The sequence below is a fragment of the Piliocolobus tephrosceles genome, chromosome 8, assembly GCF_002776525.5.
Source record: "Piliocolobus tephrosceles isolate RC106 chromosome 8, ASM277652v3, whole genome shotgun sequence".
In the NCBI taxonomy this organism is placed as follows: domain Eukaryota; kingdom Metazoa; phylum Chordata; class Mammalia; order Primates; family Cercopithecidae; genus Piliocolobus; species Piliocolobus tephrosceles.
Genome location: NC_045441.1, coordinates 68,348,831 through 68,493,009, shown reverse-complemented (window position 1 = coordinate 68,493,009; position 144,179 = coordinate 68,348,831). Strand labels below are relative to the sequence as shown.

General features: G+C 38.3%; 2 protein-coding genes and 1 long non-coding RNA gene across 4 annotated transcripts in view; 2 read left to right on the top strand and 1 right to left on the bottom strand.

Moving 5' to 3' along the window:
* The window catches only part of LOC111551638, a 16,201-nt gene extending 12,923 nt beyond the window's left edge, over nucleotides 1–3,278 (top strand). Inside the window, exons 5-6 of the mRNA XM_023225676.2 lie at nucleotides 455–603; nucleotides 3,066–3,278. Coding sequence (XP_023081444.2) covers nucleotides 455–603; nucleotides 3,066–3,073 — 157 coding nt within the window. The 3' untranslated portion in view covers nucleotides 3,074–3,278. The remainder of the gene's footprint in view (nucleotides 1–454; nucleotides 604–3,065) is intronic.
* Nucleotides 3,279–36,789: 33,511 nt separating this feature from the next.
* SCIN (scinderin) lies at nucleotides 36,790–121,535 on the top strand. The gene is made up of 16 exons (XM_023225679.2): nucleotides 36,790–37,090; nucleotides 44,153–44,307; nucleotides 47,183–47,344; nucleotides 71,364–71,513; nucleotides 90,435–90,527; nucleotides 92,628–92,760; nucleotides 93,464–93,552; nucleotides 94,290–94,505; nucleotides 96,790–96,911; nucleotides 104,003–104,093; nucleotides 108,261–108,431; nucleotides 112,104–112,281; nucleotides 112,548–112,669; nucleotides 117,401–117,478; nucleotides 119,758–119,818; nucleotides 120,513–121,535. The coding sequence occupies exons 1-16, from the start codon at nucleotides 36,892–36,894 to the stop codon at nucleotides 120,638–120,640; spliced, it is 2,148 nt and encodes a 715-aa protein (XP_023081447.1). The 5' UTR covers nucleotides 36,790–36,891; the 3' UTR covers nucleotides 120,641–121,535.
* On the bottom strand, nucleotides 92,565–108,056 carry LOC111551646. Of its 2 annotated transcripts, none has more exons than XR_002734419.1 (4): nucleotides 107,940–108,056; nucleotides 106,777–106,891; nucleotides 104,396–104,479; nucleotides 92,565–92,733 (listed from the first exon to the last, which is right to left on the bottom strand). It is a non-coding gene; the product is annotated as an uncharacterized LOC111551646 (long non-coding RNA). The 2 variants fall into 2 exon arrangements; XR_002734420.1 differs by having other exon boundaries at nucleotides 107,838–107,943.
* Nucleotides 121,536–144,179: the final 22,644 nt, after the last annotated feature.

Here is a 144,179-nt window from a genome sequence, read left to right as displayed (position 1 = left end):
CACATCTAGGAGTTTTTTAAAAGCCAGATGCTACATATATGTACAATGTATATATATACACACATATCTGTACATACTGTATTATTATTCCATTTATATAAAGGAAAACTCTTGTCCATGTGTAAGAAATCAGGATGTTGACTTCCTTTGGTTTGAAGGGAAGGAGTACAATAACCTTCTGGGTCCTGGAAATGCAGTATTTTCTGACCTTGATGTTAGTTACATAGATACATTCACTTTGTGATACTCCATAGAAATATTTATTTAATATCTATGCACTATCATATATATATATATGTAAAACTTTAATAATTTTTTTAATTGGGAGATTCTTTGTAATTGTTTTAAATTTCAAAAAGAAGGAAGGAAAGTCTCATTCATTCTAAATTAACATTCTAATCTCACATCCAATTCAAAATTTCTTTGCTGTTTTCAACAAAAGCCTGCCCTGTAGCTCCAGGATCTGGGGAAGAGAATGTTGTCTCTTGTTTCTCTCTTTCTGCACCTGTCTCAGGCACACTCCATTGCTTCTTGGTCTGCCTTTTATCTCCAAGGTGTTGGTGTCTAGAGGACAAATGGAAGAAACAGGGGCAAAAAGCCCAGGTAACAGAGACTACTGTAATCAGCCATGACATCCTCTGTGTGGCTCATGTCCAAATAATGACTGGCTTGTGGAGGACATTTTTGCACATTACTCTCTGTGCGAGACAGAGGCCTCATTTGGCACAGTCCTCTGAGAACCAACATCCAGTAACTTGCCCTAAGTCCCTATCTCAGCCCACTAACTCTTACAGGTCTGATAAGAGGCATCTTATCATCAGTGGGATTACTCACAAGATGGCTGGAGCTCATCCATTTTATTAATTCAATGTGTTTACAGAACCCTCCATAGAGCTCACCAAATGGCGTGAATACGGAAGACCCCTGTTTCCCTTTCCCCTTTCCCTCACATTGTGAGCCACCTATTTTTGCATCTCTAGATAAGAAGTAGACAGGATGCTCTATAAGCAAATGCACATCCTTAAAACCACTCCTCTACCAGGAGCTCCCAAAACATCTTGTACTAAAGGGCTCCATAGGTGGCCGTTGCAGTTCTGTAGCTCAGCAAGCATTCATCCAGAGGAAGCCTGCTGGTTTCCTTCACTCATATGCATCCTTAGTCTTTATAAATGATAATCCTGAGCATTCATGAATTAGCTTTGCAGGGATTACCTTATTTTTTCCTTTCTCACAGAAATCAGAAATGAGTATTCCTCAGGGCTTTCCCTCAAGGGTAATGATGCCTCCTTTAAAAAGCAAAGCCTTCAGGGTCGGGCCCAGTGGCTCACACCTGTAATCCCATCACTTTGGGAGGCCAAGGCAGGCAGATCACGAGATCAGTAGGTCAAGACCATCCTGGCTAATACAGTGAAACGCTGTCTCTACTAAAAATACAAAAAATTAGCCAGGCATGGTGGTGGGTGCCTGTAGTCCCAGCCACTCAGGAGGCTGAGGCAGGAGAATGGCTTGAACCCTGGAGGTGGAGCTTGCAGTGAGCAGAGATCTCACCACTGCACTCCAGCCTGGGCAACAGAGTGAGACTCTGTCTCAAAAAAAAAAAAAAAAAAAAAGCCTTCAGATGTTTGATTGTTTAATTCCTTAATTTGGACTGAAGAGAGGGCGAGAGTAGGTGGTCTGGCCTATTTACCTTTTAAAAAGCCCCATAGGGACAGAAATTCTAGCAGTTTCTTGATGGTGTTACCAAAACACCAAGGGGTTTAGTCTAGGTCCTGCTGCTCACCACACAGAAAGCCAATCACTGAGACAATGAGTATTGCCAAGGAAGAAGGCTTTAATCAGGTGCTGCAGTGAAGGAGATGGGAGCTCAGGCTCAAATCCATCTCTTTGACCAACTAAACCTATGGGTTTATATAACATTCTTCTGTAGAAAGAAATGTAACAATATGTAAGAAAACAGGAACTAGGGAGGGGCAAGGATGCAATCATGATGAATGAGGGCTCCAGACTTCTCATTGTTAGGATGTCATGACCTGGTGAGTTTCAGTTCTTGGAAATCTTTTTAAGAGGCCTCAAGGTCCCTTCCTGAGGAAGGAACTCAGATAAAACAAATGTAAGCTTCAAGCTTTAAGACCAGAAAGGTCAATTTCTACGTGCATCAAAAAGAACAGTCTATGGGATTATTGGGTTGGTTTCAATGGAACATAGGAGTTTATATAAAGGAAAACTCTTGTCCATGTGTAAGAAATCAGGAAGTTGACTTCCTTTGGTTTGAAGGAACCAACCTGTCTCCTAGTGTTAACTTTGAGGCTTTTCTCCCATTTCAAGACAACAGGAAACACATCCCATTTCCACATCCTTTAAAAGCTTGTAATACTTCTCTAAAGGCGCTCCTACCTCCCCTCACCTAAGTGAGAAGCCTCATTTTAATGCTTCCCTGCACTATTCTACCCTACTGGTGCTAATACAGAAGGAAAAGTTGAATTGTGTAAGACAGGATGTATTTAGAAGTCCTTAATTTTTGCAGCATTTAATTGGCATTTATAAATCAAACTCAGTAATGTGCAATCATTTTCATAGGCATAACCTCACTCAATTGTCTTCAGACCATGCAATGTTTAGTCAGGTATTATTATTATTATTATTATTATTTTAGACAATTATTGTTGTTATAATTTTATAAGCTGGGAAACTAAAGTCTTCACTGGGAACTTAATGTTAACATCATTGATTCAAGATGGCACTCCAAAACACCTTGTACTGTTGCCCTCAGTTGCATGTGCATGCTTTCTGATAAGTACGAAAAATAAATTCGACTATTTGGCCAACAGAGTATAGTTCTACTTCCACATCATAGTTCTAGTCATGTTCAACCATTCTTTTTTGTTATCATGCCTTTATAAGCTTGGTTTTAGTTATTTCAATAGTGAATAAGAGGATTAAGCAAATGACATCTAGCATTTGCAGCCAAGTTTCTGGTCCCAGGAGTGACCTATCAGGTAAGTCTCACCCTTTATAGAAGCTGATTCAGTGAATTCTGCTCACACGTTTCTCTTTTGTTCATTTAGATAGCTGACGGACCAAAACAGCATCGGGCTTCCTGAACTCTGGCCTGAATGTTCATCTCCCGTGCATTTCCCAGTGAGAACATCAATGAGTTCTGGCACCTTCCTGGATTCTACGGAAATCTGCACTCTCTCACAGGCTCGAGAAAGTGCTAAAATAAAGGAAAGTTGCATAATTTGAAATTCCCTTGTTACCGCATGGATCAGCATCCAATCATCAGGCTTTTGATTTAGTCTGTGAAAGTTAGATCTTGCAACTATGAGTGGAAATGCTGATAATGTTGTGCTTTCTGTTAATGTCCAAAGTTAAAGAGATGCTGTAGTCTCAGGTAAAACTAATGTAAGACATATAAACAACAATAAAGCTTACTAATTCTGACCACCACGTTTCTCTAAGGCCAAAGATTGCAAATTTCATCTGTTAGTATCATTCAGAGAAATAAGAATTCTCTGGATATATTCTACTAAAGGATGACTGTTACGCTGTGTGGAAAAGTAATACTTAAAAATCAAATATTTTTACTTTAAAAAATACAGAACAAGGTAGCAACCACAGTTGAAGTCATTCAAATATAAATGGGGCACTTTCCCAGGAGATGTCATTCAGAGACAAAAAAAAGGCAAGTTTAATTCATGACACAGTGAAGTTCTTCTATGGTTTAAATTGTTCCTAGAAACAGATTTTATTTCAGGAATCATAGGATGTCAGATGGTTAGTGATAGTGTTTATTTCTGAAAAAAAGAAAAAGAGTATATGTATGAGCTTTGTGTTCACATATACAAGGTGGCATAGGCTGAAACAATCAACATTTACTTAGTATGTTTATGGCATATTGATATCAATATTTGAATCTTCATTTTTTCAGTTTTTTCTAATACACTTTAAGAAGCTTCTCTGAGACACTCAACTATATCAAAAGACAGAAGATCTCCAAGTGACAGAAACACTAAATGTCCTTCTTAAAGATCATCAGGCTTGGAGAACTTATAGTTCCAACTAGAAGAAAAGGTCTCTCTTTTAACATGTTAAAATACTTTTCTAAATTTTTGTTTAAACATTTTGAGGGAAATAAAACAAATGACTTGAAACTTCTTTGTTTTTGATCAAGACTTGATGATTATAATTTAAAATTAATAAAAGGGGAGGGTAGGATTTAATGCTATTGCCAGTTTTATCAAATGGATTATCCTATCACCTTTCTGATTTGTTTTTTCTAAGACCAGCCCAGCGGGCACAAAAGAACCAGCGAGTAGGCAAGTGTAGGAGCAAAACTGCACATTTATTTTTGGTCACTTAAGGTGTGGGGGAGATGTCTATCGGCCTCCGGGGAGGGGCGGGGGCTCTCGGTCGGAGTTCCCACCCTCCTGACATCCCCACCGGAGTGGGGCTGTGAGAAGGCTGCCTGGCTCACTGGCCATGAGCCGCTTTTCTAGGAGTGGGAGGGCAATAAGCAGGGCACGGGCCTGTCCGGGGCGTTCCGCAGGTGCGACCAGGTAAATCTTGGTCTCTTCGGATTGACGTCACCTGGCGCATGCCCAGTTGATCTGCACCTTCCCGGTCGCGGCTGCATTTTTCGCGGCACGGGAAAAGTTGGGAGGGGGGGGGGATGAAGAACCCGGAAGTGCACCATCTTGCCTCCGTTCGTCCAAACACTTTCCAATTTCACTATGAAAACTACTGAAATAAAGGCAAGTAACTATTTAATAGCTCTGTTTACATAAGCAACATTAAGTGGAAAGATGAGGCAATGAAATTAAATCATTTCCCAAAGGATATTTTGCATAATTTAAGTTCCCTGGAATTTTAATGTGTAATTCATGAAAAGAAATGTGCTCTTTAGAAAAATAAATGCAGCAAAACTGGATTAAATAAATCAGATACCTGAATTTACTCAGGTTATGTGAAAAGAAAGGCTGAAATGCCCCAGGACTTAGTCCTAGGCCTGATCTCTTTCCTATCTATATACACTCTCTTGGTAATCTCATCTTTTTGTTTTGTTTTGTTTTGTTTTTTGTTTTTGTTTTTAGAGACAGGGTCTTTCTTGCCCAGGCTGGAGTACAGTGACACAGTGGCCCATTGTAAACTCCTGGCTTTGATTCTCCCATCTCAGCCTCCTAATGTCATTCATTCCTATTGGTTTAAATGTCACCAATCAGATGTTCACACCCAAGACTTCCTAATATATATATACCCAGTACTGAAATATTTTCCGAACTCCAGACTCTTAGTTGCTTACCTGGGATAATTTACTTGACATCTCCCCATGATCTCTTATTAGACATTCTCTCAAACTCACTAGATCCAAAAGTTAACACTGATATTATTTGCCAATCCCTGCACAGTCTTGTTTATCTCAGTTAATAGCAATTCCATTCTTACACTTGCTAAGGCAAAAAATAAAAATAAAATGGAGACATCCTTTTTTTTCATTTTTTTATCTCACAGCCTATAAGCTGTTATATCATGAGCCCAACAAGTTTCTGCTGCCTCTAGTAAATACATCGGTCCAAACCCGGTCAGTTTTTGCTTTAATTATTACAATAGCCTATGATCTACAGGTCTCCTGGAGGTGACACCCACCTCAGTCTATCCTCATCACAACAGCAGAGTTAGCTGTCTGACTTTTTTTAAATGCAATTTTTATCTTATTATTCTTCTGCTTAGAACCCTCCAATGTCTTTACATCTTAAGCCAAAGTTCTTCTAATGCCCTTCATTATGTAGTCCTGGTTATTTCTCTGTGCTCATCTCCAACTACCCTTCTCCAATCACTGGGCTTCTCCAACTAATAGAGAAACCTCATGAAGGAAAGGATTTTGTCGTGTGTTCGCTGTTGTGTCCCAGTGCCAAAGAGAGTAGCTGATGTACCGTATATGCTCATAAATAGTTTTCAATGAATGACTTCACTCAAATAGTCTGAGAGCTGTATAAAGTATAGATGACTTAGTCATTGATTCCCACTCCGGGGAGCCCACAAAAATCAAAGTCATCCACTAGCAGTTGAAGAGAACTAAGTTTGATTGCTAGGTAAGAACTAACTTTTATTTACAAATGAATACATCCGTGGAGTCATATGCACTTCCACTGTTTTGCATCTGTCAGGAATGTTAAAAGTTTAAGATTCTTGTTCATTGCACTTGAAGTGGAAATACCACCCCATGAGGTAAAAAATGAAACTTTTAAGGAAATACTTTCACTTAAATTATTGGTAAGTCTATGCCTTTTCATCAGAGCCAGACAAACATCAGCTTAACTTTCAGGCTTGCTGAGAACATTAATGATTAGCTGCTCAAAGCAGCATGAAATAAATAGCCTACATTAACATAAAACTATAATATCTATGCTCACATCCTTCTAAACAATAGATAACAGCAATCTGTAAACTTTTGGTTATGTTTATCTTTGTGTACTGTTTGTGAATTCTGGATTAAAAAGTGACTTTCAGAACAATATTAGATTATGTCATAGCTTGATTTAAGGAAAATATCATGCTGTTAGTTAACAGAATGGCAGTAAAAGCCAAGTTAATTTAACGTTATTATGTGTTTGTAATATAATAAGGACTTACCTGCATCTAAGTATAATTTTTGGAAAGTAAGACTATAACTTTCATGTATATTATTTTTTGAAAATGAAATATTTTAAGCCTTCTAAAATATCTGTTAAGCTGGGCACGGTGGCTCATGCCTGTAATCTCAACATTTTGGGAGGCCAAGACAGGCAGATCACTTGAGGTCAAGAATTCAACACCAGCCTGGTTAACATGATGAAACCCGACTCTACTTAAAAGTACAAAAATCAGCTGGGCATGGTGGCCTGTGCCTCTAAACCCAGCTATTCAGGAGGCTGAGGAAGACAACTGCTTGAACCTGGGAGATACAGGTTGCAGTGAGCCGAGATCATGCCACTGCATTCCAGCCTGCACAACAGAGTGAGACTGTGTCTCAAAACAAACAAACTAACTAACTAACTATTAAATCACTAACCTGAACACATAGCAAAGATTTATAATTCTTTAATGAGGGAATCAAGAAAATAAGAAAGGTGGATAAAGGGCCATTTTGAAGTTCTGGGTATTTGTACCCTTGTTTAAAAAATGTTTTTATGGGCTTCCTAGGTTATTTACAAAGCTGCTTATCTTTCAAGACAATAAAATCATAACCGATGGAATTATCCTCTCTACCAGAGAGAAATCATTTGCATTCCTACCGGAATGAAATCTACCACATAACATGTAATTTTACAGTCAGGAACTTAGTTAATGGTAAACAGTGAGTCATACAGAGCTGCATTCGTTTAAACCAGCACCATCAAATGGAAGTATAATTTAAGCCACTATGTGATTTGAAATTCTCTATAGGTACATTAAAAAGTGAAAATAATTTTAACAAAAAAATTATGTAACTCAATATATCAAGAATATTCTCAGCCAGGCGCAGTGGCGCACGCCTGTAATCCCAGCACTTTGGGAGGCTGAGGCGGGTGGATAACCTGAGGTCAGGGGTTCAAGACCAGCCTGGCCAAGATGGTGAAACTCCAACTCTACTAAAAATACAAAAATTAGCCAGTCATGGTGGCAGGTGCCTGTAGTCCCAGCTACCCTGGAGGCTGAGACAGAAACATCGCTTGAACTTGGGAGGCAGAGGTGCAGTGAGCCGAGATCTCGCCACTGCACTCCAGCCTGCGTGACAGAGCAAGACTCCGTCTAGAAGAAAAAAAAAAAAAAACCTCATTTTAATATGTAATATAACAAATTATGAGGTATTTTACATTCTTTTTTTGTTTTGTTTTGTTTTTTGAGGCGGAGTCTCGCTCTGTCGCCCAGGCTGGAGTGCAGTGGCCGGATCTCAGCTCACTGCAAGCTCCACCTCCCGGGTTTACGCCATTCTCCTGCCTCAGCCTCCCGAGTAGCTGGGAGTACAGGCGCCCGCCACCTCGCCCGGCTAGTTTTTTGTATTTTTTTTAGTAGAGACGGGGTTTCACCGTGTTAGCCAGGATGGTCTCGATCTCCTGACCTCGTGATCCGCCCGTCTCGGCCTCCCAAAGTGCTGGGATTACAGGCTTGAGCCACCGCGCCCGGCCGTATTTTACATTCTTATTTTCTACTGAGGTTCTTTGTTCATTGCATTAAAAATGGAAATTGTATTTGTACTCCAAAATTTTGCCCTTGAACCACATCTACTTTTGACTAGCCACATTTCAAGTGCTCAATAACCACATATGGTCAATGGCTACCATATTGGACAGTGTAGCTCTAAATAATTTGATATTAATTGGATGGACTTATTAACCAGTTCCCCAGGTCCATGTTGAAAGGTCATGCTGTACTTCATTGGCCTTATCTCTAAGTTTTTGGTGATTTTTAAAAATATTTTCAACAACAAATTTTAGTCTTTTTCATTGGATCCCAGGACATTAGATGATAGTAAATACCTGTAGAATCTTTCTACAGCTTTATTTCATTTAGCAAAATACATGTGTCTTTCAAAAAGTTATTTTGAAGACATTTTTGTCAATCAGGTATATTATGTTGCTTAAACTTTTAGCTAATGATTCTTTACATTATAATTGAACTCTTCTAACAATAACCATCATAGCACAGATAATAACTAAGATGTATGGAAGATTATTGTGAGACAACTATTCTTAACTTATATATATTCATCACCTAATTTAATTCTCACAAAAACTCTCTAAAATAATATTACCATTTTAGAGATGGGGAGGTTAAGAGAGTTTACATAACTTGCCAAAGGCTACATAGCTTGTAAAGAAGACCTAGATATAAAATCCAGGCTTATTAACTACAAAGCCTGAGCTAGTAAGCACTATGCTATGTGCAGAGATTACTTCACCGGCAACTCTTCCAACCCACATCTATTAGATTTAAACATTTGCTATACAAATTAATATTAAAGTTGGGGCACAGTGGCTCATGCCCGTAATCCCAGCACTTTGGGAAGCTGAGATGGGCGGATCACGAGGTCAGGAGTTCAAGACCAACCTGGCCAGCATGATGAAACCCTGTCTCTACTTAGAAATACCAAAACATTAGACGGGTATGGTGGCACTTCCCTGTAGTCCCAGTTACTCGGGAGGCTGAGGCAGGAGAACTGCTTGAACCTGGCAGGCAGAGGTTGCAGTGAGCCCAGATCGCACCACTGCACTCCAACCTGGGCAACAGAGCAAGACTCCGTCTCAAAAAAACAAAAACAAAAACAAATTCATATTAAAGATTCAGGCCAGGTGCAGTAGCTCACACCTATAATCTCAGCACTTCTGGAGGCCAAGGCAGGAGGGTCACTTGAGGGTAGGAGTTCAAGACCACCCTGGGCAACATAGCAAGACTCCTTCTCTACAAAAAAACTTTAAAAATTAGCCAGGTGTAGTGGTACACTCCTGTAGTCCCAGCTACTGGGGAGGCTGAGGCTGGATAGCTTGAACCCAGGGGTTTCAAGGCTGCAGTGAGTCCTGATCGCACCATTGCACTCCATCTTGGGTGACAGAAGGAGATCCTGTCTCTAAAAAAAATTCATGATATGAACAAAGGTTTTTTGACTGTTTCTTTACAATAGATAAATGATTTTTCTATTTTCCAGAATGAACAGCAAGAATTTATTTTAAAATGTTTTCTGACTAAAACTGTCATCAATAGTTAAAACATTACTAAGGGAGAGAAGTGCTAATATTAAAAATTTTGTAGTGGAATGAAATTCAGCACTTTTGTTCTTTTAGTACTATTTTGTAGGTTTGACTTGTAAATTGCTCTTATTTGATAGATGGAAAAGAGAGGGAACTAATTCTTATTCTCATTATAAAAAATACAATTCTGAAGGCTTTTTAAATTGAAAAGGAAATAGAAATTGAAATAGAATGGAAGTAGACAAAGCTCCTTGCTTAATGGTTTTGAAAGGTAAAAGTCTTCTTGAGGAAATGTGGCCAAGGGCAGTAAAGGTGGCCTCATAACAATAGTTTGACCTTTTTTCTCTTTTCCTATTTTTGATTACACCTGTATAAAATAGGGATTAATATTGTTGGATGAACATGTAGTAAGAATTGCCTGTAGACTTTTCTTTTTCTGGTACTTCCTAAGATAAAAACATTTTCAATTAGTAATTCAATATATTTAGTGGCTATTAGTCTATTCAAGTTTTTTTTATCTTTTACTAATTTTGTCACTTTACATTTTTAAATCATTTGCCCTTTTAGTTTGGTTTTCTAATGTATTAGCAAATTATTATACTACTCACAACTTGATATTTCATTATGTCTTTTATATCTTTGGTAACTTCATTTACTAATACTTCATTCTGTGTTTTGTTTACATATACATTCTTACTAATCATCAATCTGTTCAAATGCGAGTCTGGCTCGCTAATCTTTTTGAAAAATAACTTTCAGTTGTGGAAATTACCTCTCTGTTTTCCATTTCCTTTCAGTGATATTATCTTTATTTTCCCTTATTTCATGTTTTGTTCTTTGTCTGTGTTGTGGTTCTTTTTCTATCTGCTTTATTTGAAGGTTTAGATAATTAATATTCTTTTTTTTCTATCTAAACATTGTTTTCAAACCATGTATTTACCTTTAGTTATTGCTATAGTAGCTTTGAATTATCTTCTCGAATGCAAGGTAAACATTCTATAATGGTACGTGATAGTTTCTTAGATCCACATGCTGCATTGATCTAGTATTCTTTATTTCTTTCAAATACTTGTCCACTCACAGGGAAAAATTGCTCAATAACTTGAACTTACGTAATGTATTCATTTCACCCCAGATTCCTGTTGAAGGAAAATATTCTGTTTTCTTTCCAAAGTCGTGATATTTTTTCTAGCAATTTGACACTAGTTTTCTCAAGAAGTGAGGAAGAAAACATAAATGTTAAGAATTGAGAAAAGTTTTAAAAAGTGAAATCATGTGAAAGAGATACAGCCGGCTGGGCGCGGTGGCTCAAGCCTGTAATCCCAGCACTTTGGGAGGCCGAGACGGACGGATCACGAGGTCAGGAGATCGAGATCATCCTGGCTAACACGGTGAAACCCCGTCTCTACTAAAAAATACAAAAAACTAGCCGGGCGAGGTGGCGGGCGCCTGTAGTCCCAGCTACTCGGGAGGCTGAGGCAGGAGAACGGCGTAAATCCGGGAGGCGGAGCTTGCAGTGAGCTGAGATCCAGTCACTGCACTCCAGCCCGGGTGACAGAGCAAGACTCTGTCTCAAAAAAAAAAAAAAAGAAAAGAAAAAAAAAAGAAAGAGATACATCCTCTTCAAAGGGCAAGAGCAAATTCTAAGTTGAACTGCCATCAGTCTTCTCAGGTTTTATTGCTAAATACATAATTTCCAATTGCTCTTTTAAGTCATAAAAGTAAATTTTAAAAAATAAATGTGTTCATTATGATACTAATTTTGTTCAAAAAATGCATATGTATATATAAAACTAAAAAAGATACAGATGAAAATAAAGCGATTATGTCAGCACATAATTTTTAATTTTTCTTTTCTTTTTCTTTCTTTTTTTTTTTTTGAGACCGAGTGTCGCTCTATCGCCCAGGCTGGAGTGCAGTGGCTTGGTCTCGGCTCACTGCAATCTCCGCCTCCCGGCTTCACACCCTTCTCCTGCCTCAGCCTCCCGAGTAGCTGGGACTACAGGCGCCTGCCACCCGCCCTGCTAATTTTTTTTGTATTTTTAGCAGAGACGGGGTTTTACCGTGTTAGACAGGATGGTCTGGATCTCCTGACCTCGTGCTCCGCCTGCCTTGGCCTCCTAAAGTGCTGGGATTACAGGTGTGAGCCACCGTGCCCAGTCCATAATTTTTCTTTACCCTTTTATTTTCTAAATTTTCTTCAACCAATATTGTTACTTCAGCAACTAAAACTGAAACAACAATAAATGCTAATAAATAATGCTAAAAAAATTAAAACAATTCCTCTTAAAAACAAACTTGTGGCCAGGTGCGGTGGCTCAACATCTGTAATCCCAGCACTTTGGAAGGCAGAGGTGGGCAGATCACTTGAGTCCAGAAGTTTAAAACCAGCCTGGGAAACATGGCAAAACCCCATCTCTACTAAAAATGCAAAATTAGCCAGGTGTAGTGACACTTGCCTGTAGTCCCAGGTACTCAGGAGGCGAGTTAGGAGGATCACCTGAGCCCGGGGAAGTCAAGGCCACAGTGGGCTGTCATCACACCACTGCACTCTGGGCAAGAGAGTGAGACCCTGTCTAAAAAAAATAATAAAAAATAAAAAACCATGGCTTATCCCTTTAGAATTTTTGCCCAAATGTTCATATATATATACATTTTAAAAATCAAATTGCGTATATATTTCCTACTGAGCTTGGCCCACAAAAATGAGTATCTTCCTCTCTGGCAGCCATTTATTAATGGAATATTAAGCTTTGTTATTTTCAGAAGAGAGCTGAACTAAACCAGAAGTTGCAGAAACTCTCAGAATTTTGGGAAAAAAAATTATCTTACAGAAAAGATACAACAATAATCATTACTATCTGTTTGAAATAATGATGTAAAGGGATATAATTTTAGGGAAGGCCAAAGATATCTAGAAGGGGAAGCTAAATGTGAAAACAATACAAGCCAAATTGATTAATGCAGACCCATGCAGCAGGGCAAGTGATGAAATGTCATGGCAAGAGATGATCTGACCAAATGACACAATTTCAGACAAGCCAGCAAACTTAACATTCGAATCAAATTGCCTCAAACTCTGGGGTTTTCTTTTGGTAGGAATTACTCATCTGAATAGTGAAATGGAACCACGGACTAAGGAACTTGTAAGGTCCTATTCATTTCTCAATTTCTAGCTCAGATTTTATACTTATTTAACTATGAAAAAATCAAGCACCCATGTGGGTGAAAACAAAACTATATATTTGCAACCATCATACACATAAGTATATGTAGATTAAATATCTAAAGGGAAAAAATTAAGCTATAAAAGTATTAGAAGACACTATGGGAGAATATTTTAAGCTCAGTGTGGAAAGGCCAACTTAAAGAGGAAAAAAAGTCCATATACAACCAACAAATTAGGAGAAAATATTTGTAAAACATTTATGAGACAAGAAGTTAATATTTCTAACATACACAGTGATTAAAGAAATAAAAGACACAATAGACCAACATATAAATACTATGAACATAAAAGTCACAAAATACCTGTAAACAGCCAAAAATATAAATATGCTCAACTTCACTATCAGCAAGAAAATGCAAATTAAAGCCAAATGCAATACGATTTGTACCCACTGGATTTTCAATAACTAAACTGATAGCATTATCTGTCTAAAGTCTGAAAAAATGAAGTTTCTACACAGTTTTTAGGAGTATAAAGTAGTATGATATACTTCGGGAATACTTTGGGAGAATCTATTAAAATTTAAAATGTAAATATAATTTGGCCCATCACTTTCACTTCCAGGAATCTATTCTTCAGAAAGAATGATACTCATATGCAGGTAATATATAGAAACCAATACCTTTAAGTATTATTTGTAAAGCAAAAACTCTGGAAAGAAAAACTAAAGGTACACCAATGTGATAATGGTACATCTATACAATGTGATAGAAGACAGTAACTTTTTAAAATGAGATAAATCTATGCATACTTAGCTGAAAATGTGGTCCATGAGAAGTAAAAAGCTTAAGATAAAACCAAAAGGCACACTATTTTGGTGCATATGTATATATGCATACTTATACATATGTATATTCATACAGGCCTATGTGTAAATATATATATGTATACATACACATGCTTGCATACATGTGTGCACGTGTGCACACACACACGCTTGCTTTAATCTGTATATGTGTTTATAAAATAATAGCTGGCCGGGTGCGGTGGCTCACGCCTGTAATTCCAGCACTTTGGGAGGCCGACGTCAGGAGATTAAGACCATCCTGGCTAACACGGTGAAACCCCTTCTCTACTAAAAAATACAAAAAATTAGCTGGGCGTGGTGGCGGGCACCTGTAGTCCCAGCTACTCGGGAGGGTGTGGCAGGACAATGGCGTGAACCTGGGAGGCGGAGCTTGCAACGAGTTGAGATTGCGCCACTGCACTCCAGCCTGGGAGATAGAGTGAGACTCCGTCTCAAAATATAGCTAGTATTTACTGTGTCTTTACCTTGTGGTACTATCCTCCACACTTTATAACGAATTGATTAAATCCTCAGAGTCATCCTTTGAGCTAGAGATCTGTATTCTTACTTTGTAAAAGCAATTTGCTCAAGTCACACAGTTGGCGATAGAGTTGGAATTTATTTCATACAGTTGGTCTCCAGAACCTGTACCTCTTAAACTCTCCACTGGGATCAGCTTGAAAGCAAAACCAGACCACAGAGCCTGGTTAGGGTTGTCAAACTCTTAATATTTCAAGGATCTTATTCTTTCCTCTGAGTCACGCATGAGCATTAGAGGGTCCTTGTTGCCTTTTTCTTTGTTTCTTTTTTTCTTTTTTTTTTTTTTGAGATGGAGTCTCGCTGTGTCTCCCAGACTGGAGTGCAGTGGCACGATCTCGGCTCACTGCAAGCTCCACCTCCCAGGTTCACGCCATTCTCCTGCCTCAGCCTCCCGAGTAGCTGGGACTACAGGCGCCCACCACCAGGCCCAGCTAATTTTTTGTATTTTTAGTAGAGACGGAGTTTCACCGTGTTAGCCAGGATGGTCTCGATCTCCTGACCTCGTGATCCACCCGCCTCAGCCTCCCAAAGTGCTGGGATTACAGGCGTGAGCCACCACACCCAGCCCTTGTTGCCTTTTTCAAGGCTTGGGCTCCTTTTGCTCTCTAATTCAGGTCGCTGAATTCTAACTTTGATCTCTAAATCAATACTTCTATGGAGTGAAATGGAAGATCCATGAATTTAAAATACTAAGATTCTGTTAGATAAGAAATGCAGCTTTTGAGCCGGGCGCGGTGACTCACACCTAACCCCAGCACTTTGGGAGGCCGAGGCGGGCGGGTCACGACGTCAGGATTTCGAGACCAGCCTGGTGAAACCCCGTCTCTACTAAAAATACAAAAATTAGCCGGGCGCGGTGGCAGGTGCCTGTAATCCCAGCTACTCAGGAGGCTGAGGCAGGATAATCAGTAGAACCCGGGAGACGGAGGTTGCAGTGAGCCAAGATCGGGCCACTGCACTCCAGCCTGGGTGAGAGAGCAAGACTCCGTCTCAAAAAAAAAAAAAAAGAAAGAAAGAAAAAAGAGAAAGAAATGATGCAGCTTTTGGAGAAAATACTGATATTTAATTGACAGAAAAAGCTTTCCACTGGAGACACAATAAAATTGATTTAATTCTATGCTTGCTGAGAATATTAAGAATTTAAAGCAATGAGGAAAAATGGCCTGCACTTGCATAAAGCTATACAAAAATGGTGAACGAAAGATGAACCTGTTCCACTCTTTGGTCAAATAATTACATTAGCAACTGGTAAAGACCGAGGTATAAACTGCTGCTTGTATTTCCTTTTGTAAAATTTTTGAGCAAGTGAAAATTTTGAGCAAGTTTTGAAAAAGTGACTATCTAAAAAATTAAATGATATTATTGTAAGTGTTATGTGGAGATTATCAAGCCCTTATTTAGGAAAAAAACAATAGTGTTTTCCAAAGCTAATTCAAACCAGATGCATGTTAAAACTCAAAGGAAAGGTTTTAAAAAACTAAGTATATTTAAATTGATTTCAGGATAACTTTCAGAATCCTTCTGCTATGTAGTTAAATGCGGCACTTTTGCCTTTTTCTATAAAGCAAATAATTTTCTAAAACGTTTTCAAAACAATTACTGTATCAAACATATTCCTTGCTATATATTTTAAATTAAATGTGAACGCTGTCTCAGAGCAAATAATAACTACTTCTTATTGAGCATATTTTATGTGTTCTAGTTATGTGCATTGTATGCACAGTCCTACTGAATCTTTATGACAAGGTACATATGTTTCCTATATATGTGTTTAATATGGATTCATCATCACCATTTCACAGATGGGGAGGTAGAGGAAGTTACTAATTTGCCTAACTGCACACAGTTTACAAATGGAGCATCTGGAAATCAAACCCAGGTAGTTTTTATTTTTTAAGTTGCAAAGTCCAGATTCCTAACCACTATACGCAGTGTCTCCAGAGTTTAAGCATGTTAATGGCAAGAAACAGGTTTTAAGTGTCTTTTCATCTCTGATTTTATCACTGGAAAACTACTCTGTTAAATCATAGCTCCTAAAACACTAAGAATTTGACATATTCATTTTTCTACAAAATGTATTGCACAAAGTGAAAAGTGGTATTTTTTCTTGGAGTTAAAGAATCCTTTTTCTGTTTTCTAAGATAGAAGAGAAAACTTAAAGCAAAGATAATCACAATATTTTTATTGACTATAGAGAAACATTCCATTTTTTTCACTAGTTGAAAGACAAGTTAAAATATTCAAATTTTCAACAGTTTTCCTTTCATTGAGATAGGACTTTAAATATTTAAAAATTTCAATTTCATTTATGAGACTTTTAAACTGCTCTTAACAGACGAGCAGAGAGCCTTCTGCAGAAAATATTCACTTTCAATCTCATAGTCCCAAAAGAGAAAGTTGAAGGCTTAGTAGAAAATCTGCTTGGGTCAGCCAAATGACACAAAGGAAAATTAACATCCTGAAGATGTTTTGAAGAAGTTCTCCTTCTCTAAAAAAAGGACAAAGAAGCCAAAAAGTTACATCCTCAAGATATAAAGTCTGAATGACAGAGGCCTTCAGAGTTATTTATTCTCAGCCTATGGGACATTGTCTTTCAGATTTTAGTATTCACCATTCAAAATGTTGAAGTTATCATGAAGTTTCATAATAAATGTGGCAATAAATGTTACCAATTTTCAACTAGTGTTTTAATGTAGAAAACTCTCCCTAAAAGTACATAATAATGAGTTTAAACATTTCAATAAGATGGGCCAGTTTTGCTCATTAATCTCCTTTGGACAATTGTTCTCTGTGCTGTGTTTTATAAATTATTTTTCTCCTTCACAGTCATTTGACTATATTAGATACTTACTGCTTGACAGTTTAATTGTGCAATTGCTTGATGAGAGAAAAAGCAACATCTGTAGACAAGATCTGCCCTACACAAACTTGGAGAGGAAGAAAAGTTGCCAATGATTACCTCACACAAGGAAAAGCAACTCACATCTGCCGGTTGTTTTGGAAAAGGAATACAAATGTCAGCCCTGAATATGGTGGGCCCAGTTGGACTGGCACCTTAAATTCTGACAAATATATCCAACCATACAATGCTAAGAGCTTTATTCATTTCATAAATATTTCAGAAGGCGATTATAGCTAAATGATTTTTAAAACTACACAAACCTAAGTTTAGTCTTTTATTAAGAGAAACTCTTTATAATGGAGTTTTAAACATAAGCAAAAATTGATCTAAGAGAATAGTGAACCTCTATATGCTCATCACTTAATATCAATGATTATCATCAATCACTTTGACAATAGATTCTCTTCTATCCCCCCTCAACTTTCTTCCTGGAATATTTCAAAGTAAATCCCACACATTGTATCATTTTATTCACAAATATTTCACTATATCGTGAGATGAGAAGAAACACTTTTTTTACCTCTTATTTTAAGGAATATATTAATACACTACAATTTTTCATTGCTATTGTTCGCAAAACTAAATATTGCAACCACTTAATAAAGGCCATAAATGTATCAGGATAGTAATTAAGACAACTGGAAAGAATATAGCTGAGAGGGAAACATTTTCCTTCATTTTTCTGCCTTCTTTTACTTTAAGTACTTACCCAGTTGTTTCCTTCTTGCTGCTTCCTTGATTCAAAAGGTAAATATGCTCAGTGGGTCATTACAAGATTTGCAATTAGATAAAAAGAAAGGTCAAAATAATGCAATATAGAACATATTAGCCTTAACAATCATTTGAACTTTTTTTGTGATGTTCAAATGATTTGTAAAGTTTGTAAGGCTGCAGAACTTCAGGTCTTAAGAACAAGCATTTTTCTATATGCTGTTAAACCAAATGGCAATAAAATAGTAAATTAATAACCGAGGCTTTACAGTTCATGTGAAACACTTCCTGAGCTGAAGACTTTTCTTTGTGTCATATGAGCTAAAAGTATACACAGGAAAAAGTGGACTTAGAACCACTACATTAATCTCTAATACTTCTTTGTATTTTTCTTCAGGCTCCCAAGATTTCTTTAAATTCCTAAGTATTTTTATTATATCAGGTCTAAATTTTATATATTGATATACTAATATTTTTTAAAATCTGTCACTAAAATATAGATACAAAAATCGATGTTGAAATTGATGTTGCAAGTTTTATTTTGTTTTGCTTTGGGATCTTGGATTTCAATTCCACAGAATTGAATTGGCATTACTCCTTAGTTCATGACTGGCTTTTATTTTAACAGTGCACCTCCCTTCTTTTATATATCATTTCAAGATTGTTCCCATTCATTATTGTGTCCTTCACCCCCTTCCCATCTCCACCAGGCATCCACTTACATGCAAACAATGAACACTCTTCCAAACCACATTCCATGTAGTTCATGGCCATTTGCAAACACATGCTTCCATAAAATTTGTTTTTATTAATATTGGTGTGCTCTAAATTGTATAAGTAGTATTGCATTCTGTTTCTTACTACTTTATTCAACTTTAGTTTTTTGAAATTTGTCTATGCTGCTATTCCTTCCATGCTGTTCATTGCCTCTTACACTGTATGTTATTTCTCTCATACATGTCCATATACCACGTTACTCATACATTTACGTATATCTGATCTCCTAGGTTGCCTTCAACTTATTTGTACACACAATATGCTCTGGCAGGCATCACTGTACATGTCTTCTTGTGTATCTGTGAAGAGCATGTCTAGAGTACAGATACAAGGTGGAATTTGGGAATACAAAGTATGTGTTTACAGTTTTCACTAAATACTGCCAGACTGCTCTCCAAATGGCTATGTCAAGTTAGAGCTCCCTCTCTCAATATTGTATGAGGTTTCTTATTTCCCCACATCCTCACCAGCCTTTGATGTTATATAACTTTTTAATCTTTCTAATTTTTTAACAAACTGATAGCTATAAAACAGTGTAACAGAAGTAGAATCATAGTGGTTGTAGTGGTGTTGGGAATCATACTCAAAATCCTAAGGAAATTGAACACTCAAATGAAGGATTTTCAGCAAAGCAATTTTACTTCCGCACAGAGGAGTGCTTCTCCTTGGCCAGTCACCATGAGAGCATGCCAGGACAAAGGGGCATGAGAGCCTTTATTTATGACGCAAACCCTACCCCTGTACCCTTTCTCCATTGGCTGGAGTTGGGCTGCACAATGTAAACTAACCACGGCTGGCTAAACATTTGAACTTTCTTTAGATAAGGTGGGCATGTAAGAGAGAGAGGAAAGGGGAAGGGGTGTCTGTAATGAGCTAAAGAACTAGTCTTCTCTCCCAGTAAGGAAAGGATTGTGAGCTGGTACTGATAATGCCCAGTACCGTGGCGTGTCTGGGCATGTAACAACGGCAGAAAGGAAGGAAAGAGGAAAAAAAGAGAAAGGTAGGGAGGGGTACTGTGAATTAAAGAATAAAGGTTGATCAGGCTATTTGAAGAGAAACCTCATCATATCCTACAGTGGTTAGGTGCATGGGCTCAAAGCAACCTTACTAAGATTCATATTCTAGGTATGTAGAATACTTATGTAGCTTTTCTGTTCCTGTCTTCTAATCTGTAAAATGAGATAATAATAATACATAGTTCATAAAGTTGCTATAAGTATCAGAACAGTTATATTTTAAAAGAATTTAGAATAATGCCTGGCCATTGTAAACACTCAAATATTGGCTATGTGATTTCCTCCAATTAATAGTGAGGACTCAAGCACTGAGTACCCTTCATGCATTACTGGCCATTCACATTACTTCATACTGAATCGACATCATCTGGGATAAATACCTGCGGTTCATTGTCTCACGCCAAGGGAATCCAGGACGCAGAAACAGATGCATTTAAGAGAGCAGGTTTAATAGGTGAAAGAAAGAGAAAAGAATAGCTCTCTTGGGAGCGAGGGGCGCCCGAGTGGGTCTTCCAGTACAGAGGTGAAATGCACGGGGGTTTTATAGAAGAGCTTGAGGAAGTGATGTCTGATTTACATAGGGCCCGAGAGATTGGTTGGACCAGGTGTGCGGTTTGCATAGTACAGGAAGAAGCTGGCCAACCCACCCTAATCTTTTATTATGCAGATAGGGTCTCTACCTGGCTGGTGCCATGTTGCCTGCTTTTTTACTGCACACGTGGTGACAAAGTAAAGGGAAGAGGGAACCTCCATGTTGAATATAGGTGGCTTCCAGGTATTCCTTTCCTATTGGCACAGCTGCTGGCATTTACCTGTGCAAGCTTTTAGCTTGTTTATCTATGCTTGCAGCGTGATTTTTCAGGTTGCTTTTTGTTAGAAAAGAAATGATTTGGGGGCCGCTTTTATGTTGTTCTTTGAGACGGAGTCTTGCTCTGTCGCCCAAGCTGGAAAGCAGAGGCATGATCTCAGCTCACTGCAACCTCTGACTCCCAAGCGATTCTCATGCCTCAGTCTCCCGAGTAGCTGGGATTACAGGCATGCACCACATGCCTGGCTAATTTTTGTATTTTCAGTAGAGACGGGGTTCCACCATGCTGGTCAGGTTGGTCTTGAACTCCTCTCCTCAGGTGATCCGCCTGCCTTGACCTCCCAAAGTGGTGGAATTACAAGCGTGAGCCATCACAGCCGACCTGAAGCTGCTTTTTATTAAAAAGAAACCTTACTGAGGACTCTATTACCCTCACTATGTGCCTAAATAATTTCTTTCTAGCTCCTGTATCAATATTCAAAATTATTGTTCTATAAGATTTATTGAATTTCTTCTTGCTGAGTTCTTTTTGTTTATATGTATATTCCTGATATAATTATTTAATAGAAAATATTTTTATTTTAACACAGTCTATCAGCCAACATTCAACTTCATCTTTGTTGTCTTATTTTGAAGTTACATCTTTAGTTTGATGTAGTCAAAGTTATCCATTCTTCCCTTTGTACTTCATGCTGTTTTGGGATTTGTTTAAGAAAGTCCTTTCTACTCTGAGCTCATAAAGATATTCAATTTTGCAGATTTTGATTCTTTTGAATTTCTATTGCATTTTTTACATTTTACATTATTACATTTCATTTACATTATTCTAATCATTTGATAATCACTATATTTTCTTGTGAGGTCTCTTCATTTGTCAGTACATTTTCTTACACCTTTTATTTACATGATTATCATCTACAAATATTGGCTTTTTATTTTTCCTAGCAATTCTTAATATCTTGTATGTCTTTTTCTGGTCTTTGCATTGTCAAAGACTTCTTACCCTCTTGAACAGTAGGGAGACAGTGAATTTCTTAATGTTTTTTCCTATCATTTTTGCCAACCATAGATGAAATCCTTCTAAAGTTTTTTTATTTAATGTTATTAATGCAATTTATTATTATACCATTAGATTTATAAAGTTCCCTTCTATGTAACCTTCTAAGAATATTGAAAAAGAGGAACTTTATTACTTTTTACTCCAATAGGATAATCTTACTGGTTTTGCTTTAAACAAAACACATTTTTTACTTGGTTGGATATAATTTTATTTATGATATTGGCCTTGATATTCATAAATGAAATTGAACCATAATTATATTTTCTTGAATACTTATATTGGGTTGTGTAGTTATAATAGTTTCATCAAAATGATTTTAGCAGCTTTTCTTTAATTCTGTTTTCTACATCAACTAGTGTACAATAGTAAATAAAGGTGATTCACATGTAAAACTTTTTGGGCCTTGTATTTTACAGGAGGGAAGTTTTTGCTTTTAAAACAATGTTGTTAATTTAACATGTATTTAAGATTTTATATTTCTTACTGCATTGATTTTGGCATTTTACATTTTCTAGAACTATATTCATTTCACCTTGAATTTCAAATTTATTGACATTTACTTGCTTAGAATATTGTAACAAAAATGTCTTATATTTACTTACGAAAAGTCTAGAGATAAGAACTTTAAAAGATTCTGAAATATTATTGACCACTATAAGCCAAGATATGATCAAATGCTAAGATTATACAATGTTCCCAGAAGCGTACATTAAATTAGTGCTAAAACACAATGTTCAATTGATTTTTAATTTTATGTGTAAAAATATGTAAGCATTGATAAGACAGTTTTGGAAAACAATAGTGAAGATCTGCCATACTAGAGATTAAAGGGAAACAAATGATTAGTGTGATATAAAAATGCATTCTACAGACAAATGAATACATAAGTTACTTAGATTAAGAAACAAAAATTTCACATTTGATAAATATCTTTCAAATCAGTACATATACATGATCTAAGAAATCTTGTTAAGAAATGTTATAAATTTAGATTAAAATTATATCTTTAAATTATGTTATAACACAAATATGTATTTCAGATGAAGTAAAGATCTAAGGAAAAAATACAAAGTTTCGAAATTATTGCAATAGAGTATATGAGAATGTTATTTAACATCACCTTAGGAAAAGTTTCCTAATGAGAAAACAAAGAATGAAAATAAATGGTATATTTGCAACCCATCTAAGAGGAAAAATTAGTATATTTAACACACAAACTAACACAAAATATGAGTTCAGTAGATATATGTTCAAATAATATAATAAGAAATTTCCGGAATAAAAATAGTAACAAATATATAGAAAAATGTTAAATTTCACTAATAATCACAGAAATACAACTTTAAGAAAATGAGATATAATTTTCATGCATTAGACTGGAAATGAATTTTTTAATGAAAAATTGTTAGAATTTAGTACTAAGATAAGGGAAATGGTCATTTTTGTCCACTGACTTAGAAAATATCATTTGGTGATATCCTTAAACATTTAAAAAAAAAAAAAGTGTAAAACCGGCAAAACCCCGTCTCTAATAAAAATACAAAAAATTAGCCAGGCATGGCCAGGCGAGGTGGCTCACGCCTGTAATCCCAATACTTTGGGAGGTCAAGGCGGTCAGATCACGAGGTCAGGAGATCCAGACCATCCTGGCTAACACAGAGAAAATCCGTCTCTACTAAAAATACAAAAAATTAGCCAGGCGTGGTGGCGGGTGCCTGTAGTCCCAGCTACTCAGGAGACTGAGGCAGGAGAATGGCGTGAACCTGGGAGGCGGAGCTTGAAGTAAGCCGAGATCGTGCCACTGCGCCCCTGTCTGGGTGACAGAGCAAGACTCCGTATCAAAAAACAAAACAAAACAAAAACACACACACACACAAAAGTGTAAATCATTTGGCCTAGAAATTCTACTTTTAGAAACCTATCTTACAGAAATAGTAACATGTGTATACAAAGAAAGATATGTGTGGAAAGTTATTAATATATTATTTGAATTTATGCATGTAAAGCAACTAAAAGTACCAAAATAAGGAAATTGTGTATTACTTAATACAATGGAATGCAAAGTCATTATTTTTAATGAGGTAAATCCATACATACTTACCTGAAAGAATGTTCGTAATCTATTAATAGGATTTTGTTTAAATGAAAGGAAACTGGATGTTGACATGCATTCCATTTTGGCTGAAGTACCTGTGGGTAGATGTGTAAGTGTGTTTATGTGTGAATAACTATAATGTACCTTTACTGAGGATTTTACTAGCTGGCAAGAACTATTTCAAGAACTTTATTTGTATTAACTCATTTAACCTTCATAGCAATCCTATCACACAGTACTCCCATTTTAGAGATGATAAAATTGAGGTGCAAAGTAACTTGCCACAGCATTGCTAGAACTCGCAGAACAGGAAACTAAACTCAGGACAGCTAGTTCCAGAGTCTTCTGTGCTCTTAACCACTAACACAGAGAGAAATGGATGAATAGAGGAACAGAGATAGGCAGGCAGGCAGACAGAAAGATAATGCATAGGTATGTCTATCAACTCAACAATTTGAAAGGGATATCAAATTGTTAAAATGCTGTAACCTCTAAAAGATGGCATTTTATGAGTCAATGATGGGAATGATGGGCACTGACTTTTTTTTTTTCTTTTTTTTTTGAGACAGAGTCTTGCTCTGTCATCCAGGCTAGAGTGCAGTGGCACAATCTCGGTTCACTACAAGCTCCACCTCCCGGGTTAAGGCCATTCTCCTGCCTCAGCCTCCCAAGTAGCTGGGACAACAGGCGCTGCCCACCACGCCCAGCTAATTTCTTGTATTTTTAGTAGAAAAGGGGTTTCACTGTGTTGGCCAGGATGGTCTGGATCTCCTGACCTCGTGATCTGCCCTCCTCGGCCTCCCAAAGTGCTGAGATTACAGGCGTGAGCCACCATGCCCGGCCAAGGACACTGACTTCTTACATAACATAGTATTTGTTAAAATAGAGAGTGAGCAAGAAAGACATGATTATGGATGAGTGTAATTCCTCTATAATTTTCACATAAAAATAAATGTCAAAATTATACAATTGAGTAATGCTTAAATGACATGGAATATTTCTGTGCCTAACAAGTCAGGGTTTCTCAAATGGAAAGATTGAACTTTTGGGAATTCTACAATGCTTTCAACCACAACCACGCAAAGAAAAGATCTGTGTTGTAGGAGTCCTAAAGAAATTATAAATGAAAATGTACAGTATTATATCATGATCTTAACTTTGTGTAAAGTGTTATCAGAGCATATCCCTAGGTTGTATGATTAGGGATAATTTTAATCTCATTTGTAATTGGTATTTTCAAAATTGTCTTCAGTAAACATGTGTAACCATGGCAATCAGAAAAAAATGCCATGTAGATACTGAAATAAAGAAATAGTGGGAAAACAAAAAGAATTCTCCCTCATCTTTACTGCCCCAAGCATCCCAAGGCCCTAAGACTTCTTGGGTGAAGCAAATTGCTCTCCATCTTTCTTCAGTAGGCCTCAGCTAGAAGCATGAGTACCAGCTGTCCAGGGAATACTTGTTGTTTTTTAAAATTTATGTCATTTCAGGAGAGGAACTGGGTAGATACGGAGTTGATGAGGCTCCCTTTGCCAGTCTCAAAAGGCACTGTTCTCTGAAGTGTGTAAAATAAAATATCTTCAGAAATTCTTTCAGTCAATTTGCTTACTCCATAGAGGCCTGTGATTTCAAGGAAGCCTCAAAATACCAAGAGTAAAAGGAATTACAGTCAAATTGCACAATTTCAACTCATATAAAGGGAGGTTGTGTCAAAAAGAGAATTGGCTAAAGGAAGTTATTTCTGGCTAGCAAAAAAAAAATCTTCAAGCTTTAACTTTTTTTTTTTTTGAAGCGGAGTCTCGCTCTGTCGCCCAGGCTGGAGTGCAGCGGCCGGATCTCAGCTCACTGCAAGCTCCACCTCCTGGGATTACGCCATTCTCCTGCCTCAGCCTCCCGAGTAGCTGGGACTACAGGCGCCCGCCACCTCGCCCGGCTAGTTTTTGTATTTTTAGTAGAGACGGGGTTTCACTGTGTTAGCCAGGATGGTCTCGATCTCCTGAACTCGTGATCCGCCCGTCTCGGCCTCCCAAAGTGCTGGGATTACAGGCTTGAGCCACCGCGCCCAGCCCAAGCTTTACCTTTTAAAAACAACCTTCTATTTGGTTTAAACGAATTAATTAACCTTATTTTTGTAAATATCTTTACAACAAAATGATAATCTGATCATATCTGACTTCCATCATTTTCTATGGTTACACAGTTCTAACATTCAAGTGTTGTTGACTTAGTCCTTGAAAATCTGAAGTTATTTCTCACAAAGTAGTAAAGCCAGGGCTACAAATAAGCAAGCAAAACAGAACGCATTGTTAATTGTGATTGTTGGTAAAATAGAGACATTTAGAAAAATCAGACAAAAAAGTTGACATAGGCTCAAACACCATTAGCCTCAATATTATTATATTTTAGACTATATGATCTCCACTTATAAGAATATAATTTTAAAGGAAAAAAATACCATTTAAATAATAAATTTTCATGAGACATTCATCCTCAACCTTTCTTTAGGTCATAAGCATTCTTCAGTGTATAAACTTCCAAAGTAATGATAATGTCTACTGTAAATAATCAAACATGAGTTAGAAATTGCTTACATAGGATCTAGAACTAGATGTACCATATGACCCAGCCATCCCACTACTGGGTATATACCCAAAGGATTATAAATTATGCTACTACAAAGACACATGCACACGTATGTTTATTGCGGCACTATTCACAATAGCAAAGACTTGGAATCAACCCAAATGTTCATCAGTGACACACTGGATTAAGAAAATGTGGCACATATACACCATGGAATACTATGCAGCCATAAAAAAGGATGAGTTTGCGTCCTTTGTAGGGACATGGATGCAGCTGGAAACCATCATTCTTAGCAAACTATCACAAGAAGAGAAAACCAAACACCGCATGTTCTCACTCATAGGTGGGAACTGAACAATGAGCTCACTTGGACTCGGGAAGGGGAGCATCACACAATGGGGCCTATCATGGGAAGGGGGGAGGGGGGAGGGATTGCATTGGGGAGTTATACCTGATATAAATGATGAATTGATGGGTGCTGACGAGTTGATGGGTGCAGCACACCAACATGGCACATGTATACATATGTAACAAACCTGCACGTTATGCACATGTACCCTAGAACTTAAAGTATAATTAAAAAAAAAAAATCATAGGTGATATTAATATTTGGGTGTAAAAAAAATAAATAAATAAAATCTCTTCTGGAACTTTTCTAGTCAGAAAAAAAAAAAAGAAATTGCTTACATAATAATAAAATACTACATGATAGTATTAAGAAGAAATGTCAAATCAACCAACTATGACCTGCTGTAGTTAGCAGGTTTACAAAAATAAACCATATATCACAGCAGACATTCAACAGCAATAAAACCTTCACCTTAGTACTGAACCTTGGACTATGATAGTTCATGGCTCAGTATTACTTTATAGTTATAGTGTTATATGTGGTTTAAAAATAATTGACTTATGAAAGGGAAGGTCCAAAATCCTGATTGAAGCATTTTTTAAAATGAGTACTTTTTTTTAAGCACTAGTTTGTTCAGAATGAGCAGGAAGGATGGAAATACACTTCTCTGGAATGTATTTTCACTTCTAAGTGAAGCTTTGATAGGTACTGGAAGAAAGGGTGCTTGCTGATTATCGACTGATTTTGTTGATTGTGTGCTCAGGGCTTTGACATACATAATCTCTTTTAATTCTCATAATGCTTAGGTCCCCTGATTCCAGGTTCCATGCTTATACCCTCAAATCATTTGGTAAAACAAACATTAAATTATTACAATTTAGCAGGACTACCAGTAAAAGAAATGTATTTTTAACTACATTATTTCATTATTTATTTAAAGAAAAAAAAAGAAAGCAAATAAATAGCACATTCAAAGCATTTACCTTTCCTGGGGGAAAAAAATTGCAGTCCCAGTCTTTCATATGTTTAGTTTCAACAATTTTGGGATCATGATGCAATGATATAAATAAAATGTCTCTCGACTCAGAGATTCTACCCCTGAGGAATGAAGGTCGCTTGAAACTGATTCATTTTTCCCAACCCATTTTAGTGAATTGCACAATAAATCAATTATATTATTTGACATTGTTTTTTATTCAGAGGAATAACGTATGCAACATTCCCCTCGAGGTATTAATACTCTAGAGCACTTATCTCGAATCCAATCACATAGCCCCAACCTCAAATCTCCTGACTCTTGGTAAAGACTTATTCACATAGGGTGTTTCTTCTTGGACTGAGATTTGTAAATTGATGAAATATAAATGTAATTTAATCTAAAACAAACAATTCAGTCATACCTAGTCAGCATGTATTGCTATAAAGCCAGGGAATCAAATAATGAGACATGAATCTCTAAGTGAACCTTCAAACTTGAGAGAGAAAACACACTTCAGAATGTGGGAGCTGCTATGATGAAAGCAGATCTGGAGTGTTGGGAGCACAGAGAATGCTGGAATTTAGTGGATCCGGGGGAATCATGACCCTAAGAAAGCAGACTTTAAAGAATTAGAAACTTTAACAGACAGATATGGAAGAAGGGCAATAACACAAATGGAAGGAAATTATTTACTTTTAGGAAACTAGGGTATGAGAGAGGAAGAGAAAATAAAGGCCTGGAAAGGAAATTGGCACTTGGTTTTGGAGACCATTTTTTATGTAGAAAACAGGCAGTCCTTATCTGGGCTCTGGAAACATTATTTGTTGAAGACTGAATTTGAATAAATGAATAAATCACTTGTTAGTCTCAGTGGAGTTTACTGCCACTTACTATGTACCAGGTACCTTTCCAGGTTTATATCTATTTATCCATTTAATCCTCATGACAATTCTACAAGGAAATTTCTCAGTATCCCCATTCCACAGATGAGAAAGCTGAGACACCTAATGTTTAGTAATTTGCTCCAGCTCAGTGAGCTGAAATGGGAGAGAACAAAGATTCAACCTAGGTCAAAGCCATATTGTAAGTTAGGCTGCTTAACTTTCACTGCGTGTCTCTACTGAAGATCAGAGGAGGAGCAAGAGAGTGGGCTACCAGGGATGGATTGGATTGTTGATTGAATATGGAGATAAAGAGAGAGTGTTAGGTCAAAATTAAATGATGCTGTTAGTGAAATTAGAAAAAAATAGAAGTATGTTTCGATAAAACGATAAGATTGTTGTGAATATGTTGAACTTGACCTCAGCAGGACCTATCAGGTATCTATATCTATCAGGGAGTTGGAAGTTTAGATCTGGAGCTCACTTAGCCAGAAGAGGACTAGGGTCAGGGGAGTGAGGCACTTGCCTCATGCACAAAATTAATAGGACGAAAAAAAAGAAAAAAGAAATCAAGTATTTTAGTATATAAAATAGTATTTCAATGCAACACTTTTTAAAATATAAAAATTAATGTCAAAACTTTTAACTATCAAAGTGTTTTTTGTTTTTTTGGGTTTTTTTTTGAGACAGAGTCTCGCTCTGTGGCCCAGGCTGGAGTGCAGTGGCGCTATCTCGCTCACTGCAAGCTCCGCCTCCCGGGTTCATGCCATTCTCCTGACTCAGCCTCCGGAGTAGCTGGGACTACAGACGCCCGCCACCACGCCGGGCTAATGTTTTTTATTTTTAGTAGAGACGGGGTTTTACCGGGTTAGCCAAGATGATCTGGATCTCCTGACCTTGTGATCCGGCCGCCTCGGCCTCCCAAAGTGCTGGGATTACAGGCGTGAGCCACTGTGCCCAGCCCAAAGTTTTAAGTTATGGAAGGATCAGTACTTTTCCTTTGTCTCAGCCTGTACAGCACTATTAACAACCGTGTCTCTATTTGAAATGTTCTATCATGATACTTTGCATTAATTTTGAGCTTTAAAATATCACCATAAAATAGTATTTATCTTGAATGCTACTTTGTTTTGTTGTTTTTTGTGCCTTTTTAACTTTTGCATCCTAGGCATGTGTCTTACTTGCCTCACACTAGCTCTGGCCTAACCTAGAGGGAATTTCACTTTCATCTATGCCAAAGCTTCTTTTTATTTCTCCAAGAAAGGAATGATCACTGAAATTGAAACTGAACTTGAGATACTTCTGGTTTTTAAATTATCTTAAGTCTAGAGCACCAGTTCTTATATTTTTCTTTTCCTCAGGAGGAAGAGAACACATGATTTCAGTCTACAGATAAGGAAACCGAGATCTAACAGCTCAAAGTTAAAACTAAGTTTCTTAGTGCTGTGTAGGGAAAAAATAGGTTAGCCTGTTGCTGTGTTATTATAGATAGAAGTAAGTTTAAGAGACTCCATTCGGCTCTATATTTGAGATGCTGTTAATCTGTGACTCTACCCCCAATCTTGTCCTTGCTAGAAACATTGCTGTGCTAATTAAAGTTGAAAGGATTCTGGGCTGTAAGGAATGTGCTTTGTTAGATAAATGTTCAAGGCCTGCTTGGTTTGAAGGTCAGTACCATTCCTTTAAATCTCAGTAAAAGAAAAACATCTGTCACCTGCCCGATACTGGGAAAATGTAACAGCTCCGTGTATCTGTAAGCCTTACTGCTGATTTACTCCCTTATCTTTTTGGCAATAAATACTGAGGGAACTCAGAGACCGGTGCCAGTGTGGGTCCTCTGAAAGCACAGCACTGGCCCCCTGGGGCCCTGCTTTTCTCTCTCTATACTTTGTCTCTGTGTCTTTATTTCTTTTCTCAAGTCTCTCGTTTCCACCTAGCGAGAAGCACCCACAGGTGTGGAGGGGCAGGCCACCCCTTCATCTGGCGTCCAACGTGGGAGCTTTTTGCTAAGGTGAAGGCACGCTGGAGCGTGGTCATTGAGGACAAGTCGACGAGAGACTCCCGAGTACTCTACAGTCAGCCTTGCGGTAAGCTTGTGCGCTCGGAAGAACCTAGGGAAACAATGGGGCAAACTAAAAGTAAATATGCCTCTTATCGCAGCTTTATAAAAATTCTCTTAAAAAGAGGGGGAGTTAAAGTGTCTACCAAAAATCTAAATACGCTCTTTCAAACAATAGAACAGTTTTGTCCATGGTTTCCAGAACAGGGAACTTTAGATCTAAAAGATTGGGAAAAAATTGGCAAAGAATTAAAACAAGCAAGTAGGGAAGGTAAAATCATCCCACTTACAGTATGGAATGATTGGGTCATTATTAAAGTAGCTTTAGAACCATTGCAAACAGAAGAAGATAGCGTTTCAATTTCTGATGTCCCTAAAAGCTGTGCAGTAGATTGTGAAAAAGAGGCAGGGATAGAATCCCGGAAAGGAAAAGAAAATTCACACTGTGAATGTGTAGCAGAGCCGGTAATGGCTCGGTCAACGCAAAATGTTGACAACAATCAATTACAGGAGGTAATATATCCTGAAACGTTAAAATTAGAGGAAAAAGATCCAAAATTAGCAGAGCCATCAGAGTCTAAACCACGATGGCCAACACCTCTTACAACAGCTCAGATGCCTGCAACCTTAGAACCTCAAATGCAGGTTAAACAAGTACAAACTCCAAAAGAAGATCAAATAGAGAAAGATAGAATCTCTGTCATGGCAATGCCAATCCAAGTACAGTATCCACAATATCAGCAGGTAGAAAGTAAGATCCAGCAGCCAGCAGCCTATCAATATGGGCCGCCAGCTGAACTGCAGTATCGGCAGCCCCCAGAAAATCTGTGTGGACAGCCAGGAACATTTCCAGTGCCACAGGGCAGGGCGCCATATCCTCAGCCGCCCACCATGAGACTTAATCCTACAGCACCGCCCAGTACACAGGGTAGTGCAATACATAAAATTATTGATGAGGCAAGAAAACAGGGAGATATTGAGGCGTGGCAATTCCCAGTAATATTAGAAGCAAGACCACCTAGAGAAGGGGCTCAAGAGGGAGAGCCTCCCGTGGCTGAAGCCAGATATCAGTCCTTTTCTATAAAAATGCTGAAGGAAATGAAAGAAGGAGTAAAACAGTATGGACCCAACTCTCCTTACATGAGAACATTATTAGATTCCATTGCTCATGGATATAGACTCATTCCTTATGATTGGGAGATTCTGGCAAAATCCTCACTTTCACCCTCTCAGTTTTTACAATTTAAGACTTGGTGGATTGATGGGGCACAAGTACAGGCCCGAAGAAATAGGACTGCCAATCCTCCAATTAACATAGATGCAGATCAACTATTAGGAATAGGTCAAAATTGGAGCACTGTTGACCAACAAACAATAATGCCAAATGAGGCCATTGAGCAAATCGGGGCTATCTGCCTCAGGGCCTGGGAAAAAATCCAAGACCCAGGAACTGCCTGCCCTTCCTTTAATACAGTAAGACAAGGCTGTAAAGAGCCCTACCCAGATTTCGTAGCAAGACTTCAAGATGCTGCTCAAAAGTCAATTACCGATGAGAATGCCCGTAAAGTCATAGTGGAGTTAATGGCATATGAAAACGCCAATCCGGATTGTCAATCAGCCATTAAGCCATTAAAAGGAAAGGTTCCCGCAGGATCAGATGTAATCTCAGAGTACGTTAAAGCCTGCGATGGAATTGGAGGAGCTATGCATAAAGCTATGCTTATGGCTCAGGCAATCACAGGAGTTGCTTTAGGAGGACAAGATTGGGGGTAGAGTCACAGATTAACAGCATCTCAAATATAGAGCCGAATGGAGTCTCTTAAACTTACTTCTATCTATAATAACACAGCAACAGGCTAACCTATTTTTTCCCTACAGTGCTGCATAGGACACACTAGATCAGAAGCTTCTCTAGGTACAACCTTGAGGAAAACAAAACCGTAAAGCATGCTTCGGGGAAAAACACCTGGCCAAATAATTCAGATTGAAAGAATACGTTTTTGGAAAGAGCAAGTGCTTTTGAATGAGAGAGAGAGCTTGAATTCCCTTTGGCTACTCATCAGCTGGGTGACTGACTTATGGCAAACTCCAAAGTTTCAGTTTCCTTATCAGCAAAATGAGGCTTCATATCCACCTCTCACTGTTTTGGTCAGGAGAAAAAAAAAAGAATATAGATAATAAAATGTATCCATTAGGATCTCAACTTACAACAGAGGATGCATGCAAAATAGGAAAATTCTAGGAGATTTTTAGGAAGCTATATACAAAAGTACAGAGGCAGAGAAAACAAAAGGAATAAAACATGTGAGGGGAGAGTTGCTATAACCCAACCGGAGAGAAAAAGTCAGACAGAGTTATTTGCCTTTAAAAGAACAGTGACTTTTTGCAGAAGAAGCCAAGCAAATAAATACTCCGACCTCACTCTCTTTTCTCCCTCTGGTCTCCAACCAAGCCTCGGCTAGAGGACATCAGAGCCCACTTGATTTAGCTCTTGCAGATCAGCCTCAAGGGAAGATGGAAGAGTACAGGACAGAGAATAGATCTAAAGGAGCAAAAGGAAGCTTACCACCACATAATAATAGTTCCTAATTGTTGAGCGTTTTCTGTGTAACAGACACAAATACCTTATTTGTGTCAACTCACTTAAACCAAATAATCTTATAAGGCAAATATTACTTTCCCGTTTTAGAGATGAGGAACGTGAGGCTGGCTGTGTGTAGTTAAGTAACTTCCTGAAAGCCTCAGAACAAAGGATGGAAGCAGTTATCCAGTTTGCCAATCTGTGTCTTTTAATTGGACCATTTAGTCCATTTACATTTAAGGTTAATATTGTTATGTGTGAACTTGATCCTGCCATTATGATATTAACTGGTTATTTTGTTCATTAGTTGATGCAGTTTCTTCCTAGCCTCGATGGTCTTTACATTTTCGCATGTTTTTGCAATGGCTGGTACCGGTTGTTCCTTTCCATGTTTAGTGCTTCCTCCAGGGTCTCTTGTAAGGCAGGCCTGGTGGTGACAAAATCTCTAAGCATTTGCTTATCTGTAAAGGATTTTATTTCTACTTCACTTATGAAATTTAGTTTGGCTGGATATGAAATTCTGGGTTTAAAATTCTTTTCTTTAAGAATGTTGAATATTGGCCCCCACTCTCTTCTGGCTTGTAGAGTTTCTGCCGAGAGGTCTGCTGTTAGTCTGATGGGCTTCCCTTTGTGGGTAACCCAACCTTTCTCTCTGGCTGCCCTTAAGATTTTTTCCTTCATTTCAACTTTGGTGAATCTGGCAATTATGTGTCTTAGAGTTGCTCTTCTCGAGGAGTATCTTTGTGGTGTTCTCTGTATTTCCTGAATTTGAATGTTGGCCTGCCCTACTAGGTTGGGGAAGTTCTCCTGGATGATATCCTGAAGAGTGTTTTCCAACTTGGTTCCATTTTCCCCCTTACTTTCAGGCACCCCATTCAGACGTAGATTTGGTCTTGTCACATAATCCCATACTTCTTGCAGGCTTTGTTCATTTCTTTTTCTTCTTTTTTCTTTTGGTTTCTCTTCTCGCTTCATTTCATTCATTTGATCCTCAATCGCTGATACTCTTTCTTCCAGATGATCGAGTCGGTTACTGAAGCTTGTGGATTTGTCACGTATTTCTCGTGTCATGGTTTTCATCTCTGCCATTTCATTTATGACCTTCTCTGCATTAATTATTCTAGCTATCAATTCTTCCACTCTTTTTTTCAAGATTTTTAGTTTCTCTGTGCTGGGTACGTAATTCCTCTTTTAGCTCTGAGAAGTTTGATGGACTGAAGCCTTCTTCTCTCATCTCGTCAAAGTCATTCTCTGACCAGCTTTGATCCGTTGCTGGCGATGAGCTGCGCTCCTTTGCAGGTGGAGATGCGCTCTTATTTTTTGAATTTCCAGCTTTTCTGCCCTGCTTCTTCCCCATCTTTGTGGTTTTATCTGCCTCTGGTCTTTGATGATGGTGATGTACTGATGGGGTTTTGGTATAGGTGTTCTTCCTGTTTGCTAGTTTTCCTTCCAATAGTCAGGACCCTCAGCTGTAGGTCTGTTGGAGATTGCTTGAGGTCCACTCCAGACCCTGTTTGCCTGGGTATCAGCAGCAGAGGTTGCAGAAGATAGAATATTGCTGAACAGCAAGTGTACCTGTCTGATTCTTACTTTGGAAGCTTCCTCTCAGGGGTGTACTCCACCCTGTGAGGTGTGGGGTGTCAGACTGCCCCTAGTGGGGGATGTCTCACAGTTAGGCTACTCAGGGGTCAGGGACCCACTTGAGCAGGCAGTCTGTCCCTTCTCAGATCTCAACCTCCGTGTTGGGAGATCCACTGCTCTCTTCAAAGCTGTCAGACAGAGTCGTTCGGGTCTGCACAGGCCTCTGCTGCTTCCCCTGTTGTTTTTTAGCTATGCCCTGTCCCCAGAGGCAGAGTCTACAGAGACAGGCAGGTTTCCTTGAGCCGCTGTGAGCTCCACCCAGTTAGAGCTTCCCAGTGGCTTTGTTTACCTACTTAAGCCTCAGCAATGGCCGGTGCCCCTCCCCCAGCCTCGCTGCTGCCTTGTGGTTAGATCGCAGACTGCTGTGCTAGCAATGAGGGAGGCTCCGTGGGCGTGGGACCCTCCTGGCCAGGTGTGGGGTATAGTCTCCTGGTGTGCCCGTTTGCTTAAAGCACAGTATTGGGGTGGGAATTACCCGATTTTCCAGGTGTTGTGTGTCTCAGTTCGCCTGGCTAGGAAAAGGGATTCCCTTCCCCCTTGAGCTTCCCAGGTGAGGCAATGCCTTGCCCTGCTTCAGCTCTCGCTGGTCGGGCTGCAGCAGCTGACCAGCACCGATTGTCCGGCACTCCCTAGTGAGATGACCCCAGTACCTCGGTTGAAAATGCAGAAATCACCAGTCTTCTGTGTCGCTCGCGTGGGGAGTTGGAGACTGGAGCTGTTCCTATTCGGCCATCTTGCACCGCCCTCCGGAGATAATTTTTTATTGCACACATTTTGTACTTTTAATTTTTTTACCATGGTCATGTAATAACCTATTAAAAACATAATTTAATTAAGGAAAAAATCGAATTTTGCATTATTATTGACGTTCCAGGGATTCATGTAATTTTAGAAATTGAATGAAAACAATTTTACGTGCATGAAATTCAGCTTTCTTACTCTATACGTCCTGAGTGATTTGCCTTTTTCAGTAACAAAATCCTTTACTATACCAACTTGTTAAATGAATGTCAAATCAGGAGTAAATTTTCCATATGGAACACTAAAAATTCCATATGGAACACTAAAAATTCCATAGTGTTTTAGCCATCCTGCAAAAGCAAAACCTGTAGGTAAAACAATGAGAAAATTATCACCTTGAAACTAGGTAACAGGTAACCCAGAAGGCCAGCCAAGCATAAAATTGCAGCCACAAACAGCTCTGCAGAGAACATCTCAAGAGGGCGGCTGCTGGGTTTTTGTTGTTGTTGTTTTCATCTTTCTTGGCCAAAGGAAGCAGGTGGTAAGAGAACTTAACCACAGCTCCTGAACTCCTTGAGATTTACAAAGCTCTGTCACGTGAGGTAAGACTGTCATTCTTCCAGGTTTTCTTCCTGTCCAGGAAAACGGACACGTTGTTTTTCATGGTATTTTCAAACTGGAAGATCGAGACAGAAACTTTGGTCATCAGGAATGGAGAGACTGCCCAATGAAATGACAGAATTGATCATTAGGATGTTTGTTACTCAAAAAGCCAATCTTTTAAAGAAGGATGCATTAAAATTATTCCAACATGCTAATGTGGCACACTCCTCTGCTGCCTAACGGCAGGTGTTGCTATTAGCAGAGGAAGATTTGTTCTAAGAAAGAATTATTCTAGAGGGCCAGAAAGAACAGGTATTGCTCCACCCGGGTAAACGCTGACTCAACTCTGTAGGACTGGCACACTCTTTCCTCACCTCACCCCTCCTGCCAAGAACAACTTAGATCCAGAAATAACAGAATTAGCGAGAGAAGAGGAAATATGCAGGACGGTGATGATGAGTATGCACGAGGGAGTGCCAAACAGTTTTAATCCTTAATGTTATCCGTCTATTGCTAGAGAAAATGTCTTTCCTTGGAGGAGGCATTGGCACGAGTTACTATAAACTCCCTCTGAATCTTAACACTTCTGGGACGCCGATTCCGCTCCTGGCCTGGGGCAGGGCGTGGGAGCTTGGAAGCCAGCGCTGCGCTCCCCGTGGGAAGCCATCGCCTCCTCCATCAACTCGCGCCCGGGCACTTAGCCCCTCCCGTTTCAGGGCGCCGCCTCCCCGGATGGCAAACCTTATAAAGTGGCGGCGAATAAGGTTCCTCCTGCTGCTCTGGGTTTAGTCCAGCTACAAGGTCAGCGAGATCCCGTGCCCCCCGGAGCATCGCGTGCAGGAGCCATGGCACAGGAGCTATACCACGAGGAGTTCGCCCGGGCCGGCAAGCAGGCGGGACTGCAGGTCTGGAGGATTGAGAAGCTGGAGCTGGTGCCCGTGCCCCAGAGCGCTCACGGCGACTTCTACGTCGGGGATGCCTACCTGGTGCTGCACACGGCCAAGACGAGCCAAGGCTTCACCTACCGCCTGCACTTCTGGCTCGGTAAGGGACGGCGGGCGGCGGGACCCCGACGCGCCAAGGCGGGCGAGGGGAGGGGTCCGAGGGGTCCGAGATTTGCAGACGTGGGAGCAAAGGGGACCGCAAACTGAGCTAGACTGGAGACCTGTCGCGCCATTCGCGCCCCCACTGGGCGGGCCTTTGCGGCCGGCCACTTTCTCCCCGCGGAAGTCAACTCGCCTGCTGCAAACGCGAGGCTCTGGCGTTGTCCGCAATTGACTTACCCCGCAGGCTTTGACCTTTGCCAGGTGTAGTTCCGGGACTTTGGAGCTGGTGACTCTGGCTTCTTCCCCTTTCACCTTCAAGTACTCAAACGCCACCCTTGTCCAGGGGCTCTGCCTCCGCGCACGCCGTCTCTGGCCAAGCCCTGCTCACCTTCGGACAAGCCCAATCCTGCTCTCCCTGTCGGGATGGAGAGGAAGTCATAAAGTTTGGGTGCATCTGCCGCCGCTAGGGAGAAGTCTTTTTCTTTTCCTTCACACATTATTTTTGTTTGATGCTTTCGGGCACTGGCTTATTTTCTCTGTGATTGCAGGGATTATTGTTCTGGGCCTCTTTAAAATAGGATTCTACCCGCACCACGCTGCTTGCGGGTCTGGTAGACAAAAACTCCGCTTCATTAGGAAGCTGACGTCCTCAAATGGAAGCAAGAAAAAGATACAGATATTTTATATATAAATAAATAGCTTTATATGGGTATTTCACATATTTATGTAGATAGACTGCTTTATTGTTATTGTTTATTATTTATTTTAGCAAGGACACAAGATGGAACAGAAACGGTTCCTTCAGCAGTAGTAATTATTTTGAGCCGCATTCGTACCAGGCTGTCAGGACACTGGGCCTTGTGTGTTCTTTTTCCACCTTCTACTTTTACTCATAAACATCCTGAATGTCCAACCTCTCCCCAGGAGGTCTTGTGCCAGTGGGCACACCCTGTCTAACAACATGCCTATTCTCTGAGCCTTTTTGCCTTCTTTTAAAACTGGCTAGCCTGCCCAGTACTCGTGTTTGTTTAGTTTTATCCCTGAGCTTAGGAGGAAAACACACAAAACCACACACACACATACACATTTTTAAGTCCCTGAAAGCCAACATTGTAATCTCTAACACTTGAAGATTTTAAGAAACGAAATAGTAGAAAACATGGAATAGTGACTGTCTAAACACTGGCAAACACCTGGAACAGGCATTTGAGAAATGAGAAATGAAAAATATGTAGATGAAGACTTTTAATTATAACACTTGGAGTCAAAAATTTGTGTTAGTTTGAGGAGGTGGAGAAGGCTCAGCCTGAGTTCTCAACGCATTTTGCTTTCTTGTTGCATTGCTGTTATTCCTATTATAATGCTGTAACACACTGTCATCTATTTGTATTTTGTGCCAGAAAACACTGAAACTTTAATATATAACCCATGTTCAAGAATGAATGATGCCAGATAGAATAATGATGTCCTTACAGAGGACTTTCCATGCGGAACTTAAATCTAATATGAATGAAAGTGTTTGAAATGCCACATTTGCCATTTGAGTAAATTAAAATGTGAAATAATTCCATGTCTTACTGCAGACAGCAGTTAAGTTTGACTTTGTCAGATGACCACAAGGGAGATTTGAACACAGTTCTTTAATTCTATACATTTTTATCCAAGTTGACTTCTTAACTACTATGTTTTGTAGGATTTACAGATTCACCTTATTCACTTAATTATCTACTTAATTATCCACTTGGTGCTCATAAATTTCAAAAATATAATTAAAAATGCTTTGGGCAGAAACATTTATAATCTTAAAGACGTGCTAAAACTGAAGCCAATAACATGTTAATAACAAGCAAATTCATTGAGTAATTATTCAATATGGCCAGTACTGTACAAGGCACTTGTGGATATGAATAATTAGTGAACCTTCTCTGAAAGTTCATCACCTCAAAGGTGCAAAAAGACAAAAAGTGATATAACACAGGTAGAATGTGATAGTTACTATGAAAGCACCAAGTGTCTGTGGTTATTGGGAAACAGAAGCTTTTACAGAAAAAAAAAAATAAAAGAATGAGAGTACTTGGAAGGGTTTTTGTGTCAAGAGAGAATCACGGAGAGAAAAAAGCTTCAAGTAAAATAGTCAACAGGACCTTTAGATGGGATTGCCCAACAGTTCTTCCTACTTCAGTTCCCTAAGAAAACAGAATTTCATCCAGAATAGTATAGTCTAAGACCTAAATTAGGATGAATCCATGAGGATTCATCAGAGAGACAGATTGAGAGAAAGTCCCAGGAGAGAGAGCTGAACATCCAGGGGAAAAGAACATTTGGTTAAAGGGAATCAGCCGGAAGGAAGAGAAACTAAAGTTAAATCGAGATGAAAAAAGGCGCATAACATAGAAATGAAGAAACAGGCCAGGTGGGAGGCAGAAAGGGGAAACAGGAAGAAGTTGGATCTAAAACGAGAGAGAAGAGAGGGAGAGTCGTCTTTCCTGGTCTCTCCTTCCGTGTTTCCATAACACTCGGCATATCTCAGATTATTTTATTGTATTAATATTATGTGCTTAAATGTATTAACATCATATGCTTAAATGCAATGAAAGTAAAAATTTATTGCAAAGAACTTAAATGTTATTGCATTAGCCCTTCTTTAAAAACATTTCAGCTTTGCACCTAGCAGTTTAAATGCATCCATCCACCTTCTGTTTCAGGTTCCTTATAGCACCAAATGAATGGGTAGGTCTAGATAGTAAAACTGCTCCCTGTCACATCCCTAACCTAAGCTACAAACACTTATCCTCATTCTTTCTGTTTGCCAGTTTTAAACTTTACCCAAATATGTTTTAAAGCAGTATACATTTACGTTACAAGTGGGCTGTATCAGGCCTTGTGCCGAGAATCCAAAGGATTGGATTACAATATACGATACAAAGAACTTATATGAAGGACTGGCTAGGATGCTGAGAAACTGGATCATTTACATTGCTGGAGCATGGGGGTGGGTACGTGCAATGGTACAGCACTCTGGTAAAGAGTTTAGTAGTTCCTTACAAAACCAAATAGACTACTACCATATGACCCAGCAATTGCATTAATAGGTATTTATCCCAGAAAAATGAAGTTTTGTGTTCACATAAAAACCTGTACCTGAATTTCCACAGCAGTTTTATTTGAATAAGCAAACACTAGAATCAGCCCAGATGCTTTTCAACAGATGACTGGTTGAACAAGTTGTACATCTGTACCAACTAATACCACTCAGCAATAAAAAGGAACAAATTATTGATACATACAACAACTTGGACAAAGTTCCAGGGAATCATGCTGAGCGAAAAATCCTAAGAGGCTTTATACTGTATGATCCCATTTACATAAAATTTTTGAAATGACAAAATTTTAGATTTGGCATTGCCATTGGTTATGTATTGATAGGGTGAAGAGGGGATGATGTGGGCAGGAGAAGAGTGTATTATAAAAGGGCAACATGAAGGATGTTTTTGGTGGGACTGTACAGCATCTTGATTGCAATAGCAGATGTATAACTTTGCTCATGTGATAAAACTTTATAGAACTAAATTCACACACACACATGAATACAAGTAAAACTGAGAAAATATGAATAAAATAGGTGGATTATATCAATGCCAATATCCTGGTTGTGGTATTCAGTGCTATACTGTACTATATGTTAATATACTAAGCCATACTGTAATTTTACAAAGTGTCACTACTGGGGGAAATTGGGTCTATTGATCTGTGTCTATCCTTCAACAGTATCAATCTGTTTTAATCACATTAGTAAACCTTAGTATCAAGTAGAGTGATTCCTCCCACTTTATGCTTGTTTATCAAGATTATTTTAGCTATTCTAGGGCCTGTGCCACACTATATAAATTTTGGAATAAGCTTGTATATGTCTATAATAAACCTTACTGTGATTTTGATAAGAATAACATTAGGCCTATAGATCAATTTGTGAAGGATTGACATCATTATTACGTGGAGTCTTAAAATCCATGAACACTAAATGTTTACATTTACTTAGGTCTTCATTGATATTTTGCATGCCATTTTGTAATTTTCAGTATACAATTCCTGTACATGTTTTTAAACTATATGCCTGAGTATTTCAGTTTCTTTGGAGTGATTGTAAATAGCATTGCGCCTTTAATTTCAGCTTTCAGCATGTTCATTATTTCTATATAGAAATGTGACTGATTTTTTATGTTACTGATGAATCTTGTATCCTGCTAATTTGCTCAATGTACTTTTTATTTCTAGGAGAGTTTTTTTTTTTGGTAGCTCTCTTAGAGTTCACTATGTAAACAATATTGTTGTCTCTAAATAGAGACCTTTTTATTTCTTCATATTAAATTTGTATGTCTTTTTTTTCTTTTTCTTATTTTATTGCAGTGGTCAGAACTTCCTGTACTATGTTGAATAAGAGTGGTGAGAGTCCACACCCATTTTCCGGATTTTATGGGAAAAACATTCAGTCTTTTACTGTTCAGCATTGTTAGCACTACGTTTTTTGTTGACTCTAATTATCATTTGAAGGTGTTCCTCTCTATTCCTAATTTGGCTTATTTTATTTTATCATGAATGGCTGTTGGATTAACCTAGTTTTAAGCCCCTCTTTTTATCTACAAAATCATTACATCTACAAAATACTTATAGTAATTTGCAGGCTGTACACAAGTCTAACGTAATATAAAATAACATGGCACAACATAGTATAACAGAACATAAAAGATACTGGTAAAATCAGTGTAGGGAAACAACAAATGGAAATCGTAAGCAGATTCATAGGGGAAAATTAAATTGCTTCTTAAGCAGACTTTATACACAAAGTTCATAAGTTTCTAAACACTTTCTGGAATTCCATCATGCTACAACTGAATTTGATTCTAATTTTTGCATCCCAAGACTGACATTGGCTTTATCAAGATCATCAACCTCTTTCAGGCAGCCTGTTTTATTCGTACAGATATCCCCTGGCCAACCACATTACATAAGCATCAGCAAACGATAGCATAATTTAATTAACTTACTTTCAGTTCATTCATTAACTTCATGCCTGTCCATTTACATCTACCTAAAGAGATTCAGGTTTCAACTTGCAGTCAGGTAACGATGTTTATGTCAAATTAATCTTGATTCCAAGTTATCTCTTAAAGCATCATAAAAATCTACATCTACGTCTTTATGGTATTCTCAGTTAGGGTTTGGATCCCAAATTGGCAGAATGACACCAGAGTCCTTTCAGATTGCAAAATTGCTGGTGTGTTAATTACTTAACTTTGACCACAGCAAGTTCACAAAATTGTTATCATGTCAAGTAGTCTTCTAGCTACTGAGTTGTTTTTTTTTTGTTGTTTTTTTTTCCCCCCTCAGAAGATACTTGGTATATGGGTCTCCTTTGAGAGTAAGAGGGGGAATTGTAAGAAATCTGATTCTTTCTTTAATACAGCTGACTGATTTCCCTTCTTCAACTTTGGTGAATACTCTCAATTAGGGTTGTTCATGTGAACTATTAAATTATTACAGCTTCTAAGCTTTTATGCATCAGTTATCCATGGAAGAAATTAACATACCTTGTCACTATAAAATTGTACTTCTGATGAGAGCCTGAGTACAAAAAATTACCCACAAGTGTACTATAGCTTTTAAGAACCTGTGCTTCAGAGTCACACAAACCTACATCTGGTCCTTTTCTCCCAAAAGTTGCTTTATGACCTCAGAAAAGTTACCCAGCCTCTCTAAGCCTCCATTTTCTCTGTTCCAATCTAGTAGAAAATAGGTTCTGCTTTATGAGGTTGCTTGAAGATTAAATGAGATCATCCATGTAAAACATTGGCACAGTGTCTGGCCCATAGGGGTACTATAAATGTATAATGTTGGCCATTATTATTTCTAGAGTCATTTAAGATTTTTATTACAGCTTGGATGTAGTAAAGAGTTTGAAGTGTTTTCCATAAAATGTGAGTACCCCTCCTGACTGTCCGTACTGTGACCTTTATGTACACTACAGACACTCGTTCTTACTAATTGTTTTGACCTTAGTGAAGTTACCTGGATGTGATCTGTATTACAATTGTGAAAATTAAATGTATGTTGTATGTAAAACACCTGGAACAATACCAAGTACATTAACACTTAATAAATGTTAGCATGCGCTTCCTTTGCTCTTCCTTTCCTCTAGAGATCATTATTTCATTCAAACAAAACCAATCAGATAGTGAATTAGGGAAAAAGACCAAAAAAAAGGGGTAAAATTAAATTATATTCATTTTCTCATTGTAAAAACCACTTATTTAATTATGGCTCATGATGTTCATATTTCTCACAAACATTAATTAACATATTGACATATCATAAAACCAAAGATTTATCCTAACAAAGGCTAAACCAGTTGTCAAATGTTTTCATAGCCTGATCTTATTGACCTTACCAAATTAATGCTTACTTAAATCTCATTGGAATAGATTATCTTCCTGAGCAACTTCACACAGCAGTGTTTCTTTTTAAAATTTTAAAAGGAGTTGGAAAAAGCAGAAACAAAAACAGGCCGGGCACAGTGGCTCACATCTGTAATCCCCCAAAATTTAGGAGGCCAAAGCCAGAGGACTGCTTGAGGCCAGTAGTTTGAGACCAGCCTGGGCAACATACAGAGACATTTTCCCTACAAAACACTTTTTTGAGAATTAGCAAAGCATGGTAGTATGCACCTGTAGTCCAAGCTGCTTGTGAGACTGAAGCAGGAGGATTGCTTAAGCCCCAGAGTTTGGGATTACAGTGAGCTATGATTACGCCATTGCACACTCCAGGCTTGCCAACAGAGCAACGCCATCTCTCAAAAAAAAAAAAAAAAAAAAAAAAGGCAAAAAAATTGTTAATTTTTAGCAAAATAATATATTACACTATTTTAGCTTAAAGATCTTTCTGTAGAAGACTGTTGTATTCACACATAATTGAAATGAAAATTTCTGACTCCTTTCATATCAGAAATTCTGCCTTAATCCTTCTTCTTGCTTGATATTTGAGGTGCTGTTGTTCACTATTTTAGGAAAGGAGTGTTCCCAGGATGAAAGCACAGCTGCTGCCATCTTCACTGTTCAGATGGATGACTATTTGGGTGGCAAGCCAGTGCAGAATAGAGAACTTCAAGGATATGAGTCTACTGACTTTGTTAGCTATTTCAAAGGCGGTCTGAAATACAAGGTAAGCAGCTCCCTCACTTTCCATTATGAATTCCTTTCTCCTCTTGTCCATTCATACCTCCTGTCTTTATAGAATGACAGTTGATTGAGGGCACGGTTTTTTGTGTTTTTTTTTGTTGTTGTTTTAATCTGTTTTGTTCATGGATATATCCCCAGTACCTGCTGAATACACAGTAGGTGTTCAATAAATGTTTGTGAAATGTGTGGTACAATATGTGAAATATTGTGACAATTTAATTTGATAGGTTAATTTTTTAAAAGCACTTTCAGTTATGTCTTCACAAGACAACATTTTAATATTTTGTAGCTATTTCAACATTTAAATTTTGGTAATTTGGGTCTTAAAAGTTTTCATTTTTGCTATTCTAGAGAATCTCTGAAGTTTCTGCAAGTAACCTAAGCCTTCAAAATCTCAGTTGTTCTGGAATATATTAATACAGCATTTATAATAATTATAATTTTAGTTGCTGTAAAGAACTATACATGTATTTCCAAAATAGTGTGGTTTGATCTTAGAAGGGATGCAGATGAAACTTTTGAGCTGAGAATTCTGCAGGTAAACTACACACACGCACATACACAAGTTACCCACATTGGTCTGAAACACTGATCAATTGGCTTTACTTCTGAAAATAAACAAGAACAAATAGTTAAATGGTTCTATCCCTTTAAGGCGGCTTTCAGTATAGGACAGGTTTTTTTGTTTGTTTGTTTGTTTGTTTGTTTTGTTCTTTTTTGGTCATTCTCCCAGTTATCTTTCCAGACTGGCCCTCCCTTCACCATTCCTGCAACCCACCCCTCCACATGTGTTCAGTTCAAGTGTGAGGAATACCCTCCCTGGACAAACATCACAGATTTCCGAAATCAAACACGCTCCAGCAAGTGTTCTGCACATCCCACTGCCCCGCCGTGTCAGCATGCTACCCTAGTGAAGACCTGAAACCTTAGAGCTTCACTGCAATTCTGACTGTAATACCAACTCCACTTACTACGATGGCAAGGTTTATTTACACCTTTACCTGTTCAGAATCTTGGTTGAATATTTTGTGATACTATTGAGATCAGAACAAAATATTTATACATTATAGGTTCTCTTATGTCTCTTGAAATCATTATTTTTTTCTAGGCTATGAACTACCCTAAATACAAAACTATTACCTCTCATTTTATTTGATTCACATGAGCTCCTACAGTTTATGACAAATTATACTGAAACTTCCTTTATGTCAGTGAACTCAACATTTTAAATAAGTTGAGTCTTGTGGTTACTAAAAGCAGGTACTGTGACACCATCCTAGTTATGGACCCATTTCTGCCACATAGGACTTTTTTGCTTTAGGGAAAATACAGAGCTTTCTGTGCTCAGTTTCCCCAAACAATGAATATTATAACAGCTTCCTCATACAGCTGTTGTATTAAGGAATAAATTAAATAATAAAGTAACTGTGGTCGGGCGTGGTGGTTCACGCCTGTAATCCCGACACTTTGAGAGGCCAAAGTAGATGAATCACCTGAGGTCAGAAGTTTGAGACCAGCCTGACTAATATGGTGAAATCCCCTCTACTAAAAATACAATAATTAACTGGGCGTGATGACATGTGCCTGTAATCCTAGCTGCTGGGGAAGCTGAGGCAGGAGAATTGCTTGAACCCAGGAGGCAGAGTTTGCAGTGAGCCAACATCATGCCATTGCACTCCCGCCTGGGAGACATGAGTGAAACTCCATCTCAAAGCAGTAGTACATAGATGAAAACTTGTATTTATTTAATTATATAATGCTTAGTTTATTCAACCAAGAAATGTGGCAGTCATTGTAAAATTATGAACTGGGAAATCATTATATATATTTTTTTTTAATTTGAGGTTTTAATTGTCCTGAAATTAACATTTAATCTTATCTTGGAGAATGGTGGAAATTTAAAGTCAATGGAAAAGAATGTGCTAATGACAAATTAGCTCTAATTTTCCTTACCATTATTATAGAGGTCTTTAATCTATCAATGACAGTTTTGTTTATTCTGCAGCTCAGTTATGCACATATAATTAATTATAATTAATTGTAGAAATAAAGATATGGTTCATATCATTTAATTAGAAAAAATGAAATGGTAAAAGATGATTGCAAATAATATAAGAAGATGTAGTTGATACAATTAATATTTTTTCTTAAGTGTTTCCTTAATTCAGTGTGATTGTATTTCATTTTATTTTGTTTTGTTTTGGCTGGGGATGTACAGTCAAGATATTGCATCTCTCCTAGCTTACAGTAAAAACACTCAGGCCTAGCATATTTATTAATAGTAAGACCTGTTTACCAGAAAATATAGAAGACATTTGATTACTTTAAATGTAAAAACAAGGACCATACATAAGATCAGCCCATTCCTGGCCAGCACTCAATAGCCATCTCTGTCCCAACCCTGTACCAGTGTGAACTTTTGGGTGCCTTCTTCTCTGGCTGCTGTCATCCGTACGTGTTATCTCTGACCCTCCTCTAGCCACCTGTCACCTTCTTCCCTGAAATCTTTGCCTTCTTGCTCAGTAATGATTTGGGGATCATTAGTGTCCAAAGGGCAAGAGCTATGGCTTCTTCTTTTTGTTTTTGCAGCAGCATTTTATACACTGAAGGTTCTCAGTAAATACTTGCAGTTGTCAATTGAATGGTTGAAACAGAAAGAATAAAGAGACCAAACAAACACAATCTGTTGATTAGCAAGGGGTTCTCTCTTGTCTTATGGAATAGGTGGCTATTTTAACTTGGCCTGACAGTACAGTTTTGACACAAACACCAGCGGTATTATTGTGCTTTGCTTTGTCTAGGTAGACACCTCATCAGTTTTCTCTTTGTTTTTTGTGTATCTTCCCTCCATTCATCAGGCTGGAGGCGTAGCATCTGGATTAAACCATGTTCTTACGAACGACCTGACAGCCAAGAGGCTTCTACATGTGAAGGGTCGTAGAGTGGTGAGAGCCACAGAAGTTCCCCTTAGCTGGGACAGTTTCAACAAGGGTGACTGCTTCATCATTGACCTTGGCACCGTAAGTTTCATATACACACATCGATGTCTAAAGAAAAGTGAATTGCTTTCAGTTCAAATCATATATACATGTCATTGAAAAGAATCACTTTTTCTACACACTGGAAAGGGGCCATGTTTATGTGAGATGAGTAACTGCCAAGTATTTAAATGACGCATGAAGTGAGACTTCAAAGTTTTTTCTTTAATAGGTTTAAAATAGTGATTTAGTTCTTCCTACCATAGAACAGATATTGACTAATTTTTAATACGTTTCCCCTTCTCTCTGAACAGAGCTTCCTGTAATTATTTTTGTCTCTAATTGTGCATGGGAAAACATAGCTTGAGGGGGAAACTGGTTCCCCCAGCAACAAAAGGTTCTAGAATATAATATGGACATAAGATGAATCTAAACAGCCACCTAAAGAATTGTAAAGATGTATTTTGACGTACATATACACACACACCATACCATTTCACACTTTTCAATTGGCAGAAGTACAAATATCAAGCATCATCTTAACAGCATGGGCAATGGTATATTATATCTGACTTATGTTTTCTTCCTGGAAGATGCATCTCTAATATCAGGTATATTTATTAACCATTATTGTCATGACAAAGAAGCATTATTGCAAGACCCTTTGCTAGACTCTAAAAGGTAGGATATAAGTTGTGTCTTTAAAACTTTGTTAAGTTTCATAATAGAAATAAAGAGCATTTCCCTCCACTGAAAAACCATGTGCAAAAGCAATGAAAGGAAGAAAGCACAAAACTTACAAGGATCTCCTCTTCCTGCTTTTCATTATCATAATTTTCATCACACCATACATCTCAACATTCTAATTATCATTCCTAACATTTCTGGGCCAAACGTTATAACAGAGTCATGAGCTGACCTGCATTGCTTCAGTTAGCATGAGGCTTGTATGTGGAATTTGCTCAAGGTTGCAATGTCAGTAAATGATGAAGCCAGGTTTACACTCTCAGCATATCTGATGCCCCACTAAGCTTTTTGTTTTATTGCATCTACTTGGGCAATATTTTGGGATAAAGCAGTAGACAGAAGCCAAAAGAACTTATTCCATCGGCATAGAGGAGGGACACAAAGGATTCTGAAAATAGAGTTACGAAGTTCTATTTAAGCAATATTAATTTAACAACAGTACAGAGATTAAATGTACTAAGGTTATACATTGTTTGGAAAATGACCCCAAGATACAAACTGCATCAGTGTCTTTAAGTGAGCGTGCATCTGTAGTTTTATTACTACTTATACATAATCCAACTGTCTTGGATCATACCAGCTTGTGAGCAAAGTTGAGATCACAATAATATAAATGCCCAAAGTACAATTCTTAATATTACACGTAGACATCTACACCCTAAATGGCAGTACTTTTGCCCTGAATCTCACAATAAATTTCATGGGAAAGTCCCTTTCAACTTCAATAGCTAATTCATTCTCCTAACAGATTTAAGTCCTGACTCTCAGATCTAGGCAGAATATACGTACTATTCCACCCTTTCATGCTCCCCTCCCGCCGCCACCCCCTACACTATAAATAAAGAAATAAATAACTCGTGCAAATAAATGTCTACAGCCACACAGTTCCAAAAGCAGTTGCACCATTCAGTCTCTCAAACTCTATGCACAATAATTTTCTGTCTCAGCTTTCATCTCCACCATTTATACTCTAAAGCCCTTTATAATAAATAAGTGCTTTTGAAAATAAAATGGCATTTTTATTAGAAAAAGGGGACCTCAGTTCTCATTCCAGTTGCTGTACTCTGAGGTTTTCATCTGTAAAAGTAGGTATTTGATTAGGTGATTGTGAGGGTCCCTAAACAAGAAGGACGCTTCCCAGTGATAATGTAATTAATTACTGCCATTACTTATAAGTATTTCTTTTCTAAAAAAAAAAAAAAAAAAAAAAAAAAAAAAAAAAAAACTTGTTTGTTGTGTATAATGTAATTGCTGTGTAAGTATAATAATCTATTCAATTATCATGAATAGCTTCCAGTTGAGCTTTCTAACTATCTGATATGATCTTGGGCAACTCACTGTCTCTGAGCCTTAACTTCCTCATTTGTTTTTACATCTTGAGTCTGATTTCTGATGCCACTTTTATCCTTAGCTGACTATGATTCAGTCTCATCTGACGCACAGTCACATCTGGGAAATGGCAGTTATCATCCCAGTTTCAAAAGGGGAAACAAAAGCCTTAGGCCTTAGAAGGTATGTGCAAGTCACTCCACATTCATGCCAGTTGCGTGGTGACCCAGGATGGGGCCTGGTTTTTCTATTCCTACTTTACATTCTTTTCATGGCACTAAGCTAACTTGGTAGTATATTAGATAGTATGGCCTGGTAATAGAATGTCTTGCGATAGTTTCAGAATCTGCTGAATTCAAACCTGATAATGCCTAATCTGCTGAGATTCCACTGAAAGCAGTGGTATTCACTAAGTCATTTATTATTTTGCGGAACAAATACAGAGTTTCCACTATGCGCCAAGTAGTTGGGTGTGGTGGTAGACAGGTTGTAGTTCTTATGCCGTATACTCTCTTCTCATAGTCAACCTGGTTCATGTAATAGGGACAGAGTCTCTATTATAAGGCTCCAGGGCATTCATCTATTTAATAGTAAGTTATTTTATATAGTTAATTATCTTTAATAACTTTCAAGTTCTCTTCTCCCATGCCTTGTAAAAGAGATATATGGAATGAAAGATATTTGTTGCAGAGGTACTGGTGCTTGGTTATCTGTTATATTCTGGAATTTTCCTATACACAAAAGGGATACCCTGGTGAGAATCAAGCACCGGATTCCTACATAATCTACAATAAATACTTCCAAGATCTGTATTTGTGTTATTAACCTTTAGCCAGTTGGTGTGTTGCCAGAAGTTTCTGAATGGTGATAAGATCTTGAACTACCTTGGCAGCTTTATTTTGGGGTGTGTCAGTAAACAAAGAAATACATGTAACTAAACTTTTCTGTACCATAATATTTTAATACTAGTCAGTGCGCTAGTTATTTAAAGACAACCTTCTGTGTCCGAGAGCCTAAAAGGATGCCAGTGCAGTTTCTTCAAGTTTGTATTATGACCCAGGTATGAAAAACTTAATTTAAACATCCAGTTATCACCCAGCTAAGGCCACCTGGCCAAAACTAAGTTTATGGATATAACCTAAATCCCATACCTTGATCGCATATCGGAGAAATCAGCTTTTTTATCAACAGTCTCTATTATTAATATGTTATTCCATATCTCTTAGAAACACTTGTCTTTTTATTGAATTCTAAATTATAGTAAATATTCCCAGACATTACAATATAACCTCCTCAGCCTGAGGCATAAGATAGTATAATTATCAGTTTAGCCAGTTTGAAAGGGAAGAAAATCATCAATATTTTGGAGAATGATTTAGACCCATTGTCTCATATTTAGCATATTTTTAGAAAATAATATGAAACATGGCTAGATCTTACCAATTTATGGAGTCATTGGAAAAACACTTTTGAACAATATATTTTAAGGGTGGTGGATTTATTAGTCATGATTTTCCCACTATTTTTGAAGATATGAAGTATTTTTAGAAATTAGTAAAATTACATCTGAAAATACTGTAAAATACTACGGGTAACTGCAGAATGTGAATGATAGTGGGAAAAAAAGCCCATATTCTTTTTTTTTTTTTTTTTTTTTTTTTTTGAGACGGAGTCTGGCTCTGTCGCCCAGGCTGGAGTGCAGTGGCCGGATCTCAACTCACTGCAAGCTCCGCCTCCCGGGTTTACGCCATTCTCCTGCCTCAGCCTCCCGAGTAGCTGGGACTACAGGCGCCCGCCACCTCGCCCGGCTAGTTTTTTGTTTTTTTTTTAGTAGAGACGGGGTTTCACCGTGTTAGCCAGGATGGTCTCGATCTCCGGACAAAAAAGCCCATATTCTTAAGATTTGGGGTCTGAGGGTAACTCTTGAAAATGTATGCCACAGTCACCCACTAGTGAAGAATTCGATTCCCCAGGAGTAGGAATTCCTGTGGTGAGTTACCGATCCTCATGTTCCCATGTTCTGTTTCCTTGTTGTTTGGTCAGTGATGCAGCTTTACCCTGTTCTCCTCACTATTTATAATCGATCACGCCCTCTCCCATTGTTCAGTCATGCTGCTTTGAAAAAACGGTCTCCACTTCCTCATTTACCAGTCAGTCTTTAACCCACAGTCCGACTTTCACTCCCACAGTTCCTCGGAAACTGTTCTTGTTATAGGCATCGATGAACCCTGCTAAATCCAGTGAACACCATGACATTATGCACTTGATTCTTGTGTTGCAACCCACACTGTTGACTTTTCCCAGCTTCTCCAGCCTCACTACTCCCCTGGCTTCCTTGTTTTTTTCCCTTTCAGGCCATTCTTATTCTTCTTTGTATGGCCTGCCCATCCCTTCAAGTGCTTTTTTAAAGGATTTTAATTATTGTCTCTTCTTTTATACATTTTTCCTAAGCAAACTCATCCCCACCCAGAGCTTCAGCTACTACCCATGAGTCAATCTAAACTTTCAATCTAACTCAGACCTCTTGTCTGAGCTCCAAGTCAGTATTTCAGATATTTCATGTTATGTGTGTCATAAGAACCTCAAACTCAACACGTCTAGAAAATGGTTTCTTCTCTAACTGTCTTTATCTTATTAATGGAGCCACCACTCACTCAGGTTTTCAAAACCAAAATCCAGGAGTGATCCTGACAACTTCTCCTAAGGGCTCCACATTCATTTAATTGCTATCCTAGCATCCTAGCTTATTGTACCTTCTAATTATCTCTTGAATCTTTCCTGTTCTCTTCATTGCCGTTGATGCTGTCTTAGTACCCCGTGCCTGACACATTCCTTCAAGTCACCAGACTTTTGCTTTTGCAGATTGATTCCTTTACCTAGAATACTCACCTCTTCTTTGGCACCTTTCTCCAGCAGGCATCCAATATTTTCTTATCCTTTGATAGTCACTTCAGATATTGCCTTCTTCATAGTTTGTTTCCTGACCTTTTCTTCTGCTTCTCCTGTCCAGTGTCTCAGTCCTTTAGGGTCAGGTCTAGACTTAACTTTCCTGTCATTATGCAGAGACTTGCTTCTCAGCCTTTTTTATATTGCTTGTCTGTTTACTTATTAGCCTTCCTCATTCACTGTGTTTCTGAAATATAAAGCCTAGAACTTACAGCCACTCAACAAATGTTTCAACAAATGTATATCTATCCAGCATAAAGTATATGGCTTATGCAGTCACATGTCTAGAGTGTTTTTTATTCATTTATAGCTCAACTGTACCCTATTCTTAAGCTCCTATTTCCCCAGAAGGTTTAAAAATAATTTCAATTTATTGAAATGAATTTTGAATGGCCAATAAGTAAACGAAAAAATGCTCAACATCACTAATTATCAGGAAAATGGAAAGCAAAACCACTATGAGATATCATCTCATCCCAGTTAGAATGGCTGTCATCAAAGACACACACAGAAAAAACAAATGCTCATGAGGATGCAGAGAAAAGGGAAGTCTTATACACTGTTTGTGGTCATATAAATTACTACAGCCATTATGAAAAATATTATGGAAGTTTCTCAAAAAAATAAAATAGAACTACCATATGATCCAGCAATCCCACTACTGGCTATTTATCTAAAGGAAGGGACATTAGTATATCAAAGGGATACGCATGCCCCTATGCTTATTGCATCACTATTCACAATAGCAAACATATGGAATCAACATAAATATCCATAAATGGATGAAGAAATAAGGAAAATGTGGTACACACAATGCAACAATAATCAGCCATAAAATAAAGAATGAAATCCTTCCATTTGCACCAACATGGATGAACTGGTAGGATATTATGTTAAGCAAAGTAAGTCAGGCACAGAAAGATAAATATGTCATGTTCTCACTCAAATGCAGGGACTTAAAAATAAGCTCATAGGTCTAGAGAGTAGAATTGTGGTTATGAGAGACTGGGAAGGGTAGGGGGACGGGAGGATAGGTAGAGGTTAATTAACAGATACAAAATTGTAGCAAGATACGAGGAATGAGTTCTGTTCTACTGTTCTATAGTGCTATGTGGTGAATACAGTTAACAATCATTTATTGTATATTTTTTCAAAGCTAGAAAAGGATTTTGAGTGTTCCCAATACAAATAAGTGATAAATGTTTGAGGTGATTGATATACTAATTACTCTGATTTGATCATTATACACTTTATACTTGTATCAAAATATCACTCCGTAACCAATAAATATGTACAATTTTTACATGTCAGCTAAAAATAAAAGGGAATAAAGGTGAATTTTGTTAGCCATTAAAGCAGTTTGAACTTATCCTACCCATCCTCTTTTCCATCCCTCAGGAGTAGGGGACATATATGTAACATTATGGCCTGGGAGTCAGGAGTGAGGATGAGGATGAAAGTGTGAGTCTGGTTTGTAGTCATCAGTCCACACTAATCTATAACCTTCATTGAGCTGTAGTCAATAACCTTCACTGAGCTGTAGTCATTCCATTAATTCCATTAATTCTTGAGCTTTGGGCTTTGGCCCTCTGTTCCCAAGACATTTGCTAGGGAATATCCATAGGCTTATTTTAGTCTTCTGATGTCATGGCCACATATCACTACAACACCCTTTCTGATCCTGTCAGCCACTACTGCACTCTTCTCAGGAACTTTGCTTTGTTTTTCTCAGACTACCCTGGAGTTGTGGGACACTGTATCCTCATCGTACCAGTGCCCCTTGGCCCAATGGCTTGGATCCTACCCTAAGTCATTTCTGCTCTAATGCTTAGGCTTGTGGATGGCTGTAGGACAAATCAATTGGAAAGGAAGTGTGCTGGGCTCTTCTCAAAGATTCATTGCTTTGGGTTAGATGTCCTACTTTTTTCAGTCTTCTTTTTTACTTTATGAACCAGACAAAGTAGTCTTACACCACCTCATATTCTTGCCTACTCTATGGTTCCTGCAAAATACACTCTAGCCCCTAAGACCAACACTGTGCTGCTTAAGATGCAAGACCACCTTTCTAAACAGCATCCTCACTTACTCCTGGCCAAAAAACTGTAGCAAAATCAAGTTTCTTTTAAATTAAAACTATGTTGGCTTTCAGACTTTTGTCTTTGCTATTACTTAGAAATGCTTATTTTAAAACTAAAGACTGAACCACATCTTCTCTGTTCTAGATAAATTTGTCCTTACCCCCAAAGCAATACATACCACTAGATTTATAAGAGGAAAGCCTCGAGGCAACAAGAATGGATAATGGGAAAGATACACCAAATCTTAAATCTCTAAAATGTACCCTGAAGTAAAAGTAGGGATGATTGGCATTTGTTCTGTGCCTAGTATGTGCTGAGTGAATAGAATTGTAAGGGTAAACAGCAGATACGCTTTGACCTTCAGGTACTGTCAAATGCTGGGAGGCATAGACACATACTACAAGTAAGAGGATGACAAGGTAAAATGTGAGACATGCTGGAGGAAAGGTGTAAACACATTATAATTGGAAAATGGATGAGGGCACTGTAAATTTAGCCGAGAGAAAGGACAAGAGAGAGAGAGACCCAAGGTCAAGCGAGTAAATTTATTAACCTGCCAGGCTGCTTCACCACAGTCAGAGGAGGCAGCCTGAGCTTACAAAGTGAGGGTTTTATATGGGGGAGAGAGACCCTGGGGTTGTTTGTCGGTTAACCTTACCACATATCATCTCATGACCAGCTTACAATATAGGAATTTACAAGAGGATGTAACTTAGGTTTCTCCATGTTTCTCGTGACCTCTCCCATGCTGCCCATAGGGCTGTAAGCAAGTCTGGTGACCTTGCTGTAGTGCCTGGATAGGGGTCCAGGAATGCAGCTGCAGAGTATTCAGGGTTAGGGTCAACTGCATTGGGTTGGGGCGGGGGAGGTCTGGGGCAGCTTGTCCCTAACATTCCAGCCTTTTAATAGGTAATAGAAGAGGGGTGCCGTTGTCATCTGGCTGCTTCTTGCTGGATAGGGGCGATGGTTTTGGGGAGAGGCTGGATAATAGGGACTACCGTTCCTGGAGCTGTTGGTATTTTTGGAGTAGCATCATATCTTGTACTGTTCCATTGGTGAAGGTTCTAACACGGTCCTGTAAAAACTGGATAAGGAGATGTAAGAGACATGGGCCAAGTGCTAAATGGAGGAAGAGGGTAATGTCAGGGCCTAGGAAGGCCAGTAGCCAGGGTGCTCAGGAGTTCCGAAATCACTGGGGCTAGGAATCTGAAAGGCGCTGCCTGATTTCAGAAGATTTTTTTTTTTTTCTTTTTTTTTTTAGACGGAGTCTTGCTCTGTCACCCAGGCTAGAGTGCAGTGGCACGATCTCTGCTCACTGCAAGCTCCACCTCCTGGGTTCATGCTACATGACATTCTCCTGCCTCAGCTTCCTGAATAGCTGGGACTACAGGCGCCCACCACCACGCCTAGCTAATTTTTTGTATTTTTAGTAGAGAGTTTCACCATGGGGTTTCACTGTGTTAGCCAAGATGGTCTCGATCTCCTGACTTCGTGATCCGCCCGCCTCAGCCTCCCAAAGATCTGAGATTACAGGAGTGAGCCACTGTGCCTGGCCAGAAGCTTTTTCACTTATTCGTCGAGCAGCATCTTGTACTAGTCCTGACTGGCTAGTATAGAAACAGCACTCTTCTCCTAAAAAGATGCACAGTCTGCCTTTCTTGGCAGTGAGGAGATCTAAACCTTGACGGTTTTGAAGTGTCACTGCTGCTTAAAGAGTCTAATTGGAATTGGAGAACAAGTCTATTTGGGATTGGAGACCCCATCGTGGGGTTTGGGGAAGGACTGGTCGGCTTGTTAGTGGAGGAGATGGCAGATGAGGGAGAGTGTTGGGAGGTATTCTCCTAGTTGAGAGTTAGAAGGGGGCCTGTTTTGTAAGAGGAAAGGGAGTCTGTACATTAACTCAAATGGACTGAGGAAGCAGGGTGCTTTCGGACTGGCTCTAATGCTGGCTAGTGCTATGAGCAAAAGGGAGGTTCATGGTTTTTGGACTTCAAGAGTGAGTTTGGTTAACTGAGCCTTAAGGATCCCATTTGCCCTTTTGACTTTTCCGGATGACTGGGGCCAGTATGGGATATGGAGACACCACTGGATGCCAAGGGACTGAGAAAACTGTTGAGTGATTTGGGAGATGAAGCTAGGGGACACTGTCTGATTGTATGGAGCGAGGGAGACCAAATCTAAGGATGATTTCTATTACAAGAATTTGGGAGACTTCTGTGACCTTTTCTGAAGAGGTAGGAAATGCTTCTACCCACCAAGAGAAGGTGTTTATAAGAGTAAGACTAAATTTTGTCCTCTTGACGGGATGCATGTGGGTGAAGTCTATTTGCCAGTCCTCCCCTGGGAGTGTTCCTCTGAGCTGATGTGTAGGGATGGAGGGAGAGTGGAGGGCCTTGGGAGGAAGTAATAGAGCATATACAACAGTTTGAGGTTGTGTTTCTTAGTGAGGTGAATAGATGGGGGGAGGAGAAATAGGGCGAACGAGTAGGTATGGGGGTGCACACTGATATATGGAAGAATTGGTGAGGAGATGTCAGAATTTCTTTGGTTTGCTCTTGGGGGAGGACGAGCTTTTGATTTTTGACTATCCAGTCCCCTTGAAAGGAGGCTTCTTGCTGTAGTAGCAAAGCTTTTTTGGTGGGAGAGTTGTTGGGTTGGGTTGCTGGAGTAACGAGGAGGAGAGGGGCAAAGGCGGAAGAAAGGGAAGCTTCTTTAGCTACCTTATCATTCTTTCTGGTCCCTCTTGAGATTTCATCTGATACTGTTTGATGTCCTCGACAGTGTATAACTCCTGCTTTAGCTGGGAGGTGTGCGGCCTGAAGGAGTTGGTAAATAAGGGGGCCATTAGTGATAGGGGTTGCTTTGGCGGTAAGGAATCCTCTCTCTTGCCAGATAACAGTGTGGGAACGAGGAATGTGATAGGTATATTTGGAGTCTGTATAAATGTTGACTCGTTTGCCTCTGGAAAGGGTTAGAACCCTGGTGAGAGCTATGAGTTCTGCTTTTTGGGAGGAGGATCCTGAGGGTAGGGGCTTGGCTTCAATTACTTGGTCAAGGGAAGCAACTGCATGTCCAGCAATTTGGGGGGAGCCAGTGGGCCCAGAAGAGGAGCCATCTATGAATAGTTAGTCATCGGGGTTAGCGAGAGACTCGGAGGAAATGTCTGGGAAATGTGGCTGTATGTGGTCCAGGATATCGCTGCAAGAATGAGTAGGAGGGGAAGAGGATACGGGGAGTAAGGATGCTGGGTTGAGGGGAGCACTTCTGGCAAGACTGAATTTGAGATTTTTAATAAAGAGGGCATGGAGTAATTGAATCCTGGAAAGAGGAAGGGAGCTTAATGCTCGGGAGGAGAGGAGATCTTGTAGATTATGAGAACTGCGGATGGTGGTATTCTGGCTGAAAGTTAGTTTCCTGCTTTCTAGAGCTAAGCTGGCCACTGCTTCTAGTGCTTTAAGGCAGATTGGTCACCCTTTGACTGTGTTATCTTGTTGTTTAGAGAGGTAAGCTACAGGGGCAAAGGAAGGAGGATTTCCTTTCTGTTGTCCTGAGACACCGAGGGCTATTCCTCAGCTTTCAGCAGTTATGGAGAGTGAAAGGTTGGGAGATATCAGGTAAGGATGGAGCTGACACAGTGACAAGAGCAGTTTGGAGTTTGTGGAAGCTGGGGAGTATGTTATGTGAGGGGTTTAGGGGTTCATTGAGAGAGCCCTTGGCTGCTTCACAGAGGGGATGAGCTCAGAGGGCAAAATTGGAAATCCATATTCTAAAGAAGCCTGCTAGCCCTAGGAAGGAAGGGATTTCACTTTTGTAGGAGGGTGGGGGTAGATTTTCTTTTAATGCTGCCCCGGCTGGAGTCATAGCCTGGGCCCCAGGGGAAAGTTGAATTCCTAAGTAGGTCACCATGGAGGTGGAGACTTGGGCCTTGGAGGGGGAGATCCTATACCCTTTGATAGCAAGAAAGTTTAAGAGAGCAGCAGCTGTGTGAGTTTGAGAGTCTTTTAGAGAGGGGCTGCAAAGAAGAAAGTCATCCATGTATTGAAGAAGACGACTGGGAGACAGGTTTAAGGAAGTGAGGTCTCTGGCTAAAGCTTGTCCGAAGAAGTGAGGGCTATCCCTGAAGCCCTGAGGGAGGACAGTCCATGTGAGTTGTAGCGACTGGAGGGTGTCAGGGTCAGTCCAGGTGAAAGCAAATAGGTTTTGGGAATCAGGGTGTAGGGAAACGGTAAAGAAGGCATCCTTCAGGTCAGTTTTGGTGTAGTGGGTGGTGTTGGCGGGGACGAGAGAGAGAAGTGTATAGGAGTTAGGGACTACGGGATGAATAGGGAGGACAGCCTGAATGATGGCTCAGAGGTCATGAACAAGTTGGTATGAGCCATCAGACTTTTTAACAGGGAGGAAGGCGTGTTATATGGAGAATGTGTTGGTCTAAGAAGACTATGTGAGCAGAGCTTGTTTATGATAGACTGTAGGCCCTTTTGGTGGGTTAGAGAGATGGGGTATTGAGGAACGTTGGGAAATTTGGAGAGGTCTTTTAACTGGATTTTGATGGGGTCATGGTGAGCTGCTATGGAAGGGTTAATGAGAGAAGCAGGAAGTGGGTACTGGGGAGAGGGGTCAGGGGCCGGACTAGCGGAGAGGAGCAGGAGGGGCCTCTGGTTGAGGGGGGCAAGAAAAACTTTGGCTGAAAGGTCTCAGTCTAGAATGGGGGTGGGGCAATGAGGCATGACAAGGAAAGAGTGTGAGAAAACAGCATCAAACAGGAAACAAGTAAGAGGTGTGGTGGCAAGTGGACGTGAGGAGTCCGTCAACACCCACAACTGAGACTTGAGAGGGATGAGTGGGTCCTGAGAACTCAGGCAAAGCTGAGTAGGTGGTCCCACTATCAATGAAAAAAGAGATCAGCTTACCTGCTACTAGTAGAGTTACCCTGGGCTCCGATGCAGTGATGGCAGTGGGAGCTGGGGGCCAGGGGCCAGGGACCCTGGGCCTTGTCGGTCTTCAGCAGCTAGGCCAAGGAGCTGTGGGAGTGCAAGCAATTCTTCACTTTTTGTCTTGTTGAAGGATTGGTGGCTCTGAGGAGCAGGCTTGTCTATCCATCTGTTGAGAGGACAGTCAGACTTCCAGTGGCCCATCTGCTGGCAGACTGGGCAACGGCTCTTCAGCACTCATTGGTTGGGACATCCCCGTGTCCAGTGGCCTTCCTTGCCGCAATTAAAACAAGGCCCAGGAGGGTTGCTGCTATCAGGTTTTTTGTGCCCTTGGGTACTATGGCTAGGCTGACGGATAGCCACTGCTAGAAGCTGGTATATAGCATGATCTCTTTGGGCTTTATCTAATTTATTTTGCTCATCCCTGTTATTAAAGACTTTGAAAGCCAGGTTAAGGAGGTCTTGTTGTGGGGTTTGAGGGCCATCTTCAGCCTTTTTAAGTTTGTGGCAGATGTCAAAGGCAGATTGGAAAGTAAAATGAGCTTTAGGAACAATTTTTCCTTCTCAGGAGGCGGGTTCGATGTGGGTATATTTTTGGAGAGCCTCTGTAAGGCGGGAAAGGGATTGGGCAGGATTTTCATCTGCCTTTTGGGAAATTACTTTAAGTTTTTCAAAATTTACAGCCTATGGGCAGCTTTTTTAAGGCCTGCAATGAGGCAAGTAATCATATGGCTACAGTACGCTCGGCCAGGGTCTGTGGGTTGGTATTCCCAGGAAGGCTTTTCCCGGGGAACAGCAGCAGCTCCTACGGGCTTAGTAGGATCCTGCCGGTGAAGATCATCGGCATATGCCTGTGCTGGGAGCCACACTCTTTCCTTCTCTTCTGGAAGGAGGGTAGAAGAAAGGATAAAGTAGAGAGCATGCCAAGTGAGTTCATAAGATTGAGTAAGATATTTAAATTCTTTGATATAAGTATCGGGATCGGAGGAGAAGGACCCGAGACGTTCTTCAATCTGTATGAGATCGTAGAAGGAGAAAGGGACGTAGACATGGACGATTCCCTCGGCTCCTGCTACTTCCCGGAGAGGAAGCAAAGGGGCTGGCTGCTGAACACGTTGGGCTAGAGAGCGGGTGAGGGGCGGAGGCAGAGAGGACTCAGAGTCAGAAGCGGGCTGGTTGGAGAGAGCAGGGGAGAGGGGTAGAGCTGGAGCAGGGACATGCAGTGGAGGATCATGATGCTGTCGGGGAGGGAGAAAATCCATGCGGTTAAAGGAAGAAGAGTCATCGGCTGGGGCTGTGGGTGGGGTGGCAGGAGATGAGTCAGGATTTGAGCTGGCCAGTAGGATTTGGAAAGTAGAGCAGGACTGACAGAGAGAAGGGTGGTTATGGAGAATGAAGAAAGCCTGAACATAAGGAATCTCAGACCATTTCTCATTGCGACGGCAAAAGTTGTCTAAGTCTTTAAGTATATTGAAATCAAAAGTGCCATTTTCGGGCCATTGGGAGCCATTGTCCAATTGGTATTGAGGCCATGCGGTATTGCAGTAAAAGATAAGCCTCTTAGAATGGATCTCAGAACGGAGGCCGAGAGCCTTGCGATTGCAGAGGAGACACCAAGGGGGGTGGTCTTGGGAGGGGTAGACAGAGAGACTCCCATAGTGAATGGAGGAGGTGGGGGTAGAGGAAGAAGAGACCACTGACAAGGACGAGAGAGGGCAGCCCCTGTCTCGTGGGCCTTGTCCGGAATAGTGGAGGTAGCCACCGAGTCAGGCGTCCCTGAAACGGAGGAACCAGAGGCCTGGGGGCCAGAGGAAGCCCTTGGCCCAGTGCTGGGTCTTTTGGGAGTGAAGAGGTGGTCAAGGGTTCTGGGTAATAGGCAAAAGTCTTTCTTACTCACCCCAAGCAGAGGATCTGATGGTGGATGAAGTCACCAACAATGGGGGAGTCTGAGAGATCCTTTGGGTCTTCAGCGGGTTCAGAAAGGGGAGGTTGGCTGGGTAAGGGATGATAGGAGAGAGAGAGGGCGAGAGAGAGGGAGTCCTCTAAGGACGCCCGGCCAGAGCCTATCCCCTCCCTGGGTTTTGGCACCAAAACGTAAGATTAGCCAAGAGAAAGGATGAGAGAGAGACCCAGGGTTAGGCGAGTAAGCTTATTATCCTGCGGAGCTGCTCCACCAGTCAGAGGAAGCAGCACTGAGCTTACAGAATGAGGGATTTATATGGGGGAGAGAGACCCTGGGGTTGTTTGTCATTTAACATTACCTCATATCTCGTGACCAGGTTACAATACAGGAATGTACAAGAGGATGTAACTTAGGTTTCTGCATGTTTCTCATGACCTCCCCCATGCCTCCTGGAGGGCTGTAAGCAAGTCTGGTGACCTTGCTATAGCACCTAGATAAGGGTTCAGGAATGCAGCTGCAGAGTATTCCCGGTAAGGGTCAGCTGCATTGGGGTGGAGGTGGGGGTCTGGGGCAGCTTGTCCCTAACATTCCAGGCTTTTAATAGGTAATAGAAGAGAGGCACCATTGTCATCTGGCTGCTTCTTGCTGGATAGGGGTGATGGTTGAGGGAAGAGGAGCAGGCACTAGGAAAGACAATTCTTAAGATATTACAATTTGTGCTTTAATACTCAGCCATGGTTTCACATTAGATTCATTTGGAAAAGTTTTTTTAAATGCTGGTAACTGTGACTTGACTCCTGAAGATTCTGATTTTCAAGTTTTGGAATTTGGTGTTGGGACTTCTTAAGACTCCTTCCCTCCAGGATACCATAATATAATGTACATTGAATGTTGAAAAACACTTCAAGAAAATGTCTAAAGGTGCTGGACAATTCAGGGTCGTATTGTTACCAGTGGAAGGTATCTGAATTACCAGTGACAAACCCATATAGGTCTGCAGCAACCTCAATTCTTACCTCCTCAGAAGAAAGAATTCGACTGAGGGACATAAGGCAAAGAAAGAGACCAAGACAAGTTTCAGAGCAGGAGTGGAAGTTTATTTTTAAAGGCCTTAGAACAGGAAGGAAAGGAAAGGAACGTATGCTTGGAAAAGACCCAAGCAGGCACCAAGGTCAAGTGAGGTGTTTACTTTGATCCTAGGACTTTATAGATTCCTTTCCCATGATTCTTCCCTTAGGGTGGGCTGCCTGCATGTGCAGTGCCCTCCTTACCCTTGGGAGGTGGGCACATGCAGTGTGTCTAGGAAGTCGTACACATACCCACCTGAGGCTTTTTTCCTTTTTCCAGTGGTGTGTCCCCAGAAGGTCATACTCCACCATGTTGTCTCTTCATGCACATCCCCAAGAAATTGCTTCTTCCTGACGTCTGTGTTCAATTAAGTGCAATAGGTGTGGACCATCAGGAAATGGCCTCTCTGACGTCTGCATTCACTTTAGTGCAACAGGTGTGGATCATCAGTAAATGCCCTCTTTCTGGTGCTAGCTGCCAATTTATCACTTTTAGAGAGGCAATGTGATCATTGCTGAACCATCAACTGACATTCCTAGTGGTTCGGGGAGGGCCCTCTCCTGTTCCACTCATGCCTGCGTAACTATCCGTAACAATACGCATGAAGCAGCAGTAATTCTTGATGATGATTGAGCAGTTGAGTCACCAACTTAGGTGGCTGGCAGAAATGCTTTTTGTTAAAGTATGACTATAAGCATGTTTTTGTTTTTTTTTTTTTTTGGTTTAGCAAACACTTTGACTAGTAAGAGAATATAATTTCACCTGCGCTCACTGGTACTATGCAAAGATCCCTCCCAAAACTGTTCATCTGGTTCTGGTGAGTGGCATCACTACCAGCAATCAAGCTAGAATTGTCCAAGTCATTTTCCTTTTCCCTGTCCCTCTACTGCACAGCCAAATGGCATTATTGATCAATCCTATAGGCTTAGACGTTCTAAATATTTATTTCTCTTCCCTCTGTCACCACTGATCTGCCCTAATTCAAATGTAGTTGCTCCCTTTCTGGTCACCAAGCCTTCAGTGGTCCTGCACACCACTCCATTCATCTTGCATCCTTCATTCAGAGGAAGTTGGAAAACACACATGGTATCTTTCAATACATATGTCACTGAAAGATATTAAGTTGGGTTGGCTTTGAGGAGACAGCAAAATAGACATAAAGAAACATATGTTTATTCAAACAAGATAAGTCATATTTTAAACTTTTAAAATAAAAAAAAGGTTCCTGGAGTTATCTCACAAATCATCATTTTTAAACTATACTTAGAGAACCTCTGGGCTAAAGATACATCTTAATGAATTTCTATATTTGGGTAACTAGATCTAAGGGAAAGCTAAACACAGGAAAGACAAAGCCAGTAGATGCCAGGAAGAGGAGGTCTGGCCTCACGTTCTCCTTTAATGAAATTTTAGACGTATTTAGAATAATAACTTTGAAAAGGACAAAAGAGTAGCAAGCCTATGCTGAATTCTTTGCTCATGTTGAGTCAACATCACATAGGCTGTTTTTGGTGCTCCTTTAAACACAGCCTCTGAAATCTTGCTTTTCTTCAAGGGCACCATTGAGCACTGTTTTATTTTTGCCCTTATTTTCTGTCCACAAATGATGTCTGGCTGCACTTATTAACTCACCACATAGTTTAAAGAAATTTTAGAAACCTCTGGATTTAGAGACCAATAATTGGACTCCCCTCCCCAAGTGTGGTTGTTTCTGTAAATATCACTTGCTTGCTCTTATTTCGTGTAACTAGTGGAGCAGACTAACTGTCAGTAACAGATTGTACATATAGTCTTATTCCTTCCTTTTCCAATTGTGCAGAATAATTTTGTTTTTCTTTAATAGCTTGTATATTTAAGAGTTAATTATAGTTTCACAAACTTCTGCTAGAGGATGTTCATATGCAACATGTCCATCAGCTTTCTGCTAGAATTTAAGTGGATTTCATTCCAAATTATTTATAAATGGATAATTTCATATTTACAGGGCTTTTTTTTTTTAACATTACTTCCCTAAAGAAATATGATATTTAGTGTTGAGTTGTTAAATGCCTTGGGATCTTAATGGTGAAATAGTTGCCCCTGAAACTATTTGCTTTACAATTTTCAGTGTCTAGCATACTTAAATCAATGAATGGTTTTTAAACTAAATTCTGTTAAAGTATTATACATAAAATAATTTAGATTATAGTGAAAACTTTTTGTTGTAGTAATAGGTATTTACCTATCATATTTATTTAGACATTTTTAAGTTTATTAAGGAATTTATTTTTTAAGCCTACTCCCTGGAGGAAACAGAGTAAGTTGAATTATAGTAGAGAGTTTTTTTCAAGCATGGTGCCAACTGAATACAAAGTTTCCTTGTGCCAGAGTGGTGAAGTAGTCATAACTAACTACCTCTGAATAGAGTAAGTGTTGGGCAGTATGATTTATTAATAAAACTACACACACTTCTTTCAGCACAGTAGAGCTCTGTTAAAATGAGATGTCCTAAATACATTATCCACACGTGGTAGAATATAAATTTTCAAATTTGATGAAATACTAAAATTGTGTTTTTAAAGCAAGTTTTTTTGTTTATTTGTTTTTTGTTTTGAGACGGAGTCTCGCTCTATCACCCAGGCTGGAGTGCAGTGGTTTTAATGTGCTGCTGCCACCACTGAATGAACATTTAATTAGATTAAATAAAAACGGTGTTATCAGCCTGGCACAGTGGCTCGCGCTTGTAATCCCAGCACTTTGGGAGGCCAAGGCAGGTGGATCACTTGAGCCCAGGATATCGAGACCAGTCTGGGCAACATGGCAAAACCCCACCATCTCTACAAAAAAACAAACAAACAAAAAAAAGTTTGCAGCTGCAGTCCCAACTACTCAGAAGGCTGAGGCAGGAGGATTGCTTGAACCTGGAGGCAGAAGCTGCAGTGAGCCGAGACTGCACCACTGCACTCCAGCTTAGGTGACAGAGCCAGACTCTGTCTCAAAAAAAAAAAAAAAGAGAGAGAGAGAGAAAGAAAGAAAAGAAAACAGTGTATTAATTAATAATGACTTGTTAGGCAATCTGACTTTTAGCCATTTACAATTGAAGTTATTATTTTATTAAATGTTTTATCTCAACCATTGAAAATAAGTCTACTAAATAGGAAAATATGTCACTTCTATGTAAATGGTGGCATAAAATAAGGTGAAAATATAAAAGAGAACTCAAGTCATTCATTTTCATGCTGAATAAGAAGTTTTCTGTAACCACTTTGCTTAGTAATTTAGTCACCTTTGAGGTAAAAAGAAAACTTCACTTTTAAAGTTTTACTATTTTTGTGAGTATTTCCTAAATATGGTTTTACTATTTTAAAGTAAAGTAACTTAGAGAAACTGTGGTCTCTAAGCAATGGTGAGAAATATTTCTATAACTAAATTTACCTCTGAATTGATATGCACATAAAACTCTGAACTCACGGTAATATCACAGAAAATATTCTGGGATCCATAAAATATTGTAGAATCCTATGTTAAATGTTAAATAATAATTATGTTTGTAAAATTGTCAAGTTCGCATTCACTTTAAAACACATTTTACCAGCTCCCATAATGTTTTACAGATGCTAATAAAATTTACTATGATTTTATATAATCTCAATGAAGTAGATGAGAGGTCATTTATACAACTAAGGTAACAAAAACATAAACATCTGTTAAATGACTATACAAATACAAAGTGAGTCAGTTGTGAAACCTTGTTAATAAATCTGAAAAATTCTAAATTCTGATCTACTTCTTATCTTTCACTTTAATGTAAAATATAATTATTAGAAGTCTGTATTCTCAGACTTGCAGGGAAAATAATTGCTTGCAAAATATCATGGAATAAGATAGGAAGACGAATCTGAGCAAAACACTAGTTTATATTACATGGTGTGTGTTTGTGTGCATATATGTGTGTGTATATATATATATACATCACATTTTCTTTATCCACTCATTGATTGATGGACATTTGAGCTGGTCCCATATTCTTGCAATTGTAAATTGTACTGCTATAAACATGTGTGTGCAAGTATTTTTTTTATATAATAACTTCTTTTATTCTGGGTAGATACCTATTAGTGGAATTGCTGGATCAAACAGTAGATCTACTTTTAGTTTGTTAAGGAATCTCCACACTGTTTTCCATAGTGGTTGTTACTAGTTTACATTCCCACCAACAGTATAAAAGTGTTCCCTTTTCACCACACCTACACCAACGTCTATTATTTTTTTATTTTTTCATTATGACCATTCTTGCAGGAGTGAGGTGGTATTGTATTGTGGTTTTGATTTGCATTTCTCTGATAATTAGTGAAGTTGAGCATTTTTTCAGGTTTGTTGGCCATTTGTTGGTATATCTTCTTTTAATAACTGTCTATTCATGTCCTTAGCCCACTTTTTGATGGGATTGTTTCTTGCTGATGTGTTTGAGTTCTTTGTAGTTCTTGATATTAGTCCTTTGTCAAATACATAGTTTGCTAATATTTTCTCCCATTCTGTGGGCTGTGGGTTGTCTGTTAACTCTTGATTCTTTCTTTTGCTGTGAAGAAGCTTTTTAGTGTAATTAAGTACCATCTATTTACCTTTGTTTTTTTTGCATTTGCTTTGGGTTCTTGGTCATGAAGTCTTTGCCTAAGCCAATGTCTACAAAGGTTTTTCCAATGTTATTTTCTAGAATCTTTATGGTTTCAGGTCTTAGATTTAAGTCTACTCATCCATAAAGAGGAATCAAATAATGGCATTCACAGCACCCTGGATAGAATTGGAGACTATTATTCTAAGTGAAGTAACTCAGGAATGGAAAAACAAACATCATATGTTCTCACTCGTACATGGGAGCTAAGATATAAGGATACAAAGGCATAAGAATAATACATTGGACATTGGGGACTCAGGGGAAAGGGTGAGGGATGGTAAGGGATAAAAGACTGCACATTGGGTACACTGTACACTGCTCGGGTGATGGGAGCACCAAAATCTCAGAAATCACCACTAAAGAACTTATTCATCTAAATAAATATCACCTGTTCCCAAAAAATCTATTGAAATTAAAAATTAAAAACAAAAACAAAGATACGTGTAGGAAAAAATATTCTGATTTATAGGGTCAGTGTTTCTCTGCCATGAGTCAAGTATAAGTAAAATGTTTTCAAAACAAAAACACTAGTTTGTGCCCAGCAGAAAAGTCTGCTGAGTTGCACTGGATAATTAGATGTTACACATTCCCTATTGTGCACAATAAGTGTGGTGTGCTCAGAGTACATCGTACCTGGTGTGCACTGGTTGAATACTAGAATCACCTGGGGAGCTTTTAATAAACACAGCTGCCCAGAACACACCTGAGATTTCCTAAGGATAGGGCTCACATCTCTGTATTTTTAAAAATTACCTTGCTACTCCATTATCTGATTTTAATGTTCAGTGGCTAAGAGTTGACTGATCAGTGGGAGTCCTTTATTTTCACTCTTTGTAACTACTAACTTTGTCATGGTATTCAAATGACCTCCACATGTGAGCCTCATATTCCAATGCCCCAATGTAGAAAAGAGGTTAAAAAGAAACAATAGAAGTGCACTATTCTTTTAGAAATAGGAAAGAAATACCCTTTGACCATACTAAATAACTGCATTCAATTATTGAGAGAAAAAGATTGCTAGACATAGTCCTTTTGATTTTATTTCTTATAAAGTTTTGCATTCCTAAAATGTGTGTTTTTTTCTTAAAGAGGACTGTGGAATAGGTAATCAGAAATGTTAAGCGGGGGTCATAGAGACTGTTGCAATCCTACTTTGTTCATAATGGTGCTTCCAGTACCTACAAGAGAGGTTGCCCCATTTTAGTCACTCAGTAAACCATTTTTTGAGTGAAGAAGTGACTCTGGGCTGGAAATGTAATCAGAGAAAAGAGTCCATTTCTCTGGATGTTTTATTTTGCTATTTCTAATTTATTTACTCTTGAAAAATTGCAAACACATTATCAAATACCCAGGAAGTGGCAGCCTAGGTCCATTTCCCTCACACTTAACCACAACTCTACATGGCTGACTAGATGAAATGTGTGTGGGAATGTTGTGAAAACCAAGCACAGTGCAAATGTACTATTAGTCAATTTTTCTACCTGTCCACCTCTCCTTGCTAGTTTTTTCTTATTTATCTGTGTATCCCCAGCATAATAAGCACCTAGTAATGTATGTGACATAAAAACAAACAAAAAAATCACTGACTTAGATACAGTAAACATTGAAGGCTTTCTGCATATGCATGCCCTCTGAATCTCTTAAAACAGTTTATCTTTCTTTGTGCAAACACAGAGACAGAGCTTGTGTTTTTGTTTCTACTTTAACGTAATTATATTATTCTATGTCTTTATTGTATTATTGATGATATGCCTTCACTAATTTTCTACATCAGTATTTAAACATTTTCCTTAATTTTTAGCTACTGAAGAGGAGTAGACAGCATTCATGCAATGACATTTGTTTAGCCATCCTCTTATTGATGGCCCTTTGTTTTGTTTCTTATTGGGGGAAGTCAGTAGAGCATGAGACTCTTAATCTCAGGGTGCTGGGTTTGAGCCCCACATTGGGCGCCAGATATCGTGGGAACCCACCACTAATATTTCAAAGTAGGTTATTTCTATTTTCCATAAGTGTCGGCCAGCTGAGAAATAAAGAGAAAGAGTACAAAGAGAGGAATTTTACAGCTGGGCCTCTGAGGGTGACATCACATATCGGTAGGACCATGATGCCCACCTGAGCCTTAAAGCCAGCAAATTTTATTAAGGATTTCAAAAGGGGAGGTTGTGCAAGAACAGAGAGTAGGTCACAAAGCTCACATGCTTCAAGTGACAAAAAGGAGAACAAAGATCATATGCTTCTGAGGAAACAAGACAAAAGGCAAAATAGAACTACTGATAAGGGTCTATGTTCAGCTGTGCACATACTGTCTTGATACACATCTTAAACAACAGAAAACAGGGTTTGAGAGCAGAGAACCAGTCTGACCAAAAATTTGCCAGGCTGGAATTTCCCAATCCTAGTAAGCCTGAGGATAGTTCAGGAGACCAGGGCATACTTCAGTCCTTATCTCAACCACATAAGACAGACACTCCCAGAGTGGCCATTTACAGACCTCCCCCCAGGAGGAACCCTTTCCTAGGGCCTTAATATTTATATTCCTTGCTAGGAAAAGAATTTGGCGATATCTCTCCTACCTGCACGTCTGTTAATAGGCTCTCTGCAAGAAGGAAAATATGTCTCTTTTTGCCTGACCCTGATGGCAGTTGGACCTTATGTCTGTCTTCACTTGTTCCCTAAAAATTGCTGTTATTCTGTTCTTTTTCAAGCTGCACTGATTTCATATTGTTCAAACACACATGTTTTACAATCAATTTGTACAGTTAACACAATTATAGTGGTCCAGAGGTGACATATATCTTCAGCTTATGAAGATAACAGGATTAAGAGATTAAATTAAGACAGGCATAAGAAATTATAAGAGTATTATTTGGGAAGTGATAAATGTCCATGAAATCTTCACATTTATGCTTCTCTGCCATGGCTCCAGTCAGTCCCTCCATTTGGGGTCCCTGACTTCCTGCAACAGTTTCTTTTGTTTTTATATTTCATGTTTGAATATTTCTGTATTATAGATTACTATAAATGGAATTTGTTGACATTAAAAGCACATATATTTATTTGCTTATTTATTTGAGGGAGAGTCTCGCTCTGTCCCCCGGGTTAGAGTGCAGTGGCATGATCTCATGAATGGTTCAAGCCATTCTTCTGCCTCAGCCTCCCGAGTACCTGGGACTACAGGAACCTACCACCACACCTGGCTAATTTTTTGTATTTTTAGTAGAGACAGGGTTTCACCATGTTAGCCAGGATTCTCTCGATGTCCTGACCTCATGATCCGCCCACCTCGGCCTCCCAAAGTGCTGGGATTACAGGCATGAGCCACTGCGCCCGGCCTTAATTTTTTTATAATGATGCCAAACCACCCTTAAAAAACCTGTGTCAGTTTATACCACCCAAATAGTGGATGATAATGCCTGTTCCCACAGTCCCTCCAGGTCTGGGTGTTATTCAACTTCTCTTTCTTTCTTTTGGTAAACAATGTTAATGGAGGAGATAATTTTTTATTATTATTTTACATTTGTATCTGTATACCTTCTGGACACTATACTAAAATCTACAATGTAAAATATATAGTAGTTTAATCTAAATGGTAGCTAATATAATCTCTGCAATATATCACCCAGTTATTCTTTTTCTACTTTTTCATGTTTTGATTTTAAAATTTAATTTTAACAGTTAAGTATCAAATTTTCCCTATGTATCACAATTTGTATGACTATTATCCTATTCTTGAACAATTAATGCCTTTCCAGGGCCTCACCAATATAGTCACATAGCAATGAACACCCTTATATGTGTGTTTTTTTTCTCCTTTTATGAATAATTTATTAAAGTAAGTGCCAGATAGTGATATTACTGGGACAATATCAATCTTTTTATTGCTCTTGATAAGAATTGTTAAATTGCTTTACATATATTAATTATCTTGATTTAGCCATTCCACAATGTATACCTATATCAAAACATCATATTATACACAATAAATATATACAATATGTATTTGTCAATTTAAAAACATGAATAGTTTTACAAAAGTGTTATATCAATTTTATGATCATCAAGAGTATCTTATTTTAACAGATTCTTGACTACTTTTCTGAAGTGTGGTATATTTATTATTTCAAATTTAATCCATATGTTTACTTTTATAAATTGCAATTTATAGATTATATACTCAGAGAAAGGTGATATATATATTATATTTTCCATGCTTAAAAACTGCTTACCTTGTAATGCTAACTGAAAGCAGCAGGATGCAGAATGAAGTATAACAATTATGTATACACCTTAACAACAGGTCATTTAATTTTCCTTTTTCTTTCCTAATTAATCAAAGTATTATACTGAGGCTGAATGTCTTCCTCATATTCTTAAGGTCAACAGATCTCTCTCTTCCTTTTAGAAAATTTATCAGTGGTGTGGTTCCTCGTGCAACAAGTATGAACGTCTGAAGGCAAACCAGGTAGCTACTGGCATTCGTTACAATGAAAGGAAAGGAAGGTCTGAACTAATTGTCGTGGAAGAAGGAAGTGAACCCTCAGAACTTATAAAGGTATTGTGACTCCTGTTGTTTGTTAAAGGGTTACCACTCCAACTCTGTGTGTGTGTGTGTGGGTGTGTGTGTGGGTGTGTGTGTGTGTGTAAGGCGGCAGGGTGGTGAAGAAGGGGAAAGAGATTCAACACATTTTTCAGTAGTGAGCCTAGCTACAATTAGCAAGAGGAAACAACAGGGTTAGCTAAGTGATGGAACTGGGAAAACAGAAAGTCATGACTTTCTCTCACTGTTGGTGTCACTATCAAAGGAAGCTCTGGCCCTATCGTCTATAGTATATGAGGAGATACAAATGAGTGACACTTCTGAAATTGACTATAGGAATGTATTTTGGAAGGAAGACAATATTAATAGTTCTTTCATCTATTCATCTGGGCTTCTCAGGGTTTTACTGTTTATTTGTTTGTTTGTTTGTTTGATTTTGAGACAGAGTCTCACTCTGTTGCCCAGGCTGGAGTGCAGTGGTGTGATCTCTGCTCACTGCAAGCTCCGCCTCCTGGGTTCACACCATTCTCCTGCCTCAGTTTCCCAAGTAGCTGGGACTACAGGTGCCCACCACCACACCCAGCTAATTTTTTGTATTTTTGGCAGAGACAGGGCTTCACAATGTTAGCCAGGATGGTCTTAAACTCCTGACCTCATGATCAGCTTGCCTCGGCCTCCCAAAGTGCTGGGATTACAGGCATGAGCCACTGCACCCAGCTTTCTCAGGTTTTTTTTCAAACACGGTGGTTTTCTTCAATTTTAAAATTAATAGTTGCAGGTTGAGTATCCCTTTTCCAAAGTGTATGGGACCAGAAGTGTTTCAGGGTTTGAATTTCCAGCAGTTTGGAAATATTTGTATATACAAAATGATACATCTTGGGGATGGGAGTCAAATCTAAACATGAAATTCATTTATGTTTCATATACACCTTACATGCACAGACTAAAGATAAATTTATACACTATTTTAAATAATTTTGCACCTGAAACAAAATGTGTGTTAAATACTTGTGGGTGGAATTTCTACTCATGACACAACATCAGGACTCAAAAAGTTTCAGACTTTGGAGTATTTCTAATTTCAGATGTTTGGATTAGGGATGCTAAACCTGTATTTCGTTAAAAGAATTAAATAAAATATTACACCAAGAGATTAAATATGCCAGTATTTAAAATATTTCAATCATTTTAAGCTAAGAATTACAGGCAACACATGTATGATTTTAAGGTAGTTCTTAAATTAATGTGAAAATTAAGGGTTCTTGGCTCTATAGACCTACATCATTTCCTTAACCATTATATGAATCTTAGGCATTTGGTTGTGACCAATCTTTGTCTTTTAGGAATATTGCAGTGACTACCTAAGTGTGTATATTGTATATATTCCTTTAAATAATATTATCAGTTAAGGAGCATAACTATATTGAGATGTCTTGATATGTATTCACAAATTAATTTCCATTTGTTCACACAACAAATATATTTATTGTACTCCTGCGATGTGCCAGGCACTAAATGTTTGCACCAGTTGCTACTTCCTTGTATGAGCACTGTGTTCCATTGTGACTTTACAGAGCCCTGTCAAAATCTATTGATACAATACCTTTTAGAAACTTCTGCATTTAATAGCAGTAAGTGGTATCTCTGAGTTTTCATTTCTCTGATTTCCTGGGATATTATATACATTTTCCTCCAGTAATTTTGGATTTGCATTTAAACCTATCTAAAGGCTATCTCATAAACATATTTTTAATATTTTTGATTTACAGATATTTAATGCAGTAGAGTTACATGGTCCAGTGATAGCCTAAATATCCAGTGATCAGAAATTATATGAAATAACTTTATATATTGTAATGTCTTTAAACGTTATTGCTTTAATAACATCCAGACACAGACTTTCACATTAATGATGTTTTGGAAATAATTTTAGTTCAGTGGGGAAAATTCTCATGGTATAATGCTAGAAGAAAAGGCAGAATATAAAATTTTATATGCAATATTATACTAATGTATAATATGTGTATATAGCTCTGTATTCATACATACGTATATACCTAGAAAAATATGCTAAAATATTACCAGTATTACATCTTGGGATGTGGCTGCTTGTTTTCTTCATTTGTCTTTGTTATAATTAACATATATGATTCATTTTATAATCAGAAAAAAAAGCCATTTAAAAAATTAAGAGGCCGGGCGCGGTGGCTCAAGCCTGTAATCCCAGCACTTTGGGAGGCCGAGACGGGCGGATCACGAGGTCAGGAGATCGAGACCATCCTGGCTAACACGGTGAAACCCCGTCTCTACTAGAAAATACAAAAAACTAGCCGGGCGAGGTGGCGGCGCCTGTAGTCCCAACTACCTGGGAGGCTGAGGCAGGAGAATGGCGTAAACCCGGGAGGCGGAGCTGGCAGTGAGCTGAGATCCGGCCACAGCACTGCAGCCTGGGTGACAGAGCGAGACTCTGTCTCAAAAACAAAAACAAAAAAAATTAAGATAAAAGTAGGGATAGTTTTACTGGGTTTTCACTGATTAGAATAACATAGCTAATAAATCAGACTTTGAAAAATATTCAAAACAAATTCTTGATCTTTTAAGTCCTCTGTTCTAGAGATGGGATCAACCATGTAAGTCTTCTAATTTGGCATATTTGGAAGCAAAAATCTATAAACAAGATGTATTTCTAGTTGACTGTAACCGCTTATCTCAATAGCTATGCTTGAATAGAAGCAGACTCCGGAACAGGACTCGCCCTGTGAAGTGTAAGAAGAGTGTTACATTAACTGTCAGACATCTCTGATGCTTCTCCAGGGTCACCCTTGGCCCAAACCAAGTCTCCTAACTACTCATTGTCTCTGATTCCTCATTTGCAAAGTGAAGGGTTAGACAAAAAGGCTTCTCTGGTCCCTTTAGGTTCTAATGAACTATGATTCTACCTTACCTCTTGGTCAGCAGCTGTGTTTAATTACCACTCATTTGCCACTTGTAGTCTGTTCCAGGAAGTGATGCTGCTGTGGCTGAGGGGCCTTGCTGTGCATGTACATATTTGGTGTCCTTGCTTATTGGATTTCATTCAACGTCTTGGAAAAGAAAGTGTAAACAGTCAATTAATACATTACACCATAAAATTAAAATAAGAAAATGCAAATGAAGAAAAACTGTGCAAAAATATAATTTGGCTTTTAAATATTAGTGATAAGGATAAAGAGATATAAAGCTTAGGATAAAATGTCGCATCTGTGTTTCCAAGACTTTTCAGTTTGGTTTTTAGAAAAATCCTACAAAGCACCCACTTTGTTTTCTTTCAATACATTCAGTGTCTATACTACATTTTATCTGACTGCTTTCACCCACACAATGAACTGAGATGAATTTACAGTGAAAACCTTTATTAGATAAGGGAAAAAAAAAGCATTCAGTGGGCTTTTTGTTTTTGGAAATGTAGTTTCGTAGTCTGATTACAAGAAAGAGTAATTATTTGATTTATTAATTGAGCACCTATAACAAATTTGTTTGACTTCTAGGCTTTCTTAGTGTTGTAATGATAAGGATAGAATACAAAAAGCTCATGAACTTGGTTGGGAAGAATTACAACTTTATTTTCACTAACCTCTTAACTGAAATATGGCCTTTCCTCCAATTGTGAAAGTAATAAGAAAATGTGAGTAGCGGGAACAGTACTGTGACTTTTCAGATCACATTATAGCTATTGTACACAACCTGAAAATATCATTTATGTTCATTGCTACTTGGTAATTATTATTGTTATTAGATCTTCTGCTCACTAGTATTTAATGAGTTAATGAAAAGCTCATATATTACTTTACCAAACTTTAAAATATATATATTTTGATATTTTAATGGTTGCATTTCAATATAATTTATTTCCATTATAATACTTTGTATCTTGTTTTATGCATTTAGCAAATATTTTTCTTAGAAGGGAACTAATAGGTTTCAGAAGTGTTCCAAATCAGTCTATAGCATGCACGCACACATGCACACACACACACACACACACACAGAGTATCCTCGTTTAAGATTTAAAAATGTCATTCTTTTTTCTGAGACTCTAGTGGAACTGTTGATTTTACTAGAGATGGAATCTGAAAATCTAAAAATGTTTCAAATATCTTTTAAATTTGACCATTTATTTATTTATTTATTTATTGAGCCAGAGTCTTGCACTGCCACCCAGTCTAGAGTGCAGTGGTACGGTCTCAACTCACCACAGCCTCCACCTCCCGGCTTCAAGTGATCCTCCTGCCTCAGCCTCCCAAGGAGCTGGGATTACAAGTGACCGCCACCACACCCAGCTAATTTTTTGCATTTTTAGTAGAAACAGGGTTTCACTATGTTGGCCAGGCTGGTCTCAAACTCCTGACCTCGTGATCTGCCAGCCTCGACCTCCCAAAGTGCTGAAGTTACAGGCGTGAGCCACTGCGCCCGGCCTAAATTTGACCTTTTAAATGATTCATTTCTAATGGGGTTCTTTTAAAATTATTAACTTTAAAAACTTTGAAAGCCTCTCTATGTGAAAGTTAGTAATGGCTTGAAAGCAAGCATATTTTAATCAATTAAATGAGCCTGTTTTCACTAGTCTGTATTCAGTGCTGAATTTTTTGAACTTGTCTAACACATTAAAGTGCTCAACACTGAAACTCAAACTTTTCTGAGTCTTTTGAAAAATTTGTCTTTAGTTTGAAGTATTTCAGCTATTGATCACACTATTTTCACACAGTTTTCATATGGCTTATCTCCAGGGTGACCACAAATTTATCCTCCAAAGCAAAGCACATTGTAGAGTAAAAGGGGGCACTGAGGAGACAGAACACAACCATCATTAACAAGACTGTGTGGGGAAACAGGATGTGTGCTCACTCCTTTCTGCATCTTTAGTACTTTTAAAAGCCTATGTGCCTACATAGGAAGACAATCTTGTATGTGGAAAAAACTAAACTCTGTAACTAAAGTCAGATTTTACTCTGAGCTTGTTTTTCCTGCAAATGTATTTACCATAAATGACTGCACATAAATTATGTAAAGTTTTTTTCGTGATCTTTCTTCTTTTCGTATTTAAAATAATCAGTGAATGTGAAGAAAAATTAAATATTTCACTAGCCTTAAGGTCCTAAACTTTATTCCTTGATTAATCATTTTGTACACATTAGGAGGAAAGCAAAAAAAAAAAAGAAAAGAAAAAAAACCCAAGGAAAAAAATATCTATATGTTTTATAGACTTTCATTAAGAAAAAAAACCAGCATCGGGTAGATATAAAAAGAATGAAGATGAAGAAGGGGCAAGTTGTTTGAAACAACAACAGTTTTTTTTATTCTGGAAAGACCTTTTAAATATAGTTTAATGAATTCGTTAAGCCTATAATCATTGTAAATGCTGGTGGTGAAATACTGGCAGTAAAAATACTACAGGGAGATGGTGGGCAGATGCTGTGTTGCTGAACTGTTGTTGAACTCTTGCTTTTATAAAAACGACTGTAAGGCTCTCTGGAAAGTCATACATGCAATGATTGTTTCAGATTTTTGACCTAAAAAAAAAAAAGAAAATCAGAATAACATATTATATCTTCATTAATAACTGTTTATCAAGTGCAGGGTTGGTTCCCAATGAAATCTGAAGACTCTGCTTACTTTATTGTCTGGTTGAGGAGATAAGCATGCACTAGAAAATAGTCAGACTAGAAAATAGTCAGAGTCCTCAGAGGCCAGAGCACGTGGTCTGAATGACACCACAATTTGTTGGAAGACTTCTCATGATGAAAATCCTATTTTGGACTATGATATTAGCATATAGTCTAGATTAACCTCCAAAGCTTCTCCCAAATTAGAAAATGTGTTGCTTTTGTTTTAATAAGTCATAATTCAAAGTATGAAAACAAAAGAATGTACTCAGCCATTCTCTTGGAAAGTTGATGGGATATTTACTCTATGCTGATCTGGCTGTGTTGTTAGTAAAAACTAGAGTTGAATAGTGAACATAGTTCTTAAATTATCTTTTAGAGATGTACTCTACAAAGCCTACTGAGGCAAAGAGTAAATTTTTAGCCACATTTCTTCAAAGTACTTTGCAAAATAAAATGTATATGTTATCAATACTAAGTTCCTTGAGGGCAGGCATTGCCTTTGTATTTGTGTAGCCCTCACAGCTCTAACTTATTGCTCACTCGTATTTGAATAATTAAGACAATTAACTGTGAAATATGTAGTTCCAGAAACTAAGTATGCTTGTTTTTCTGTTTTTTAGAGGATGATATTGCTTTAAAAATACCCCTGTTTTAGGTGATACTGTTGATGTAGACATAAACAAAGTTGTATGCTGATTAAAGCAAGTTTTAAGACCAACTAGATTTATATAGAAGGACAGTTGGTATTTAGAAAGGATAATTCAAATATTCTGCTCCTCTTCTTTTTTCAGGTGATAGTTACAGCCTCTCAAAAACAACGAACAAATCTTGAGCTTATTTATACTTAGTGCAATACTGTCCCACATATTAGGCAGATGGCATATACTCCAAGTGAAAGTACTTCACACAGTAGGAAACATGTAGCTAGTATCTAAAACTCTTCATCTGTGAATTAAAATGCATGTTACCTTACGTCCCTGTAAGGTCAGGTCATCACCCCTTTTAGAATCCAGCAGCCACAAAACTCCAATTCTTTTCTTGCCAGCACAGCATGTAACACTGCTGCCCGCTGGGCCTGGCGACCCTGATTGGCTGTTGCCTGCAATTTCAGTGCTGCCTCTTTCGGAACTCTTGGGGCCACCACTGCTCACTGTGGACTAAAGGTGAATTTGCTCCATGAACTCCAAGGAACTACACACATGTAGTGCTTTATTATTGAGTCTTCTAGTACATTTGTCTTATTCTTTCCCCAAACTTAGTATTAAAAGTCTGTGCACATTGCTAGTGCTTCCAAAGGTCTTACACAATTTAAATTTACAGAAATAGGAGTGATTTTTAAATTTTAATAATTTGATCATTGGAACATTCATACATTTCAGCATGCAAAGTAAAAGATTACCAAATCAAATTGGAACTTGGAAGCTTAGAATTTTGTCAGCATTCCTTAAAGTTTCTCTGTGGGAAATGTTTGTCCTAAGTTTACTGGACTTACATGGGTTTATATTTTAATATTTTAATGAAAATATAGTTGTACATTTAAATAAAGAATGATTGTTTTGAAAATGATACTATAGTGAAAGGAAAGAACTTTATTTCTGGGGCGTGATCTTTGATTAGATAAATCAATCATTCTCCATTTATCTTTGTAGGGTTGTATCGAATGAACCAAAGAAGTACTAGTAATTGAAATGGGGAGCTTTGTGAAAATCTCCCTCACGACCACTTTGGAACAGTATATATAGCATTTTTGAAAGCGTCTAAAGCTTTATAGGAAAATGGTCTAAATAAATATACAGCTAGGCTGATGGTGCATACCTGTAGTCCCAGCTATTTGGGAAGCTCTGGTGGGAGGATTGCTTGAGTCCAGGAGTTCAAGGATGCTGTGAACTATGATCATGCCTGTAAATAGCCACTGCACTCCAGCCTGGGCAACAGAAAGTGACCCTGTCTCTTAAAACAAAAAAAAAAGTGAAGGTTGCTCTATGGGTTTGTAATACCCACACAAAAAAATAATTCATTAAACTATTTTTCTGTTGCTCTCCTATTTTTTTTTTTTTTTTTTTTTTTTTTTAGTTCTAGTTGAAACTCTGTACTTTGTAAGAATGGAAATTTGAGTTGTCTGAAATATCAGTTGGGTCTAAATACTTGTGTGTTTTCCAAGTAGTTTTAGCTTCCTTGTTTATACCACTTTTATTTTGCTAGGAATTTTTGTAAGTCCTCGGGAAATTGAACAATGTCTTAAATATTTTGGAATCTCTCTTTCATGTAGCATGGTGCCTGACACATAGGCACTGCTCATCAAGTATTTGTCATTTGACTGAAATAATATTATTATGAGAGTCATTGGGAAAGAGCAGGTCCATTTACCAGCTTACCATTCAAAGATTCTTAAGTTAAAGGGAGCAAATATATTTGCAACCCTTTCTAAATTAGTCCTGAGGCTACACTGCAGATAGAGAAGAGATGAACTATCAGAAATACAAGCAAGTGGGAATCTTTCCCTTTCTCCTCTTTGTTGCATTGTAATTAATGCATTTTCTCCATTTTGCTTTACTGCAATAATACTTAGTACACTCCTGAAATCCAAAGTATTACAGTGATAAGGAGCACCTGCCCCAAGGTTGCGATGCTCTCTAGAACACTATAGTTGCTCTAGCTATTTAGATCTACCATGTATTGATGACTTACTGTTTGCCAGGCAATGTTTAAGACCCTATTCATTTGTTGTTATTTAATTTAATTAATTTGTTGCCTGGATTTCTAGTATTGAATATGGATACCCATTTTGCTCCTCATCAGTTCATCCAGTGGGGGAAGTTGAAATGTTCTGAACAAAGATTAGAAATTCATATAGTAACAGCTTATCATATGCTGCAATAAAGTAATAACATTTCATGTAATCTCCCCCTTTGTCACACCAAAAGTCATCATGAAGACTTGTAACCTTACAGATAAGTTACCACTGTTATGTAATCAATCCAAATTAACACCATTTGGCAATCATCTCTGAATGAGGTAATTTTCCCTTTAGCTTGCAGCTGAAGTGAGGGAATATCAATAGACTCTGTAAACAGGATAATGCAGTTCCAAGACAGATGGATTTAATGGGTAGGACAGGGGAGAGGGATGGATCTTTGCCCCAAAAGGTGTGTATCTCAATTGATAAGCTAATATAAATATTGAACTATAATGGCAGTTTCTATTCTATCCTTTTAGTGTTCCACTTGTCACAATAGTGATAATATAAAACAAAAAACAAAACAAAACAAAACAAAACTAACAGACTGTATTTTTTCAGTAATTTCAGGTCAAGTTCATCTTATCCTTTGTGTTAAGAATCAGCCAAACCCAGAAATAAAAAGGCCAGGTCTCTGATTCAGTGATTCATGATTTCTTGCATTCATGTAGTAAATTAGTCTTTAGTTATATAATAATAAACAATATTTACTTTATATCAGTTTCCTCTTACATATCGTGCTTAGAGTTAGCCAAGCCCAGATACGAAAATGTCACATCTGCAAGATTCAGCAATTCACACCTCCTTAGTATGTATTTGATATTAAGCATTTGTTTAATATCATGAGGAAATATGCTCACGTATTGCAAAGAGGTTCCTAAAATGGTGACCACCTGGATTGTGCTTCCTAATACTGTTTTTCCAGAGCCTAGAATCGCAGAGTGTTGGAACTGGGTTATATTGACAGCACTTGTATAAACTAGTGTTATTGTGTTAGAATTGCTATTATGTTTGCAAGGGTATCTAGTGCATCACAATTTTTAGAATTACATTATTTTGAAAACAGTACATGTAATAATATATTTATTTAAAAGACTTTAAAGTGACTCTGTAAGAAAAGGATGGTTTGTTCGTGTAAATACAGTATTCTGCTCAGTGGAAACCAATAGGAAATTCTCAGTGTCAGATATCCCATAATGTACTAATCATGAAAAAGGTACTAACATGCTGCTAAAATATATTAGTATATGTATGTAAACAAAAAAAACTTCATAGAAATATGTTGGTAGTGAAGTCATAAACCATGTATCACAGAGAAATTAAATATTAATGCTCTATTGCAATGAATAAACTAAAAAGCAATCTGCTATCGAAAATACATCTCAACAATGTCTGATAGAGTGCATGTAGAAAAGACAAATATGCTGATTAAAAACAGTTTTGAATCAAGGAGCAAATGCTCTACGATTGCGTTGTAATATTCACTGTTATGGAACACTATTGTTAGGGGAGGGCATGACTTCTCTCATCTTGTGTTCTATAAGGGTAAATGTAGATGGTAGGCTGAACTTTCTGTTCCTTCCTTAATCTTTTTGTTACATTTTCTTGATAACATACAAGTGCTTCTTATTATTAACACAGGAATTAAATAATCTAGGAAATGGATTTTAATTGCTGCAAAAGAGCTAACAACTACTACCCTGACAAACGTTCAGTGCTAACCCCAGAAGAGGCAGTCTTCTGTGGGCTTTACAGGATTTAATTCTTACAACACTTACTATGAAATGGAAACATTTTTTATTTCCTGTCTATGTTGTGGTCCTCCAACAGATGACTCTGAGACAAGGACTTGGGGGCAGGTTGTTATTTGAAAGATGATCCTGAAAGCACCAAGTAGGAGTAAAGTGAGACAACATTTTGTTAACAGATGTCTTACTGCAGTGAGCAACTGGGGCTGAGTCTCAAAGAGACCCTCAGGCGTTAGCCCTCAGAAGGCTGAGTGGTTGCTGGGTCTAGCCAGTAACTCCCATCTCTCATTGCCTGAGCATTGCTCCTTGGTTCTTAATGCCCCAAAACCTTCAGTCTGCCTTGTATTTGGACACAGTACAGCTCCATGGCTAGATAATGCCACCAGATAGAAAGCAAAAGACTTTGAGCTTTAAGACACTATAGACAGCTCCATGGCCAGAAGATGCCACCATGTAGAGAACAGAAGACTTAGAGGTTTAAGACACTATCTACAAATGACCTCTAAGTTAGATCAAGGTGATATGGGCAAAGCATCTACTACATCCTTATTTTACAGATGAGGAAACGGAGTCATAGATAGGCTATGTAACTTGCTCAAGTAGAAATAAGAATAAGAAATCTGTGGATTGGCTGGGCGCGGTGGTTCACGCCTATAATCCCAGCACTTTGGGAGATCGAGACGGGCGGATCACGGGGTCGGGAGATCGAGACCACCCTGGCTAACACGTTGAAACCCTGTCTCTGCTAAAAATACAAAAATTAGCCAGGCGCGGTGGCAGGCGCCTGTAGTCCCAGCTACTTGGGAGGCTGAGGCAAGAGAATGGCATGAACCCAGGAGGCAGAGCTTGCAGTAAGTGGAGATCACACCACTGCACTCCAGCCTGGGTGACAGAGCAAGACTCTGTCTCCAAAAAAAAAAAGAAAAGAAATCTGTGGATCACACCCAAGCAGTCTTTCTTACAGACAACATGATCTTAAACATACAGAGCAAGGGAAATCCCAACTGCTGCGAAGTTATTTTACAACTTCAAAAACTTTGGCAGAAATTTTTGATAATTGTGCCTCATTTTATATATTCCATATATTACTAGTTTTAATAGCACAGTGTTTGTACTCAGTGGACTGGTGATATGGTTTAGCTCTATGTCCCCACCCAAATCTCATCTGTAATTGTAATCCCCACACATCAAGGGAGGGACCTGGTGGGAGGTGATTAGATCATGGTGGCAGTTTCCACCATATTGTTCTCTTGATGCTGAGGGAGTTCTCATGAGATCTGATGGTTTTAAAGGTGGTAGTTTTTTCCTGTGTGCTCCCTCTCTCTCTCCTGCTACCATGTAAGATGTGCCTTGCTTCCCCTTCACCTTCCACCATGATTGTAAGTTTCCTGAGGCATTCCCAGTCATGCGGAATGGTGAGTCAATTAAACCTTTTTTCCTCATTAATTACCCAGTATCAGGTATTTCTTTATAGCAGTGCGAAAACTGACTAATTCAACTGGCTTACCCCTTTGTTTTATATCTCTTACCATTAGCATTCACCCCTTCATCCAAACTACAGAGGCATTAGGTTCAGGGTAATTGGGGTACACATTTTTTTTGGAAAGAATATATCTTTTCTTAATGTACAGCATAGAAGGAATGCAGATATTTTTAAGTGCCTCAGAGTACCTGAAAAGCCATTTTTGAGTTTGCTCAGTTAAAATTTCATACTTGGAAATTTTCTGGATTATGTAGATAAAAAAGTTTTCTCAACTCCCTTGCCTTTGAAACAAAATTTAGCCAAACTGAATTAAAAGTCATATATAAATCAGGTTTATGTACCTTCTCCTCAAAGGATGAGATAAAATTAAACAAGTTCACATAAATGTGTGTATATGTATATGTATATGGCGATATGGGCAGTGAAAAAATACTCCTGGAGGTTTAGCTGATGTTCTCACTATAGGGGTGCCCTATTTTCTTCTCCATTTCTCCTCTTATCCAACGTAGTTTTTTGTCCAACTTAGATTACCAGAGCGTAATCTTTTCCAAAGTCAGTGAAAATAAGCAAGAAGTTACTGAGACTAATAATTTTACCAGAGACACTGTAGTGAAGCCCCAGCCGTGAGAGGGGGAGAATGGTCTTTGTGGACCCAGCAGTTTTGGGAAATGAGACCTGATAAGAGATGACTAGAGCCCTCATGAATAGTTTGACATTATTATTGCAGAAGTGGGTTATTTCTCCAGAATGGGTTTATTATATAAAAGCGAGCTTGGCCCCTTCTTGCTCTCTTGTTCCCCACGTTCTCTTGCCTTTCTTCCTTACACCATGAGATGAAGGTAGCAAGAAGGCCTCACCGGATTTTGGTACCTTGATATTGGACTTCATAATGTGAGAAATAAATTTATTTTCTTTATAGATTACCTAGTCTGTGATATTCTGTTACACCAACTCCAAACAGCTCAAACACTGCACTGAAAGTCAGTTCACCTGAAGCAGGGATCAAAGCTAACCTGTTAACCATTGTAGACTCAGCTGTTTCCCACAAAGCCAGAATATTATAGACACTCAAGAAATAAACCTTACATAACACATATATCTTGCCTCACCAAAATAAGGTCATAGGTACAAGACTATATGGGAAAATACGATGGAAACACAGGAGGATCAGAGAATTTGTTTTATAATCAAGGACTTATGATATCATAGACACCACAATTGTGGAGAAACTTCAATGAAAGGAAGAGATTACTATATCATATTCCTTCTTCTCAGCATTGTCACCTACTCTTTTGCTGATTGCATAAAAGACTTTTCTCTAGGTTTTGCCTGGAGAGGGACATACAGATCTATATTCAATGGGTAGTTTAATTCTAAGATATAAGATTTTAACAAAGGTACATTACCAAGACATATAGATTACTTTACAAAATCATTAGACCAGTACATGGACAAATAATAAAGTGTAAGTCGATGAGGAGGTGTGTAGAAAGAAGTCCAGTGGTAAAATCATTATGCAAAGGATTAGTCCAGTAATATGCAGGGTTGTATAATATAGAAAGAGTAACGGTTTGACCAGGGAAAGATTTGACTCTGCATATATAAAGGTGAGGAAAGGATCTACCATTTGTTTTACAGGATCTACCATTTGTTGAATTTTCACCATATGCTAGTCATAGTAGTAATCACATAATAATTGAACCGTATTATTATGCCACTTTAAATGTGGAAACAAGATTACAGAGACTCTTAGTAGCGGCTCCACCCAGCTCAGTCTGCCTGATCCTGCCAAATGAAGGGAGGTGTCAAAAAGACAGTGGAGGAATGCAGAGAAATTAGGAACCCCAAAGGCAAGTTTTGGAAGCGTTCCTCCAAGCACTGATCAGACAGAAATGTCCAAAGTGGGTGTGAAGCCTTGGGAAAAAGGGTTGGTGATGTCCAGAAAAGTCAAATGACCTAAAATCTTAATACCTGAGATTTGCCTCACAGCAGCTCCCAGACCACCAGGCCCTAATAATGTGTCCAGGGGAGATGTGTTCTAGCAAGCTTATGTGAACCTCAGAAAGGTTTGGCAGACCTATCCCAATGGTTGAGGTGGATAAACCAGTCCAGCAAAGCTGATGCCACTGAGCACTTGAATCACATCACCAAACCAGGCCCAGAAGGCTTTTCAAATATACAATGCATGGGCTCCAATCAGAATAAATAAATCCGAATTTCTAGAGATTGGATTCAGACATTGGCATTCTTTTTTATATCAGCCCAGATGGTTCTAATATGCAGCCAGTGAAAACAACTGCTCTTGTTTAATAAGTTGGCATTCTGGTTTATGGCTTTTAATTGCTTGTGATTTTGCTTTCTATGTTATAGTAACTTGTAAGGTAACTTTCCATATTATAGTAACTTTTGGGGTAAGTTTCGTATGAGTTTCACCCTTCAACATCTATCCTCTAGTACCCTGATATTACAGGAACGCTGAAGCTCAGTCCTGCCTCATGATAAGTTCCCCACTGCCACGGCATTTCCCTGAGGCCTCTAGGGCTGCAGTCTCCATCTGGCATCCTCTAGACATGAGTGACTATTTAAGTTTACATTTGAATTCCTTAAGATTAAATAAAATGTAAAATTCAGTTACTCGGTCACACTAGCCTCATTTCAGGTACTCATTAGCTACAAATCGCTAGTGATAACTGTTGGACAGCACAGATATGGAATATTTCATATTGCAGAAATTTCTACAGGACAGTACTGCACTATAGCTAAACCTCTTGCAGATGCCCAATTCACTTTGTCTTTTTATCCAAATATGCTTTCCTACCTCTAAAATACCTCACATGCTTTCCCTCCTCTAAAATACCTTTATCTATTCTTTAATATATGAAATCACCCTCTATTTTATTTGTGAATAAAGGGATAAAGGTATTTTTGAGGCCATCACTGAGAGAGAGCAGCAGAGTAAATATTGGAATCTTATATCTAGGCTGGGTGGAGCTGGCTAAATAAGTCTGCAGCTTTCCTCAGAATCACCAGTCATTTTATATCTCTGTGGATCTTCCCTGTTTTCAAATATTTGTCTTATCTAAGGCATAAAATGCCTTGCAGCAAGTAAATATACCGTAACAACAAGGGTTAGCTTCACTCTTACAATTTATTTCTGTGCTCCATATGTTGCACTCTACTGATTGTTTCTCAGTTAAGGAAAGGAAGTAAGATACAGAATTTACTGAGTAATTAAAATGTCCGTTCTTGGAACCTGTGAGCTGATTCTATTTTTAGTGAAAATAAAACCAGAGCCATCTACCCTAAAATGATTAAAGTTAGAAGAATGAAATGCCTCATTTTCTATATAAAGAACTTTGAAGTAGAGGTTAGAATGCCTGGGGTTTACATATTTGCTTTAATATTTATGAGACATGGATCTAAGGCAAAACTCCTAACTTCCTTCGGTCTCATTTTCTGAATCTATGAAGTTAAAGTAATCATGATACAGGTCCTGCCTGTCTCCCAGAGTTCTGCTGGGAGCACATAAGGCCCTCAATGTTAAATGCCTTTAGGACTTGGCACCAACTTGGCACATTTTCATCCACAGTGATATGTAGCTTTGAGTTACATATTGTCTTTCTTCCAGGTTATACATCATTATTGTTTTCTTATGATGCATTACAGATATTTATTCTAAAGTGGCCAAACATCTTGACTTTTTTTATAAAGAAGGGAAACCACATCTTGAGAACAAGCCAGTGTAAATGTTGGAATTTTTTATCCACAGTAGATAGAGTTGACTAAAAGGTAAAAAATAAATGAATAAGTAAAAACAGATGTACATACTGTGAAAAACTAAGGATTAAGAGAGTAAAAGAGTATAGCAATTGTTTCTTAGCTGCCTGGTCCTTTTATCTAAAAATACAAATTTCCACATAGGCCTGCTTAAGTTTTAAAAAGAAAAGTTTACCTTGGATCATAGTAGGGAAAGAAAGAAACAAACACCAAGGGTGGTCTTGAGACAGGTCATGAGAACCTAGAAACTCTAAGGCTGGGTGATTATTAATTTCCTAGCTAGCTAGGGGGAAAGAATGGGCATGGCTTCCACAGGGAACGCCGAGTATGTCAGCTTAATTAGAGGTGGGTACAAGGTAGAGAATGCTGAGAAATAATACAGGACAGATCACATTCAGCATCTGAAGGGGACTTGGGATTCAGACAGAAGTTTTGGGTCAGTGGGAGCACCCAATTCAGAATAATCTAGATTGCAGATTCCTGGGCCTCACCATAGCCCTGTTTATTGACTCAATGGATGGCAGTTGAGAATCTGTAGTTACAAAGTCACACAGGTGTTGCTTGAGTACATTGAAAATCAGGAACCACTGCAGCAGATGTAAAATATAAATTGTTTTTATTTTTTAGTTTTTAAAAATTTAAAAAGAAAATTTAAATGTTTTCCAGCTTTATAAAGGGATAATTGACAAAGTTTGTACATATACATCTATTAAAATGTGATATTTTGATAGATGCATATATATATATATGATGTGCATACATCTATCAAAATGGTATTTTGATATATGTATAAGTTGTGAAATGATTACCACAATCAAGATAATTAACATCTGTCACCTTATGTTGTGTGTGTGGTGAAAATATTTTAACATCTTCTCTTTTAGCAAATTTCAAGTATAAACTACATTACTAATAAGTATAACCATCATACTATATTTTTTCTCCAGAACTTATTTATCTTATATCTGGAAGTTTGAATTCTTTCATCAACATTTCTCCATTTCCTCTGTTTTTCAGCCCCTGGTAATCACCATTCTACCACTCTATTTCTATGAATTGGACTATTTTGGATTCCACTTATTAATGAGACCATGCATTGTTTATCTTTCTGTATCTGGCTTATTTCACTTAGCATAATATACAATAGGTTCGTCCATGTTGTTGCAAATGACAGGATTTCCTTGATCTAGAGTCATATTTCTACAACATAGGAGTAATGTGAAGTAAGGGGCCTTGCAGCCAGTGTCCGGGATAACTTTTAGGATGAAAAGATGAGGTGACACTGAAGGAAGTGGAATTGGCAGAGCTATTACCCACAACAAGAGGGATGAGGGCCTTCACTAGGGTCTGAATCAAGGAATAGACTGGAATCAGTGACTAACCATTATTAAAAATAATAAGTGGGTAGGAGTGGGTAGGAGATCCAAAGTGCAGGAGAGGAAGTATTTAAAACTGACCACATAATTGTAAGTCCATATAAAGAGGAGAGAATAGAGATACATTACACAAATCGAGAATTGAGAGTGGCTAATTTTGTAGAAAATAAGCTCAGTTTGGAGTATTTAGATGATGGCAATACTTTTAAACAGAAACTTACAGAAAATAACTGAAAGAAGGAGGAGCTCCAAACTTGCAAGATAAATCTTGGCTAGAACAATTGATGAAATTTTTATGTAACACCCTCAAATGGGGCTTCTCTGTGTTTGTACCCCATTAAATTGTCAAAATATATGTTATTTCACATGCAAAGGATGACATGAGCTAAATGCCAATCACGTGGGCAACCCAAAATGAAAATGTTTTACATTCAGGCATGATACTCCAAGCTGTATTCACAGTTTATGTCAAAGATCAAAATGTATGGCCTAGTTGATAAAGTGAACACATTTAGTTATTTTGCTCTTTCTACGCCAGATGTAAAGTCCTTAAGTGTTGGACAACGTGGTTAGAAACTCATTTATATACCTCAGTGACCTCAAATATTTGATAAATGCTTAGTTGAACTCAATTTTAAAGTGATCTTTAGAGATGATACCTGACAAATACACGGCATCTTTCTACCCCGGAGTTAAGCCTGTTTTTGTTAAATCCTTTGGGTTCAGTTCTCAACTATGCTGCAGTCCTTTGAGAAGCTAATTAAGATGCTTGGCTAATATGGGAATTGTGGTCTGAAAATTAAAAGTTAGAGTGTGCCTCAAATCCCAGACTGGGTCCTTCCGCTGGGAGGTTTCCTAGTATTAGATGTGCCCTTAACACAAACTGTTTATTCCAAACTACGGTCTTAGTTGGAGTAGAATTAGAAAAGTATATGTGAGGAGATATTTGATGGCTCCTACAAGCTATACTTATAGCAAAAGTGTTTTTTAAAAAAAGCTTTTGGTCATAAGTTTTTTTGGTTTTTTTTTTTTTTTTTTTTTTTTGCTTGGTTCTATTTTTAGCAAAAAAAGAAAAACTGTGTTACAATCATTTAGCATGTACAGTATCTAAAATATTTTATTGGTCATAGTACAAATAAAAAGATAGGTATGTTCTCAGAGGACATAAGTTCTCTGATGCATCTCTAAATTTGAGAGTGTACTTATACTCATGCAAGGATTAAAGTATATTTTTATTGTTTTCTGGTATTTTGCAGTACACATTTTTATGCAATATATTGTAAGGAATAGTGAATATAAAACACATTATACAAGGAACTCATTGTGTACTAAGTATTTGTTGTATCTAAATGAACACCTTTGCATTTTCTAAACTTGAATTTATATCTATATTATAAAAATTAAATTATTTAGAATAAGTTTACATTTGATTCCTGTCCTTGACATTCTATGCTGTTTGTGTTAATTAATTTAATAAATTAATTACTCATAGACATATTTTTTATTTTAATATATAAAGAAATTCAAAGCAGATTCAAATGTATTTTCTACCAAACACTTTTTTGTACTTTTGGATTGCATCACATATGCACAGAATAGATAAATACATTTATTCATTAATTTGACAAATACTTACTGAGCATATACTATGTCCCAAGAACTGTTCCAAGTGCCAAGGATACAGCAGAAAACAAAGCGTGATTTGGGTGATCAAGAGCTTGCACTTCATCCTATATGTCAATAATTATAATAGTATTTTACCTCCAAATAGTAATTTTGATTCAAATCTTTATTATAATAAACTCATAAACCTTAGCGATTATTTCTAGAAGCAGAGGTCATAGAATAAATTCTGCCGCAGAGCTGAACATAGAGCTCAAATTTTAATTAATTCCTTCTAGCTTTCAGTAATATGGACACCTAGGCTTTCAAATTAGGAATTTTCCTTTCTTGGAAATTCATATCACGAGCAAACTCAGTTTACTTAATGTAATTGATTGATTTGACCCATGTGAAAAGGACTACTGTGTATGAATTGATCAAGTGTTTGAACCTGGTCATTTTAATTGCAAATATTTTACAATCCATATCTTTATAAATGTATTTTTGTAACTCTGCATCCTTTAATGGGAGGTCTTTATCTTTGCATCCACTGTTCACTTTTTTCCAGGTCTTAGGAGAAAAGCCGGAGCTTCCAGATGAAAGTGATGATGATGACATTATAGCAGACATAAGTAACAGGAAAATGGCTAAACTATACATGGTGAGTTCACTGTAACCAAATTTATTGTTTCTACAGGACTGGATGTAGCTAGCGAGGCCTGTATTGGGAGGGATTCCCTTTGCTGCAATTGAGAACTCTCCTCATTGCTCTCCAAGAGCAGTGTGTAGATAGAATCAGTTATTTGCTCTTGTATATTTTTTTAAATTAAGTTTTAATACTTTTTGTTATTTTTATGAAAAACAACAAATATGTGAACTTATTGCTGTGACTCACATAAAATTATACACTGTTGCTGTACTAGTTTGCAACAATCGTTTGATATGTAGTGCTCAATACAATATTTCCTTTATGGAGTAAAAATATTTTATCAGCTTTTTCTTATAAATTCTTGATAAGAATGTAAAGCCTTCACCCTATTTAAAACATTGTCTTTAGCCATAATGAAGGAGTTCTTTGTTACAGGAGGGCTGAGCTACCAAATGAAACAGCTGGAGGGAACCAGTGTAAAAACAGCTCTGTTCTGGGCATTAACATACCTACTTCCACATCAGCTGTATGGCACATGATTAGCAGCATGACTTTGCACAGGACATGACCACTCTGGGTCTTAGCATTCTTATCCACACACAAAAAAGAAAGTAGGTTCCTTCCAACTCTGTAGTTTTTTTTATTTTTTTGTTTGTTTTTTCTGTTGAGGGTAACAAAAACTGCAAGGCACTCCAGTTAAGGGGATTGCTACAGTGGTATTCTTCAAGTGTTCCCTCCCCTTGCAACTTTCTTTGGAGCAAATCATAAATCTCCATGCAGAATTTAGTAGTTTTCTCATCTGTATCAGAAAGAAACTATATTTGCTGCTTTTTAAGGGGTTTTTGGCTCCGAAACTCTGTGATTTTATGTGAAGACCAAATTAATAACTTGTTCAGTGTAACTTCCTTTTCATAATGAATAAGTGGATTTTTTTCTTCCTAGATGCAAAAGGAAATATGGTTACCATTTCTGCTAAATACTGGTAATTTTAATATGAGCCATACAGAAAGTGTTACCTAAATATTTTGTGACTGCTTTTAAAAATTACTATTTCTAAAACTCATTTTCAACAGCCTGACAGATATATTTTATTTCACATCATCAACCAAAACTGTTCTCCCTCTTGGACAGCATTATGAACTAAAGAAGTGTTTTTAAAGGGGAAAATATTCATCCTGAGTCATAGCTTCCTCTAGTGGAGCTATGCTGTATTACATGGATATAAAGTATAAAGTTCCTTTGAAAATAATTCCGGTTTCTTAACAAGGCTGGCAAGCAAAATCACCTGGGGCATTTTCTAAAACTACGGAATTCAAACTCCACCCTGGTCCTGCAAAACTCCACCACTGATCAAGGGAGGGTTCTGGAATCTCATAATTGGTGACTAAACTGTAGCATACAAGCTGGCCATTGAAAACCAGTAAATCCTAACTTGCACATGAATATCACTTTCGATTTGATAAGACCACTTAAAAATTTGTTTTAATAGTCTGTAGTCATTTCCAAATGTGACAGAAATTTACTTTGATAATTTGTACAAAGTGTACTTACTTTGCAGGACCTATGTTGAAAAAAATCTTTATGCATAAACTATATCAATAGCTTAATTAGCAAAGTGACCGGTATATAGTAGATAGTAAATGTTGACTAAATGAATGTTTAAACTTCATCTCCTTGTGTGTATGTAATGATTTTAAGATTATTACCTATTTGAAAAGATTGCTCTAAAACGTACAAGAAATAATCATGTAAAGTTAATTACATGGTTCTTAGTACATAAGAGCATCTGTCTAGCCATTATTATTATCACTATTCTTTTCTGATGCTTTAGGCACAGTGTCAAAACTTAACTTTTTATTTGTTAAGTTTACCCCAAAGGACTTTTTAAAAAAATTGGACTGTAATTAGTCTTTTGGATTCTTTTCATTTTCTTTGAAACAGTTTTATTGAGATATAATTTATACACCATAAAATTCATGCATTTAAAGGGTACAATTCAATGCTTTTTATTTTATTACATTTACCGAGTTGTACAACCATTACCATAATCTAATTATAGAACATCCTTATCATCCCCAAATGAAAACATGGAGGTCGTGGTTTTTATATTAGGTTTCAGATGCAAGTGGCTCCATGAGAGTGACTGTGGTGGCAGAAGAAAACCCCTTCTCGATGGCAATGCTGCTTTCCGAAGAATGCTTTATTTTGGACCACGGGGCTGCAAAACAAATTTTCGTATGGAAAGGTGAAAACTTCCATTGGCGATGCTGTATTTCCGATGTATATATATTTCCTCTAAAAGGCTACATAAAATATATTTTTTTGATTTTTAAAAAAAAATCCCACCTTTTAATTAAGACTTGATCTATAAATGTCTCACATAAAATGCAGCCATTTTCCTTCTACCAACATCATGTACCAGGGATTATGGAGTTAAAAAAAAAAAGCATTTGGGCAATATAAAAAGAATTGTTTTACAAATAAAATTTTTCGCATATTGTTAAATATACTTAATATAGCAGGAAATTTTTGCTATTTTTTTTTCTTAAGACAGAGTCTTCCTCTGTCACCCAGACTGGAGTGCAGTAGTGCAATATCAGCTCACTGCAAGCTCTGCTTCCCAGGTTCACGCCATTCTCCTGCCTCAGTCTCCCGAGTGGCTGGGGCTACAGGCACCGGCCACCATGCCCGGCTATTATTTTTGTATTTTTTGTAGAGACGGGGTTTCACCATGTTAGCCAGGCTGGTCTCAAACTCTTGACCTCGTGATCCACCCGCCTCAGCCCCCCAAAGTGCCGGGATTACAGGTGTGAACCACCACACCCAGCTTTCACTGTTGCATTTAACTTCAGTTATAATTATGTTTATTATGGTACACAAGTATTTCTTAATCACAGAATGTCTTCCTTCTCTGGAGTTCTTTCTGTTTAATTTACCTTGTATTTTAGGTAAAGATGCTAATCCCCAGGAGAGGAAGGCTGCAATGAAGACAGCTGAAGAATTTCTACAGCAAATGAATTATTCCAAGAATACCCAAGTATGTGTGAAAATGAACTGGCTAGAAAAAAATAGAAAACATAGGAGCTCATAACATCTCCATGAAACTCATGAAGAAGTTTGGGTCAAAGTAACATCTGCATGTGAAGTGATTCTCCACCTGCCTGTCTGCTGCAATCTGGTGTCACATGTCCCTCTTCTTTATCTGTGTGGGGGTTAGAATTTTTTAGAAACTGCTCATCAGACTTTCTATAGAGCTGCCCATTCACTTCCTCCACTGCCTTTAATTCAAGATAGTAAACCACAGTTTAGCTAAGAGCACTTATGAGTATATTATTCCTTAGAGCAAGTTGTGCAGACTTGGCCTGAAACCCAGATGATATTTGTCTTCATCAAAATCAATTTAGACCCTGGCTAATTACTCCATTCCTTTCCGAATCTCTCAGCCTCATCTACTCTCCTCATTTTTATGTCCTTACACAAGGAACACAATGAGATAATTTCTCCCAACTCACAGATCTCTTGTGAACCTTATGTAGAAAGACAAACTTATTTTACTGCAGGGATAACATATTAAAGAACTTGATTCTTCTCTCAAATATTAAAATTCAGTGGGAATTACTTTAGTCGTGAGAAAAAGCAGTTTTGGATTATATGAGCTTGACAGCCAAACCAGGATAATTTTTCATTTCCTTATTTCTGTCTCCACTGCCAGAGTCACATTTTCCCTCAATTTCTTATTTTCCTGTTTTTTATTATTATTATTTTAAATTTCAGATTCAAGTTCTTCCAGAAGGAGGTGAAACACCAATCTTCAAACAGTTTTTTAAGGACTGGAGAGATAAAGATCAGAGTGATGGCTTTGGGAAAGTATATGTCACAGAGAAAGTGGCTCAAATAAAACAAATTCCCTTTGATGCCTCAAAATTACATAGTTCTCCACAGATGGCAGCCCAGCACAATATGGTGGATGATGGTTCTGGCAAAGTGGAGGTATTTACCTGTTTTTGTTTTCGTCAAGCCCATGAATGCCAGTGTATGTTGGGAGAGGGCAGGGGAGATCCCTTAAGGTCAAGAGTTCGAGATCAGCCTGGCCAACATGGTGAAACCCCACCTCTACTAAAAATACAAAAATTAGCCAGTTGTGGTAGAGCTCACCCGTAGTCCCAGCTACTTGGAAGACTGAGGCACGAGAATCGCTTGAGCCTGGGAGGTGGAGGCTGCAGTGAGCCAAGATCACACCACTGCACTCCAGCCTGGGTGACAGAGGGAGAAATGTGTATACACACACACACACACACACATATAAATGTGTATACATACACATATCTGTGTTTATATACATATATATTTATAAATATATATCTAAATTATTTATACATATTTAATGGCTCTCCTCAGCCTTCCTGAGAACATCCATCTTCAGCTGGACCCTTGACCCTTTCCCTCCTCTTGGCTTCACCTATCCACTGCCTTGAGGACTGACTTCCCCTCTGCCATCTAGCTAACATTCCTACACCTCATTGGCAACTCAGTTAAATCACAAGCCATACCTTTTCTGACAAGGCTTCCCTCAGTGCTGAAGTGGTCTTTCTCTGTGTTCAACCTCTAGGATATTTTTCACAGAATTTATCATATAGCTACCACAGAATTGTTCATTTACTGCCAGATTTCTCCTAGACCTCTCATCAATTCCTTGAGGACAGGAATTAAATATTTCATCTCTATATTCCTAGGGCTTACCACAATGGTTGGACCAAAGTATACAGTCAAGAAATTAGTGAAATAATTTTTCCTCTTCTCAAAGACATGAAGCATGAATCTAAGTGGCATGGGTGTTGGGGAGTGGGGAGCGCCATACCCAGCCCCTGTGTTCACAAATGTCCCTCATGGCTGCTGTCGGAGGAGTATTGACTTCTGGGTCTGCGTATGTCTCCCACTTAGACATTCCTGCTGGAGCTCAGTCCTCCTGGCAAACTTGGTCTCCAGCACCAGCTGTGTCCTGGCTGCAGCCTTCTCCTGTGCCATCCTAGGGCTGCTGAAATCTGGAGAGCTCTCTCTAGAATCTTGTGCTGTCTCTAGGATATAAGGCTTCCACTCTCTAGGATAGCGTGGGGTGGCCTCTCTCTAGAAGCATTGCACTGCTCCTGTCCACTTGCTCATCTTCAGATTTCAAAGCAAAGAGTCTGCCCTTCCCCCTGGAAAACTTAGGCAAGTGTGCATGTGTGTGTGTGTGTGTGTGTGTGTGTGTGTATGTGTGCTTACATGTACACACACAGTGCCTGGCAGCCTCTCCTTCATTTGTTACTCTCCTGTTTCATCTACAGTTCTCATCTCTCCAACTTGGAGGGTCTTTAATCTGTGCTAAAGATGAGGAGGTAGAATGAAAGTGGTTCTGCCTATTTTTATCCCATCATCATATTTCAGTCTTACACCTGGATGGCACCTTTTAAAAACAGAAGTCATGTTATCGGCATGGTCTTAGTCTGTTCAGGCTACTATAACAAAAATACCGTAGATTGAGAGTTTAAGCAGAAACATTTATTTCTCACCATTCTGGAGGCTGGGGAGTCTACGCTGAAGGTTTTGATGGGCTCAGTGTTTGGTGGAGGATCCACTTCCTGGTAGACTTTTTGCTGCATCCTCACATGGTGGAAAAGGAGCTAGAAAGCTTTCTGATTATAAGGGCGCTAATTTCACTCATGACGGCTCCGGCCTGATGACCTAAGTACCTCCCAAAGGTCCCACCTCCTAATACCGTCACATTGGAGGTTAGGATTTCAATATAAATCTTGGAGGGACTCAAACATTCAGTGTGTTGTAGCATCTTTAGTATTTGGTCACAGTCTACCAAGTCTTGCCTGGGAAAATAATAATCTCCTATCTTAAAGCACAGGGAAAAAAATACGTATGTTATTTCATAATTGAAGAAAAAATTAAAATACATATTTCTGAGCTGAATCTTGCAGTTTTTTATTCCACTGGAGTGTCATGTTATTTCCACTAGTAGATGCAACAATAGGTATTTATTAATCACCAGGCTCGGAACTGAGCTTAATACTGTAGAGGAAGCAAAAGAAACATAAAAGTACTTAAAATGTCAATAAATTGGCAAATTGATAACAATTTCTTTCCTTTGCTTGATTTGTAAACTAGTTAAAAAATAATTTAAAAGTTGTTTAATAATAGATTTGAACCAAAAATTCTTTAAAGCTTATGAGAAGTATTATTAGATGAAGAAAATTGTAATTTGGTGTATGTATTCCATTCCTTCCAGATTTGGCGTGTAGAAAACAATGGTAGGATCCAAGTTGACCCAAACTCATATGGTGAATTCTATGGTGGTGACTGCTACATCATACTCTACACCTATCCCAGAGGACAAATTATCTACACGTGGTGAGTTTATATCAGGCAAAGATCTCGGGTTCCACAGGAGCCAGATTTTGCTCCAAAGTATTAAATTCTATGCATTATGGGGTAGAATAATCCTATAATCACCCCAGTGAAATTTATATAGCATGCATATAGTATTTTCTTTTTATATGATTTTGACTTTGCTTTGCAGCTGCCATCCACAGGCAGCAGGAGTTACATAAAAATCATGCTATCTAGTCTAGGAAAAAAGTTTTGATATCCTAAACCAGTGATGTTCTGCTAGTGGATATGTAGTTGAATATCTCATCTTGTATGCAGGTTAACACTGTAACAGCAAGTGTCAGGTACCATGGCTTCTTATTGTTAAAATTCACAGAGGTCCATCCTAATTGGAACTGCAAAGCAAAACCAGTAGGAGATACAATTTGTGATTCCAATGATACCTCAACTTGATGCAATTCTTATTCTTTGTGTCCATTAAATTTACAATAATGGAAAAAATATGCAATTGCGGTTTTGGTTTTTTTTTTTTTTTTTTTTTGAGGCAAAGTCTCACTCTGTCACCCAGGCTGGAGTGCAGTGGCCCAATCTTGGCTCACTGCAAGCTCCGCCTCCCAGGTTCACGCCATTCTCCTGCCTCAGCCTCCCGAGTAGCTGGGACTACAGGTGCCCACCACCACGCCCAGATACATTTTTTGTATTTTTAGTGGAGACGGGGTTTCACCATGTTAGCCGGGATGGTCTCGATCTCCTGGCCTCGTGATCCGCCTGCCTCGGCCTCCCAAAGTGCTGGGATTACAGGCGTGAGCCACCATACCCAGCCCCTGTGTTTTCATCTTACATGGTTTTGCATGATGATTTGAGTTAATTGAAGTCTAAATATACTTTCAGTAAATACCAATGCCCTGCTCAAGGAAGAAATGACCAAATGTCCAATCAAGTAATTTATGTGCATACACCATGCCAGGATACATCAAGCGATAGGGATTCTGCAACAAATTATATAATGTGAAATTCTCTTACTTTTTATTAAGTGAAATCAGGTAAAAATAGAATATTGCTAAGAAGGCTGGAAAAAAGAAAATAATTCTTAAAAAAGATCTTCAAGCAGAGAAATGTGGGTGTAAGGTGCAAAGGCAGGGCAGGATCCTACCTTTGCCTACATAGTTATAACACCCTGTAATAAGTGTATAGAATATACATGCATTCAGTACTCTGCTGATATGGTGACATTTCTTTTTGGTGAACCTCACACACAAAGACAGAGTCACACTCATCCCCATAGTCTGGTCATCTACAGTGCCCAGTGCCTTGAGCCCATTCAAGTTCAGGAGATAGGATGACACCAAAAGAGTGGTCTGGGAACTGGGAGGCATCAATATCACCTGGGAACTTCTTAGATTTGTAGACTCTCAGGCCCCACCTTTGACCCACTAAGGCAGAACCTGCATTTTAGCAAGGAGCTCAAGTAATTAACATGCACTTCAATGATTGACAGACACTGCCTCAGGCAGTGGTTTAGAACACTGACTGCATATTGGAGTAACCTGAACAATTTCTCATAAATCCAAATGCTCTCACCCACACCAAATAAATCAAAATCTCAGCTGAGGGGACTCCTAAGATTCTAATCTACACCACCACATCGGTGTGAACCACCGCACCCAGGACCATCTCTGATGCCACAGTCACTCCATATGCTGTCCTAGACGAATGCATTTAGCTATTTAGCTCTGCGGTTAACATGTTGTCTTAATAGCAACCATTCTGTGTGCAGCATGTTTTCGCTGGCAAAGTGCCAGATGTTTCCTTGTTTTTTTTTTTTTATATATTTCTTTCCAAAAAGAATGGAGCAGGAGAGATTAGACAGATGAAGTAATGTAACTCAAAGTCACAGCTGTTGTAAGGCAATGTTTTAAATCTTAATCGATTGGTCTCTTTAAGGCTTGAGTATATCTATATCAGGTAGTTATGTCCTTATTTTGCAATTTCGTTTTCTAAAAGTTTAATTCAGAAAAGTGTTTGTGCAACAAAATCATGGCATTTATTGGAATAAATTAATTATTCCTAGTTAACTTGTCTTTTGCATTTTATTTCATGGTCTTCCTGTTAATTCTCTTTTGAATATGAACAACATAATTGATTGTGAATTTAGATTAAACAAAAAAAGACTAAGCAAGTAATGCAAAAGAATGTTTTGAGGAATTAACAATTTGCAACCCATATAAATGCCTGTGTGGACATACTAAAATAGAATAAATCATGTTACAAATTTTAAATGCTAAATTTAAGTTTTAAATCGTAGCTATTTCTTGTATCATTTGAAAGCACTTTATGTGCTAAGCATTGTACTAATATCTGGAGATACAGCGGTGGAAAGAAAAATACAATCTGTGCCTTCAGGAGCTTATATGTAATGAGAAACAGATGATTAACAGGTATTTTTAGTGCAATATAGAGGATTTTATGTAAGATCAAGCTGAGTGATCTTTGGATAATTATATACAGACCCTCCACCATACTCCTAGGCTATTGGTTAAATATTTGTACCCTCTAGAACTCATGTTGAAACTTAATCTTCAGTGTGGAAATATTGGGAGATGGGGCCTTTAAGAGGTGATAGCGCCCATGAAAGGATGAGTCCATTAGTGGATGAATGGGTTATCATGAGAATGGGACCAGTGGCTTTATAAGAAGAGAAAGAAGCCTGAGCTGGCATACTCAAACCCTCACTGTGTGATGACCTGCACTGCCTCAGGAGTCTGTAGAGTCTTTGCCAGCAAGAAAACCCTCACCAGATGTGATCTCTTGACTTTGGATTTCTCACTCTCCATAACTGTAAAAATAAGTTCCTTTTCCTTATAAATTACCCTGTTTCAGGTATTCTGTTATAAGCAACAGAAAATGAACTAAGACAGGCTCCTAGAAAAAGTGGCATTGAAGTGGAAGCTAGACAGGCAGGCAAATAGTGAAGTTGTTCCAAGCAATGCAGGAAAATAGTGTGCTCTAATCTACTCGTCATAGAGTATGGGTGGAGAACATTTAGGGTGCAAAAGATAAAACAAGGGAAATTAGAAGGAGCCAAATTGTAAATGGCCTCATAAACCATGCTGAAGAGGACAAACTTTATTTTTAAGACATTGGGAGTCACTGAAAGAGTTTGTATGGGGTGTTACATGATTGATTTTCATTTTATTTCATTTTATTTTATTTTAGACAGTCTCATTCTGTCACCCAGGCTGGAGTGCAGTGGCTCCAGTCTTGGCTCACTGCAACCTCCACCTCCCAGGTTCAAGCTATTCTCCTGCCTCAGCCTCCTGAGTAACTGGGATTAGAGGTGCACACCACGATGCCCGGCTAATTTTTTGTATTTTTAGAAGAGATAGCATTTCACCATGTTGGTCAGGCTGGTCTTGAACTCCTGACCTCAAGTGGTCCACCTGCCCAGCCTCCCAAAGTGCTGGGATTACAGGTGTGAGCCACCGCGCCTGGCCTGGTTTTCATTTTAGATAAATTATTCTGATTGACATCTGCAGAATGGATTGGTAGAGGAAGGCTAGCAGCAGGAAGACAACTGGGAATGTGTTGCAATAATCCAGCTGAATGATATGGCCTGAATTTAGTGTAGTGACAACAGGGAAGGAAAGAATGAGACAAATTTGCAAGGTGTTAAGGTATTGGCACCAGAAAAACTGTTAATGGGGAATGGAGAAGACAAAGACAAGAATGACCCCTGGGTTTCTGGTCTGAGCATAAATGGGTAGCATTTTATTTCCTGAGATTAAAAATCTTACGAGGAAGACAAGTTTGGCCCACACTGTACAAAAATGCAAAAGGAAAAAGAAGAGAAAGAGAAGGCACCACATTGGTAATAGTTACTATCTTTGGAATGGGGCTGGAAGGATGGTCATTTAGTTTGCTTCTTTCCAATTTGAAATGTTCAACATTTCCATCATAAGAATGTATATATTTGGGGGATATCAAGAATGTAAATTAGATACTTCAGAGTCCTTTTGTGAGTCTTCACCATTTGAAATCATGGATGTGAAGTATGTAAGTCTGTTAGTGTTGTATGGTTTGTGGAACTTCAAAAGCTTCCATAAAGATAGTGAAGAGGATTTCAAAAAATAAGCAGTTCCATCGAAGACTGGCTTTCAAATTAAACAACTTTCCAGTTTATGTGATAATTTCAATGCAGGGATATAAATAGGTTTAAGTCCAAGAGGCAGAGTTAAAGGTGAGGAACTAGAATTAAATCAGTTATGAAACCACTTGTATGCTGAAATGACAGGACAGAAATAATTTCAGCAATGATCTTTTCTCTGAAGTATCAGGTAATTAAAATTGAACAGATGACAATGATGAATCTCTTGAAGTAGTAAATCCCATTTTTACACAGCACTCATCTTTAATGAGCAACAACCACCACAGGTTTATAAAGAAAAAATACGTCAAAGTAGATTGCTTTTTTGGTTCAGCATAAGATTTTAAAATTAGAAACAGAGCGACTGTGTTATTTCTTGATTGTAGTGGAATACTTGAATCTGTGTGGATGGCAGTATGGTACTTGGGATCTGGAAGAGAGGTTTAAGATGAGTAGAGAAGTATTTGTTCAGAGTGTCATGAGGCAGAAACTTAGTGATGTTTTTCAGGTTTGCTAGTTGAAATATTCCAAAAAAAAAAGGAGCAAAATGAAGACAAAAGTTGGGTAATATTGTCTGTTCAGTGGTTGGATTTCTCCCCTTCAGAATAAAAGCAAAATGGAAAGCAGCCATTTTTAACAAAAGCTGGAAGCGAGAATTCAGGAAACCACAGATGTGACAAAGAAACAATGCATGATACAGACCCTGTGGTGGCCCATCCTCATGCAGCTCTGTGTAACTCCTCACCTTGTGCTTCTAGTACACACACAGGTGTTGGCTAGCATTATAGGCTCTTGGGAAATGTAGGCTATTGACATTAAAACACTTTGTGTTTAGTAGTTCCTTTATTAGGGAAAGCATTTTTTATTTTCTTATCAACATTTGTATGTATGGTTTTTTTTGCACCTCTCTGTAGAAAATGTTTACATCAACCATTTGCCTATGCTGGTCCAATGGAAAATTATGTGATAAGATATGCACCCTCTTCCCAGTGTGTTGGGGGGTGTGTGTGTATGCGCATGTGTGTTGCCCAACATGGCAGGTTCTGTTAATCTGTTCCGAGTATGGAACAGTTTACTGTCAAAGTTTTACAAGAAAAGATATATTAGCATTGCTGCAAAAGTAATTGCGGGTAGGCTGGGCGCAGTGGCTCACGCCTGTAATCCCAGAACCTTGGGAGGCCGAGGCAGGTGCATCACCTGAGGTCAGGAGTTTGAGACCAGCCTGACAAATATGGAGCTTGACAAACATGGAGGAAACCCTGTCTCTACTAAAAATACAAAATTAGCCGGGCATATGGTATATGCCTGTAATCCCAGCTACTCGGGAGGCTGAGGCGGGAGAATCACTTGAACCCAGGAGGCAGAGGTTGTAGTGAGCCAAGATCGCACCATTGCACTCCAGCCTGGGCAACAAGAGCGAAACTCCGTCTCCAAAAAAAAAAAAAAAAGTAATTGTGGCTTTTGCCATTACTTTTAATAGCAAACACAGCAACTACTTTTGTACCAATCTAATAGTTAACTTTCAAAGTCTAAATGCAAGTTTAGCATTCCTACTGCTAAGCTAACCACTAGTCAGATAGAAATGTGAAAGCTGGCTAAAAATAAATAATGCTCAATGAGTGCTTTTACCACGTTTGGAGCTTTGTTTTGTTTTCTTTTATTGTCTTCTCTACAAGCTCATCAAACAGATCTCCCACAAGTTGCTTTACAGGTTAAGGTGACACAGAGTTAACAGCCACAAGCTACCCTAGAAAGAGAGGCTACAAATGAACTGGCCATATTGATGGACTGACCCGTATCTGAGTGCTGGAAGCTTAGCATCTTGTACAGCCTTATTACTAATTCCTTATGGTGGGCAGGTCATGGTGCCTCACCCCTTTAATCCTAGCACTTTGGGAGGCGGAGGCGGGTGGATCACCTGAGGTCAGGATTTTGAGACCAGCCTGACCAACGTGGTGAAACCCTGTCTCTATTAAAAATACAAAAAAGCACCTGTAATCCCAGCTACTCAGGAGGCTGAGGCAAGAGAATCGCTTGAACCTGGGAGGCAGAGGTTGCAGTGAGTCGAGTTCATGCCACTGTACTCCACCCTGGGTGATGGAGTGAGACTCTGTCTCAAATAATAATAATAATAATAAACAATTCCTTATGGAATTGCTAAGATGACAAAATGGGGCCTCTCCATTGTCAACTTCTCATTATTATTTTCTTGATTTTTCTGGGTTACAGACATTTGGTTTATGCTCACCAAATATTCATAGAAAGACAAAATGCTGGCTGGGCGTGGTGGCTCACGCCTGTAATTCCAGCACTTTGGGAGGCTGAGGCGGGCAGATCATGAGGTCAAGAGTTCAAGACCAGCCTGGCCAACACAGTGAAACCCCATCTCTACTAAGAATACAAAAATTTAGCCAGGTGTGGTGGCGGGTGCCTGTAATCCCAGCTACTCCGGAGGCTGAGGCAGGAGAATTGCTTGAACCCGGGAGGCAGAGGTTGCAGTGGGCCAAGACTGCACCATTGTACTCCAGCCCAGGTGACAGTGTGAGATTCCATCTCAAAGAAAAAAAAAGAAAGAAAGACAAAATGCCCCTAACATTCAATGTAATAAGTTTGGCTCGTATTTTCACTTCAGATGGATTATTTTTCACTGTAGAGGTGTTTTCTAAAAAATAGGCAGCTCCAACTTAAAATCAGGTGAACCTGATTACTTAGCTAAGTTATGTAAGGAACAAAAGCTCAATTTCTTTAAAATGGAGATAAAAATGCCTACCATATACAGTTCTGGATGACACAGGGCAATTCAATGTTAGATACCTTGACAAAAACAATAGCTTAACAGCTCATATCATGTTAAAACAGTTCGCTTCTTCTTGATCTTTCATAATAACTTGTCTCTGCTTGCAATGCCTACATGCGACGATCTTAAAATTTAAAGGCAAGCTAATTTATTTCACTTTCATTCCTCTAGGCAAGGAGCCAATGCCACACGAGATGAACTGACAACATCTGCATTCCTGACTGTTCAGTTGGATCGGTCCCTGGGAGGACAGGCTGTGCAGGTTGGGATATTTTTACCCCCAAAACTCACACAAGTTAAAGTCTTGCTAGCTCAATGGATAGCTATAGCTCCCTCCCAAGTTGGGATAGAAATTTGACATTTTCTTGATATGAACTATGTTTTCATTTTGAAATTCAAATATTCCTACTCTCATTTCAAATTAGTTCTCTCAGATTCTGGAAAGGAGGTAACAAACACAAGCAACAAAAAGCTATCAACAGATTTAAGATCCCAAAAGAATCTTCCCATTAGAATCACACCCCCTATGTCAGTGATAGTCGCTTGACATTAAAACGGTTTTACCTGTATTATTGTTTCCAGTTGTTGTTCAGCAGATACAGTAGGCAGAATAATGGCCCAAGGTGTTCATGTCCTAATCCTCAGAACCTGCAAGTGTGATATGTTACAAAGCAAAGGAGAGTTAAGGTCGGAGATGGAGTTACGGTTGCTCATCAGCAGATCTTAAGCTAGGGAGATTATCTGGGATTACTGGGTGGACCTATTACCAAAATAATGTAATCACCAGGGTCCTTATAAGTAAAACAGAAAGCCAGACAGAGTCAGAGGGATGCAGCATGGGAAAGACTAACCAGCGATTGCTAGCTTTGAGAACAGAGGAAACAATTACATATTATATAGTTTGCACATTGCTAGAAGGAGAATATTGAATATTCCCAACACAAAGAAATGATGAATATTTGAGATGATGTTATGCTAGTTACCCTAATACGATCACTATACATTGTATGTACCCCATGAATATCTATAATTATCAATCAATTAAAAAATAAAATTAAAATAAGAAGATGGAAGAGAGTCCCTAGCAAAGGAATATGGGCAACCTCTAGAAACCAGAAAAAGCAAGGAATAGATTCATTCCTAGAGCCTCTAGAAAGGACTATAGCCCTGCAATAGCTTGATTTTAGCCCCATGACTAAATTGTTATTCCACATTTTAGTCCAGTGATCTATCTAAATTAACCCCATAACTCACTTCAGACTTCTGACCTCCAAAACTATAAGATGATAAATTTGTATTGTTTTAAGCCACTAAATCATAGTAATTTGTTACAGCAACAATGGGAAATAAATACAACAGTACAGAACAAGCACAGATTAGCAATTCTAATTAATAGGTAGAAAAAAGACGCATTTTCTTACACTCTCAAATCATAAACATGCGTTAAGTTATGTTTTGCACAAGTAAACAGAAATAAATCTTGATAAAATAGCATGAGTCCTTATATTTCCCTTTCAGGCACCAGAATCTTTACTGAAACAAAGTCCATCACCCAAAAGTGAGGGAGGAAGTGGTGGAGAGGGAGAAAGGATGAACAGAAATGGGAGGGACAAAGAGAAAAGAGAGAGAGAAAGGGGAAAGAAAAGGGGAAGGAGGGGAGGAGAGGGAAGAGAAGAAAGGGAAATCATGGAGGAAGAAATGAGACAAGTAAGAAGGAGGAGAGAAGAGGAAGGGCAAGGGAGACGATAGTGTGAGAGGGAGGAGAGATGTATTTTTTTATTTGGCTGTTTCTGAAATAAAAAATTACTTGTCGAGAATGACTAAATCCACATTCAAAATGAAAATTTCATGTAATTAAAAATGAGTCAACTTTTTAGTATATCCAACTAACTTATCTATCTATCTTATCTATCTCTATCTGGAGACAGATTAAAATAGAGAAAAATGGGCAGGAAAAGATAATATACTGCTTTATTTATTATAAAACTTTAAATGTTATTTAATGTCAGACAATATCAATGTCTAGTTCTAGATCTCACTGTGTCTAAGAGACTGCTGTTTCTAGCCTGGTTCAACCTTCTGTCCTCTCCTAAGTTCAACTGCTCCTCCTTTTATATTTATGGTGGAGTATCTGCTACTTGTTCCAGGACCCTTATTAGTTACCATGAAAAAGTTTGGGTCTTTGTTTTTTAAATTCCCTTAGTGTATAACTGACATACAGACTTCAAGGAGACCCTATTTTCCTCTAGTGTGCCCCAGTGTGTCTGTCTGCTTTCTTGTTCATTCTGGGAGAGGGCACTTGCTTGTTCCTTTTCCCTACAACTGGCTGGAGCTGTCTCTTTCCCTCTCTCTCATTCCCTGTGTCTTCCTAGCTGGAACTGCGCACACTGCTGCCTGTTTTATGCCTGCCTGTTGTCTTTGGCCAGTTTTTGAGAAGCCATCTGCTCCCATCTGGTGGGAAAAGCATCTTACAGATTAGAGTTCAAACGGAAAGCAGGTGCTTACTTGGCCAGTGCAGTGATGTTTCTGATACAGCAGTATTAAACACTCCTTTTGCATGGTTGTGCCTGTTTAAGTTCCTCATTCCTGGTGTCAAGGGAGCTAAGATTCTATATGGTACAAAAGGGTTTTTCTGTCTCGTTTTCAAATCTTTGTAAGTGTGTAATTGCTTATATTAATATAATAATTAAATAGAGAGGCAAGTTAGACACTTTAGAACATAAAGTGTAAGATGTGGAGGCTGAAATTAGTCTTCCAGCTGGTTTCCTTCCCATCTTGATACAAGTTAGTAGATACATAACACAAGTTAAATCTAAATTTAAAGGCGCATATTAACTTTTTAAAAATAACTTGCTAATTTTTAGTTAACAAATTAATGAGATGACTGAATTATTTAAATGCACTCAATTCTATGAAATTTAGTTGATGTTTAAGTTATTACTTACCAAACTATTACCAAAAACTTTGAAGATATGCATTTTCTTACATATTTCATATTTCATAGTACTATATTTGATACACTCGATTATGAATTTCCATGAATTGTTAGCCAGTTGAATCCTAAATTGACAACAAAATGGTAATTTTTAGTTTGATCACTAGATGGCAGTAGCTTACAATAATGCATGAAAAAACTAAAGTACTGTGGTTTTCAGCGCTCCTTTGTAGACTATATTAACCATTAAAATTACTTTTAATCAATCTTTTTTCTTTCTTATTCTCCTTTGACAGTAAGAGATGGGCCTTAATCAGTGTTTCACTTTCTCTCATGTTGGCAATTAAAGTTTTCTCCATGTTATATGAAATGCTAAGCCAACAGTTTTAGGTATTTGTGAGACCATAACTGACAAAACATTTCCATAATTTGCTGCTCACTTATTTGAATGCCTACTAATTGAAATATATTTATGAAGTCAATTGTTTTCAGTGCCTTTAGGCCTCCCTCTAATGGTACATGCATCAGCATTCCCATTCACCTGGCTTCTAGAAAAAGACAAACCAGGGGAAGTGAGACAGTTCAATTTTCGCACAAGGCAGAACAAATGAAAACAACGGGAAACTGACATGAAATTTGAACTCTTTATGTAAATGCATCAGTAGTTTGTGCGAGAAATAGGAAATTCTAATCCAATATTTGGGGCTAATAAATAAAATCAAGCAAATAATTTCCCTTGTTTTCAATTTCTTCATCTTGAAAAGTCTTTTTTTTAAAAAAAAAAAGACTTATTTTTTAAAAAGTCTTATTTTTTAAAGTTTCTTATATTGAGCATATCTACTATTACATTTCTATAGGTGAGTTAAAAAGTAGAAAACATATTCTGTTTATTTTTGCCCGTTTTTAATGCTTGTATAGAAATCTGTGTGTGTGTGTGTAATTATTTTTATTTTACAAATACAGAGATATAGAAATAATGAGTATGATTTGGGGTCATCTTATGTTGTAAAGCATTTGAATGCACATCTCTTAACCTTCTGAACCAGATCCAAAAACATGAGATTCTAGTACCTCTGTAAGTATCTGTAAGTGTTACTGGCGCCCTTGAAAAAAGAGCGATTTTCACTTCAAGATTTTCACATAAGGTCGCAGACACCGGCACTTTGGTGTTACCTTGTCTCTTTCGGAGATGTAATAAACCAAGTTACATCTTCATACTTTTCAAAAACAGAAAGTATTGGAGCATGGTGATGTTTCCTCTGACAAGAAACTACTCAGGGACACCGTGCCTGCAAAAACAAAAGATTCTTAAGTCAACAAGGAAAACTGATTTTCATTAACCTGTATTTTCTGTTAATCATCATTTCTCCTGCTCTTGACTTTTTATTTTTTGTTTAATTTTCAAAAAGAAAACATAAGAACACATTTGGAACTAAAACTTTCTTTCACAGTACTCTTAATTATATTTCTTTTATTCCCCTTCTCCCCCATCAGATCCGAGTCTCCCAAGGCAAAGAGCCTATTCACCTGCTGAGTTTGTTCAAAGACAAACCGCTCATTATTTACAAGAATGGAACATCAAAGAAAGGAGGTCAGGCACGTGCTCCCCCTACACGCCTCTTTCAAGTCCGGAGAAACCTGGCATCTATCACCAGAATTGTGGAGGTAGTGTCATGCATTCCATAAAACGTGTCCTAGTTGTGGACTTCCCAATGGACCTGAGCCATCAGCAAACATTAGACTTTAAAAACTTGGCAAATAAACTCCCTTCATTTCTATAATTAATCCACTGTTCAAAATTTTAAAAACACTAATAGCAGGAGAGTTGAGTAAAAAGTAAAACTCCAGATGCCAGGCCTCTCACATTTTTCAATTGCGTTGAACCCAAACAAATAAATTTTTAAGAATACTATCACAAATTAGCTGTCAAAAGCATGAGGCTGCTTAAGCTCCATCTTGAAAGGCCTGAGGTGGATGGATCACGGGTGATGGTCAGGTGATTGACCACACCGGAGACATTTGAGAGGGAAGGCCCTCGTTTGCACAAGTGTAACAAATATGGGAGGCATGTCCCACCACACTGGACCAGAACCGTAACTGAACTGGCCCCATGAGCTGTTTCTGACAGCATCTGGGAGAGAAATCAGACCCCATGCCGTGGTGCCATAAGATAAGGAGACCTCCAGGTATAGACAAGGCCAGTCTACCCAGGTTTTTAAATAGCTAACTGCTTTGACCTTAGGACAATCCTGTCACCCCAGTCACCATTGAAATCCAAGTCTTTCACATCACCCTTACACTGCCCCGCATACTCTGCATATCAAGCCTGGAGCTGTCCCTCAAACTCCCCCTCCATACAAGTCAATCAGCAGACGGTTTAAACCCGGGTTGGTCATCTCATCCCTCCATCTGCGATTTTAAAATTTTGAACAGTGGATTAATTATAGAAATGAAGGGAGTTTATTTGCCAAGTTTTTAAAGTCTAATATTTGCTCTTCTCTAAGCCTTCCTCTCCCTGCACCTGATTTCTCTATGACTGTCCTCTGAGAACAGATTCCCCTGCAGCCCTCTCAAGTGGAACTTGTGTTTTCCCAAGGCCCACTCACCACAGCCTCAATGATGGGGCTGGACAAGTTCCCCCGCTGCTCACCCGTACCTCTTTAGTTTTATCTTGCCTCTCTCCTTTGTATCAGACTTTCCCTCCTCCAGACCTCTTGTGCTTTCATGGACTGAACTGCCAGTCCTCCTCTTCTTTGATGACTTCAGCCATTATCTCACTATTTCCATCTCTTCGGCTTCTCTCTTCCAGCAGTCTTTTCCTTGACCGCATTTCATCTCATACTCACATGGTCCTATACTAAATTTTGCCATTTGCAATAACTATAGCTCCTCAGAAATCTGTTCCAGTAATCTAATCTATGACAACTCTCTCCTGTCCTTTGGCTCCTTTACTCCAGAATGCACATTCTGGCAATTCTCCAGGCCTATAGCTAAATCCAGGAACCCGCTGCCTCCTTCACACCCCACCCTTCGTGTCCTCCTTTCTCCCCAGATCCCCCAGAACTTTAATTTAGAGTTCACAGAGAAGATAAGTCAGGCATAAATCATCTTATCTACTCCCCTGCAACTTTATCAATTTGTCTGCATCTGTGTATATATTCTCTTTCCTTCCTCTTTTATGAAATAAATATCAAATTTTTATTTATATTTTTAAGTTAATAAATATTTTATATTAGGAATTTCCATATGTGAAGTGTCTTATAAGTGATTATATACTATACATATTACATATATACTATTATCCATAAATTAGCAATGAATAATGTATTTGTATACAGTTATGTATCAATAAATAATTTATTAAATGTTTATTACATAGACTATCCCCCCTATCTAAGGCCCAATTCCTCCTCCGCCCACCTGGCCACCAACTTCTGTCCGGATCCTTCCCTTTCTTGCTTTCCTAAGATATCTCCTGGATTTCTGTCTTTCCCGTGCATTTATTCCACTTCTAGTTCATCATGATTACAGGCAGTAATCTCCTTTCATTCTGTATCATCAATTTATTTTTCTATGTGGAATCATTCACTTTGAACTACAAAGATGGCTGTAACAAAAACCTCCTGTCATTTCTTTAAAAACTGTGTCTTGACCTTGACCATTACCTTCTCTAGCTACTGCATCATTTCTCTGTCCTTCTTAAGAGCACATATCATTGAAAGGTTTGTCTTGAGTGTTTTCACTCACTCATCATCTCTAGTTTTTAAAGCCAGTTCTCTCTAAAACCACCTCAATCAGGTGTCCATCCCACTAGTCCACTGAATTGGTTTTTATCTAGTTTGCCAGTGACTTGCCGCATGCCACAATCAAAGGTCACTTTTCTGATCTTGTTTTTCTCAGCTTCCCACTAGCATTTGCCAGTCAGCCTTTCCAGTTTTATTGAGCACTTCTTTTTTTCACTAGGTGAATGTATCCCCACACTTACCATGGTTTCTTCCTATCGGCCACTCCTCTCGGGCCAGTTTGCTGTGTTTTCCTCTTCTGTTTGACCTCTAAGTTCTTCAGCACTCCAAGCCTCAGCCTTGGCCCCTTCACCATGGTCTCATTTAGTCATATGGTTTAAATGCCAGCGTATGTATTGATCTCATCCAGAACCTTCTGTGCACGGATTCTTCTATGTTTAATTATGACTATTATTTTTTGACATTTAAAAACTATCAAAATGACATTTAAGCATTCATTATGGGCATTCTCAGTTGATTTCAGATGGGAAAGTCAACCAAAATGCACCATTCCTACATTCTGATCTCTTCCCCAGTGGACATTCCTTTGTGAGACCTCATCAGCTGCTTGCACTGCATCTCTTTATTTCCTTGCAGCCTCTCAAACCAGCTTTCACATTCCCAGACTCTCTGAAATGCACCAGTCAAGATCATTTCACGAGTCTTCCTGTCATTATCTCCTGGCAGGCTAAGTCTTTATAAGGTTCTGTTTTAGATCTCATTTCCTGATCTCACACCAGTCTGGGCATAGGTCCTTTGTCGCCTTCTATCCATCCTGGCTCTTTCCTCTGTACCCATAATGAGATGTATATATTAGAAATTGGAAGCCCTGGAAGCCAGACTTGGTTCCTGTAATTCTCCATCATCACATCTGATAGATTCCTTTGAGCTTGGTCTGTGAGGCCTCATTCCTGCTGGGAGAGGATTTTAACCATTTTCCTGAATGTTCCCAATTCCTGGACATGCCTTTAAAACTTCTAACAGCTGTTCCTTCCTCCTCTAGTGTTTTCTCCTTGGACAGGCTCCTGAGAAACCTGGTGAAATTCAACTCTCCACATCGTGGATGCCTTCACCCTGGCAGTTCAGTGTGGATGGCCAAGCAGCACCATTTGGCACAGCAAATCACGCCTGCCTTCTTGAAGCATTTTCCTCAGTTGGCCTCAAGATCACTACACTCTTGTTTTTCTCCTCCGTCTCAGCTACTCCCCCTCAGTCTTGCTTATTGGTTCTTCTTCCTCCTTCTGGAATCACATATCACACTTGTTCGACAATTACGCAGAAAGTCATGCCAGTGACATAGTAGCACAGTCATATGGTCAGACAAGTTCTCACAGAGAAGGACACAGAGTCACAAATTCACAAGTGACACAGACCAAAGTGCTCCTACTCTAGGGTTTAAAACACCATAGTGGTGTCCCAGAGCTGCCCTGAATTAATTTCCTGGGATAGGGCAGAAGGCTATGTATGGTTTGCCACAGTCACAGCTTCTAGGACATGTTTATTGAGGGAGCAGCAATGAATTTCAATCACTGTTTTATTTTTCTTCATATTCCAGGTTGATGTTGATGCACATTCACTGAATTCTAACGATGTTTTTGTCCTGAAACTGCCACAAAATAGTGGCTACATCTGGATAGGAAAAGGTGCTAGCCAGGAGGAGGAGAAAGGAGCAGAGTATGTAGCAAGTGTCCTCAAGTGCAAAACCTTACGGATCCAAGAAGGCGAGGAGCCAGGTGTGTGCTGTGGGGCCAAGGGCACTAACTAGATTTTATATTGATATGATTGCCAATCATCTTTTTTTCACCAAAAAGTCACTTTCTAATGGCTTATAAGGGTTAACAATCTCTCCATTAGTTGCAAAGGTGGGTGGGTGATGGTACCTGATTTCTTTAAGTAACTTCTCAACATTGAAACCAAAGTGAGATGATATTTGTTCATATAAAGCAACAGCAAGCATGTGTTCCTGAAAATGCACTGGATAACTGAGTGTTTTCCACAGAGGAGTTTTGGAGTTCCCTTGGAGGGAAAAAAGACTACCAGACCTCACCACTACTGGAGACCCAGGCTGAAGACCATCCTCCTCGGCTTTATGGCTGCTCTAACAAAACTGGAAGATTCATTGTAAGTGTCTTTAAAAACAGGGGGATAGGGCCGGGTGCAGTGGCACATGCCTGTAATCCCAGCACTTTGGGAGACCGAGGCAGGCGGATCCCCTGAGGTCAGGAGTTTGAGACCAACCTGACCAACATGGAGAAACCCTGTTTCTACTAAAAATACAAAAATTGGCTGGGTGTGTTGGTGCATGCTTGTAATTCAAGCTACTTGGGAGGCTTGAGGCAGGAGAATCACTTGAACCCAGGAGGCGGAGGTTGCAGTGAGCCAAGATCACGCCACTCCACTCCACTCCAGCCTGGGCAACAAGAACGGAACTCCATCCTAAAAAAAAGGGGGGGGGGGGGGGGGGGGGGGCGGACACAGTGGCTCACGCCTGTAATCCCAACACTTTGGGAAGCCGAGATGGGTGGATCATGAGGTCAAGGAGTTTGAGACCAGCCTGGCCAATATGGTGAAATCCCATTTCTACTACAAATACAAAAATTAGCCAGGCATGGTAGTACATGCCTATAGTCCCAGCTACTTGGGAGGCTGAAACAGAAGAATCTCTTGAACCCGGGAGGCAGAGGTTGCAGTGAGCCAAGATCATGCCAGTGGCGTCACTGTGCTCCAGCCTGGACAACAGAGTGAGACTCCATCTCAAAATAAACAAACAAACAAACAAGAGTGGGATAGAACCTAACAATGCCGGGAGGGGCAGTCCCATGTGGCTCTGACACTTTCAGACATGTTACTGTTCTGAATCTCAGTTTCTGCCTGCCTGCAAACCATGGTAACAACTTTTGCTCTACACAGGGTTTTTTTTTTTAACTTTTATTTTAAGTTCAGGGGTACATGTGTAGGTTCGTTACATAGGTAAACTTGTGTCATGGGGATTTGCTGTACAGACTATTTCATCACCCAGTTATTAAGCCTAGTACCCATTAGTTATTTTTCCTGATCGTCTCACTCCTCCCACACTCCACCCTTTGATAGGCCCCAGTGTATGTTGTTCCCTTCTATGTGCCCATGTGTTCTCATCATTTAGCTCCCACTTATAAGTGAGAACCTGCAGTATTTGGCTTTCTGTTCCTTACCCAGGGTGTTTTTAAGGGTTAATGATGTAATTAATGTGAAAGCATTAATGTTGTGATGTCCTATACAGATTAAGCTGCTCTTAAAAGTACCAGCTACTTTATACCTGTGTGAGCATGCAGTTGCTGTATGAATATATATGTGGCTAGATTTGTTAATTTAATAATTTGGCATTTTCTATGGGCAGTAATCATTATTTCTGATCGAACTATGTAAATTTTACATGTCAATTTCCCAGCGGAGTAAAATTTTCACCATATTGACTGAATTAAAAATATTACGGAAATATTATGATCATTGAGCAAAAATCACAGAAAGCTATATATGCAGTTACAAATTAACTGACATCAACAGGAATGTTTTATTTCATAGTCATTTACAAACTTTGATTTCCAGTTAGTTAGAAGTAAAATTAGAAGTATGTGTATGCATGTCTTAGTTCAAGCTCCTATAACAAAAATACCATTGACTGTGTGGTTTAAACCACAAACATTTATTTTTCACAGTTCTGAAGGCAGAGAAGTCCAAGATTAAGGCACCAGCAGATCTGATGTCTGGTGAGGGAACCACTTTCTAGCCTTCTTGTGTCCTCACATGGCCAAGAGAGCAAGCTCTAGCCTCGGTCTTTCCTTATAAGGACGCTAAGCAGGGGCACTGCACCCTAATGGCCTCATCTGAACCTAATTACCTCCTAAGGACCCCACCTCCTACTACCATGCCATTGGGGGTTAGGGGTTTAACACAGGAATTCTGGGGGGAAACAAACATCCAATACAAAAGAATACAAGAGTGATTTTACACTGGATTCTGAAATATCATCCTGAACCACAGCCTGTCACCTAAATTTCAAAAAAAAGTTATACTTTCTCTGTTTCACATGCTAAGTTTTTGCTAAATTTTTCATTTAAAGAATGAATTCCTCTTTTATATAAAATTTGATCTACAGATTTTGGTCAACATGTCCTAGTGAATAAATGTAAACTTTATTTTTCAACACAAGAAAGAAAATTTCCCATGTATTGTGCCAGATATTTTGATTACTAGAAATAAAATTATTTGAGATGAAGTGGTTCAAGTCCCCCTTGAAGCTTATAAATAATTTGACCTACAAGTTAAAGATTTAAACAGTGCATTGAGATAAATATTTGGTTGCTGTATACCACAATTTGCTCACCTACTTTACAGGAAATCCCTGAACTTGCTATATTTTATGCATTTGTCATCAGAAAAATCTGCTGTTTTATTGTTTTGACTGGTAACTTGATATTGCATCCAAGTAACTTATTTTTCAGCATATGCTTCTATAATTTCTTATTAACATTGCTATAAGTTAGATGTTTGTTTCCAAGAAAGATGTACTTTACAAAAATAAGTACCTAGGCTTTGTTCTCAGTATGTTTAAAAAAAAGAATTGTTAGTCTTTGGCTTTTTGTTATGCACATATATTAGCCTTTAAGAGAAATATAAATTTCCTCTGCACCAACTCATTTTCTTGTTTGATGTTTGGAACCCCTTCTGCTCCCTTTATAGTTTAAGGCAACGGATTGTTGCTAACAAGTATTTGATCTTATAATTACTATTAGAAAGTAGGCTTTACACGTGTAGATTCCTACAAGGCAGCAGAGCTTGTTAGCTAAAAGCACAGCTTTTGGAACCAATCTGCCCATGTGCTGTCACTTACCTGGTGGTAGTACTTGCTGGCTGTGTGACTTTAGGCTGGTTACTGAGCCTATCTGGGCTGTAGTCTCAACTCTAAAATGGTGGTAATCATAGTGCCTACTTCATAGGGTTGTTGTGAATATTAAATTAGCTGTTGCATATAAAAGATTAGAACAGTGCCTGACATCAAGTAAGTGCTATTTAAAGTTTTTCTTTTTAAAATCATTATGTGATTGGTATATGTCCTATAAAAATAATATAAACAAATCCTTTGCCCTCTAAATGGTCAAGGTTTTTTTTTTTTATTTTGTATAACAATCTCAAAATCTCATCAGATTACAACAAACATGAATTGTCATGCTCAGATGTCTGCAGGCTGCCTGGAACTAGGTTCATCTATGCTGGGCGCATGTTTTGGGTTTATACATGTTTTTCCAGTGACAAAGCCAAAGACACAAAAAGGCCCTTGCTGAGTCACCTTTGCTAATATGACATGGCCAAGGCCCCAGTCAGCTCCACAGCACTGCAGAGTCACATGCCAGAGGGAGTGAATAAAGAACTGGGAACCATAATCCAAACTCCTGCCTTAAGGATCCAAGGGGGTTTTCACCCAGAATTCTCTAAAAATACCGAACTTTAATACATGCCCATTGGTACTGGGTGGATGAAGCTAACCCTCCCATTACCGTTTAATGCTATAACTATAATTTAACACAATTAAAAATAAAAATAAAAAATTTGTACGTGCAATATTATGTTATAATGTCATCTTATTGAAAATTTTTGATTTATTAAAATGACCAGGCCTATTGACTTTCTCTTTTTTCTTTTTTTTTCTTTTTTTTTTTTTGAGACAGAGTCTCCCTCTGTTGCTCAGGCTGGAGTGCAATGGCACAGTCTTGACTCACTGCAACCTCCACCTCCCAGGTTCAAGCAAGTCTCCTACCTCAGCCTCCCGAGTGGCTGGAACTACAGGCGCCTGCCACCACACCCGGCTAATTTTTGTATTTTTAGTAGAGACGGGGTTTCACCTGTTAGCTAGGCTGGTCTTGAACTCCTGACCTCATGATCCGCCTGCCTTGGCCTCCCAAAGTGCTGGGATTATAGGCATGAGCCATCATGCTTGGCCCTATTGATTTTTTAAAAGTAATCTTGACCTACAAAATGAAAGATAATTTAATACTTGGACTATAAACTCAAATGTTTTTAGGAACTAGATAGGCAACATAAATCTGTGAAACAATTAGTCATAAGGGACTGGAAGTACAGAGGATTGTGAGCAAATTGACTATATATGTGGGCATTCAAATGTGTCAACCTTAAGGATGAGATTTAGAAAATATGATTCAATATATAGTTTATTGAAATGCCAGGCTTGAGGATAGCTACCTGGGAAACACTGACTCCAAATGAATGAGGCCAGTGTTTTAAAGTGGAGGAGTTAAAGTTTCACTGACAGTAGGCAGAAACAGAGAAATTATAGCAGGCTTATGTAATTTTTTATATAAGACCAGTGCATACTGACAGTGATTTGATTGGTTACAGATTGCTATTAATACTTTCCAAGGAAGAATACATTCTTACTTTGTGAGGAGTGGTGATCTGAGGGGGGTCTTAGCTCTGCACCCTTTGGTCTTCCGAATTATTTGCAGAAAAAAAGGCAAAAACCTGAGTGCATGCCTCAAGACTCAGGCCATATAGCCACATTCCTCTCAAATCTCAGAATAATTTAAGGTTCCACCAGCTTTATATTTGAATTATTTAATTCCACAAATGCAATGTTTGTATTAAATACTGTGCTGGTCAAATAAAATACCACCAGTTTGTGATGTCAAATTAATGATCAATTATTTAAAATTTTATTACCTGAAAAAGAAGAAAAAAATTACTACCAAATTTTATTTTCACTATACTCAAAAAAAAAAAATACAGGGCATTTGTATCCTATGTATTAGAAAAATTACTGGTTTACTGTTTGCTCATATAGCTTTTTATACCTTTCAGATTGAAGAGGTTCCAGGAGACTTCACCCAGGATGATTTAGCAGAAGATGATGTCATGTTACTAGATGCTTGGGAACAGGTACAACTACATTTTGTTCATAACAAGAGAATGCATTCTTGGTTGGAAGATGACAGAACTTGCTTTGAGAAATGGTAAATCTAGATATAAATGAGCCTAGAGATTTAGGCTGTGTTAAAAATATACATATATTTGGTAAAAAATGAAACTAATACATATGGCAAGTTGATTTCTTCCTATGAAAATAATTCCAGAGCTACCATCTTTGGCTTTACAGTTATAGGCAAAAAAAAATTTATTTTTCATTTATTTGTAAAAGTTACTCATTCTTAATTTGTTTATAATTCATTTAATAAGTGTATTCTTGTGTACAGTGTCGTGGGGGTACAATGCCATTGAAGAAACCAACATATTCAAAATTTCTCTTGAAATTTGACAAGAAGTCATGGGTGCCCCTCCCCTGGGGAAGAAATAGGCAGAATAGTTTTGAATCTACACAGTAAAATATGTTACTGTTTTATTTATCTTAATTTTCAAGGAAATTAAACGGTGATTTGACATGCCACATCTCATAGGTTTTTAACCTCTATGTAAATTAACAGTGAAAGAGAAAACTAAATATATTATGAACTAAATTATATAGAACAAGTGTGAAATGCTTATCTGAATTAGGCCTAGTCTTAGAGGCAAGCACAAAGATTGTTCCTTTTAAGTTTGTTCCCAACTGATAAACCATTCAGTTATATCACACCCTAGCTTCTGATCTACAATGACCATGTTTGACTTGAGGGCCCAGCCTCAGATTCTTGCCAAGTGAATGGAGTACTTATTTCTAGATGAGATTTAAATCTCCAGGTCAATAAAACACTCTTGTGTATTTAAGAATTAAAGAAGAATTACACTTCCTTATTCAGATATGTATTTAATTTTTCTCATTTGTTGTCAACTCTTGTTTCTGTAATCATGGATACTTTTTAGAATATTTACCAAGCCACATTTCATTTTTTAAAGTCATACTTTTTATTTACATTACCATGCTGTCATGGTTTGTTCTGTGCCCTGCACACGAATATTTCAGCACTTTCAGTATGAACTAGAATACAGTCTAAACATAACTGACCAAAATTGCTCTGCCACAAGTGATTTTAAAGTGATTTCAATATAAGGTAATTCAGGAAATTTTTTCAGCATTAAAGTACCCCCACCCACACATTTGACAAGGAGAAGGTTATATACAGATTGTATAATTATATCAATTTTTTTAAAAAATGCTATTTAAATACTAAACATTATAGCATTTTTACCAACATCTTATAGGGAGGGCACGCTACTAGAAGAGAAAAACACCAACCTTATGTCAGAGGTTCCTGGAGGGAGTCTGGGATCACCCACAGACAAGGTCTGTGTCTATATGCAGTCCCTTCCAGCCAAGATCCACGTCTAGGAAATGGGGATAATGACTGTGTAAGGGCCAAGGGAAAATTTCCCCTTCACTTTCCAAAGGTTCATATAAAAATCAGTTGATAAAAGGCAGATTAATAGGAGAAAAGGCATACAAATATATTAACGTGCACAGGAGTCATACAGAATGCAAGAATTGAAGAAATGGCTGGATGGTTGATGCTTTTGTACCATTTGGAAGTTACAGAAAGAATGGGGCACTGGAGGATGGCAAAACTGGTTATGGGAGAAGAGGTCTGGCTAGGAAAGGTGGTCTTGTTATGAATCAAACCTCACATATAGTATAGATAGTAAATGTTTCTTTCAGACCTTTAAGGGTGTGAGACTCTCAGTTAATCTTTCCTAGATCCCGAAAAGGGAGGGCCTCAGAGAAAGCCCAGCTGCACCAATGCAGATTCTCTATAGATGCAGCTCTTCCCCCACAAAAGGCAGCTTTGCAGGACTATTTCTCTTTGCAAGCCCTCTGAACAGCCATCTCAAAATATGTCAAAGAAGCGTATTCGGAGGTGAAATATTTTTGTTTCCTTTGACTGACTGCTGTCACACCCTAGCGGGTGGATGAAAAAAAAAAATCCACCCAGACAATCTGTTGTTTTTGTGAAAGATCACTTTACAAACTAGAAAATACCATGTAAACATAAAATATCCAAGTGTGAAATCTGAAGTGAAACTGGTTAAATGTAAGTTTAGGTGTCTCCTGATGAGTGTGAACACTGGGAAAGTGATGGTACCTTTCTGGGCCACTGCCTCCACATCCCTAACTTCTGCGGATGTTGTGAGGATTCAATGAGCAGTGTGTGTGTGAAGCACTTTACACAGGGCCTAGCCTGAGTCAACAACCCAGAAACCATACATATTGTTATTGTTTCATTTTTCAGATATTTATTTGGATTGGCAAAGATGCTAATGAAGTTGAGAAAAAAGAATCTCTGAAGTCTGGTAAGCTCAATTGATGGACAATTATAGCAGTAACCGGGCACCATTATGACCGAGTGTCTGACTGCTCTTTGCCACCATGTCTTACAAAACTACATTTCAAAATCAAGAAGTAGCTTAGCATTCCTCCTCAAAACTAAAGAGTAATGGGATTTTTTGAACTGGAGAATTTCCAGATGGGCACAAGAAAAAATATGTTCTGTTATCTAATTTAGAATAGAATTATATCAATTTAACCTGAAAAACTTAAATTCATTTCAACCCTTGTTTTATTATGATAAGAGTAAAACCTCCATGACTGTGATAAGCCAGATTTTTTAAACTTCCTTTTGACTAAAGCTGTTCTTTCTGGCACAATTTTCCTTTTACTGAAAAGTGTTACAATAATTATGCCACCAGAACAATTCTATAAAACTTGGAATTTTTTCGGGCATTGATGAGACTCGCATGTTGCTTTTCATGGCAGATGAGAGAAATCAAAAAGAAATTGTATTTATCTACCTGGTCAATGGAAATTTAATTTATTACTTTCATTTGAAGAACTGTATTCGAAGAATTTTCATTTTCAATGTGGCCAATATTTATTTGTTCTTCTGGAAATTTAATTTATTACTTTTATTCGAAGAATTTTGAATCTGCAGTTACTTTAGTTTAACCCAAACTAACTGAATTTATATGTCTTTACAACTGTTTTTAGCCAAAATGTACCTTGAGACAGACCCTTCTGGAAGAGACAAGAGGACACCAATTGTCATCATAAAACAGGGCCATGAGCCACCCACATTCACAGGCTGGTTCCTCGGCTGGGATTCCAGCAAGTGGTAAACTGGTGTTTGTACAAAGCAAACAAACATTACAAGGCAGTTATCTCATTGCTCTTTTGGGAGAGGAACAGGAAAAGCTTTTTGTTTATTTGTCTTTAGAAAATTAAGGCCGGGTGCAGTGACTCACACCTGTAATCCCAGCACTTTCGGAGGCTGAGGCAGTCGGATCATTTGGGGTCAGGATTTCGAGACCAGCCTGGCCAACATGGCGAAACCCCGTGTCTACTAAAAGTACAAAAAAAAATTAGCTGGGCATGGTGGCGCATACCTGTAATCCCAGCTACTTAGAAGACTGAGACCGGAAAATTGCTTGAACCCAGGAGGCTGAGGTTGCGGTGAGCCAGGATCATGCCACCACACTGCAGCCTGGGCAACAGAGACTCTGTCTCAAAAAATAAATGAATAAATAAAAAATAACCTCAACCAAATGCCTATTTTTTAATGCTTAATTTTGGTTTGAAATTCTTCTTAAACTGGAGCTTTCTCACGTTAATACATTCAAATAACCTGAAGGAAACTTTCATTATGGGCCAATATTAGCTCTTCTGGAAACTGATTTATATCTTTTTTATGATCTTTCAAAAGTAAAATACTATGCATAATCTAGAGAGATTTGTCAGATAGGAAATTTTATAATGCATTAGCCATTAGTCAAACTTGTTTTTTAACATGCCAGAGAAAACGTTGTAATGCCTTGGAAGTTTTTCTCTTTTCTATAGATTGTGTTCAAAAGATTTGTATACTTGCAATAAGGTTTATGTTAAAGTGGCTTTAACAATTTGTTGCTATTTTCCTTCTTTAGTCAATGTGACTTTGATGCCATTAACTCCTACGTGTTATTTTCTAAGAGAAATTTTATCTTTTTTTAAACCTTATTAAAAGCCTTTGAAAGCACAGCTCTTTCATGACAAAATGAATTGCATTGTTATCCACTTAGATAGACAGATATTTGACAGTACATGTTTAATATCACAAAATATATATACAGAAAATCTTCACTAATGCTGTCTTTAATTATTAAAAGACATCTCTTTGAAAGTTTTGTGTTATGACATTTTATTCAAATTTGATGAGTTAATTACACTATTAATTTTAAGGTCAAATACATCTATGCATAAGTAGATTTGAGTTTAATATTTTTTAATCCATCCTCATTAAGTGTTCAAAATTAAACAGCTGTTTACGGTCAGATCATTATGAAAATTTTGAAATATGAGATTGCATGTGAAACACAGGTCCCCAGAAAACAGGAGTTGGGACAGAATCTGGAGCCCCAGTAAAGTAGGAACTGAATTTGGTCATTGGATAGAGGACCGGGTAGTTGAGGAGGGGAAGCTGTATTTCCATGGGAAGAAGAAACGAAGCAGGGAAGTGATCTGAGAGTTTTTACCTTTTCTCTGGAAGGGCATATGTGTTTCAAATTGAGTCCTGGTATGGAGAAGTGGGCCCAGTTTTATTATGGCCTAATGGTGAATTCTCCTGTGAGATCCTGGAGCTTGCATAGGAGGTAAGGAAGCAGAGAGAGAGAAGTCGTACTTCAAGGCACTATTCATTCAAAATGTCTATTCAGTATCAGGCACTATTTCAGGTACTTTGGACTCAATATGAATGAAACAGACAAAATCTAAACTTTTGTGGAGTTTATATTCTAGGGAAGAGAAAAAAAAACAAAAAGCAAAAACAAATCAACACATAGAGATATTATAAAATACATTAGAAGATATGCCCTGTGGAGAAGAAAATATAGGAAAGGAGCTAGGCAATACTAACAGGATGGTCAAGGGAGGCATGGTTAAGTAGGCAATATCTAAACAGAAAATCGAGGCCAGGCACGGTGGCTCACGCCTCTAATCCCAGCACTTTGGGAGCCTGAGGCAGGTGGATCACTTGAGGTCAGGAGTTCGAGACCAGCCTGGACAACATGGTGAACCCCGTCTCTACTAAAAATATAAAAATTAGCCAGGTGTGGTTGCATGCTCCTGTAATCCCAGCTACTCAGGAACCTGAAGCAGGAGAATCGCTTGAACCTGGGAGGCAGAGGTTGCAGTGAGCTGAGATCACGCCATTGTACTCTAGCTTGGGCAATAAGAGTGAAACTCTGTGTGAAAATAAATTTAAAAAAAAAAAAAAAAAAGAATCGATAGCGAGTGGGGAGTGAACCTCAGGGTTACAACCAGGCCGAAGGAGTACCAACAGCAAAGGCCTTAAAAGGAAAGCATGCCTAGTAGAATGGACTGAAGTCTAAAGAAACAGGGAGATTCCACAGGGTTGTCTTCTACTGTCACCACTGGACCAGAAAAAAAATCATTGCAGCCTGAGCTGTGAGAATACTGCTTTTCCAAATCCCAAACCCAGGAAATCAGAGACAATGATGGTAACAAGACAGCAGCATCAGGCTGGGCGGTGGCTCACGCCTGTAATCCCAGCAGTTTGGGAGGCCGAGGTGGGTGGATCACGAGGTCAGGAGATCGAGACCATCCTGGCTAACACGGTGAAATCCTGTCTCTACTAAAAATAGAAAAAATTAGCCGGGTGTGGTAGCGGGTGCCTGTAGTCCTAACTACTCAGGAGGCTGAGGCAAGAGAATGGCATGAACCCAGGAGGCAGAGCTTGCAGTGAGCCGAGATCACGCCACTGCACTCCAGCCTGGGCAACAGAGCGAAACTCTGTCTCAAAAAAATAAAAAATAAAAAGACAGCAGCATCAGTAGCACAAGCACTGTGGGGAGGAAGTACCTATGCCCATTGCCCAGCCTGACAAGTAGAGGTGAACACAAATTGTCAGCAACTACAGCTGCTATTGCAAGAATACTTATGAGCCCTATGGAGTTGGCATTTTAATTTCACAACTAAAGCTGATGTGGCTTGAAGAAACATCTGCAACACAAATAAAATCCAGATAAAACAAAAACAAAACCTACTTCTAAAAAGGTGAACATTTGCAGGATTAAAGAAAATTATTCTAGAGAGTGTTCCATTGTTCAATGATACTGTGTAGTCTTAAAACTCAAATTACATGTAATTCCTTATAGAAATTAGTCCTTTGGAATTGAAATGCAGTTTCATATAGCCTAATTAATAAATGGAAAAGTTTTATAATTACTTTCTTATTTTTCTTTGGTGAAGCTAATATTAATTTTTAATATTAAATATTAGATTTCTTTATTCTCTGCTTTTACTCATGGATTTTGGGGATCAGAAACCAAAACAAATGTATTTATCCTCAGCTACCAGTGCTTTACAGAACCTTTCTTGCCCCAAACAATATAGCACACTCCTAGTTGTGTGAAATTTGTGACTAATAAACACTATATATATATATATATATATATATATGGATATATATATATAAATGAATCCAGAAAAATCAAGTACTAATCAGAAATAATTAATCTAGTAAGAAATAATAAACTGGGCACAGTGGTATGTGCCTGTAGTCCCAGTTACTTGGGAGACTGAGGCAAGAGGAAGTTTAAGGCTGTAGTGAGCTATCATAGCAACTGTGAATAGCCACAGTACTGCAGCCTGGGCAACACAGTGAGATTCCATCTCTACAAAAACAAAAATAAAAATAATTTTTAAAAGAGTAGTACATCTCAAGAATTAAAGAATCAAATTATGGCATTACTTTGAGCAAAAAACCAGGAAACATAGTTCCCAGGTAAAATAAACAATTGTTTTATGGCCTTAGCTATTATTCATTTGCTTTGTTTTGCAAGATAATCAGTAAACTGACTTCAAAACAATTTCTGGATTGTATAGGTTATTCAGAGGGATATAATTCTAATCAAAATGAAGAAAATAATATTCACTATATATACAGGATGGGTGTGTTGTAATTTTTTAATGTACTTTCAAAAATTGTTTGCCTTGCTCTGTCATCTTATTTTCTCTTCACTATGTTGACTCCCCTTTTACTTTTAAAGACTTATGTTAGATTTTTTAAAGTAAGATATGTATTATGCATATTCTCTAATTTTTTTTTTTTATTAAATACCAACTGAGCTTATTGTGCTACCTAAAATATTCATGATAGGAAAAACAAAAGTTGGATCCACACCTTACTATATGTGCCTGGAAAAATTCCGTGTAGTTCACAAATTTAATGTGAAAATGAAACATGAAAATAATGGAAGAATACACAGAATTACATTGGAAGAGGGAAATCATCTCATAGTAGCTTACAGAATAAGAAGAAAATCAGCAAGAATCTAAAAGACTTGAACAATACTTTCAACCAACTTAACCGATTTGATATTACGGAACACCACCAATAATACCAGCATGTATATTTGTTTTTTAAGGGAACTTGAAGTATTTACCAAGATAGAAAATATTCTAGGCCATAAAACAAATGCCAACAAATTAAAAAGATGAAATCATACAAATTGTGCCTCTAATCACAATGGAACTAATTGAGAAATCAAAAACAGGTATCTGGCAAGTCCCCAAATTTGGGTAAAAGAAGAATCACAAGAGAAATTAGAAAAATTTTTAAAGGAAATTTATAGCACTAAATGCTTACATTAAATAAATAAAAAGTCCTCAAATCAATAATCTAAGATCTTGCCTTATGAAATTGAAAGATGACAAATTATACCCAAAATCAGCAGAGAAAAGGGAATGATAAAGAATAGATTTTTAAAAAACTAGAAAAAATAAAGTCAAAATTTGGTTCTTCTGAATCATAAAATGATAAAATTCTAGTCAGACTAATAAGATAAAAGGGGGGAAACATAAATTACTAATATAAAGATTAAGAAGGATACCACCACTGATCCTATGGACATTAAAATATGTAAGAGAAATAATTTATGCCAATAAACTTGACATTGATAAAATGGATTCATTGAGAGGCAGAAACTACTAAAGCTAACTCAAGAAGACATGGACAGATAATCTAAGTAGGAATATGCACGTGCACGCGCACACACATACACACACACACATTAAATAAATTAAATTAATCCCTAACAGTTTGTGAGGGCAAGCCAGGTGGATCACTTGAGCCCAGGAATTTGAAATCAGCCTAGGCAACATGCAAAACCTCATCTCAACCAAAAATACAAAAATTAGCTGGGCATGGTGGTGAGTGCCTGTGGTTCCAGCTACATGGGAGGCTGAGGTGGGAGGATCACTTGAGCCCAGGAGGTGGAGGTTGTAGTGAGCCAAGATTGCACCACTGCACTCCAGCCTGGGCAAAAGAAAGAAAGGAAATAAAAAAAGAAATTATAGTCAAACTTTTTTTTTTTTTTTTGAGACTCTAGGATTTTCCTCTGTTGCCCAGACTGGAGTGCAGTGTCGCAACCACATGCACTGCAGCCTGAACCCCATGGACTCAAGTAATCCTCCCACCTCAGCTTTCCAAGTAGCTGGGACTCACAGGGACATGCCACCACACCTGGCTAATTTGTTTTTAGGTTTTGCAGAGATGGGGCCTTGCTATGTTGCCCATCCTGTTCTGGAACTCCTGGGCTCAAGTGATCCTCCCTCTTTGGCCTCCCAAAATGCTGAGATTAAAAGTGTGAACCACAGTGCCCAGTCTAAACATCTCCTCACAGAGAAAAAGCCAGGCCTGTTTGCGCTTCACTGGTGACTTCTGTTAAACATTTAAGAAAGTTTACCACAGACTGGGAGGAAAGTAATAAGAAAGTAATAAAACCAGTATTCCTCATAACATAGATGTAAAAATATTAAAAGTTTATCAAATTGAATCCAGCAATATATAACTTGGTTTTATCCCAGGAATTCATTTTAACATTTAAAAATTAATCAATAACTTTCCATATTAACAGACTAAAAACCATTTGAACACCTGAATAGATACAGAAAAGCAGTTGATAAAATTCTGCAACCATTCATAGTAAAAATTCTCAGCAAAGTAGGAATAGAGTGGAAGGTCTTCCATCTTAAAGAGTATCCACAAAAATTGTACAGCTGACAGCATACTTCAGAATGAAAAATTAAATATTTTGCCCTAAGACCTGGAACAAGAGATGGATGTTTGTTCTCACCTATTCTGTACTTTGCAGGAGGTCCTAACATATCTAACAAGGCAGTTTCTCAACTTTGGCACTATAGACACATAAATAATTCTTTATTTTGGGGGGGCTGCCTGTTCATTATAGAATGTTTAGTAACATTGCTGGCCTCTGCTTGCCAGATACCAATGGCATCTTCCTCTCCCAAGACCTTCCCTCTCGGTTTGCGTCCACTTCCTCCGTCTTTAAAGCCAGCAAAATAGCATCTTCAAAATCTGTGTCTTCCTGTTGGGCCTCTGTTTCTGTTGGTTACATCACCTTCTCTGTCTCTGATTCTCCTGCCTCCCTCCTTCACTTATAAGAACCTTTTGCTTACGTTGTCCAATGGTCCAATGGATTATTGAGCCATCAGATAATGCAGAATAATCTCCTCCATCTCAAGATCCTTAATTTAATCACATCTGCAAAGTCCTTTTTTTGGTATGTAAACTAACATTCACAGGTCCTAGACATCTTTGTCACAGTATGTAGACATATTTGGTGGTGCGCTATTCTGCCTGGGTAAAAAGGTGTACAGTGAAGCTAGTATTCTAGTCAGTTGGTATATTGGGTAAAAGCCGATATCTTGAAAAGCTGGTCAATATTCCCACTCTCTTCCATTAACTCTACCATCAGGCTAGACCTCTATCTATCTATCTATCTATCTATCTATCTATCTATCTATCTACCTACCTATTGAGACAGGATCTCACTCGGCTGCCCAGGCCAAAGTGCAATGGTGTGCTCATGGCTCACTGCAGCCTTGACCTCCCCAGGCTCAGGTGATTCTACCACCTTAGGTTCCTAAGTAGCTGGGACCACAGGTGTGCACAACCACTACTTGTTAATTTTTGTATTTTTCTTTTTTTTTTTTTTTTTGTAGAGACAGGGTTTCATCATGTTGTCCAGGCTGGTCTTAAACTACTGGCCTCAAGTAATCCTCCTGCCTTGGCTTCCCAAAGTGCTAAGAATACAGGCATGAACGATTGTGCTGGCCTCCTCATTTCTAAAATAGAAAATAATTGGGCCAGGCATGGTGGCTTGTGCCTATAGTCCTAGCATTTTGGGAGGCCGAGGCAGGAAGATCACTTGAGCTCAGGAGTTTGAGACTAGCCTGGGCAACATGGCGAAGCCCCAACTCTACAAAAAATACAAAATTTAGCCAGGTGTGGTGGTGCATACCTGTGGTCCCAGCTACTTGGAAGGCTGAGGGGACAGGATCCCTTGAGTCTGGAAGTGAAGGTTGCAGTGAGCCGTGATCATGCTGCTGTACTCCAGCCTGGGCAATAGTCAGAGCCTGTCTCAAAAAAATAAATAAATAAATAAAATAAAAAATAGCAACTTTGGGAAAAATATAGTCAATATTTCATCTCTTTCATAATCCTTGAAAAATTTCTGTTCTTGTTTCAATCTGACAATCTTTCATACTTGGGCAGACAAAAAAAACTCATATACTGGGTTCATATAAGGCTATTGCTATCTACACAATTACAGTAACACTACCTGAAATACAAAAGTATATGTGGGACAATTACGGAAACAAGAGAGTGCATAGGATATTTCAGTTCAGTTAAACCAAAAACAAAATATTTTAAACTAAGGATCTAATGTCATAAGATTACTTTGAGCTTTGGATTTTGAGAGTGATATTTTTCTATTCTCAGTTACAGGATATCTGTAGATGTTATGTATTTTACAATCTAGGAAGGACATCGCTGGAAAGATAACATTCTCAGCAGGTCATCAGTCAGGGTTAGCCAACAGGCTTCTAATGGTACATACTATTTCACCCAGGTTTGATAAAGAGAAATCATTATTTTGAGATTTCAACTTCTGAATACAAATGTACTTCAAAAAAGGTCATGTTTTATAAGGTCAAGTATTATTTTACGTGAACTTTTACGGAGGGCACCAGAGCGAACATTTATTTTACAGTCCTTGAATCAGCTGCTTATTTCTGTCTGCATTCTATTCTTTCCTTTGTAATGTCTCAGGCCCCATGAGGTCATCAGTAACTCAGAACAAAAAGCTTATATAATGCCTAACTGGCCTCTCTAAAATCCATACATGGATGATTTCTATGATGACACTACTAAAGAGAATAGGTCACCATCAAACATAGCTATAAATATTTATCAAGGAATTTCATAAATTATATGAGAGCAAATCACCTCATATTTCAACACCAAAACTGCCACAAGCCCAGAAGAATGTGTAGGCAGAAATGGTCACCAAATAGTGATTCCCCAAATTTTAATGAAAAAAAGTTAATAAGAAAAAAAACTGAAAATTATGTCCTATTTCCCAATAAGGATTGCAGGTATTCTATAGCTTGCAAAAATATGTTACGCTCCTAAAATTTTGAGCTTTATGTGTTTTTAAAAAATGTATTTTATACTCATTGGATTTTAAGGTAACAAGTGAGACCAAAAATAAAGGGCATAATTTCATTCAATTATCCAGGCATGGCTTTTCTGCCCACAGGAAAGTAAACTTTCAAGTAAATCTTGGTGGAACCAGATTATTTCCTGGGTATTCCCAAGATGACACCTAATAGCCAAATATAACTGACCGATAACTGATACTGTTGGAGTTCCATTGCTTTGTCTGAAAGCAATGTGGTTGATTCCAATAGCGATGCAATACTAGAGAACACTGCATGGTGTCTTGATAGGTCCTTTAATTAAAAGACCTTCAGAATAATCTTGGCTCCACTGTTATTACAGGGCCAGATATACTAGGTGAACCACTTCATTGCTTTTTGATCTTAGTTTCTCTAATGGTTAAGCATGTATTTACCTGACTGCTCACCTCACAGTCTTTCACGGAGGAGTATGAATGCTGGGAAAGAAACCAGAACAGCTGCTGGAAGTCAGGAGGAAGTAGTTGAGCTGCTACCCCCAGCTAAGCCAGCTGAAAAGAGAAGGAAGATATGAACAAGAGCATGGCACAGTCTCAGAATATACATAATATGAAGACAGAGAAACTTTCTGAACAAAACCAAATTAAACCAACATGTCAAAAAGTGGATATGATGAGGAAAGGAGTTACAAGCATAAATGTTCAACTACTCATGGAAACGTTCTGAAAAACAAAAGAGAGTGAGGAGGTAGTGGGAAAAAACTCAGTGATTGCCCAAAATAAATAATAAATAAAACAAGAATGCTGATGAGGGTAGGGTGATGGTGAAAAAAATTGAATGCCAGAAACTATTGCTAGTTTGTAGTACTTTGTGCTTGATGAGGTTTATTATATATGCAGAGGTGAGAAGTGAAAAATAGGATGAAAAACACCTGTGTAGAAGTTAGGGGAAACTCCTTCAAAATATAAAGACAAATTTATCTCTTATAATAATATTATAAGCTGCTTTACATATTTACTATTCCCACCTTTTGCATTTACTATAAATAGACTATAGTAAAGAAGACTTCTACCATCAAACACATCAATAAGAAATTTAGATTTTATCGAACATTCCAGTAAGTAAAAGGTAGAGGTTTACAGAGATACTTTCCCTTAAAAAAAAAAAGTGTGACTTGAATGACAAAAACATAAAAAAGCTGAATGTATTGCAAATAAAAATTATTTTAATTGATTGGCAAATTGGTGCTGATAAACAGTCTGAATATTTAAAAGTATGAAATGTAGATAAAAAATGTATAATTTTTATGTAACCTAGGAGCTAAAACTGTTGTTTCTAAATATGCATGCCATTCTTCCCAACAGATGTGAAAAATCTGCTAAATGATCTCTATTATCTATTCTTCTCTTTTCTCTTTAGTAATAGAAACCCTGCCTGCATATCCTAATAGGTCACATTCCCTGGCAGTTAAAATGTGGTCATCTGACTAAATTCAGGCCAATGACACACAAGCAGAAGTTCTATGAGTTATGAGGGCAGATTTCTTGTCACCTTCTTAAAAAGGAAGCTCTTTGTCCTCCACTTCTCTATTCCTTTCCCACTGGCTGAGAAATGATGAGAGTTGGAATAGCCACTTTGAGGCCAGTGATGGAAACCACACATTGCAGATGGCAAAGCTTCCCTGCTATGACTTGATGTGCTCATTTTAAGACTGATAGGCAAGGGCACACTTACTCCATTTTATTGAATAAAGAGTTGCATGGCAAAGAAAAATAAATTTGTAAAGACTGATAAAAAGAATATTCTACCTTGTTTCAGCCAGTGCATTTCAGAATCTCATTGTTAAGCTGTTTAGACTGTACCCTAATTAATATAAAAACTAGTATCAGAAGTGGGATGTTCCTTAAAAATGTCCTAGTTCTGCCTTACTTGTAGACTTGCTGAGAGTGAATAAGTAGATTTTGTGAGCTGGGAGGCCAGTCATCCCTTCTATGATAAAACTTTAAGTAAAAATTTTAACAGTAGTTATAAAGCCTCTATTTCCTGGAAGACAGGTTTGGAAAATTCAGGATATTAATGTATATTGGTTGTTCCTTGCTGCTCTTAGCAATGTGCTATAAGACAGAGAGTAAGGCCAGCAAAAATTAATCAATTTAATGCAGAGATGAAAGGGGATATAATCCTGCTCCATTATCAGCAGATGGCAAGCAATCTAAATTGACTGAAGGATTAGTAACTGGGAGAACTCAACTGTTTCTATGAAGAAAATAACAGTAGTTATGTTGTTACTCAGGACCTTGCTCAAGAGCCTTCCCTTAAGTGTTTGCAACCAAAAATAGAGACCAATGCAGACACAAAATCAGATTAAGGATGTTGTTTCCCTACCAATGTAACTGCTATTAATTCGAGGCAGAGTGTGACAGTAGCATTGTTATATTCAGATAAAGCCTTTGTGGTTTCTTTCATATACAACTGCCTGGAACCAAATAGATCAGGAGTCAACTATGGTTTTGAGCATACCGTATTCCAAAAAACTTGCAAACCTAGTTTATAATGACATGTGAATGTGTAATCATACAGCATTGCCTAAGACTTCAACCTGAATCAGCAGAGTTAAAAAACTTATGCTGTCTTCAGCTCAAAACCTAGAATTGCTTGGCCATTATCACATCTAAAGTGGAAAAGAAGCTATGCCTTAGCATTCACTATAGATGTGCCCCAAAGGATTGTGGACAGGGAGCAATTTCCCTAAGGGCAAAGCCAGGAGATCAAAAAGACAATGGACAGGGGAGTATCCCAGGGAGCAGAGCCAAGTTCCAGTAAGTTAATGATATCAAGTTACTTACTGGCAAGTAGCCGCTAGAGAATCTTAGCAATTTTTGTCCTGCAAGATTTCAGTAAAGCTACAGACAAGTGGGTTTTTATGTTTCCCATTCTTCCCTTTTTCAAGTAATAGTTTTTATCGCAGTTACCCTGATTCTATTCCATTCCATTCTATTATATTCTTTCATTCTATTATATTTTCAATATACCATTGTATATCAGTATATACTGATAAACTGAGTGGCAGTTACATTATCTACTAGTCTATATAGGTCATTGAAAAAGAAGAAGCTACATTAGGACTCATGGAAAGAACTTTGCCTCATGTAGAGATTCTAGATTCTTAGCCAAAAGCTCAGAATTGTTGGGTCCTAAAGGATGAACAATTTGGAGTCCAACAGTTCATCCCACATGAATTTTTTTCATCCTTCATGTAGGATGAAAAACTAAAGAGACAACTGACTTACCACATAAATGGACTATGGTAGAAACTGCTGTCACTTAGTATTGAATATCTCCGTTTTCTTTTAATCATAGATTCACTATTTTTTAGCAGACAATGTGGCTGTCCAGGCAGACTTGATATTTCTCAGCCTTACTTCAACTTGATTATGACCATGTGACCCAATTCTGACATTTCCCTAAAGGAACGTTTACCTAAAAAGGCATTTTCTTGCTACAGCAGTGTAACCTGTACTGATAAATATAGCACTAGTCCTGCATGCAACAAAAATGACAGAAGTAGACATTTAACATTTCTAGGAATGTAACTGAGTGAAAAATAATTTTAAAAAATATTTATAAATATCCTCTGAGTCAATTTTTTTGAAGGATAATGAGAATAAAATGATGTAATAAGTAGTACTTTTTCACAAAATTAGTAAAGGGCAAGGTGAGTGGCTCAGGGTACATTGTATTTGACGATGTTTCTCTAGTTTAGCCAGTGGTTTTTCTCATCTCCAATTTATTCCACAGGCCTAGGCATATAGTAGGGACTCAGTTAATATTTATTGAATGGCAATATCAAAAATGAGATCAGCAGCAAGATGATAAGGCAGAATAAAAGTTGCTAAGAGCCTAAAACGATTATTCAGTTCTGTTGCAGAGTTTTAACCTGCCCAAACGATGGAAAGAGAAGAACATAAGCATAATTTCTGAATGCATCACAGCAAAGATGCATGTACTCATAAAGCATAAAATTAAAAATATGATACATTCACTACATGGAAATATGATATACAGTTGTTCTTTAGTATCTACGGGATATTGGCTCGAGGACCCCTGTGGATACCAACATCCTTGAATGCTCAAGTCCCTTATATAAAATGGCGTAGTATTTGCATACAACCTATCCCATTCTTCTGTATACTCTAAATCATCTCTGCGTTACTTATAATACCTAATACAGTGTAAATGCTGTGTAAACAGTTGTTATAGTATATTGGTTTTTTATTTGCAATATTTTTGTATTGTTGTATCGTTATTTTGTTGCTTTTTTCCCCAAATAGTTTTGATCCACAGATGTAGAACCCACAGATAGGAAGAATAAACTGTATCTTGTACTCAAAACAGATAAGTAACTTAGAAATTAATGTGTAATACATACAGCTAACATTATAGCTATGTAAGGAATTCCTTTCATTGAAAAGAAACTCTTACAAATCAATGAGTCAACAACTCAATGGAAAAATGGCCAAAAGACATGAATAGAAGTTCACAGAAAAGAATGAAAATGACTGATAAATAATGAAAAGATGTTCTAAGACACTCTGAATTAAATAAATCCATACTAAAAGAATCATACTTTTATCTATCTACCAGATTAGCAAATGTTAAAATATTAAAATATTAGTGGTCATCAACGCGTAGGGTTACAGGTTCACCCATACGCTGTTAATAGATGTATAAACTGGTCAAAACTTTTTGATCTATAGCACAGTATTATTTTTGTAAACATACACATAAAATATTATATATTTGCCAAACATATGTACTAATCTAAAACCAAACACATTAGACTGGGTACATGTGGAGAAAGAGATACAGGTGTTCCCTAGCAAGTTAATATGCTGGTGTCTCTTCAAACTGATACACTGGCATATTTATCTAATATTTAATCAGAAGAAAGCAAGCAGAAAAACCCAGGGAGTCTACTGTTAGTAGAGGTCAGCCTCATCTTTTCTCTCTGATTCAAGAAATTCATACTCAACTCAGTCAAACAGAAGTCCTGCATTTACCTCTTGGTGCTGGAGAGCCTTGGTGAGCCATTTAGATCCTCCCTATTTTCTCAAGCACAGTCCTCAGTGTTCGCATCTCATCTTAGGTAGTTTATCAAATAATGTTTCCCACCACTTATTTCTAGCAGTTCTGGTAAAGAGAACGGCCTTCACATTGTATTTTGAATAATGTTTTGGCCTCCAGTAATGGTTAGGAACACACCATAAACATAAAACATCTGTCCACTTAACCCCTTATTCAATCATGAAGCAATTCTTGTCCCAGTCATTCTCCAAAGCTACATACTGTGAATTTATACTATTGTATAGTGACACAAGCCCTTCTGCTGAAAAAATAAGTAGATAATTACTTTGGACTGAAAGGAAAACACTGAACATTTATTTTAAACCTAATTCATTTGAACTGGCCTTGAATTTAAAAGCCTACATATGCCCCGCATATGTAGAATGATCATTCATTCCGCTGTGTTCTTGCTCTTGGATAAAACAGACAACTCAGAGAAAAAAACTGGCTTATAAATGCACTTCACAAAAACTTATAGAAAAGTAGCCATTAAACCTGTAAAAAGGCCGGGCGCAGTGGCTGACGCCTGTAATCCCAGCACTTTGAGAGGCCGAGGCGGGTGGATCACGAGGTCAGGAGTCCGAGACCAGGCTGACCAAATAGTGAAACTCCGTCTCCACTAAAAATACAAAAAATTAGCGGGGCACGGTGGCGAGCGCCTTTAATCCTAGCTACTCGGGAGGCTGAGGCAGGAGAATCGCTTGAACCCGGGAGGTGGAGGTTGGAGCGAACCGAGATCGTGCCACTGCCCTCCAGCCTGGGTGAGGGTGCGAGACTCCATCTCAGGGGAAAAAGAAAAAAGAAAAAAACCTGTAAAAAGTGGCTCAACTTTAATATTCATTAGGAAATGACTAAAATCAAATATTTTACTTGGTAATGCCAAGTCAAAATACAGGAGAGGATGTGGTGAAAATGGAGCTTACATCTACTACTGGGGAAGTATACATTGATACAATGGCTTTGAACAGTTTTTGTACTTTCTACTAAAATGAACATTACACATATCCTATAATCCAGAAATCCCACTCCATGGTAGATAACCAACAAAAATGCATACATGTGTGTACTAAAGGATATGATTTTTATTTTTTATTTTTTGAGACAGGGTCTCACACTGTTGCCCAGGCTAGAGTACAGTAGCAGGATCTCTGCTCACTGCAACCTCTGCCTCCTGGGCTCAAGCAATCCTTCCACCTCAGTCTCCCGAGGAGCTGGGACTATAGGTGCGTGCCACCACGCCCAGCTAATTTTTTGTGCAGAGATGGTGTGTTGCCATGTTGTCCAGGCTGGTCTTGAACTCCTGGACTCAGGAAATCCACCTGCCTTGGTCTGCCAAAGTGCTGGGATTTACAGGCATGAGCCACCGCACCTGGACACGAATTTTTAATGTGTGTATATATATATATATATATATGTTTTTTGCATTGGCAAAAAAACAAAGACACTGTTTAGCAATTTCCTTGTATAATGCAATCATAGAAGACAAATCAGAGGTATTAGTCCCTTGGGTCTTTGCAGCCTGTGTTGTTTTTTTCTTTTTCATATTGATATGAAAACAGCCAAGTATTATTTGACAACATCAGTCCCTTATTGAGATGTTATTTCTAGTTTATAATTGACTATGGCATTTGCATGCAATTCATCATGTCTCCTTTTATTCAGATGATCATTTCTAATACACTTTTCTCCTAATATAGGAAAAAGAATTCAGTAGTCATATTTTCTGTTGCCTGTAAAAAACTTGATGCTTTAATTTAGTTAACATGACAAACTCCATATTATTTAGAGATATTTTTAATGTTATTATGATAAAAATGACACCTTTACTAAAAGTGTCTCATCATAAATTGTTTTCCATTATTTCTGTGCTGATTGCAAACAATACTGAATTAAAATATCCCTGCAAGTCCACTATGACTCAATCTAAGCTTTTAATAATTCATGAAGTAAAACTAATGTTGATGTTATCCAAATCATTCTGGCTAATGCCAACTTCTAGGTAAACAGTAAACAAGAATGCACAAATTTGAGTTTTCCTAATTATCTGACATTGTCATTAGCTTGTGATCCTTACATGGAATATATTTTGTCAGATCTCACCTCCCAGGAAACTGATGAGCTTTCACTGGAATAGTAGTGAGTATGATAGAGCAAGACCCTTAACTTCTTAGAAAGGTCAAAGGAAGAGGTGAATGTGGGCAGGGTTTCACTGGAGTATTGACATACCAAAGATGCTATGTAGGTGAAAATCTCTCCTGATGCATTCCCTTTCCAATGAAACTCAGCCTGGATTCTTCAATAACACAATACCTTCAGAGAAACAATGTTGTTCCACATTTTAGAGTTTTGGCATCCATAATGGAGTTTATGGCAGAGTTCAGAGGATACAATGAAACAAGAAAGGGAGGCAACTGAACTTGTTTGATTATCTCCATTATTTTGAAGGGGACAGGTGCTTGGGGAACGTGCTTGTACTGAAAGGTGATGCCAAGCCTCTCTTGTATAATCTTCCTCTCTAGCTTGGGGCTGCACCCTCTGCTGTGGGAAGGAGTCCTCAAGGTATTGATATCTATCCCATCATTTATTTTAGATACAGATAGCATTAGAGTTATCAGTAAAGTTGGGGAACTCATGGAATATTACAAGTAGAAATTGTAATTGCTGTAGAATGTATAGTGTTACGAATGGCTGTTGTATTTTTCAGCATACAAATTCAGATGGGTGAAAGTAGGCAGTGACATCACTATTTATGGTTTTTGTTTGTTTGTTTTTTCTTTTGAGACGGAGACTAGCACAGTGTCTCCCAGGTTGGAGTGCAGTGGCATAATCTCCGCTCACTGCAACCTATGCCTTCCGGTTCAAGCGATTCTCCTGCCTCAGCCTCCTGAGTAGCTGGGATTACAGGCGCCCGCCACCACGCCTTGCTGATTTTTTGTATTTTAAGTAGAGATGGGGTTTTGCCATGTTGGCCAGACTGGTCTTGAACTCCTGACCTCATGATCCGCCCTCCTCTGCCTTCCAAAGTGCTAGGATTACAGGTGTGAGCCTGGCCCTATTTATGTTTTTTAAAAGTACCATTGACCACGCCATTTGTCCATGGACTTAACCTATGTCTCTATGAGCTGGTAAACAATAGACAGGTAAATACAGACTTGGCTGTATTTGAACAGCACCTTCAAAAACCAGAAGCCAGAAATCAGATAGCTAGATTTGTCCATCAAAGCAGGAGATTCCCTTAACTGATGATGCCTGAAGTTAGGATAAAGAGTCTTCCAAACATCAGGTGCCATTTTGGCCTGGATATCTAAAGCCACCATGATGGCTTTATATTAATGAAGGAAATAAGTCACAGGATAAGTATATCCATGGTCATCCAGAGGAAGAAAATGGCTTACATAACTCATACAGTATATTTAACCTAGAGACAAATATCACAGGTAAACATAGTACAAATCACTGTCCCTAGTCTGAGTCATACTTGAAATAGCCACAGTGGCTGGCTAAAATGGCACAGTGGCAAATCCTGACCATGGACTGCCCTATGCAAAATATCTAGTTCCCCACTTTACACAGAGTACACCACATGCGGCCTTGGAGTTTTCAGATATGTATAGATTGTTGCATATGAGTATTTGATGCTCATGCTGGCCTCACTCACTGATATCAAATGAAAATTAACACAATTAAAATGTCAGAGCAGAGATATTGTCGTGTTGAGAGGTGAATGAAGCCAGCTGGACTTCCAGGTCAGGTAGGGACTTAGGAACTTTTTTGTCTAGCTAAAGGATTGTAAACACACCAATCATTGCTCTGTGTCTAGCTAAAGGTTTGTAAACACACCAATCAGCACTCTGTTAAAACAGACCAATCAGCACTCTGTAAAATGGACCAATCAGCAGGATGTGGGTGGGGCCAAATAAGGGCATAAAAGCTGGCCACCTGAGCCAGCAGCAGAAACCCGCTTGGGTCCCTTTTCATGTTGTGAAAGCTTCCTTCTTTTGTAATAAATCTTGCTGCTGCTCCCTCTTTGGGTCCGCACTAACTTTATGAGCTGTAACACTCACCACAAAGGTCTGCAGCTTCACTCCTGAAGCCAGTGAGACCGTGAACCCACTGGGAGGAACAAACAACTCTGGACATGCCACCTTTAGAGGTGTAACCCTCCGTGCAAAGGTCTGCGGCTTCACTCTTGAACTCAGCAAGACCACGAACCCACTGGAAGGAAAAAACTCCAGACATATCTGAAGGAACAAACTCCAGACACACCATCTTTAGGAACTCACCATGAGGGACCGCAGCTTCACTCTTGAAGTCAGTGAGACCAAGAACCCACTGGAAGAAACCAATTCCAGACACAATGTTTGGGTCTTATCTATTACTCTCTGGTGAAATGGCTGCTGGGGTTGGAACCCAGAGCAAGCCTTCCCCCAGATCTTCTATTCCTCACTGAAGCTGCTCATTTTTCCTATCTTTTTCTTCATTCATATTCCTCCCTCATTATACTAGACTTTGTTGAGGACCCTCAGGAGGTCCTGAGAACATGTGCCCAAGGTGGTACCAGCATAGCTTGACTGTGTACATTTTTAGAGAGACATGAGACATCAATCAAATACATTTAAGGAATACGTTGATTTGGTCCAGAAAGGCAGAACAACTCAAAGTGGGGTGGCTTCCAGGCTATAGGTGAATTTAAACATTTTCTAGTTGACAGTTGGTTGAGTTTGTCTAAAGACCTGGAATCGATAGAAAGGGAATGTTCAGGTTAAGATAAAGATCGTGGAAACCAAAGTTCTTCTGAAGTGGCTGCCCTTAGAGACAATATATGACAAGTGTTTCCTATTCAGATCTTAGTTAATCTCTTTAGGATTGGGAGGGTCTGGAAGAAAAAGATCTAGCTATGTTAATAGAGATTCTTTACCGATGCAAATTTTCCCCCACAAAGAACAGCTTTGCAGGGCTATTTCAAAATATGGCAAAGAAACATGTTTTGGGGTAAAATATTTTGATTTTCTTCTTTGTCTCGTAATGTTACACCAGAGTCAGGTTGGAAAGTAAATCATGGTATATAGGGTAAAATAAAACCCATCTGAGGGCATGATGCTCCAGAACCCTTAGATAGGAATTTGGGCAAGATTTAAAAAAAATAAAAAATCAAGAGTTTAATCCTTAGCTTCCAGTTCAATTCCACCTTTCATCATGATCAAGGACAAAACAACAATCAGAAGTTCACTCAGCTGGCAAAGGCTGCTTGCCTCCTTAGAAGGTAGGGGGAGGAGGAGGACTGCAAATCTTGTAATTTAATAATATTTACTTTATTGCTGTCATAATGATTATACATGCTGTATTAGTTTCCCAGGAATGTCCTAACAAACTTGGTAGTCTAAAACAACAGAAATTTATTCTGTCACAGTTCTGGAGGCCAGAAGTTCAAAATCATGGTGTCTTCAGGACCACGTTTCCTACAAAGGCTCTAGGGGAAAGTTCTTCCTTGTTTCTTTCAGATTCTGGTGGTTCCAGGCATTCCTTGTTTTGCGGCATCTTAACTCCAATCTCTGACTCCTTTATGTCCTTTTTCACTGTGTCTTCTCTTATAAAGATACTTGTGATTGGATTTAGGCCCCACCCGGTTAATCCAGGATGATCTTAGCTCAAAACTGTTAATGTAATCACACTGAAAAAATCTTTTCTTCTAAATGAGGACATACTTGGTTTTTGATAATTAGGACATGGACAAATCTTTTTAGAGGGCACAATTAAACCCATACACATGCTATTGTTAAAAAAAAAAAAAAAAAAAAAAAACCCATAAAATAGAATACACACATATACACAAACCCCAAAAATACAACACTGCAAATACAACACTGCAGAGATCTAGGGGTTTCTCACTTTGTGAGAAATCATTGAGCTATACACCCTTGACTTTAACCCTTTAGAGTGCCCTTAAAAAAGGAGTCTGAAAGAGACCTGTCACTTCTTCCACCATCTGAAGTTACAGGGAGAAGACAGGGTTCTATAAACCAGGAAGTGGGCCCTCAGCAGATACTGAATTTGCCAGCACCTAGACTTGGATGTCCTAGCCTCCAGAACTGTGAGAAATCAATTTCTGTTGTTTATAAATCAACCAGTTTATAATATTCTGTTGTAACAGTCAAAATGAACTCAGATAGCTAAACAATTGGGAAAATAAAACCCGCAAAGGAGCCTGAGAGGAAGAGGACAAGGGAGGAGGGGAGAAAGAAAAGACTGGAGAAAGAAATCCAGGAAAAAGAGCTGGGCACGGTGGCTCACGCCTGTAATCCCAGCACTTTGGGAGGCTGAGGCGGGTGGATCACCTGAGGTTCAGGAGTTTGAGGCCAGCCTGACCAACACGGAGAAACGCCATCTCTACTAAAAATACAAAATTAGCCAGGCGTGATGGCGCATGCCTGTAATCCCAGTTACTCAGGAGGCTGAGGCAGGAGAATCGTTTGAACCTGAAAGGCGGAGGTTGTGGTGAGCCGAGATTGCACTATTGCACTCCAGCCTGGGCAACAAGAGTAAAACTCCCTTTCCAAAAAAAAAGAAAGAAATCCAGGAAAAAGAGAAGAAGGTGTCAGTATTGTCAAAGCTGCTGGGTAATCAAGAAAGATAAAAATCCCAGAAATATTCGTAGATTAAGCAAAGTAACAGAAAAAGCTAGTACAGGAAACACTCTTTCTTTAAAATGTTTGGCAGTAATGGCAATGGAAACCCCAGTAAGTACAGTGGGATCTGGAGTTGCAGAAAGATTTTTTTTTTTTTAAGAATGTAAAAGCCTTGAAAATATTTACATGCTGCAGGGAAATAACTAGTACAAATGTAAAGTTTCAGAACACAGCTTAAAGTTTTAAATAGGAGGGCAGGGGTAGATAGATCTAGGCACTGGAGCAAGATAAGCCTCAGGCAGATGGCTTTTCTCCAGTGTCACTGGAGAAAAGAAAGGTGCCACAAAGTTTGGGGAGGTATGATTATCTGCTGAGTGAGAAAGGACATGCTGTATTTGAACATGTGAGGCAAATAAGAAAGGTTTAAGTAATAACCACTATGGAGAGAAGGATATTTCAAAAGAAAGAAAAAAGTGGAGGCAAAGTGGGGTGGCAGGTGATGTTGAGAGCCCAGATGTGTTTTATAACCATACCTTTGTAAAAGTTGCAATTACTATGGGTGGATAATTAAGTTATTTCCAGCAGCATTCCAGGCCCATGAGGAAGGCAGAGACACATTGTCTCTTTGGTCAGATTTTCCATTGTCCTTATTTTCTCTTTTTTAAATTTTCTACCACAAAATTTATCATAAAATCTCATACTCCAGGAATTGAAATTCTATGTTGCTGAAATTTACACATAAGAAAATAGACAGAAGAATTTTCAGTAAGGAAATAACATGGTTGGGAAAGAATAGTTAATTCAAACCCCCTTCTCACATCCTCTCCATCTATCTTAGAAGTTATGTTCTCAGTGCAAGGAAAGATTTTGTTCACAAATAAGCTAAGTCACCTAAAAAGCAATGTGGGATTTTACATATTTCATTGAATATTTTAGACTGTTAGGTCATCCAACTCTTTGGCCAACATTTTCTCTACTTTTTGACAGCCCATCTCCTACAAAGAACCTAGAAGCCAGTGTTCCCATCTGTTCTTGCAGTTAGTGGTGAGTGTTGGGTGGGGGGCACAAGCATGGGGCCTAAATACCACCTGTCAAATGCAAGCATATCAGGCTTAAATTTGGAGCCAGGGACACTGGCGCAATGGGATCTACTTTGGTGAGGACGGTGGTGGATGTGCCCAGTTTATGGAGGTGCCCATGGCTGAGGCTGTGGCAGTCTTGTCCAGGGCTCATCCTCAGAAGTACCAGTCTATGGTGGCATTGCCCAACAATGGCTGCAGGTCTGTCTTTGCTGGCAGTTAATCAATGGTTAAGGTAGAACATTGTTCTTGACTGTGCAGGCTCTGAGCCTGGCTCTCTGGCCCCCGAGCAGATTCAGAGTGCTCCCTAACATCTTTTTAAGATTCCTTTCTGCTTAATTAACCAGAATTGATTTCATTTGTTGGCAGCTAGGATCCCTGACATATACACACAGAACAGAGTGTTGGATTTGAGGGTTTTGTGGGGAAAAAAAAATGATCTTTCCTTATAGTCACTTCTAATTCTGATCTCAATGAAGGCTATGGTTCTAGGACATTAGTTGATAAAACAGAAAGTTCCACCATCTCAGAAGAGTCCCCCAAGTGGCTTTCACAAATAATTTTGGAAACATCAAAAATTTAACAAAAGTCCAACAACATTTTCTCCCTTCTATATATGAAATGATTTGTTCTCAGAGATCCTTAGGATGGAAAAAGAGAAATCTGGGCCCTTTTAAGTCATTTAGAATAATGTGTATAGAAAAAGCACAACAGAAAAAAAGCAAATTTAAATTTTAGTGTTCCTATGTATCAAGTAAATAATTTGTAGTGTGTTTAGGGTTAAAATTATGAAGAAAAATAATATGTGGTGAGATACATGATGACAATGATTAAAGACATATTGTATTTATTTTGCATGTTTTTAAAAAGAGCTAGGATATAGTCATGTGTTTATAATTCTCCAGAGTCCAGTACAGTGCTGGCAAGAAGGCAGTCTCCAAATATTGTGCGTATGTACTGATATATTCAATCTTTGTAAATGCATATTTAATTTCCATGACATAAATATCAGGTTGTAAAGCGAATCCATATACATAACACTGTCTGTGTTTATGCTGAAGCTTCACCAGTCACATGGTGTTCAGTTTGGTAAGGAGTCTGAATGTTCAGCCTGGACTGGAATGTATGCAAACACAGCTGCCAAAGTGGAGACTTGCATTTCCATGCGCTAGCACAATGTGTTGCCAAATACCTTTGCTTAATCTTTGTTTAGTTCTCTTCTTTGATGTTGTAGCAGTGCAATTTTTCTACTTTATTTGGAATGGAATTATTTGTGACGTGAAATGACCTAAAATGAACCCCTCAAAGGCATTCTGTTGTTCCTTGTGTAGTCTTGCATATGACACAGGAGATAATCAGTTAGTATATGCTAATTGTTTGCAAGTCAGCAAATCTTACCCTTCAGATAACTGGATATTTTGATGTAAAAACTCACTGAGATCTATTGAAGCCTGGTGATCTTTTTCCTTTGAAGTAAAAAAACTGTAACAAATTCAATCAAAATTCAGTTCTCCTAAACATGACATGAATAATAGCCTACATATATATCCTGAAGAGCTAGAGTATTGCAAATTATTTTTTAACCTGCAGACATGTGCTAGATTTAAAATTCCTTGTACATGGGCAGGTGTGCAAGTCTTTTTAAAGAAACATGGTTTACTGGTAGAAGCCATTTAGTTTTGAGAGACTGCTTTTGCTTTTCTTCCCCCCAGTTCAGTGCTTTTTGGTGTATTCACAGAATTGTGGAAGTATCATCAAAATCAGTCTTAGAATATTTTTAGTACACTAAAAAGAAAATTCACACCCATTAGCAGTCACTTCCCATTTTTTCTTAACTCTCCTCCTTTCCAGCCCTAGGCAATCATTCATAGATTTTCTGTCTCTATGGATTTGCCTATACCAGGCATCCATATATATATGTATATATGGAGTCATACAATATTTATATGGAGTCATACATACATATGATACAGAATCATACAACATTTGATACTTTGTGGCTTTCTTTCACTTAGCATAATGTTTCCAAGCATCACCCATGTTATAGCATGCATCGGTATTTCAGTTCTTTTTATTGCCAAATAATATTACTTTGTACAGATACACCGCATTTTGTTTATTCATTCATCAGCTGATGAACATTTGGATTGTTTCCACTTTTGGGTTATTATGAATAATGGTACTATGAACATTCATATACAAATTTTTGTGTGGACATATGTGATATGGTTTGGCTCTATGTCCCCACTTAAATCACATGTGCAATTGTAATCCTCAATGTTGGAAGTGGGGTGGTTGATTCATGGGTGTGGAGTTCTCATGAATAGTTT

Coding starts and splice junctions, on each gene's coding strand:
- SCIN (XM_023225679.2), top strand. CDS start 36,892: ATGGCACAGGAGCTATACCACGAGGAGTTCGCCCGGGCCGGCAAGCAG. Junction 94,506..96,789: donor ATGGTTCTGGCAAAGTGGAG/GTATTTACCTGT, acceptor CATTCCTTCCAG/ATTTGGCGTGTAGAAAACAA. Junction 117,479..119,757: donor TACTAGATGCTTGGGAACAG/GTACAACTACAT, acceptor TTCATTTTTCAG/ATATTTATTTGGATTGGCAA.